Source organism: Phallusia mammillata, chromosome 6 (genome assembly GCF_965637545.1).
Source record: "Phallusia mammillata chromosome 6, kaPhaMamm4.hap1.1, whole genome shotgun sequence".
In the NCBI taxonomy this organism is placed as follows: domain Eukaryota; kingdom Metazoa; phylum Chordata; class Ascidiacea; order Phlebobranchia; family Ascidiidae; genus Phallusia; species Phallusia mammillata.
In genome coordinates this window covers 24802283-24907691 of record NC_137257.1, presented here as the reverse complement: position 1 = coordinate 24907691, position 105409 = coordinate 24802283, and the positions used below count along the sequence as shown (strand labels likewise).

General features: G+C 36.0%; 5 protein-coding genes, 1 long non-coding RNA gene and 1 other non-coding gene across 17 annotated transcripts; 4 read left to right on the top strand and 3 right to left on the bottom strand.

The window, feature by feature from the left end:
- The first annotated feature begins 1678 nt into the window (after positions 1–1678).
- On the top strand, positions 1679–4378 carry LOC145233145 (uncharacterized). Of its 2 annotated transcripts, XM_080097814.1 has the most exons (4): positions 1679–2289; positions 2823–2922; positions 3465–3510; positions 4034–4378. In XM_080097814.1, the coding sequence occupies exons 1-4, from the start codon at positions 2162–2164 to the stop codon at positions 4063–4065; spliced, it is 306 nt and encodes a 101-aa protein (XP_079953940.1). In that variant the 5' UTR covers positions 1679–2161; the 3' UTR covers positions 4066–4378. The 2 variants fall into 2 exon arrangements, with proteins under 2 accessions (XP_079953940.1, XP_079953938.1); XM_080097812.1 differs by lacking the exon at positions 4034–4378 and having other exon boundaries at positions 3465–3664.
- Positions 4326–34609, bottom strand: LOC145233144 (G protein-coupled receptor kinase 3-like). 7 transcript variants are annotated; one of them, XM_080097809.1, is made up of 23 exons: positions 34309–34609; positions 32968–33044; positions 32307–32377; positions 32096–32200; positions 29964–30038; positions 29522–29583; positions 29232–29283; positions 27511–27602; positions 25662–25749; positions 23478–23559; positions 21853–21983; positions 21321–21415; positions 18735–18909; positions 18207–18307; positions 17708–17774; positions 16507–16678; positions 13718–13798; positions 12999–13132; positions 12045–12167; positions 10230–10361; positions 9406–9438; positions 8002–8093; positions 6024–6091 (listed from the first exon to the last, which is right to left on the bottom strand). In XM_080097809.1, exons 1-22 carry the CDS (start codon positions 34419–34421, stop codon positions 8046–8048), a joined length of 2109 nt encoding a protein of 702 aa, XP_079953935.1. In that variant the 5' UTR covers positions 34422–34609; the 3' UTR covers positions 6024–6091; positions 8002–8045. The 7 variants fall into 7 exon arrangements, with proteins under 7 accessions (XP_079953931.1, XP_079953932.1, XP_079953933.1 ...); XM_080097810.1 differs by having other exon boundaries at positions 6025–6091; positions 7998–8093; XM_080097805.1 differs by lacking the exon at positions 8002–8093 and having other exon boundaries at positions 4326–6091.
- Positions 34610–37810: 3201 nt separating this feature from the next.
- On the bottom strand, positions 37811–71371 carry LOC145233883 (uncharacterized). 2 transcript variants are annotated; one of them, XR_013861205.1, is made up of 3 exons: positions 71208–71371; positions 53611–53716; positions 37811–38050 (listed from the first exon to the last, which is right to left on the bottom strand). It is a non-coding gene; the product is annotated as an uncharacterized LOC145233883 (long non-coding RNA). The 2 variants fall into 2 exon arrangements; XR_013861206.1 differs by lacking the exon at positions 37811–38050 and adding an exon at positions 53353–53462.
- On the top strand, positions 43979–48991 carry LOC145232607 (uncharacterized). Its single transcript, XM_080097267.1, has 5 exons — positions 43979–44026; positions 45450–45544; positions 45996–46129; positions 47202–47359; positions 48377–48991. The coding sequence occupies exons 1-5, from the start codon at positions 43979–43981 to the stop codon at positions 48989–48991; spliced, it is 1050 nt and encodes a 349-aa protein (XP_079953393.1).
- Positions 53636–64600, top strand: LOC145233882 (uncharacterized). The gene is made up of 15 exons (XM_080098649.1): positions 53636–53792; positions 54500–54639; positions 55257–55366; positions 55943–56096; positions 56451–56588; positions 57073–57183; positions 57766–57925; positions 58491–58623; positions 58965–59184; positions 60203–60313; positions 60696–60850; positions 61367–61452; positions 61914–62023; positions 62947–63065; positions 63434–64600. The coding sequence occupies exons 2-15, from the start codon at positions 54574–54576 to the stop codon at positions 63591–63593; spliced, it is 1833 nt and encodes a 610-aa protein (XP_079954775.1). The 5' UTR covers positions 53636–53792; positions 54500–54573; the 3' UTR covers positions 63594–64600.
- Positions 55459–55533, top strand: Trnas-gga (transfer RNA serine (anticodon GGA)). The gene has a single exon. It is a non-coding gene; the product is annotated as a tRNA-Ser (tRNA).
- A 2394-nt stretch (positions 71372–73765) lies between the features above and the next one.
- Positions 73766–103856, bottom strand: LOC145232552 (extracellular calcium-sensing receptor-like). 3 transcript variants are annotated; one of them, XM_080097196.1, is made up of 25 exons: positions 103561–103856; positions 103032–103281; positions 100851–100952; positions 99347–99474; positions 94919–95057; positions 92309–92501; positions 90572–90770; positions 88013–88216; positions 87349–87527; positions 85325–85420; positions 85104–85121; positions 83804–84013; positions 83167–83341; positions 82564–82668; positions 81923–82071; positions 80827–80931; positions 80338–80463; positions 79780–80002; positions 79253–79374; positions 78796–78904; positions 78090–78280; positions 77486–77630; positions 76594–76690; positions 75341–75448; positions 73766–74816 (listed from the first exon to the last, which is right to left on the bottom strand). In XM_080097196.1, exons 2-25 carry the CDS (start codon positions 103196–103198, stop codon positions 74582–74584), a joined length of 3525 nt encoding a protein of 1174 aa, XP_079953322.1. In that variant the 5' UTR covers positions 103199–103281; positions 103561–103856; the 3' UTR covers positions 73766–74581. The 3 variants fall into 3 exon arrangements, with proteins under 3 accessions (XP_079953322.1, XP_079953323.1, XP_079953324.1); XM_080097197.1 differs by lacking the exon at positions 85104–85121 and having other exon boundaries at positions 103561–103855; XM_080097198.1 differs by lacking the exon at positions 73766–74816 and having other exon boundaries at positions 75386–75448; positions 76572–76690.
- Positions 103857–105409: the final 1553 nt, after the last annotated feature.

The window sequence follows — 105409 nt, the reverse complement described above, 5'->3', positions numbered from 1 at the left end:
GAAACAGTGTTTAAAGTAAATATAGCTCGATCATCAAAAAAGGTCACCTTCTGCCCAAATGTGAATAAAATGCTGAACACCTTGACAAAAAATAGTAACATTTTGTTTATCAACCCACGCCCCACAGCCATCACCACAAACATTTACATATTTCGGTCAACCCAAAAAATAATTGTATATCGTGAGCTTCCCTAGCCTGACCCTTTTAAAAACTACACAGAACACTAAAAAAAACAATGACAGAATCCACCAAAAATATTAATAGCGCTTGAAACGGTCAGAATCGAATCTGAAACAGAAAGAAAGTGTAAAACATATTGATTAACTTAACAGGGTTTTAAACCAACTTTGCATGTGTTTGTAACTTAAATAGTAAACTCTGCTCATAAGGTACAAACGTATCGTGTTAAAAAAGAACAGGATCGAAAACTGCTTAATGTTAAAACAACGTTATTTATTTGTGAGTTATGTATTTGAGAAATATAAAGCTTCTTTCCCCGACTCACAAAAATTTATGATACAAAAGTATATCCTAATAGGAAAAATTCAACTAGTGACAGAGATGTACGCGGGTCCAAAATTATAACCCGAAACCGAAACGTTTTTTTAAAGCCCGTTTAGCTATAAAGTTTGACATATGCCTACAAAACGTACTGTATATAATAAAGAAGACATATGGACAGTAAATAAACACATTTTAGGGCATTTTGGCGTTAAATTATTTCAAGTCCAGCAACTATCTACTGAGCTAGGTATATTTATTTGAAAACAAAGACGGACACAGAATGTTAATCCCGAATCAAATCTGTTTGTTAAAAAAACCTAAGCCTGAATCCGACCCGAATAGCTCGGCCCGAGTTGCACCTCTGACTTGTGATATTGTGCGAAGCGCAGCTTGCGCATTAACACAAAGGTGACAAGCGGGGTAAATGTTTTGGGTATGCTGTGCTAAAAAAATACGATGTCGCAAAAAGGCAAAGAGGATATATAAAGTTGATACTTCGAACAATTAATTGCCGACTTATGGTAATGACTTCACATTATTTGCATCAGGACCAAAATGGCCCAAGTTTATGGCCGTATTTGGCCCAATGACCGGGCTACCCTCATTTCGTCAGATCCAGAAAAGGACATACCGAGGTTATTGCATGCAAATTGATGCAATGAATGATAAAGCAAGTTTAAATGTAGAGCATTCTTCAATCCGGGGTCATCTGAAAGTTTAACCATAAATTTACATGAAAATTTTAGGAGCATTTTTGAGTAAGTTAAAATTCCGCCAAACTGGTGTTAGGTTGTGTAACAAAATATATTACCAATATAGTACCTTGGTTAATCCGGATTTGGACAAAACTTGAGGTACAAATGATTTGTAATGCGGTAAGGCTTGAACTAATCGACATCAGTTAATCCGAATCTTCGCCTAATTCGGACAAATTTGAGGTACAAATGATTTGTAATGTGCTAAGTCTTAAACTAATTGACATCGTTTAATCCGGACAAATAGTTTGGTCCAAACGGGTCCGGATTAACCGAGGATTACTTTCAGCAATTTAACGGACACCAACCGTTGTGAGCACAAGGCATTTACCGTGTGACGTCATCTGCGTCAAAACGTTTGTAATTGGCAGAATATGACGTCACACTTAAATATTACTGTTACTTATAAAAAAAAAACTGTAAGAGCAATAATAGTTTATACATTAATTGTAATGTAACATTATAACATTATAATGGCATATGCCTGACAGCAACAACTTATACTTTACACTAGGGTTTAGTTGTTAAGTGTTTATGGATTTAGTTTTCTTTTCATACAGAGTTGAAAAGTTGAATTTAAATTTGAAATTTTAAATTTGAAAGGCATTTCGATATATTTGACTCCGAAACCGATTTACCTGGAATATTTGCATGCGCACAAGGTTGCAAAGTTTCTATGGCCCGGTCTCCATTATTCACACAATAAAGATCATAAAAAAACAACCAAAGAAATCGCAAAGACCAAATCCAGATATCTTTATGCAAATTATATGGACGTACGCTTCCTAATTTTAATATTAGATCGGGCATTAGTGCAATAGAGATGGTATAAAATAGGCTTACACGTATTGATAACATCACTGTTTCAGTGTAGGTGGTAACATATACTGAGGAAACAATCATGAAACTAACGTTCGTCTGTTTGGTTTTGTTGGTTATGGTCATGGTTGTACAGTCGTACCGACGACCGACCAGAACCAGGACCAGGCCTGTCAGGAGAGGCAGCTACTATGCCCCTGCTCCCCAAAGGTAAGTAAAAGATTATTGATATTGGCAAAAGCATTTGCCGAAACGTTTAAATAATGAAGTCTTTTTGACGTGTATTTGGGCCGATATATACATCATTGGGATTTAACTGTAAATGTATTATTTTATTTATTTATTTTTTTGACAATTAGGCGACAGTCCGAAAACTGAAAATTGCCCTTTGTCGTGTTGTTATGCAACAAGACGAAACGCATTAGTGGAAAACAGAGTCGTCAGTATTTTAACGAATTATTTAAGAAAATCTCTCGTCACCAGCTGCACTGATGAGACCTTATAGGTCGAAACAGTGTGCACTGTCTGCAGCTTATTTAAGAAAACTTTTACCATAACTGCTATTTTCGTAATACATTATGTAAGTGGGTGCACTAAAAATGCAAGTTTAGCTTACTTGAAGTTAAACTCACTCATATGCGCATTTCACCAACTATATAGCCAGCCTGTGCAAAACAAACAGAGATTCTTATGGAATGATAGCAAATTATTTCAGTTACTCTGACTGTAACCAAACATTTTAGGCAACGTAGCAGATCCCGTAGCTGGATGAGTGCTTTGAAGGGAGCTGCTGGAATTATAAAGAGAATCTGGGACGAAAAACAACCGATGGAAGTAACACAGGTGATGCAAAATTTGCAACTAATTTGTTTTAGTTTTCTTTATTATTTGAAATAAGCCTTGGACATGTCATGCTAATGATTTTGGTCATGGAGCCTAACGCTGGATGAATGGATATTGGTTGATCAGCATAAAATATTGCAATTTTGTAATGTTACCACCCAACAGAATATTTCGCAAATATACCTTGTGTATATAATTATTAGCAATGTTAAAAATTTTTGGTTGATAACCACAGCCGTATAAAATACTGATGGTTTGTCCCAATAAATTGGAGTGTCGTTAGATGGCTACACTATAGGCAATAAGGGATAATGTCATGGCACCAGCTGAACTGATGAGACCATTTAAGTTGGGTCGAAACAAGAAGTTCACTGTCTGCAGCTTATTTGTATGAAAATAGTCTGAGAAAACATGGTCGTTCCTTTAATATTTTAGTCAAAAACAAAGTAATAGTCGCTAAAAACTGTAATTTGTGATAGTTTAGTAGGGACATTTTTTGCCGTTTTGTATAATTTTGAGCAAATTTCAATTTTTTTTAACAGGATGAACTTCTTGATTCTTACCTTCGCGACGTCGTCGAAAATCCAGGTAACAGATTTTGTACAGTGTTTGATTATGGCAGATTAATTTAGGTGCTTTCATTTTATTCCCACAACACTGAACTCGTCCCATTCACAAAACGTTCGGTTTATTGTAATGAATATGCTTGCAATCCAAGCAGCCTGCAATTTAGGAAAAAAACATGATAATTATAAACTGTACTAAACTTAGCGACAGACAACAAAGTGTAACTTACTTTTATCTTTTCATCGAAAGTGTTGTTTATAAAATACTCTTTATTTAAAGACCGCGAGTCTATGCCATACTGTATCCTGAAGTCAGTAGCCTAAAAAAATCCGAAATTGCTTCTTTAATAGTTTATAATACTTAAAACAATGAAAAAGCGAATGACCTAGATGGGATACGAACATTCAATCGTCTAAACACAAAGCGTTTGCTTCATGTCCGAGCTAGAAGCAAGTCATTGCAGCAAGTGCTTAGGCTACATATTGGCCTAGTACTTTTATGTATATTTTTACCCACAGTACCGTATCTGTTTTATTATTTACAGTTGAGGACGAAAGTCAGATGGAGGAATATTAAAAGATGAAACTAACGTCCCAGCAACAGCTGAATAAATGATATGTTCCAACAATAGTTGGTGAATAAATATCATCAAAAATTGGCGTGTTAATTTTATGCTTTGGGGTTGGATTCCAAAATTTATGAGAGGTGACCATTAAACATGTAATCAAATTCATTCGCAAAAGCAGTATAAAAATACGGATAGTTACAAAAAAAAAAAAAAAAGTAGAAGGTTTTAACTTAAAAAGTTCACATACCCCCAAAAAATCACAAAAAAACAGCTTATGAGTTTTATCCACAATATAAAAGCCTAAAAAATAAGTTGCAAAAACGCTTAAATTCATGTGTGCTCGAGGATTTGTCAGTCACAGATAGAAAAGGGGGAGTTTAAAATGGCGACGCATTGCTTGGTGGTTGAATGTGCAAAATGGATAATGTTACAACAAACAAACAACAACTGTTGTTTACAGAAAATGAAAAACACGAAATAAGCAAAAGGCAGTAGCTTTTTGGGCGCAGACTTTTATAAGTAAATTCGGTTCTGCATCAAAACAAGTGAATTGATACTGAATGAATGAGCATGTTTGTGTATAAAACAGACTTGGCAGCTATGTGATTTATTCTTGAAAAGAGCCACTACCGTACAACCACTTAACATAAAAAATGGTTTTGAAAAGGGCTTTTGACTTATAGTTTTAGTGACAATGGCTTTATTTTCGTAATATGGCGTCAAAACTGTGTTAAAGCAAGATACCATAACCCTGTAACTTAATTATTTGTGAAGCAACAGCAACGTAGCAATGGTCGAGGAAAATTTAATAATCACATTGCCTTTCGTGGTTATTTTTAGTAAAACTTATTACCAACCCTGTACTAAAACTGCAGTACAGGGCCATAGCAAAAAGTTCGAGAAAAAAACTAAGTGCCTTAAACAAAATTTAGAGAAAGAGCAAAAACAAAAAAAAGCATGTCACCAGAGAAAAGGAAAAAAACATCATAAAACGCCTCCAACAAGTTAAACTTCGCTATATTCGAAAAAAATACACCATATACAGATACAATATGCGTCCACACAACATCTTTACTTACTAACGCACACATATATATATATATTTAGATTTGTAAAATCGTACAAGTAGGCTACGTCACGTCGGGGAAAGTACCATGGGCGATGACGTCATAACACTATGACGTACCTGCAATGACGTAACTGGTTTGAATCTGAATGCGTTGTACCTCGATAAAAAAGTGTTTTTAGAAAATGCTGCTTTTCGAGGGTGAAAAAAATCCGCAAAAAGACGAAGTTACAAGGGATTGTAAAAAAGACCAAATTTTTCCAAGTTACAAAGGCAGTACAGTTAGAAAAGCCCATGTCTTGGCTTTAAATTTCAACGCTTTTAGGCTGGAGATATGTTTTGATTATTACATGTTGATGTACCGTTATTATTATTATGCTGACAACCAATGCTGTTTAAATTAAACTAGACCAAAATTTGTAACAATTTTTAGGTAAATGTAGTTTTTTTTAAAAAGCGTTAAACTGTTGTGTCACAATGCTTCCAAATAACGTTTATTCTATGCTGTGTATTACTAAGTAGCATTGGACCAAACGTAATTTACAGGGCCGACAGGGTATTTTACGAGGCCGGTACAGCAGCTAAACAGTAAAAAAAATGCGAATAAAATTTCGAGGGACATCAACAAACGATTTACTACAACGAATTTCGAGACACGATCACAACAAACACCGACGCTCGCTTCTTGCGCCCACTAGCAGCTCAAGTAACCGGACAAGGCCGACCGCATCGTGGCGCTCGAGCGCACGTGAATGAAACTTGCAATGGAAGAAATGGAATTGGGGTCGAATTGGGGACCGCCTAAGTTCGGGATTTGAGGACTAGCTGTTTGATAAACTGTCGGAGTCCGAATTTTTACGTTCGAACGACAATTCACTGTCCGCAGCGACGAGTTTGTGTCTGTATGTTGGTGCGTTCGAGTTTATGGATGAATTTTGCACAGATTTGGTTTGTGCTGCCAAGATCGCCTGCAAGAAAACAACACATTTTGAATTAGAAATCTCCAATCGTGGGTTCGAATCCCACCGCAGGTTTCCAAGATTTTTCTAGACTTTGACTTGCCGAATGGAAATACAGTAAGCCTCGGTTAAATCGGATTCGATTAATCCAGATCTTCACCCAATTCGGACAAAACTCTAGGTACAAATGATTCGTAATGTGGTAAGGCTTTAACTAATCAACATAGGTAAAAATTGTTTGCCCCAATGGCTTCGGATTAACCGAGGCTTACTGTACTTTATGGACGGACATGTTTTACATTACAACGGGCCTGGTGTCCTATTATTTAGAACAAGAATTTAATTTCAATTTTCACGACAACGACAAAATCAGTTGTAAATTTTCTAAACAATACGATTATATATTGACAAACAATAGATCTTTGGAACGTAAGTAACACCTATACGTCTACATAGTTCCAATTGGTTGTTGCTAAAACAACCGACAGTTTCAATATGTCGACAAAAAAAAATCCACCCCAAATTTGCATGTTAAAAAATATCCAATGAAATATTAACAATATGTTTTAGAATCTAGATGTAATGCTATTCCAGCAGTTTTTACTCTAAATACTAAAAAATAAATACTTAGATGAACATATTCATACTGGGATCAGCCCTGAAGCGTCGATGCACACTAGAAAAATCTAGCCTGTGCCTTGCCATATGGGAATGCTTGGGAGACCAGCTAATTCGGTACAACGCCTTTAATAGGCCTGGCGTACTACGATAATATACACTTCTTATAAAACTGCTGGAAGAGCGATACCCGTTTATACATTATGCCTGACAGCAATAGCTTATTCATGTTCTATACATTGTGGCCGAGTTTTTCACGTTAACAATGTAGGGTTGGAGAAGAGGTATTTTAAATGCTGTGTTGGGATTTGGGTTAGTATTTCTCTGTAATAACACGTTAGCAAATTGATTTATCGTCATCGGGAACACAAAAATCAATATTTCAACCTTTCACCTTACTGGGATATTGATTGAAACGTAATTTAGCGTTTGTACATTGCTATTAAGCTCCCAATTTGTTGTTGAGCATTTTCTGTGTTGGTATTTTGGTTTATTTTAACAAGGATTTTTTCCGGAAATTATAATCCGTAACAGATATTTTTTTGAAATACTGTGAAAAAAATGCGTTGTAATGCACAATATGTGCCTTAATATTGTCAAAAAAAAAACTGTTCCAAAATTAAAAGTGACAATAAAAAACGATTGTTAAATTAGAGTAGAATTTTTTTTAATTCAAAATTTACATGTGAAACTTTTTTTCTAAACTTCATTTTTGAAACTCGATAGATTATGTACAAAACTAAACAATCTATTCCTATTGAGACAAATATACCAAATCTCACACCCAACTTATGATAAAAAAATTGTAAATAAAACTCGTGTTAGTTTTAATAGTAAGCCTTTTGCTTATTGAAGGCCACATTGTTTTGAAAGTAGCTTTCGAGGTGGTCGAAAAAATATTCAAAAAATATGTCCTTACTGAAAATGGGCCCATTATGACCACGTTTAAAGTTACTTTAGTATCATTTTAGTTCTTGATAAAATTGGCCATGATTTTTGGTGGGTTAAGATGCCAAGGTGTATATATGTAAAAAAAAATAATTGCCCATATCCAATTGACAAAAATCATGAAATACTTGTGTTAGTTACAAAACAACAACAATTTACGCAATGATTCAATACAATAAGCTGACCACAAACAAAAATATCGGGTTTCAAATTTTTCAGGGGGTAGTGAGGGTTGGGGTAAAATCATGCAGCCCCCTAAACCCCAGCTAGCCCCCAAAACGAAACCCACATCACCACAACACAAATCTTGCAAGCGAACAATAACGTGCAGAACCCGAGCAATGGTTACCCACTATTGTCGGGCGGTCACAGTCAGCAAACAAACATGGGCTCAAATTCAACGAAGAAAAGTTCCTGCTATCGTGGCGCGACGCTTCAACCGAGCCTGTAGAGGGACACACACATGTACGGCACCGGTTTAGGTTCGTATTTTTTTCTATCGTCCCAAACTGAACATATTTTTTTTAAAACAAGTTTCGCGCGGTTTGGAAATATATTATTTGCCTTAATAAAGTTAATAACTTGGGAACTGTGACAAATTTATAGAGCTCTTCTAACCAATGTATATTTTTTTCGACGTTTCGACGTCCTATACAGGTCGCCTTCATCAGGGTAAATAACACTGAATGCGCGTAGTACAGTGCACGATAAACAATGAAAAAAGGAATTAAACGCAAGCACGTCACAACGCAACGAAAACACTGCGCTATAACGAATGATTGGGCCTCGAATGTATAAAAATACATTTGCCAGAAGAGCTCTATAAACTTGATATTATGCCTGGCAGCAATAGCTTATATATTAGGAACTATAAGTTTAGTTAAATCTCGACGATTAGTGCAGAGGTACCATTAACACCAGTATGTAAATTGCTTATATGAGATCTGATCGACCCTTTTTATTGACAAATTTTTTTCTTAAACCCCAATTATTCTCAAATATGCTGAGTCATAAAACTGGCCCAGAAATCTTACTTGTGACGTTGCTTTCTGCAGTGGGGAATTCCCAACAACAAACAAGCGTGAAAATAATAAAAAGACAAGCATAAAGATAACAAAAAACACGTTGATAAAAGCGAACAATCAATAATCGCCATCTTGACAAAAGTGCAACGATGGCGTTACAATGGTGACTTAAAAAAACCAAATTTTCAGATTTTTTTACTAAAAATTTAAGCCAAATAAGTTGTGAATGACGTCATTGGGTGATGACGTAAGCACACGTGCGATGGGTGACGTCACGTGATTGGGTATACAGTCGTGCGATTTACGTTGAATCGTATTTTCAAATTGAAAATGCGAAGGTTACATTGAATATGCAAACAAAGTACATGCTTTGATGCTGTGTGAAATATACACGTGCTTTGGCATTCAGTATGCTTTATTAGGAATAGATATTAGCTCCGTGGGTATTAGTATAAAGGTGGCCATAACTCCTTGCTGGAAAGACTAGATTTCGGCTTTAATGGTTTGATAAAAAATATAATTGCAAAAAACTCCCCTAAAGATTTGAGAAATAACCTTGGTTAGACGTGTATAGTTGAAGACACACTCTAGAAGTAAAGTTCAGACCATAAGACATATTTATGTACAGGGAAAAATGCTTGAAGAGAATTTTGAAGCAAAATGCATAAACTTTTTTGCAGTTTAATATTCGTGAAAACCTGTTAGAAATTGCAAACTTTCATTCGTACTTACAACGCCTGGATTCTTTGCCTCTAACTTTGACATCTGAAACAGGAATTTCTAATCTTTTAATTGTTACGTTGGCAAAAAAAACATTTGTTGAGGACAGACAAGGTTGGACCTCTCAGGTTGAAATGTTATGCTACAAAACCGTCTTTTATATGTTCCTTTTTTTACAAACACAAAAACTTGAGATGATATGATTATCATTAATTTAAAAAAAACGAAATTTATACTAAAAAATATAAAAAAAATATTGCCGATACAAAAGTTTAGAAATTGAATTAATCAAGTAAATGAATTCATCTAAATGGTTACACTAAAGCCATTATCAAAAGGTTGAACATTGGGTTTGGAACCAATGTCCTTTAAACCATGCGGTAGTTGACTGAACAAATAGATAAAAAATCGTTGTTATTTTGCTAGAACGTTTTTTCTTAACCTGTGTTCGGCAAATTTTCCTATCTTTTTAGGTGAATAGATTTTGCCGGAAGTAACTATAAAACAGTCTTCTTTCTTCCTATTCGAGTTCCCTTTGCTGTGTTTCAGTCTAGTTTTTTTTTTTCATTTAGCAGAAAGAGCATAGATTGCGTACTATTACGTAATAATGACTTTTAATGTGTCTCGAAGTATTAATGCCTTGTCACAAAGCAAAAAATGCCGAGAAAAATATGTATGTCGCTTTATTAAAAAAATAATTTAAAGTTTTGCTTAGAACACTGGTTCGTTTTATAGGCAACAGCTAGGATAAAATTCGTTAAGAACCTTAGCAAGCAAAGCAGTTACACTAACCACCCTGGCTATAAATGTCATTTGCAATACTAGCAATACATTACCTTGTTGTAGTTGGCATCTTCAGCCACAGATCTCTGCATACTGATCAACTTGGGGCCTTTCTTTAGTACCCGCTTCGCTTGACACCAAGTTTTCACCAAATCTTGTGACCATTGTGTGAATTCCGGCTCAGTCTGCACGAAAAAAATAGTGTTGTGTTTTTGCAAGGGTGGCTAACTAGAGGCCACCAAATTAATGCACTTTACCCTTTTAAAACTTATTAACAACTTATATTCTGTTTGAGTCACGTACTGGCGATGCTGTTTATGCGAAATATATTTATCCTGAAGAATGAAGTAAGAGTTGTTTAAGGTTTTTTTTTCGGAACCCAAATCAATATTACTTTTTCTTTTAATTAAAATACTCGTAATTTGACCTTCCAATAAAATGCCTTCAATATTATCAGTGAAAAAAGGTGTTTACTACAAACAACAGATCTTCGCAAGTTTTTTAAATCAAATTACAGTGTCGATACAAGAAAATGGTAACCTTTAAAACAGCGAAAACGTTCAATTAAAATACCCACGGAAACATATCAAGAAAAATATTGTATTTTTTTCAGCAGAATTAATGTCAAATTGGACAGACTGTGGCGTTAAAAACGACCGCGTGCTCGGGAAGTGGTTATTTTAAGACAGAAAATAGAAGCACTGATCGACATTCACCTCAAATTGAACCTGAAAATATCGCTGATTTTTGCGACATTTTTTATAAGCAGCCAATAGCTGAGAGAATATGCGCAACGACCAATGTCTAAAAGCGGCATTTTTGCCTGATGGTATATTAACCTTGAATTGCATGCCTTAACTACATAAGAGAGATTTAAACATAAATGTTGATATTTTTATTATTATCAACTGGTATTTGAAATGTTTTTACAAAAAGGTATTTTAACTTTTTTTTTTTGAAATCACTACAAAAGTACTTCATGTTAGAAAATTGATATCAAACTTATTTGTAAAAAATGGAGTTCAAATTTAAAAAGTTCGTTAAGAAACCGTTTCAAACCAGCTGAAAATGTATGAGAAAAATACATGAACCGGTGTAGTTACATAAAATCACCGAAGAAAACAAATCCATCAAATGACAGCTGCGTGATACGTAGGTAAGCATAAATAGACTCGAAGCAGTGGAAATAACGACAACCGGATTCGTATTGTCAAAATCCCAATCCTATTTACGTTAATTGCGGTTATTTTGTCGACGTTAATATCAGCTGTTCTCGTCCGCATTGCATAGTGGCATACGTAGTCTTTTTGCTGTTTTATTAGGGTTATATTTGAAGCTTAATAACGATTGAAATTTGATCATAACAACGTAAGATTGCAATTCAGACAATGATCACACCAACAACAAAAAACAAGTATTCGAAAAGCAGTTTAATCAAAAAGTTCTATGCAGTGATCATTACTTAAACTGGGTCAAAAGGTCATTATCGGCTGGCTACCGAACGGTGAGAGGTCACTGCAGGTCAGTAATGCGAAACACAGTTAAAAACCTTATAGAGCTCTTCTGGCAATTGTATTTTTGTACCGACGTTTCAACGTCCTATACAGGTCGCTCAACAAAGATAAACAACGAAACATGCACTTGTACTACGCGCATTCAGTGTTATTTACCCAGATGAAGACGACCTGTATAGGATGTCGAAACGCCGGTACCAAAAAAAAGTATAGAGACATTCATTTCCAAGTACTTGAAATATATATGTACATGACTTTATTAAACTCCAGAGGCTACTTATTAGATGGGACTGCTGCCTTTAACCCTTGAGCAGCAAATGACTTGCGAAATATATAATATACTTCAGTACATACCTCGCATCTTATGATGATGTCTTTATTGGTGTCACGGGTCGATATAAAGATACAGAACTTCATCCCCTTCGCTTGTCCTTCTTTGATCATCGTCACCGATTCGAAAACCACCAGGTTCTTCTGCTAAACAGTTTGCAGATGTTGTACAATCGTGTATCAGTCAATAATGGATTTATGGTTTAATCAAGCTATTAGGTGTAACTGTACACGCATAATATTGGGGTATTAAACCATTCGTTTAGGAAACTTCTGCCGCCATATAAAGAAGTCTTTAAAAGCAATACAGTATTACTTTACTTTTGCAAATGACTTTGGTAAAATTAGGTAAAGTTATGTTCGTATGTTGCCCAAACAATTACCAATATAGAATATATACATATATGTGTGTTGTTGGCTAAAAAAGTCTTGGGTCTGTGTTTCAGGTCAATTGTTTGTCATAACAACAGATATGTTATAAAAGTTCCCAACAGTACGTGAACAGCCAACGGGTAAGGAGTATGTTAATGAACACATTTTTCGGGTATACGATTAAGTATATTGAATACCGTACGAAGATTCTCCTGCCCAGGGTAAACAAGGGAAAATAGGACAAAAAGTTCTCTCTTATGACAATAGAAGCAGTTATTTTTCACTTCAATTATAAATTAAACGAGGAGATATGAAATATTGCTTGAAAACGGCATTATATCTAATAACCCTATTTGTGGTTTTAAAGTGGTTTGAACTTGCAACATCAAGATTGTTTACATGTATGTTAGATAATGCACAGTGCTTTTCTATCGCTCAAATACAAGTCAACGCGTCCACCGTGGTTCGAAAAAGTCAACGCGTAACATCAGGGGAAATACGTAAAAGCTTTCGACGAACGGTGGTGAAACGCATTAAACGACCTCAAACCGGCACGACAAGCATTAAGCCTAAAAGGGTATCATCATGGGGAAAGTCCCTGCTTACCGATCCGTCGTGGTCTTTCCATTCCAGCCGGTTCGGGTAAAGATAGAAGTAGCGTTTCTGCCAGGCCGAAAGACTCAGCGGTCCGCCTAGCTTGTACATTACTCCATGCAACACACAGTCGTCTTGTAGTTTCTCTGTAAAAAGCAGAAGTGATTGATAAACAAAGTATGAAAAAAATATGAAAAAAAATCACGTTTGAGGGGCCCGTGGGTGAACCGCTGGGTCGTTCGGGGTCAAACTTTGGGAGGTTTAACTTTGGATGACTAACTAACATGTGTGTAAATTTGAACATGTTTAAAACACTCTTTCTTGACCAAATGGTTGCAACAAACCAGCGTTGGACAGAAAAAAAGACAAAGACGTGTCTTTTTGCTGGCATTGAATTCTCCTAATCCGGACATTTTTCTTGGACCAAACAAGTCCGGATTACCGAGGTTTACTATGTCTCATTATATGGTTGTTGTTTTTTCAGACCAACAGGCCGAACCGAAAACCAAAAACAAAATGTTTTACCCGCAAGGCATACATTTTTCATTTTCAGTACAAACAACATTAAATTTCAACACAAAATCCTGGATTTTAACACGAATTGTTTTCGCTTTTAACACGAGTCAAAAAGGACACAGACCCTAAAAAATCAATTGCAACGTCTGCTGTTGGCTTTTTCGCCTTGAAAAAAATCCACAATTTAAAAACGGTTGCAAAATTGTTAATCGTACCTGCGTCAAGGTATTTTCCTTTGGATTTTCTTTTCGTTTCCAGTTTGTCTGTTTCGTGGTTCACCATATCGAACACAGTGTCTGAAAGAAAACGGATATTCGTCACAACTGCCATTGTTACGCCATAAACAGTTCACGCACCTAACAATGATGCCAATGCAAAGATACAGTAATAAAAATCGGTTTCAGTTTCAATATCATTGTCGTAAATTTAATTTTAGATTTTTCATATATTACTCCACAGGTTATAACCAGTGGTGGGATTCAATTATTTGTCAGCCGGTTCTATCACAAAAGGCATATTTTTTCAGCCGGTTCTGTTACAAAAAAATCCATTGACAGTAAACTCTAATGCTAACCGGTTCGCTGATCTCATAAAATTTCGTGAGACGGTTCTATAGAAACTGTACGAACTGGCTGAATCCCACCACTGGGTAAAACGTTTTATGACTAACAATACGGTTTTTGGTAAGCGAATTTTTTTAAAAGGCTTGCTTATTAATTCGCTGGAATTGTTTTAGTTTGCAAATTTTAGTGCAATTGCGTGACGTCAATATAACGAAAAATTGAAGACATCCATCTGTATTTGATTGTTCTAAAATTGAAAAAAAGAGCAAAAAACAAAGGACAGTCTATTAATGGAAAAAATTTCCAATTGTGTACGTAACAATACGAAACTAATTGATCCATAAAAGATTTAAAGGCAGTTAAAAATTGTTCGTACAAAAGCATGCAACTTAACAGGCATAATCAAACTTGTTTAAACCCGGATGCATCAGAATATGATCGTGCACGTATTAACAAACAGCTGACAGATTTCTAGTAGTTTAACCTGTGAATAGCACACGGGCAGCTACACGACAGTTTAACAGTTGGCTAAGTTCACGGAAAACAGACGCACGGTAAAGAGACTTCCGCTTGAAGTTAGGGGGAGGGGACGGATGAATAATAATCAGCAACATTAACTGGCTTCCGAAACAAAACAAAACGCGGTTAGGTTGATTATTTGAGTCTGTAAGGGACAACGACTTTGTAGAAGGATGCGGACACAACATTGTTGGTGTTAGGGACTAAACGAAGCAATATATTCTCCACAAAATCTACATAATGTTGTTTTATAGAGGCTTGGATTAGAGTAATATATACCAAAATATCACAAAGCCTGCAAGAGTCTTTTTGTTTATCTAAATCTAAACCGTTTTTAAACTGGCAGCAAGATACGGTAAAATTGGCCTGCGGGGGATTCGAACACACGACTGAATGCAGAACTGTTACCTAGATCAGTGTTTTTCAACCTTTTTGAGCCACGGAACACAGAATGCATTAAAATATTCTTGCGGGCCACCAACAAAACTACTGTATTGTACTTAAAGCAGCAAAAGGCCCACGCAATGGCATCCTCATTATATTACAACGAGTCTTATTGTCATTACACAACAATAAGCAAATCACGATGGGATATTCAAACTATTGATAGTAGATGGAAGAAAGCTATTTACACCCACCAGTGCTTTTGGACAGCTGTTCTATCAAAACAACATTTTTTTGCGGAACACCTGACGATCTTTCGCGGAAAACAGTTTGAAAATCACTGATCTAAGCTATTTAGGTTCGGTGGTAATACTTGTTCAAAGTCCAATCACAGATCCTACTGCCTGGGAAGGAAGCTTAACCCGTCAGCTTTCATAGTTAAGTATTAGTCATCTACTATAATTTAGATCCATTACTAAGTTTCCTGTAAAGCTGGCAAAAGATAACGACAAACTGATGTAGAAATCATAGTACGACACGCGTGTAGAGGTTGATACAACAGATCAAGCCCGTTCCTTAAGCATTTTTGTGCGACACGTGTAAGATCAATCTAGCCTGCGGTGGGATTCGAACCCATGACATTATTATGTGCGACGCTTCATTCACTAAAACAGAGTCAAGCACGCCAGAACCCGTAGAAGGTTGAAATCTCGTCAAAATTACAATTTTTTATGATAACTAATGTAAATTTTTGACGCAAATGTGCTAAGTCTGAAGCCAGGTCCGAATTGGGAGCTTACCCAACGTCCAGCTCTGCACCGAAATATAGAAATATTAAGCTTTTATTTTGCTGTCAAAACAGTTAGGTGGATGACACGTTCTTAAGTTACGCAATACATCATGTTGTGTTTGAGGCGAAATGAACTAGAAGGGTGGCTTAGCACATATGGCAACATTCACTATGGTGTATTTCGAAACAATTTTTTCTGTAGTTAGTTTAGAATGGGTCCCATAATAGCCAAAGTTTTTATTACCTTGGTTTGTTTCCGCAAGCCGAAACTTACGGGGCCCACACATGCAAAACATGCACTTTATTAGGCAACTGTGATAATTTTTTGGTGTATGAGTTTAAACCGGCCGATCTACTACATCTACCACCTGTGAAAGTTTCATCCAAATCCATCAAACATTTGATGGCAAAATGGGGCGGATTATACACAGCGACAAAAATGCTACACTTAATAACATGTAAACCAGGGGTCGGCAACCTTTTAGGCGACGCGTGCCAATTTATTTCCATGTGTTAATGACCTCGCATGCCAACGTTTTTCTAAATAATAGTGGTTCGTGCCAGCATTTATCAATAATACACAGAAAGCAGAGTGTTTGTGCACGTAAGGCTGAATTTTAACACAATGGCATGATAAAAACTATAAACAAGCAGTGTAACAGGTTAAATTGTTACTTCAATATATTCGCAATTTCCGACCCCTGATGTAAAGGCATTGCAGCTGAAAAAAAAATCGCTTTTTACTTACCGCAAATTTCTTTTTGCCAGCGTGAAGAAACGACCAAATCGAAATCTTTGTAGAGTTCTTGGTCTGTGTCGTTCAGTTTGATTCCCTTTGTTTCGTCATCATCAAAATTGCCGATGTCAAACGCGTCAGCTGCGTTTACTTCGCCACGTGGTGGAGTTAGAGGGGGAATGTACTAAAAAAGGGTAATAAAAAATTCATGGAAATTCTATCGGCTTGAAAGTGACAAAAATGTTTAGAGTTTCAATTATGAAACAAACGTTTTTAATGCTGTTTTTGCATAAATGCCACCGATTTTAAGTCGTCAATTTTTATTTTTATTTGTGCAAACCCTTAATTTTACCGATAAATCAGTGTCCCAAGCTAATCTAGCTATGACTGTGCTATAAATGATAACAGTATCATTTTCATGTGTTGTAAAAAAATGTTTTATATTAGCTCACAAGTTATTGTAAAAATATAAAATAAATCTTATAAATAATAATGCATGGCAAACCTAACGATAGTCACAAACAGTTTGAACTAAAATATTAAACTAATAAATATTGAGAGTCATGAAAAAAATCCACAATTTTAAAATTCAAAAAACGTTAAATTTTCTGTATAAATTTACGATGAACAAACAAATTTCATCATCAGCTTATTAAACCTTCCTACTTGACTTGTCCCATTTGTGTTACGTAAGCCATGTAGGGTGTGAGATTCGGCAGGCAGAAGTGCAGACGCATTGATTTCAAGATTACAAAATCAATGCAGCCATCAACGTGACAAACGACAATTGAATTAGGACACAGCCTGAGCTAAACCAATTCCAATCGCTTTATATGTGCGCAAGACTCAATTTAAATAGAGTTTATAGCTTATGTGTACATTTTTTTCCATTCTTAAGAATTAAATCGCCAGAAACGGCCTTGGTGTAGTGAATGAACACTTATAACTGCATACACTGTTGCTTTACCAAAAAAACAATAAAGTTTTACAAATGGCGTCAGAAAACATGACGTCACAAAACCATGACGTCATACTTGAATTGTAACTATAGCTGACAAATTTTTAATTAATTTCAAACAATTCCTCACCCAATAATGACAAAACAGATATAATTAAAACCGATATATGACGTCATAATTTCGTGACGTCAGAGTTCAAATGGGGTTCTGTTGATATTTTTTCTCTGGAAGTTTAAAAAAACACTTTTTTTTACCTTTTGTCTGAAAACTTGTTCCCAATCAACATCTTCGAAAAATTTATGTTCCTTTAATTCTTGGCCTCTGTGTAGCACATTTTGAATTAGACAAGTTTAAGACAAAAAAAACACACATTTAATCTCAAAATACATTTTTTCAAAAAACCAAACCACTGGTATTTTGTTTAGCATTACACCAGTTGAACGACAAATTAGTTAAATATGCAACCTGGTGGACGAAACGCTTGTTCAGTATTTTCCACAAACAGTATTATAGCACATTTGGTTTATTTGACAAATCATTTCAAAACTGGATTCAATCAATCAATGTGTTCATATTTTTGTTTAATTTCACATGAAAACAATATGTGTTAAATTATACTTTAGACCTATTAATTTGAGTTTTTCATAAGTTAAACGACTTTTATTTTTTATCATTAAACTACATTTAAAATCGCCTAAAAAAATCAAAAATACGATTCGTCTTTATAACATAAATATTTTTGGAAACACTGACCCCCTTCCTCTGCATCCGATTCTCTCTTTCGGATCTTTGGTCAGAAGCTGAGCAAGGAATGACGACACTTCCGGTGACATGCTTTCCGGCATTTTCACTTCCTGAAAAAGTAAATCGGAAAAAAATCTAAGAAATGTTCTATATATATTTCGCAAAATTGTACACCGTCAGTATCTGAAAAACAGCATCCACCTAAAAAAACTGTTTTTTAATGTTTCTGCATAAAAGCCACTTATTTTACGTCGTTCATTTTGATTTTTAATTGTGCAAAACCCGAAATTTTACAGATCAAGAAACATAACATAGCTCAGCGGCCATTTATTTTCGTTGGAATGTACCTAAAGTAGTTATTATTTTCTCAAAATGATGTTTTACAGCGAAGCTCCCCCAAAAAGACAATTTGCATGAATGAAAATATGTCAAGCAAGGCTATATTAAAACCACACAAGCTAGAGAATTTTACATTCCATATTAGCATAAACCACCAGAATATGCAAATTACTGGCTATGACGTCACAATGCACGAACCGTGGTCAATGTCATTTTGTCGATCTCGGCTTTGTCCTTGGTCTTGTGGTTGCGAAACGGGGAATGTCCCCTCAACAGCTTGTAAAGAGTACATCCGTATGAGAACCAATCTGCGCTTGTGCCATAAGCTACCCCCTTCATTAGAACTTCTGGGGCAATATAACCATGTGTTCCACTGAAAAATAAACGGAATATGATACATAGGGAGGACACGGATTTTTAATACATTACATTAGTTGTTGCTGCCATAATATCAACTTTATAGGCAAAAATCTCTTTTGGCAATTGTATTTTGGCACTGAAGTTTCAAAGTCCTATACATGTCGCCTTCATCAGGGTAAACAACACTGAATGCGCGTAGTACAGTGCACGATAAACACAGGAAAAAGAATTAAACGCAGGACGTCGAAACGTCGGTGCAAAAATACAATTGCCAGAAGAGATCTATAAAGTTAAACTTTTTCATAACTTTTGATGAAAACATCGATGGTTGTAACATCTGCAATAGTATGTATTTACTGCATAAAAACTGCAGACAGTGTTTTGACCTATAAGATTTCATCAGTGCAGCTGGTGACAAGACATTGGCCGTATTGGCTAGTGTAGCCTGATTAAGGTACTCTAGCTTGTTTGGAGTAACAGACTGCAAAGCCATGCCTTATCAAATCTGTTTGAGGCCACAAATGGACGTAAAACATAGAGGAACTCGATCACAATTGCCAAGCAACTACCGTTGGGGCAACGTCTGTCACCAGATGAACTGTTGAGCGCATCATAGTTGAAACAGTGTGCACTGTCTGTACTTAGTTTTAAAAAAAATGTCTTCGAGTTAAGAAAAAATCATTTTTTGCATCAAATGTATGTGATGTCAATCTTTGTCGTTTAAACTTTTTTTGCAACGAAGCATGCTACAACAGAATAATATGCAAAATGAAATTGGATAAATTGCAATAAAAAAATTAATCAAAAAAAAGTTTAATCATGGTTGCGTCAAAATATTGAGAAACGAAAACAAATACAATGACCCAGTCACAATTTAAGTGGCACAGGTCATAGAGATAATCCTTTTGTTAATCAATAGAGAAGCAATCAACATTCCATGCTTGCAAGAACATGTGGTGAACCATGTTTCAAAGAGCATCCACTGCAAACGCTGCATCTACGCTCCCTGGGGTAATCAGTAGTTGATTTCTGCCGCTACATTTAGTCATGCACCAGAACAGAAGAGCTACAGCAATTTGTCCTATTGTGTTCTATGCAGTAGGAACAAAACCTGGCATATTACTTTCATTTGAAGGTATTCTCAACAGTTTTTAAAATTGTTTGTGTGAAAAAATTGATTTCGATGTGCTTTTGCATGGCATCCTTGAACCCTGCATAAAGTACCATATCTTTTTGCTTTTAAAATAAAGTTTTATCGTTATGGGGGCTTTGAACATAAAACACAATTAAAGTTTGACCAAACAAGAGTGAAACTGTGTTAAACACAAAAAGTAAAAATATCAATCATTATAACTCCACATGATTCCTTTTAAAACTAAAAAAAACACCAACAAACAACGGAATAAGTTTATAGAGAGGATGTAAACTACATTTGCCAGAAGATATTATGCCTATAGGCAGCAATAGCTTATATATTGAAACAACTGAATGTATGTGATTCCTTTGAACCTACTTTACAATCACAGAATCATAGTGAAAATTAATTTTAATTTACGTTTTAATGTTACAGTGTTTAATATTTTAAAGAAAAATATAGTGTTTTATCAAAACCATTTCCAAAGACAAAATTTTAGAGGTTTAAAGTTGCTTGAAGATCCCATTGTATTTGAAGATGGCGATTAAATTAAGTGGTCTGATAAAATTGCATTGCGATATAATATCATAGATTGAGTGGCGTCGAATGCATAAATGCTATGTATCCCTTAGGGAGAAGAATTGACATGCAGACAGCTATGATCTAAGCATCTGATGACAAGCAATGTTAAGTCACAATAAGACTGTCAATATTTAATACTGACCAAATGTTAGACATTTAATGTATAGGAAATTTACATGATGACATATATCAACGTCAACTGCAGATAAATGGAATACTTGATTCTATTTGAATAAGGTATCAATATATTTAAAAAAAATCATGTTTAGGGGGTTGTGGGTGAACTGCCAGGTCATTTCACATCAAACTTTGGGAGGATCAACTTTGGATAACTAACTAACATCTGTGTAAATGTAAGTAAGTTTGAAGTACTCTTTCTTGACCAAATGGTTGTAACAAACCAAAATTAGACAGAAACGAAACATAAACTTGGTCAAAAACACTATGTCTCCCCTCCTTCAGAAAGGACACTGATCAAAATGCTACAGAGTGCTGCAAATAAAATACTGGTAACAAAGAAATTCTATTTGAATAAGATACTAATGATTATTGATTACCCTTTTTGTCTGGACAAAAATAATTGAACAAAACGAATCACTTGCCATGTACAAACCAGACCTGTACATGTAATAGGGTAGAGGTTTTTAACCAGGGGTAAATTGACTAGAAATTGTTCCAATTAGTATGACGTATAGAATTGCACTTACACACTGGCTTGAGGTTTCTTCTTGGAAAGATCGCAGGCCAAACCCAAGTCTGATATCTTGGTGTGTCCCTTTTCATCGAGCAGAATATTGGCAGGCTGATAATGACAAAAATTTCAAGGATAGTTTAAAAGACAAAAACAGCTCAAATGGATTTTGCCTTTATGGCGTAACACATACAACCACATAACAAAGTGCTTTATTCATGTGATGATCCATCTACTGACATAAAGCCATCAACAGAGTGTATTTTTTCGACGGCAAAACAGAAAATGCAATGCTGCTCAATCTGTGGTTTGTGCAATTGTTATAATGCTAAAGTTTAATGGTTGAAAACAGAGCACTTATATAAAAGTTATACAAAAATGTCAAAATTACTGTTAAAAAACATATCTGTTGTTACACTATACACCGATCAGTTCATAAGTTTAATAACAATCCAAATAGATAATAAATTGACACTATCATTCAAACATTTCAGCGTATATGTTGTCATTTCGGCGTAACAAAAAATTATTTAATTACAAAAGATCACCTTTAAATCCCTGTACACAATGCCACGCTGGTGCATATGATCAAGACCGAGTAGAATCTCCGAGGCATAAAACCGAACCTCGTTTTCAGTGAAAACTCCTCGTTGTGTTAATTGGTAGTGCAAGTCTCCACCTGATGGGGCACAAGATTCAAGAAAATTTATACGCTACATTTGACAGAGTGAATGAAATTGTTGCTTGTTTGAGTAAAAAGTTGCTAAAAGTCGACTGTGGGTATCAAACAATACAAGTTAATTGAGAAGTTTTCCTTAATTTACATCTTAAATCATGAGGGCATTTGATGAGTTTAATGACAATATATCGGCCTAAATAGATGTAAAAAGTGACATGCTTTAATATTTAAATGTTTATCCCTGATGATGGCATAAGCATTTGCACAAACGTTTTAATAAAAAAGCATGTCACTTTCTTGTCTACTTGGACTGAAAAAATCCATATATAATGTTTAAAAACAGTTCACAATCTGTGCTCTATGGGCATTACTGTGCCTTGTGAAGAGTTTCATAGAAAAAATTGTTTTTATTCACAGCAAACAGTTTTAGTGATTTTGTGCTAAAAATAAGACAAGCACAAAAAACTCTATTACAGATCACTATCACTATTTTTAGTCTGATTACAAATTACTCCACAAAAATATGCCATTAATCACAGAGCTTATGACTTATGTGTAACAAGCAAGTATAACAAAATTTATGATGGCAGCATACAGTCAGTGAATAATGATAATCTATTTGCAGATGGTTGTTCAAATTTCAAACTATCTTTTAAAAAAAGTGACCAAGCCATTACCTGATTCATAAATTATTTGACTCACAATGCTTAGGCATAGGGGAACTGTGGTTTAGAATAGAATCAACTGTCACTGCAAAGTAATGGACATTTCCAGCCATTCAATATAAACTCAGTGAGGCTTGTGATATAGTTATCAGGGTTTTGACATGCGGGTAATTAGTTACTGGATAGGTGAAAATGAAATGCTTGGTTCGGCCACATCTCAATTGTCAAGTCATGCTTTGCTATTCCTAACAAAACACAGTATTAACAACATGTTTCTATGACACCGAAATTTTTGTTGTTGTTTGAATGATACCACCATATTTTTGTCACAAATATTATACTGAACAGACTTGAAACGCTTAAAGTATAGTTTTATATTTCCACAACAAAGCTATATATTTAGGTGCACAATTCGCGCTTTTTAAAACCCTAACCATAAACAAACAAGTCATTCCATTAGTGTAAAACATATAGTTTGAGAGCAACATGTGTCTTTCTGAAATGAATGAATGTAAAAACCAAGAAACCTTATGTTTTACACAAATATACATTTATCAAGTTTGAAAAGTTTTTTGAACAGGCCAATGGCCTTAATTGTCAATTTATATGAATGTTAAAGTTTAAGTATTACAGCGTAAAAATTGTAATAACCACGGCACTACCACATGGCAAAAAATTTAACTGATAAATGACTTTTTCAAAGAGCAGTGACTGTGTTTAAGAACAGTTTAGCATTAAGACTCTTGCAAGAAGCCACAACAAAGCATGATGCGGCAGTTCCTGGGAACTGGGAAGGAAATGCGATATATATACATAAACACGAGCTCACCATTCATTAGGTCAAGAACGAAACACAATTTGTCTGGCGACTGAAACGCATACGAGATGCAGACAATAAACGGTGAATCAACCTGTAAGAAATATAACATGGTTTAATATACTGGGGCTGCTGCAAACAAAACAAATATTGTTTTAAGCTACAAAAATAACAGTTTAATAGTCAAGTGGGATTTTTAATGGGCAGTATTAGATAGGGATTAAGAAATGATGTTTTTCTTGCAAAAAATCAAAGTTTTAAATTGTTTGTATAAGGCAGCTATATTGGTAGATAACATTATCACAGCACATAATCAGCGTTTTGATCCCTTGTATCACATCAAATTAAAATCTCAAGGCATGCTTACTTTTATATGCAAATTTATACAATGATTTGTAAATTTTGCGCAGTTCATTACAAAAAAAAAACATTGTTGGTCATATTTATTGGGACATAAAATAAATGCGAATTTCTACAAAATGTACGAAAGACAAAATAATATTTCTGTGTGATTTTCCGCTTTATTATGAATATACAATATTATAAACAAGGATGAAAAAAACAAGCCTATTTCTTTAACAGCTGTTGCCATTGTATACATTAGACAGAGTAGGCAGCAAGACAACAAGTTGAAAGTGTATGCTGACTTCCCGTTAAAGAAAACAACATCAATTAGGCTTAACAGGAACTGTCACTCTAGTGGGACACTTATATGGAGCAAAAGCACAATGCAAAAAGACTCAATTTTACCAACGGCCATATCCCCCAAGCATGAATTATGCATCAAATCAATGTATGTTGAAAAACTATACTCAACCTTTTATGGGACAAAGAAATGACATAAATCTGTGTGTCGCAAGTTTAAATAAACCATGATTGGCAGGGTTTTAGAAAAGATTATTTAAATGCAGTAAAGGTGAAACAAAGGATACTGGTACAAAAAGCCAATTTCTTTATCTATTTTAACATTAAAGAATGTAGTTTTGGATGCGATGCCTTTGTACTGCAATGTGATATTGTCAGTAGCAGATTTAGAGCATATTAATCTGTCAGAAGGTTGGACACCTTTGCTAGGAGATTATCAATGTGATATATACATAGCCACCATAAAGAACTGTCAATGGCATATGTCGGGTCACTGGCCAATGCATTGGCAACGTATCATGTCACTGTACAATAACAAATCAATAATAACAACGGTCACATAATTATTTTACAAAGCACTGCCTCTATATAGCTTGATCTCAGCATACTTTACATATCCATGCATCTTATGGTAATAGTTAGTGCCATTTTATAGCGGTATTTACAAATCTTATATACTTTATTATAACTAGAATTTACAACCTATTTTGTTACTTTTAGGGATGTCTAATGGTTTGCAGGAAAGAAATAACTAGTAATTGGGCAAAATAGAAGGTTAATATTGTGTAAAAAACATTTCCTAAATAAAGCAAGTCTATTACACCATGCAAAATCTGTTACCCTCAAAAAGGCCTATCAAGTTAGGCTTAAAAAGGGTGAAAATGTGGTAAAATGGTATGCTTTAAATGTACACAGATTTAAAAGGCAACTGTCTTTAGTAACGATTATTCTACGAAACATATTATCTAGTCAAGTGTCAGGAAAGTAACAACATGACGTGAAAAAGTTGACAAAACAGCCAGGGGGCAAAACTATGTTGGGAGCATATATCGTTTACAGGGATAATATGTTTTCAACACTGCTCTGACCACAGTATGATACACCACACAATATTGATATTGTAAGTTCTATTGTGCGGTTGTCAAAATCAAATTCACCATTGCAATAAATAGGCCAAAGCTGCAAAGTGAATTTTAAGGGGCAGTGGTTCTTAGCCTTTTTCGGTTCTTTCCTTCCTTAACAGTTTAAACACTTTTAATCCTCTTTAATTACTACATAGTAGATGCTAAACCATACAAAAGATCATTTAAAATTGGGTCTTTTATCAACTTCACAGGTTGTATTTCCAAAGCTTAAGTGTCTATTTACAAACCACTTGTAGATTCCTCCCCTCAAGTTTTAAAATTGCTACCTGGCTGGGAACCACTGGTGTAGGCCATGGCCTTAATTCTTTATTTATTTATTTTACTAAAAGCAGTGGTCAACATATAGAAAATTTGATGTTATTGCTATTAGATACAACTACACATAATTAGTAAATGTTTTTCTTACCATTTGTAGCATGCTTCTTTCATTTAAAGACAACGATTCCCCTTGCTTTAACTTAATTCGCTTTTTATCCAAGCATTTCATGGCATACCTGTAAAAGGAAAAAGGCACATGGTTCAAAAACTGAAGAGCATTGATTAAATTATTTTTGTTAAGAATATACAAACTGTGCCATAATCTATTCCTCATACAAACTTGAAAAAAAAGATATTTTAATTCTTAAAAAGTGTATCAAAAATGAAGAGTATTACATTTTACAATACTTTTTGCAAACAGTATATTCTTGCAATACCAAATGGCTAAACAAGAGTTTTTAAAATAGGGATATCGCTCACATAAAATATCACATTAAATATTCATGATGTATTGGACCAAGTAATGAGATTGTAATGCCCTATGCACCGATGTATTACAAAACCTAAGCAGACAGAACAACCATAGTCCAGTTTGCAGGGTTTATACTAAACTAAAATCAATATGCCAACTGTCAAAACGTAGAATTGAAATAAATCATTTTGAGTTTTTTGAAATGCGAAAAATTGGCAAAAGAGTTTAGCATAACCAAGTTTGTTGAAACAAATATTTCACACACAAAATCATTCAATGGATTATTCCAAACTTACACATTGAATAGATTATTTCAAACTAAATTTAAGTGTTTTAAAAGGCTAGCTAAAATAAACTAATTTATTCAAAACAGTAGTTATGCAATATTGGTTACATTAGTGAAAAGCAACACAAGAAAATTGCAATTTTGAGTTTCTACCAGAAGTCTTGAGATGGTGGAATGGATTTTTATTGACTTAAGAGCTAAACAAACAACATTTCACTGCCCACAAAGTGTGTCGTGCTCCTAAACTACATTTTTACTGCCAGGTTTATGAAAATTATTAGAAAAATGTTTGTAAGGACAGATTTGCTATCTGTAAGTGGGTTTATTTTTGACTTATTTTTTAAATACATAACATACCAAATATAAAATGAATTTTTGGGGGGTAATATAGGCCTTAGGTGGCCTGGTACACGCAAAACATGCAAAAACAGGTCAGTGCTATTGATGTGATTGATAACTTAAATGTCAAAGAAAAAGCGTCAGAAACTGTTTTAACATTACAAAGAGTTAAAGTGTACTTTTTTCATTTAAATAAATTTTAGCTTATCAAAATTTGCAAAAATGTTGACCCTTGTTAAATAGCACAGAATATAATAGATTGTGCTTTCTCTGCACAAACAACCACAAAAAAACAAGAATAACTGCTTGGATTCTGTCATTTTTAGCCCCCTTGCTTAACGTATACGCTTTTTGTTGAATAAATAAACATAATAAATATTTAACACTCCGTGCTCAGACAAAACATACATAATGTTTATTGTATGGGCAAAAACCACTTTTGCTTCAATACAAACATCAACAATACATCGTATGGTCTTAAAGCATTCAAACAATATTTGTAGAGGTTGCGATAATGCATAAACATCTACACATTGACTTGGAGCGAGTATTTTTTTGGTATCACAGTAAACCTGTGTTAAACCGGATTTGGTTAATACGAATCATTGCCTAGTTCAGACAAATTTTGAGGTACAAATGGTTTGTAATGTGGTAAGGCTTGAACTAATCGACATCGGTTAATCCTGATCTTCACCTAATCCAGACAAATTTTTTGGTCAAAACGCGTCCGGATCAACAAAGGTTTACTATACTTTATTTGTTTAAATGTTTATTTGGATTAAGCAACATCAACAACGACATACTTGTTGGCCTCAAAGACATTTAACTTTTTTACCATTTAAATCTATGCACAAATGAGAGTGGCACAGTTTACTGGTATGAGCACATGATTTTGCTTACATTGTCCCAGTGTCTGCTTTTCGGCATCCGTAAACTTCCCCGAAGCCACCTCTTCCGATGATTCGATGCACGCTAAAGTCGTTCATTGTCAACTGCATGGAAAGTAACTTGCATTGTTAGTTTGATGCACGGACCGGTAGTTCCGTTAAACAAATGAATACAATGGTCTCACGTTATCCGATATTTAGTCTGGTGAAGTTTTGAGTAAATGGTCGATATTTTTTTACTTTAATTGAACTTTATTGAATCTTTAGTGTGTGGCTTTAGTGCATTTATGTTTTTATTGCCATGACAAACATATTGGGATAAAATATTTATTTTGGAACACTACATACGGATCTGTTCATAAGTTAAATGGTGAAAATAACGGCCCAAATAGACAGAAAAATGGGTGTAACTGATGTGGCCTTCATATCACTGATGATGGCATAAGCATTTGCCGAAACGTTTGAAAATAAAGCATGCCTTTTTACGTCTATCTGGGCCGTTATTTCTTTTTAAATTGTCTTTAAATTCACCGTTTTTAGAACACAACTACACTGATTCATAGATGTTTGACCACTTTTTAAAAACATTTTTACCTACATAGGTATAATGTTGCTTTTTGGTGTGTTTTTAAATTTTTGCAAAGAGTTCCAAAAAATGGAAAATTGGTAAATAAACGACACACTGTTATAGCATGAAATCTTATTTGCTTGATTGACTGACAAGTATATCCTATTCTCTACACATAAACCACACAGAAGGATGATGGCAGCGACATACAGATTTTCACATTAGGGTTAGGATTAGGGCATTTGGGCTTAATCAATCTTCTTAATTATATTTAGGTTTGGCATGTCTGTGTTCCTTTACGTCATATGCATTTCCTTTAACGCTGCCACATCACTTAGCTGTCACAAGACTATTTCCTTTCTACAGGACAACGGTTATAATAGCAAAAAAATTGGCTTGGGCCTATAAGTCAAAGGCATTGTTTAAGCCAGCTACCAAATTAAGACATATATATTAGTAGAGAATAGCCATAAAAATATGTTGCTAAAAAGCAGAGGTTTTTTTGTCAAAAATATATTTTGAAAAACCTAGAATTTTTGTGTTGCAAAATGACATACACCTATTACAACTTAAAAATCACTGATCTAAACAAATCGAAAATGAATGTACATTGTTTTGTGTTACACCTACTGTAAAAAGTTTGTTCTAATGGCCTATGCCAAACAAAGCATTGGGTAAGCTATGTATACACTTTAATCTCGGACTGTGGTTTACTGCAAATGCACTATATTTCTGTATGCAATCAAATGATACATTGGGACTGCTTTATGGTTATTTAGTGATATTGTGGTATTGGAATAAATGCACTCCAACGGTTCTCTAGTTGTTGTTTTATTACTCTAGTTGTTGTTTTTTCTGCCTATTTACCTGTAGTGTAAAAACGAACCTATCTTAGTAAATTGTTGTGACACAAGGGCACAAAAAAATTATGCAACACAACTGACACACGTATATGGCAACCATTACATAACACAACACCTACAAATATAGACGGGGCATTACAGGTTACACACAGTCATTTTAGAGAAGTCGCAACACTGGACATGTCTTGGTAATGACAGCAGCAATAAAATAAGACAGCCATAAACAGTTTAAGACTTGGGGTCAAATGAAGCCATCTGTTTCCAAACAGATAATCAAAAAGTAAGCACTCCATAAATACTTACATGTAAACTAAGCTCTACATTTTTCCATTGAAGATATCTTGTAAATTTGTCACTGCAAAAAAAAAGAGTTCAAGGTCCAGGAAAGGTTTATATTATACGTTGGTATTTTCATCAAAATATATATTCATTAGAGTGGGGGTACAAGTTTTGAGTTCTAAAGTGAGTCAATTGGGGTTCAAAAGTACCCCTATGCAATGAGAGGTGGCCCATAAGGTCATCAGGCTACTGCATTGGATTTTTTGTGTTTAAAGGAAAGGTGTACAAAATGAATGTAAAATAATGTTAGTCACCTTTTAACAAATAAATCGAAGAAGTTTTTTTCTAGGCTTGAACGAATTTCTGAATCGTAGATCTGAAAAAGGAAAAACATAAATATTATCAATGCAAAATTATACTTTTTACAGTTTATTTTATGCAAACTATTACATAAAAATACACAAATGATAGCGTACATATAATGGATAGTGAAAAAGTATTTTCCTTGCATATAATTAGACACAGGTCTTACACAGTGGTGGGATTCAAATTTTGTCATATTTTTCAGCCGGTTCTGTTACAAAAAGTCCATTGACAGTAACCAATAATGCTAACCGGTTCGCTGATCCTATAAAATTTCGTGAGCCAGTTCGATAGAATTGGTGCGAACCGGCTGAATCCTAGCACTGGTCTTACAGAGCAATGATTTTTCCATGGTCAGATTAATACACTGAATTGTAGGTCACTTAATCTTACCTGAAACAGATCCATAGGAAAGCGCTTGTCCAACATTTTTGTGCGAACAGTGTCCAACGCTTGTTTGGAAAATTCCTTTAACAAACATAACAATATCATGACATAACAGAGGAACACACATTGTCATGTTCTTGTACATTTGCATTAAAATATAGATGAAATAGTTTTAAATGATTTGGTAAAAATGCAGCTGACAGTAAACGAATGTTGCATTAAAACCAAAACATAACAACATTTTTTTTGGATGTGTTAAAAGCATTGCATTCATTCTTCAAGTGATGGATTGTAATAGCTAAGTTTAAAAATAGGTGATAGGCACAGATTGTAATATGTTCATTGCATTCCTTTTTTTGCATTTGGATATATACTTGTTTGCCAAACACACACACACACACACTACTTTTAGTCTAACAACAGGCTCATTTGTCACTTAAGTGCCTTGTGTGCTGTCAAGACAAGACTTAATGTTATCAAGACAAAACCACAATGTTTAAAAGCAAGTGTTGACATCCAAATGTCAAAAAGTCATCAATTTTGCACAAATTTTGGCATTTTTGTATGTTGTGGTGAGGGAAGATTACGTGCACCCAACTAGCTAAGTCGTCATGTATAATGATTTGAATTCACTGTTTTACTTTGCAATATTTGGTTTTGGTTGTCACTTAAAAAGATAAATCAACAAAAACAATGTTTCAGGCTTTTGCAACCAGACTTATAAAATGCATGTTACGTCTTGTATTTATTTTTGCACAAAATGGCTTTGTTAACACAACAAAGTAATTGTACTTCAAACAAAATACTCCAATTAGGTCCAGTTAAAAACCTCAGTTTTCCATTAAATATAATGAAAGTGAGATAACCAGCAGCCTTATAACAATTAAGACTAATGAGCACTTTCGTTAAAGGAAGTGGCGAGCTAGCCAGCCATTAGTAATTTGTTTACATTAGTTGATGAGTCAGATTAGGTTTCTTATGACCAGTATTGAAAGGTTACTAATGACTTGGTTGCAGATGTCATGACTGTTTGGGCATGAAATGGAACAATATTCCATTAGGAACGATTGCATAACGACATGCGAATTTTATAATAGTAGGTACATGTAATAGTAAAGTATTAAGTGGGGGTTAATAGAGTGATTGCATCAAATCCATGCTGCATTACCTGCAGAATATACCATAAATTGACAACTTACACAACATTCAAAATTATGCTAATAAGTTGTAAGGTTGCTTTCACGAGCATTAGTCAAATAACAGACTTACAAAAAATAAACAAATTCCAAACGCATAATCCAAGAGAAAGGCTTTTATGTTTAAAATAATGTCTTGTACTTAAATGCAATATTTGTACATGTTATTGCAAATGTTTTAACAATGGCTGGGGTTACTTTTAGATAAAGATCAAAATGCCTCAAAGTCGGTGTCTTAAAAACTGAACTATTGAAGTTTTGTGTCTCAAATAAATGACTATTATAGATGCAAAGAGTAGGCAATCTTAACCACCCACGTACAATACTTGGATTAGATGTACAGCATTATCTGTACCTAAATATAAACTGGCTTACAAATGGCCGGTTGCTCTTTGGCTTTGAAAGCTTTGGTTAAGTGCCAAGGGCTTCGGTCGTTAACATTTTCTCTATTGCAGGTTTCAAGATCTTTCATGGAAAGTATAAACACAGCCAGTACGTCATGAAGTACGACAATTTTCTCCACCAGTGCACATGCCCTTTCACTGGTTAGAGAAATACTGCACTAGGTGCCAAAAGATTGACTCTAAAAGCCATGAAGTGTTGTTTTTAGCCCATTTATGGGTTTGTTTTAGATGATAATTTCTCACAACAAATAAGCATAACTTTGCCTAATGACAAAATGACATGTTGTAAATTTGGTCAAACATGACTTTGCAGATTTGGTAGTTCAAAAAAGAAACACCAATGAATAATGTATAAACCATTGCTCTAAAATGTACATGTTGACAAATGACACAACTTGCCACCTAAAAATATAATTTCAACAACATAGAATTTCAAAAAGAGCTGCCAAAAAAAGAATGAGTCAGTTTAAAGCAGTTTCACAATTGATTAAAGATTATTTCAACTAATGTAGGTAGAGATAAATCATGAAAAACTTACACTGGGTAACCGTTGCAACAATTTCTTCATTATAAACCTATCATAGATCATCTTAGCTTGAGCAGCTCTTTCGTCTTCTATATCCATAGATTGGTAATTGAGAATCTGCAAAAATATACAATTTCACGTTCAACTTCTTTAATTCTTCAGTGTGAAAGTAAAAACTTATTATATTCAAAACAAAAAGTACAAAGGTTGTTTTTTTGCTTACCTCTTCATAAAACTGCAGCTGTGGAATGGGTAGATCAGATTGGGTGCAAAATTCTTTAAACAAGTGATAACCTGTGCATATAGGTAAGTATTAGATACAGTACACTTCGTTACAACCAAGTTAGTTCTTGGCCAAAATCAAATCTGCCATACTTAGATCTACCATTTTTTTTGTATTTTTCCAAGCCCAAAGATATTTTGTTTAGTGTTTGATGCCTATATGAAGAACCCACGCTCTGTTAACCCCCAGGTTAGTGTAAAGTAAATACAAAGTGTCATTTAGTTTTTATCAAACCTATCAATTATTGCAAAGCAATAAAAGTTTTTCTTTTTTGGGGGGCCATTTTCATTTGCTTAATTTGTACTGAAAGATATGAACACCAGAAAAAGCAAATTCAGTGTAAAAAACCACTAAATCTGTCGCTATGTTTGTTTATCAAAACAAATGCATTTTGCTATAAAAGCATCATCAGTGTCTAAAAACAAAAAAAAAACAAAAAAAAAATTTACTTGAAAGGAGATTTCAATAATAAGAAAAGAATTACTACACCAGAAAAAGCATTTTAATTAAAGTAAACTCCATGTTTGCATTTCGTTTTTAGCATGCAAGAACATTATAACAATTGAAAATGAGAACAGATTGAAGAACATTTGTTACATACCTATCTCTTGGTTAAAAACCTCTTCGAAGGAAATTAAGTTCCTTTCTGACAAATATTTCATCATCAAGCATCGAATGCTGCAAACATTAAAAATATCGAATTATACACCATAAATTTGCGATATGTGTTTGTTACATGTTAAATTGACGAAAGTGAAGCATCCATCCGCATGAAGCTAAACCAAAATCCAAAATAACCACATAATTTGGTGTTATAAATACCAGCGTCTCAATTACAAGGAGGTGGTCAAAACTCGTGAACGACTAAAAATAACTTAGGTTCTTGGCACAACAAAGCCCAGACAGACCATAACATATCACATGCAATAGGACATTTCTTAGAAATAAGAACAATAAATTTTTAAAACATTTGCCCTTTGAAATAACGACAAATCTTGAAAATATGGACAGTATGACAACCCTGTGTATATATAAAGCTAAAGAAAAAGAACTAGTTTTTTGACAAAACCCTTAAAAGCCTAAACGAAAAACACAGCTATGCATTTAGCCTATGTGACAAAAAACAAAAATCGAATGATAACAAAATATAAATGTTCCATACTGATAAAACACATGAAAAATGTCAGAATTAAACACACATACCAGAGCTCTAATAACAATGTATGTTTATACACGATGCCTTATTATAAAGGTTTAGTGAAATGGGGCTAAAACTGGAATGAACAGTCGAACAAAGGGTGTGAAAATACGCGTCAATACATCGATTAAATTACTCCCCCACCCACAAAAAGTATTGATTTATAGCTCTTTAGTCTACTTGGCTGTTTTTGGTCACCGATTTTTAATTTTAGATTTCATTCTGGTTTAAACCTCAGTTAGTTGATTCATTCTCTTAATTCTAATTATAAGACAAGACTTTATGCTAAAAAGTTTATTAAATTGTTGTAATATTAAGAGCATATGAATTATTGTACTAGATAGAATTATTGTTGAGCAAAAATATAATTAACTGGACACTAAGAGGCCTATGAGGTATGAATCCAAAATGCACAATAGAAAATAACTGATAAAAATTCATTCGCTTTCAGAAAAAAAAAGATTCAACTGAACAGAGGGAAAAATTGCACAAAATTTAAGTTTGAAAATTTAGTATCCACATTGATCACATATAGTTTGACCTGTCCATGTTACATAATAAACAACACTAGTTATTATATAATACAAATAACAAAAGTTGTTATGTAACAACAATACAATTATGCAATATATATAGAAGTTGTAATCTTGTGGTGCTATACTTTATTGTTTATTAGGCATAATATTTTCAACAATAAAAAAAATTGTGTTAGTTGCATAAAGCAATCAGACTACATAATGTTACCTGGGTTCTGGCAATTGCATTCTTTTGATTGCACGTGCAGCAGGAGCACCTTTGCTCTTTTCCATTGCCATCAAATAACTGACATCAGCCAAAACTGCCTCCAAGTCTGCCATATTGGTGTAATGTGCCAATAATCCTACCGTGTTCGGTGATTAAAATTGTTGTCAAATGTAATATGCTCCTCGTGTTACAGGGTAAACTAACACAGCCCACAAAACTGTGGCAAATGAGGTTTAAGTATCTTATGGACACATTTCGACTGTCAAATTGTTAATAATCTTCTGCCAAAAATACAACAATCTTAGCTGCATAACAAGACAAACTAAAATGCTAACCATATACAGCCTCGGGAATAAATCTTCTGACAAAATATGCATTGATTATTATTAATGTCATACATGGCATGTTACATGTTCGATTAGCATAAGGTTGAGACAGACCTAGACTGTCATATTACATCTATTATCACACTAATCCGTTTCAGGCATCATCCTGGTTCAGTATTTCAAAAGTCAAGTGATTTTGTTGGTGCTATGTTTTAATCATTTAAAGTGCAGCCACATAAAGACCAAACGAGTTTTAAAACAATAGTAATATCAAGTGAAAGACTTGACTTTGAAAATTAACCAGGTTTACATTGTTAAACATCAAACTCAAGGTGTCAGAGAGTCATTAATATTTTATTTAACTGCACATAGGTAGGATACAATTAGAAGCTAATTGTATGTGAACCAAATGCAGTGAAGGAAAGGCTGTAATTGCATGTGAATAAGCTGGTAATTAAAAAGCAATAAAATATTCAAGTTTATCAATTTAGAGCACAGAGCACCAAACTACGGTCCGCCAGCCGGATCTGGCCTCTTGAGGTCATTTCATCTGGCCTGCGACCACATTTTTTGGTTTGCCAAATCATATTGATGAGTTTGTAATATTCAAAAATTCATCTACTCCTTACCAAAGTTTTCCTGCACACGACAAGTAGAATTGATATTACCTAGTTTCATAGGATTACAACGCTCAAGATTGATCCAAGATCAGTTTGTTATGTCACAGACAAGACTACAAGTGTTGATTGTGCCCAAACAATTGCCTTCTTTTGTTACTTGTGATATAATATACAAGCATTGCTCGTAAGATGTGACTAACTGTACAATATAACAGTCACATCACCACATTTTAAATGAGATTGTAGAAAGACCATATCTTGGCGCTCCTATAAAAATTGCCTTGTGGGCAAGGACATGTAAACTATTTGGTCTGCCCGAATCATTATTAAACTTATCCGAACCACAGTAAAAAAAGTTCAGTGACCCCTGATTTAGAGTGTTGGACATAAAAAATAAAAAAAATAAAAAATAAAAGAAAGCCTTTGTCCTAATGCATTTATTTTTTATCGTATCCCGCTGGTTTTGCACATTTTCGTCTCTGTGCCTGCTGTATTATTCGTTCATTGCTCTGAAGAAGCCCTACTGTTCTGGTGGGCGAAACGTCAGCTAATACAAGTTCTTGAAACAACAACTAGTATTTTGTTTAGCATAACACCAGTTGAATGACAAATTTGTTAAATATGCAACCTGGTGGACGAAACACCTGTTCAGTATTTTCTATAAAAAATAACTTCAAAGCTCTTCTGGCAATTGTGTTTTGGACCGCCATTTCAGTCGTTATCGCACAGTGTTTTTGCTGTGGTGTGGCGTGCTTGTGTTTAACTTTTTTCTTTGTTTATTGTGCATTGTACACTACACATTTGGTGTTGTTTACCCTGATAAAGGCGATTTGTATAGGACAATGAAACCTTGGTGCTAAAATACCATTGCCAGGCGAGCTCTATAAAGTTGATATTAAGCCTTGAAGCAACTTAAATATGGAAAATATATTTATCAAAATAATTACAATCTAAAACATATGATTTGTTTTTCTTTTGATGTAAAAGTATAACCTAACCGGCGCTAAACGCCAATTTTTTTATTTTCGTATTGTATAAACAAATGCTTTAAAGCTATCACTCCCAAGCCTAACAGAGCTTTTTTTATGAATAGATTAATTTTAACAACCAGCTTTCTAAAGCACCACAATAAACTAATGGGAATCAAAAGGAGACATTTTCAACAGTGCAATAAGGGCAAACTGGTATTGTATTTCAGACCAATACAGTTAAAACGCATTAAACTCCTAGTTTACTTTGAAAAGTGACAAAGATAGACTTCAAATTTCGCATTTTAATAATATTAAAATAAATATAATTCTCAATGTAAAAGCATATAATATAATTCTCATTACGTAAACACTTTAAAGCAACGGAGTTAAACTTAAACGTCATAAATTATTCAATCTTTCATAAACAAACAAAATGAGCAGTTTAAAACCTTCTTAAAATTGCAAAACTTCGAACAAGGAACGAAAAGGTTACACAAACAAAACAGACTCGATCACAACAACATTCACACTCGCAGTTCACAGTCACACAAAACCGCTGCTTTCTCTTTTTTCTTGTGCAACTAAAACATTTTTACCGAGCCGACAACACTGGACGACTACTTTTTTCTATTTTTCTCAAGCGGACCTTGACATTATGACGTCAACTACATATTTTGTAAATGCAAAGAGGCAACGTTGTGCAAATTACTCCTTTGTAAAGAATTAAACATTAAAAATTTGAACGTTTTTAAATTGAAAAACCTTTTAAAAGTAGTTTCAAATTCATAATCAGAAAACGTTTTGTTTTCTAAAATTTTTGTTACAAAACTTTTTCCCGAATATTAACAGCGGCAACGCAAAAACGTAACACACCCATCGCATACAGACTAACTATTGAGCAAAGTAAGAACGTGCTTAGAGTATCGGTAAAGTGGACATAGTTTATTTCCGCAGCCCAATATATCACATGTTCATGAAACATAAACGTGCAAAACTGCAAACCGTGCAGTTGTGCATAAATGTACGAAAAAGGCTACAAAAAAGTGACCCTGAATACATATTAAAGCTTTGTTCCGTTGTAAGTTACATTATTGCATGCTGTAATTTGTAATTGTGTGATTAAAGAGTTTCGTTTTTTTCAGATTTTTGTCCAGCGCAGGGGCATCAAGCAATAATTATAACAGAAGACTCGTGTAAGCTATCACGCTGTGGACGTGGTCGCGGGCATGCTGTGTTAGAACAAGGGTTACCGAAAGTTTTTTAGAGACAATTAATCCACAACTAGAAGCCAGTAATTAAGTGCCGAAGTAAAGGATTAAAGGTTAAATCAACCGCTGTATTTTAGTAAATAGCCTAACAATAACTTAAAAGGTTTTACTCCAGCACTTACTGGAGTCAAGAGATAATGGTCCTTTACTTGCAGTAGGGCTTCATTATGGAGGCAACAGTTGGTAACATTAGAAACTAATGAAAATACAAAATAAAAATTTGAAGGTATTGGTATTGAGAAGACCTCTGTCCGTGTCAAGATCTAAATTTAAAGATACGCACACACTTTTTTACACATATAATAACATACTAAACAAATTTCGTTGAGAGGGGATTCAAAACAAACCATAATCGCAACGCTAGACTGATTGAAATTTAATACCAATTTAAGCCGATCTCTCAAGCATTCCCACATAATCACATGGTTTAGGCCAGTAACATCTAGCTGGCGGTGGAATTAGAACCCACGACGAGAGCGTATCCGGCGTCCACACAGGTTCAGTGGTGGGCCCGTCGAAAGTCAAACCACAAGCACCATTGCCTGCATCATCATATGCTGCAAATGTAATGCTTAGTGAAAAATGACCTAACCTATAGAGCAAAGTTGTTTTTAAAACCCATGTCCATAACATTCTGTTTTTTGTCGCCTTTATATTTTTATCCTAGACAAAATCGACAAAATAAAACAGATTTGCATTGTTTATGGCAGTGGTTCTCAAACTTTTTTGACCGCGACCCAAATCTGAGCTTTATGGACATCTTGCGACCCAAGCCTCAAAAATGGATTTTTTATTTTTGTATGAATAGTTGTTACTTTCCAAGTTCAGTTTCGTATGATTAACCTCCTATCATTCCCCGTGCTAACGTGTTACAATCGCCGTGTGCCTAATAGAAAATTGGAAGGCTATTGTCTGTATGTTATAATGATTGGTTCATTTTGCTGTATAGCGTTGTCGAGTGAGGCTGTATTTGGCCACGGTGCTATCAAAACTCTCAGAAAACCACTTACTTATGCTGCAATACTCCAAGGTTACGAAGATAAAGCAACATAAAATGCCTATGATACAATAATTCAGTCATGATTGAGAATTGAAAATTGAAAAAGTTCGTTTGGGCAGAATTGAATCACCACAGCGCGACCCATTTTGTGACCCTGCGCGACCCATGTTTGGGTCGCGACCCATACTTTGAGAACCACTGGTTTATGGTGAGGTTAAAACCCGACATTGATCGGTGTTAAAGATTCGTCAAGTATGTAAATCTTTATCGCCGCTAAGTGGCCATCTTTGTTTCTGATAAATTGAGCTAAGTTGTCCATTTTTAAACTCGCATTTGTAATGTTCTAAAAATGTAATTGGAAACCTGAATGCATCGTTTCCACCTGTTTAAAATTCACAGAGAGCACAAAACTGCTGACATGGGCCCTAAATTTACGGTCGTCGTTACAAGCTTGATGGTAACATGAAAAGCCCGACCGAATAATAGCTTTAGCTTAAAAGCATTTTTTGAATCCCACAGCCGAAACGCTGTTTAGTGTGTAACTTTAAATTAAAAAAAATGGTATAAAAAGTTAATATGAACAGAAATTCATAACTGGGATCAGGTCCTATAAGCGTTTAGTACAGACCAGCAATCACGACACACTCATATATAAATCACAGTACGCAAGGCCCATTGAAGTCGTCATGCCGAATCAGCCGGTCACCAAGCATTCACCACCATATGGCAAGGCGTAGGCTACAAAAATCTAACATGCGGTGGGATTCGAACCCACGACAGGAGTCTTTCCAGGACTCGAGCTCTCACAACTGAGCTACACAGGCTCAATGGAGAAACCGCCAAAAGTCGAATCACAAGCACCGCTGCCTGCCTCGTATGCTGCACATGTCAGCTTCGTAGTAGGGGATCACCAGATTGACCAGTGCTTAGTTAAGATGGACATAAATTCATAACTGGGATAAGCCCCGAAGCGATCACGGCGCACTTAATTATGGTACAAAAAAGGTTGAGTTAAAAATTTAAAACTTTTACAGAAAGTCATAACTCTGTACTTTTTTATCATCAGTAAACATTTATATAGTGTTTTGGCGTCATAGGAACAAAGTCGAATCATAATATGTTGATTTTGTAATAAATGAAACAATTATGTGGCGTCGTTACCTGCTTTTTACGACCTAGCGCTCCTGCCTACCCCGTTTCATGAACTAGTTGAAGTTTACACTCGATATTTGCAGTACTGGCGATTTATTGCTGTACCTCAATCATAAGTTTATGGGTTTACTGCAAAAGCATTAAAAACAACGGGGCCTTTGTACGCACGAAGTGCCCTAATTCCTGTGTAAACCTTTGCAAGAACACGAAGAAACGGATGCTCTAACAGTAACCTTTATACCTTTGATTATCAGGTAGTTGCTTAACACTTTGTACTGATGGGATTCATCCGGTTCGCACCGGTTCTTTAGAACCCTCTCACGAAATTTTCTAAGATCAGCAAACCAGTTAGCATTAGCCTACTGGTTACTGTCAATAGAGTTTTTGTAACATAACCGGCTGAAAAATATGACTTTTGTGATAGAACCGGCTGACAAAAAACAAATTGAATACCACTACTGTCTTTGTATTGATAACAAAAGTGAGTAGTGGAAAAAAACACCAAAAACGTAATACTTCCACTAAAATTATAAAAAGTGAGTATTGTAAAAAAAAACACCACTTTTTGTGTAGAACGCTTTTAGAGCAAATTAATGCTTTTTATTTCTGCTGTTCTTAACCCTACAACAGAGGGTCTTAACCAATGGTGCTGAAACTCGTATGGGGTGCGTTACCAATATATTGGGGGTGCGGAAATGCTAAAATATCAGGGCTATGTTTTAGGTTAATAATTACGTTTCGGAAAATACAACATAGGATGCGAAAATATTTTGGTGGTTTCAAACGACGAAAATATGTTAAGAATCTTATTTACACGATGCTTATTTAAGTCCAATGCCTGTATAAGCAGCATGGATTGGAAGTTAGACAATTCGTCCTGTGTTAACTCTATAAGTGCTGTACAGTACCTTGCTCTGAATATTACAATCTTAACGACGGACAGGCATTCCATATGTCAGCCCGTACAATGGCCGTTCTGTATGTCGCATCGCAATAAGGTGATTGACAGTTAATATTGCATAACTCTATTAATTTAAATCCCACTACATAATAATGAGAATGTTTTGTTACCCCTGGTGCAACCTTTCTTATTGAGACTTACGACCGCGTATGAACTATGAAGTGGTTAAAGCGCATTTCGCCATCGTCTACTAAAGTGTCCCTGTCCTATTTTTACAGCCATGCAGTTGTTGTTCAATGTTTTACTGTAACAAACAATAATGTTGAACTCTTTAGTGCAATTGTGTCGCTATGTTTTCTTTCACTAAGCATAATAATTAAGCTGCAGACAGCACACACTGTTTGAAAAAATAAGGTCTCATGTGCAGCTGGTGACGAAACATAGGCCGTATATTTGGCTTAAAATAACATGAAGTCATGTCGTTAATCTGGCGCCTTTGAATGGTTTGCTTGGTTTCTTATTGTATATATATTGCCAGTTCAGTATCAAACGATGTTACTGGATAAGCACTTGTTAAAATGAAACAGAATTTGATTTGACCTGCAAATAACATTGTGACGTGCTTGCGTTTAATTCTTTTTTTCTTTATTTATTGTGCACTGTACTACGCGTATTCAATGTTATTTACCGTGATGAAGGCGACCTGTATAGGACGTCGAAACGTCGGAATAAAAATACTTGCCGCATGAGCTCTATAAACTTGATATTATGTCTGGCAGCAATAGCTTATATATTACAATGAAACCTTTGGCAAAAAAACAACAGTCTAAACATAAGAAAGCACTGCACCATAGTTTTTGTGATCTTAAACGCCATTTAAACCATTGTAATACTTTGATGTGCATTAGAGATACCAAAAACATCTATTATACTTTACCAACAGTTTTTTTTATGACGATTATCGGGTGAAATTGAACTTGTAAAGCATAAGAATACAAATTCTACCTTATGCGTTCGAACTTGACCATTTTCAATTTCATTTTTATCGTTTAAAGGCAAAATGACTAGCATCCCTCCAACTTTTCGTACCCATTCGTTCAAACTGGGCCAAAGGGCCTTGCTGCTACAGTTTCACGGCAAGGAAGTAAACAGGAAATCAGGTGAGTTTCGAACCCGAAAACTTACGAGAAGACAGCAACCGACAAGTCATCTGTTTTAACTGCAATATTACAAACATTACATATAGTTTCGACCTCTTTCGTCTTGTTTACCCTTTACCCGTTTTCGAAGATAAAAATTGTACTTTTTGTTAAAAAACAATTGGACAAAACTGTCAAAATAAGTTTTAAATTTTGAAGTTTGCTGCTATAGACTTTGTTGTGTGTTGTGGTCGTTTGCGTGATACATTGAATGATTTTTCCACAGCTTATGCTCCCACCATGTACTTGGCGCATTCAGTGTTATTTACCCCGATGAAGGCGACCTGTATAGGACGTCGAAACGTCGGAATAAAATTTCAATTGTCAGAAGAGCTTTATAAACTTGATATTATGCCTGGCAGCCATAGCTTATATATGTACATATTAGGTTGGGGCCTTTGCATTACATCATGTGAACTTAGCTTTGTTTAAGCCGAGCATTAAAACTGGGAGCAATTTTATTGTGCGGTGGGAATCGCTGAGTTAATATGTGTTGACAAATCAGGTTTACGATCTTTGTGATGGACGAGTTGAGTTTTTCCATCGTCAGCGTTTCGGCGATACATTTCGGGTAAACTTGATTTGCGATAAAAAAAAACATCACTAGTTCTTCGTATTTACGACCCAAGAGACGCCGTACTGAACAGTACTACTGACTTTGGAGGAAAGTATTTGTTAACAAAGTTCTAAATCGATAGTGATTTGACTTGTATATCTCGTACAATAAAAACTATGTGCTTTGGTATTGTTCTAGGTTTGGCACCAAACATATTTAGCATAACGCTGGGCATACTACATAGTTAAAAAATAGGAACTTTTTTGTCTCTTTATACTATATTCCTAGATTCATAAATACAGTAAACTTCAGTTAAGCTGGATTCGGTTAATCCGGATCTTCGCATAATCCGGACAATTTTTTTTTGGTCCAAACGGGTCCTGATTAACCGAGTTTTACTGTATTGTCACATAGTCTTTACAGCCAGTTGCTTCTACGTTAAGATTTTTAAAATAAGGAGAACATTAAAATATGACGTCACACTATATAGTTACGTCATTAAAATTGGACGTTTTTAAGGCGATAACATAGTTTGAAGCATGTGCGTCTTGTATTGTAGGCAATTTAAGGTTACGAACTATTCACAGCGTTTTCAGCCAAGACCGAAACATTTGGAACTGTATGCTGTTTACCCTGGCTTATGGTTACCGACCTTTGCGACGGAATAAACTTGACGATAAAATATAATTTTTACAACTTGCGACCGCAACCTTTGTTGGGCAAGAGCGCGTTAATAAAGCTTGATTCAATGCCACCTTGGGAACTTCACTAAAAGCGTGTGCAACCTTGCCATGAGAAGAAAATCCAAAAAACACAACGACATGATTGGCTGTTACAAACTGAAGACATAATAGGGGAAATATTTCGTTCACAAACGGAAATATCTTATTTTCGTAGATTTAATTCGAATATAAGTTAGTTTTGCCAAGAGGTTTAAAAAAAGTCGCTAGTAGGGCTACGGTTTTGGCTGTGAAAAAAGTGTAACTAGTCAATGCACAGTAATACAAATTATCAATATTTGTTATTTTAATTTTTTACGTTTGTGTAAAGCTAATAACACTTTTAGCAAGATAATAAAAAATAATTTCGCAATAAGTTAAGGCTGCTTGACCACAGCCTTATTAAAACTCAAATTAATAAAAACATTCCAATATGATTAAGCCTAATGAATTTAACACACACTGAGGGCGTTTATGAGTCACAATCAATCAACAATGCTGCATTTGTTGTCACACACACCTCGATTGTTACGACATAAATGCTTGTGTGGTGAATAGCAGTTAACATGGTTAAGTTCTGAGCAAGGGACGATTACCCAGTTTAAAGCCTCAAGGGAAAAAAGGGGGCCCAGTCCAACTTAAACATATAAAAGTCGTAATTACGTTCCTAACTTTATTGCCGCATTTGTGACTGAAGGTACTCTAGTTTTAAGGTGCGTGCAAATTTAGGTTTGCAAAAAGTTTTCTTGTATTTTTAAGTAAAACAAGGTTTTTTTTCAAATGCAAGAATGCATATGACGTCACAAAGTCGTTTGTTACGTAATACGTTACGAAAAAATTTAAAAATATACAATAAACTAAACTTACTCTTTGGTATGCTAATTTGAAGAAAAAACATCATAGTTATAAATAAAGTTTATAAATTTGTTTTTCCGACTTGGAAGTTACGAGTGCAACAATGCGGAACGGAAATGGAACAAAACGAAGCGACGAAGCAATAGAAATGGTAAGGGAAATGTAAATGCATTAATATGAATATGAGCTCCTGTAAGACAAATTTATTCGTTCGACTTTTGTAATGCACATGGTAGCACAAGCGCTTGCTACCTGATGGTCTCTGGAGGTCATTCTTTATTCGTGTAGTTTTGAACTTTTGAAATTTGATGTACTTGATGAAAAAAGGCTAACGCGACATTTGTATAGATGTGTTGCAAGTTAAGCTAGACATCGTAAAACGGAGCGATAAACTGTTGTTTAATTTGCTTTTGTTTAACTGTTAAAGTTTACGAGCATCTTTGAAGTGATATCGGTGAACTATTGTTTGTACAAGCAATAAAATTGCACCATTTGCCAATAAAATATTGTTTATTGGACATTATTTGGCAACACAAACGGCAAAGCGCCATAAATGCATAGCAAAGCTGCAAAAGCTGCAAAAGCTGCAGTCTGTGGACCCCCAACGGCTCCGTAAATGTAGTTTAAGAGGCCTGGATACCAAATGTAATAAACATTCCAGTCAACGGCTTTTTCACCCTTGGGTCGCTATTTAAACAAAAACGCTTCTTTGATTTAGCTTAATGCGTTATAAATCTGCCGACCATGCAGATTTGTCGACAACCTATTTTGGCTTAAATATTACATGGAAATATTGCGTTTTTTCTTTCTAATGGTTTTTTTGTTTTATTTGATATTTTATAGGAGTGTTTGACCCAACAAAGCTAAGGTCTCTGTCCTGCGTGAAGAGGGCTGTAACTTTGTAACTGGTTTTAGGAGTCATTTTTATTAGGAAACCCTCTGAACTTGCGATATCAGCGCATTTAAACCTTCGGCAAATAAAACTTTTAATAAGTTTGGCAATGAGAAAAAGCTGTGAAAATAGTGAGTCTTTTTAATAACGATTTCTGTTACTTTTGCTATTTGATACTAAAAAAAATGAAAGTCCATCAGCCTTCTTTTGAAAATATAGTTATAGATGAATTTGTTTTATTGAAATCCTTTGATTCTTACTACATGGGCAATTTTCTACTAAATTTTTAGGGACCCCTCGACTGGTCCCACCATCGTCCCACCGCCAGTCGTGTTTAACCAACATTGCGCCAACTTCACTTTCTTGTGAGCCCCACACCCCAGTCACATAACGCCTTAAAATACAGTGTATAGATGCAGCGCATTGTACCATCATCCACCAATTGTCCCCTTCAGTGTTTTACGCCCAATAACGTTTCAACGTTGCGCAGCCATTCCCGGCTTGTGCCGCTGTGTGTTCTTTCACCTAGCGAAATAAACTCAACTTAGAATGTGTGCTCTCGATGCCAACTTTGCGACCCAGCGTTTAAAGGCATTCAGAAACATTCATACGAAAACCATTATTTTATCCCGTATTACCCGCAAAATTGAATTTGAGTGCAATGATTTGTTGTTTTGTGCAGACTCATGATGGTGAAAAGAACGGTGGTTCTCCGGAAGTGAAAACCAGTCCAACACCACAACCGCCCTCCGAAATCTGGTTCTACGTTCAAATATCGTAGGTTTTGCCACAGCATTTAATAACGTTTTTAAGCTTTGAAATTTAAACAAAAGAGCCAATAATTTATGTTTAGATTTTTAAACGTTTTATATAATGTCTGCAATAGAATGTATTCATTTTATACAAGTTATAGAGCAGTGGATCCCAACCGGGGAGAAATTTATATTTCAACAAATTTTAAAACTTGAGGGGAGGAATTTGCTTTAATTTTTACATATGTGATTTGTAAATTGACACTTAAGTTCCGGGAATATAGCCAGTGAAGTTGATAAAAGACCTAATTTTAAATGATCTTAGTATGGTTTAGCATCTACTATGTATTATATATGGGAGAAATGAAAATGTTTTAAATTGTTAAGGAAGGAATTTGGTCGAAAAAGGTTGGGAAACACTGTTATAGGGCTTTTGTTTTTTGACGAGTTTTTTAAAACAAAGTGCCGTTTTTTAGGTTTTTCGCAATTTGTGGGTGTTTGGCGAGAATTGGTTCCGACAGATTGTTCGGTTCAGTGGCGGGAATTGAAAACAGCGCAGAAATCATCAACCAATCATTCTTCTCAAACATGTTTGGAAGTTTCGTGCTCGGTAAGTAGGGCCAGGGTTGTGAGTTAAGTCGGGTTCGGGTTTGAAAAACAGCCAGATATGGCTTAAGCTTAAATTCTTGTCCACATTGGCGTCGCAAAGTTACTTTCTGTGCCCAAATATGCTGCGCATAGCGTTGTGTATGTAGATTATCTGCGTACAAAAAAACTTGAAAGTTCAAGCCCAAATGTAACTTTATTTAAAGCCTATGAATTACCCTAAAGTTAGATTTATACGACGCGAATGTAACTGAGCTTGAAACGTCAAACCCTACAAAAGCAAAAGAGAGAATATAAAACACACAATGCAGTAGGAGTTGGTTTTTAATTCCCTTTTTGTCGGGTACATATAAGTAACTTGGATTTTATAAGAACGTAAAACAACGAGCTCATCAATCAAGTTAAAATTGTTGCCTATTCCAGCAAACCCATTTAGCAGAAGCCATCAATTTTTTAATGTTTTTCGTAGCTTAATTTGCAGTCTAATAACCCAAAAAGTGTCAAAGGATTTAATAGAATAATAGGGAAACCCGTTTTGGTAACACATAAGTTAAAACATGGTACTAGCACTGTAATGTACCACCACATTTAACCATCAAGCCTAAAAACATAAAGCGAAAGTTGCATTCTGCAAAAATAGTTACTCACCTTCACACTTTGCACAAATTTTCCGAGGCACATGTTCAACAGTTACTGATCAAACAGGGCTTTGTAAAGGAACGTATTAAAAAGAAACGTTTTGGAGCAGCTGGTAACATACCACTATATTCACAAAAGTAAAATTTACAATTTCATTAAAGCTCTATTATTAAAACGTTGACCTGCCACGCACCGAAGCAAAGTCCTTAAAACACCAATGAATAGAGAATGTGACATTAAAACTTAAAAGTCATTAAATCGGTGTTGTATGTTTGCCTCGTTAAACACAACTTCATTGTATCTGAACTTAACAGCTTCTTAATCACCTTGTGATCGTTAAACTTTAAAACCTTTTATATTTCAAAAATCCCTTTTAACGTGCTCCTATACGGACGTGGAAAACTCTTTCAGGAATTTTAATGTTGCTTGTTTTTCAGGCGCCATAAACGGATCACCCATGGGCAAGACAAGATTGGCTGCACTCTGCAAAGGCCTTACTACTGGATTTTGTGGCTCATTTACAACTTGGTCCAAGTGGAACCAGCAACAAAGTCTTACGCTTGTCGGAGCACAACCGGGTGATTCACAAATGCAGGTGAAATTTTAGAAGTTCTATTGGGGGATTCATTTCTGCATCTTAATGTTTATAGGTTAAGGCAATGGTTCCCAACCTTTATCGACAAATTTCTCCCTTAACAATTCCAAACATTTTCATTCCTCCCAATAGACTATAGTAGATGCTAAAACATACAAAGATCATTTAAATTGGGTCTGTTATCAACCTTACAGGTTTTTCCCCAGAGCTGAAGTGTCTATTTACAAATCACATGTACAAATTAAAGTAAATTCCTTAAATTACGAGTATTCCTACTCTTAATTTTTAAATTTCTGTCTTGTGAGGAAGTCTTCGCTGGTTGGTAACCACTGGGTCAAGGCATTCATCATTGCTTAGGTGTAGGCAACAAAAAAGTTTTCATTGCGCCACTATGTGATTTGAGCACACTGCTCTATTTTACATTTAGTTATGTTAGATAACGTTTTACAGTGGTAAAGTATCAATCCCAAATAGATATTAGTGGTACTGGAAACCAGTAAACTAGCTTCGTGTATAGCGCACAGAAGTTTTTTAACTGCTGTATTCACTAAGTGCCGCTGTTGAGCAAATTAATCTCAATTCCAGATCAAACAAACAGTAGCTTGGTTTCAATTCATGTGCTTTAAACTAAAGTCTATGATAAAACTATTGAACTTGATGAAAGTTACTGCCAGATAATATATTTTGTATGTTCATTTTATCACCGAAGTTTTGAGAGTCGCCGTTATTATTCATCAATAAAAGTACAAACGTTGGTAGGGCAAGTCGAGAGGGCCCTAAAACTTACTTTTCAAGTTATTTTGTCGGTGGCGAATGAATGAGTTAAAAATATTTAGCAATATAAAAGCTCTGTGACAAAAGTAGCACATAAATAAACCGCTGTATTGGTGTTCTTCGACGCTGCTACATTTTAAAATTACATCGTCAGGTAGAATGTAAAACATGTGAGGAATTTTACGACATAGCTTCATTGTAAAAAAAAACTATGTCCTGAAAACGACTTTATTATTTTTACAGGTTCTCTCTATTGCTGCGTGGTTTATCGGGTTTTATGCTTTTATTGGTTCATATGCAGTGGGGGTGGATTTTGGCAAAGACATCGGCAACTGGATTGGCATACACGTGCACAAAAAAGGCGCCAAAATCGCAAACATTTGTGTTTCCATCCTACTGGCTGCAACCGTTGTCGGTTTTATAGTAGGCGTAATTCTTGAACCGTCGGTTCTTGGCAAACAAACAATGTTCGCAGCACTATTTGCTCCGTTTGGCGCATGTTTGCGTGCCTGGCTGTCGAAATTTAAATACGAAAGGTTGAAACTACCGCTTGGGACGCTAATAGCAAACTCCTTAGGCGCTATAATACTCGCTGTAATGGGTGTATTGCAATTTCGAGCTGTCCCTGTACCGTGTGAAGGTGTATGTTGGCCTAGCATCGTGATATATGCAGTTGGGACCGGTTTTTGTGCTTGTTTGACAACTATATCCACATTTATGAGTGAGATTTACAAGCTAAGGCCAGAACATCCACGATTTGCTTACTTCTACGCTATCCTGACAGTTGTAATCTGCCAAATTGCTGCTGGTATTATAAACGGGGTTGAATTTGCCACAAGGGAAGTTTCTGCTAACTGAATAAACACTCCCTAATGTTAAAAAACAATACCGGCCTTTTTTTAAAGGATGGCACTGTTGTGACATTTTTTCAACAGTTGAAAAAGGTGTTTAAACGCATCTGTCTTTTCAAATGGTGTTTTTGAGGCCAGTTGTTCCATTTAAATGTTTTATTCGTTCTTTTGTAATGCAAGGTCGGCCAATTATGCTTGTATGTTTTCTATGGTGTTCTTTTATGTGTCAATGTATTTTGTTTATCGAATACCGTGATTTTCCGAACTGTTTCAGTCCACTAATTGTAGACAGCATCCAACTTTGTAAAGTAAAATACAGGCCGACACTGGTAATAATAACCTTATGAAAGAAATATGTTAAAAAAACCTCGATGTTGGGCATGTAATATTACCCACCATAGCTGGCCAACACGAAAACCGGCATTTTAACGTTGAGCAACATATTTATCGTTCTGTCACAGACGCACGATTATACGATTCCCCACTGCACGTTTTATGTTTCTTCACTTTGTTGTCAACACGCACTCTTCACTTTTATATGACTAATACACGACTTGAAAGCGTAAATCAGTGAATCATGCAGCTCAGAGTTGCAAGTCGGGCGGGCGTTTCGGGCTTAGGATTCTCAAAAAACGGGCTTGATTTGGGCCTGACTTTACACTCAGTGTCAGTATTTTTTGAATAAATTTAACTGGCTAAGTTGCTAGTTGCTGGACCTGACCTAATGTCAATCAGCCCGAAAACGCATTATTCAAGACCAATTGTCTATTGTGTTTCTTGTCGTGGTCTTTTGGGGGGCTTTAATGTATGGACCTGTCAATCCAACTGGGCCTAAACGGGCTTCTCAAAAACGATTCGGGTCGGGCCTGGTTCGGGCTCCAATTTAAGGCCTGTTTACAACTCTGATATCAGCTATACGCCGTATATGATAAGGTGTAACGTAATTAGAGCTCCTAGAAAGTAAGTTTGCTGTATTGGAAATTAACGAGGCTTTAGTAGGCTTTACGTTGCTACAGCGCAAGCCAGGACTAGATTGCAAGATTACTGAGATCGGACCTATACTGCATGAGCGCTTGTTGGAGTTCAAGAGGTCAACTCTCTTGGTTTGAAAAACCACGTGACCTTCGCTAGCGATCGTCTCCATGGTAACCTGCGTGACGTCAGAGTCCGTACAAAAAAGCTCAGATTTACATGAATGGCTATTTTAGTGGTACTGTATAAAGTTTTTCACGCTTATGATTAAATGACAAAACAACAAAAAGTTAAACTATGGTATATGTGATTTCTATGTAGCTTCAGTATGGTAAAGCTATTAACACCATACCTCTCAGGAGACCCACTTTCGATGAGTAGCGTAAGGAGCTGAATTATTTATTTAGCGGCTAAAGAGGGGTTCGGTAGTTTTTGAAAATTTTACATTAGTAACTAAGTTCTTTTGTTAAATGCTAATACCTTACCCAGACTCTAATAGCCCTAACCGTGAGCATTTTTGGAGATATAACGTTTTAAACGTGAAAAGTGCTCTTTGCGCAACCTATCGAAATTTACTTAAATCTGGGTCTCCCGTGGGGTATGGTGTTAGTAGATTTTCCTTGTTTTTAGGCAAATTTTAAGTCTACTTTTTAGCGCTTCTAAATGTCAGTTCAGAACAAGAGATTAGTGGTCAATTTACCCCAGCGCTCCGGTTGGCATAGCAACCTGAATAAAATATTTTCCAGGAAAGTTGAGAAGTTATCCGAAATCCGAAGAGAGAACAAACAATGTTCGGTTTACCGGGGGTCCCGCGATGCACTGTAAAAAAATATTTACCAAGCGACGTAGGGTCGTAAAAAAGCTAAAACTTAGGAGAAAGCTACACGGATTTACATTAGCAACCGACAATCACAAACTTAGTAGAGTAGGTTTAGGTTGATGCGAGGATCAAAATAACTGTTTAGAACCACGGCATATAGGTTTTTATTTATCAGGTTGGCCTTTGCCTTACCGTTTGGGTTTTGTTGTCAAGAAAAAAACATTAATTGCTACAAAATAGGGTGGAGTACTCAGTATTGTGGTTTATTTCTCAAAAGGTATTTCATGCTGTGTAAACTTCTGTTAGTAATTTTACCGAACCAAGTAGGTGTTTTTGAGAGCAACACAAAAGATAAGAAGCAAACTTAAGAAAAGTGGTAAACAGAAGAAAAAGGATTGAACATTTGAATTAGAACAAATAATCGAACAACTGCAGACGGTGCGCACCGGTCAGATCTGTAAGGTCTCACCATTACATCTGCGACAATACTTTGGGGTTGTTTACAGACTGGCATAGCCTAACCTTATAGGTCGAAACAGTGTGGACTGTCTGCAGCTAAATTATCATTCTGTCGGTACATTGCTTGTAATTGAACAACATTTCGTTAAAACTATATACGGTATGTCGTTAAAATTTAAACACAGACCAGTGCCGAGATTTTATTCAACGTGCATCTAAAATATACAGGATCGCTTGGTGCACCTTTATGCCGCTCGGTGCACCTCTGTTTTGCTAGGTGCATCTTTACCTAGCGATATAAAAGTGCGGCAAGTGGCATAAACGTGCACCAAGTGATATACATGTGCACCAATAGTTATAACGGTGCGCCAAGCGCTGGTAATAGTGCACCAAGTATCCACGTAATCCTGTATATTTTAAATGCACCCTTCATTTAAAGTCGCATTAATTGTTGAAATACAACGTTATTGAAATAATAATTCTCTTCACAATACCCACATGTTTCCTTCCGTGAGTTATCAAAGGAAATCAAAAGTAACCCGAGCGAACAAAGCATTGATTCTGAAGCTTTGTAACCGGACCCCGTCGCGCGTTTAAACGGCAAAACATCACCACGCCAAACCCCACAACGCTAACAAGTCAACAATGGGTGAAAGAATATTGCTATTGTGACGAAACAGTGTGAAAGCGCGCGAGACGCACAGAGATTTTGGAACACTGTAGTTGTTGCATGGATTATCGCAATGGGCAATGCTAGCTCACAACAACTTGTTGTGCCACCTGAACACATAGGTCAGTCAGAACCAGTCCAAAAAGAAGAAATAAGAACCGAAGTGATACCTTCGTCGCCAAATGTAGAAGGTATGATTTCGTATACTTTGTGCTTTGTTACGCTATACACGGATCATTTCTTGCATCTCACGAAAACTCAGGTCTAGGTTTACTTTGATTTGTAGCATGATTTGACTGTCATTTCACTAAGTCAACTTTTTTGAAAATGGTTGAAAATTAGACAAAATAAGGATTTACATTAAAAAAAAACAAGGACATTTCTTAGAAATAAGGACAATAAACTTCTTTAAGACATTGCCCTTCAAAATATAGACAAATCTAATAGAAATAAGGCAACCCTGGATATAAGGCTGATGTCTCAATGAACTTCGTATGGCGTAGCACACCTGGACACTTTGTTTAGCACAAAACGTATTGAAATCGAAACGTGATACGTGAATGTGTACAATAAGGATTGGCTATACCGGCAAATGTTTGATTTGTGCGAACTCTGGCGATGTTTAGTATTATTATCCGTTTCGGGTGCCATCGCGGTGTTCAGACTTCAGACTAGCACATGTAATCGCCAGTAGAGAATTTTAGCCGGTCTGAACTCGAATCGTTTTTGAGAAGCCCGTTTGGCAGTGCTGGGTTAACCATTAGGCAAAATAGGCACGTGCCTACAGGCCAGTCAAAAATCTAGGCCACTTTTCTTTGTGACAATGATTTGGCAACACTGATAATTCTAATTTTTTAGTTGGCAACCCTGATTTTCGGGCCACTTATAAAATGTGCCTACAGGCCAGCAGACCCTTAATCCGGCACTGCCGTTTGGGCCAAAAGTTTGAATGACAGACAGTGGCGTAGGCAGCCGAAAATTTTGGGAGGGGCCAAATAATTTGTTGTCCAATACCAATTTTTGCTAACGCTCGGCGTAAGACGTGCTTTTACCAAACACGTGATTTACCAAATTGTGGTGCGACGGGACAGCCAAACGATTTATTTACTGATTTATTCCATGTCTGCATAAATATATATAAAGCATGGATTTCGGCTACAACTTGGTGACAACAATCATCTTTAGTAATTTACATATTCCTTTGATAGTTGAGAGACGAAACTAAATTCAAGTTTTTCAATAAACAACTTTGAAAATTTGGGAGGGGCCATGGCCCCTCCCTGGCTACGCTACTGATGACAGACCTATAACAAAGAAGACATACGCAATCGACAATGATAGACAACGGCCTAAACAAGACGTTTTAGGGCTGTTGGGCATGTTATATCCAGCAACTACTTAGTTAGGTAATTCACATTTAAATAAATTACCGACACAAAACGTGAAATCAGGGCGAATTAAGCTAGTTTGTCGAAAAAAGCAAAGTCTTAACCAGACTTACTTACAATTCTGCGCCGGTAGAAAGAAACAAACAGGTTAAAACATGCTCCAATATCCCTTTTTTCAAATATAAAATATTGCGTTAAGAATCGCTGAAGCTGCCTGTTTAACGAATTGACATTTTTGAAAGAAGTTAAACTTATTTAAAATGACAGATTTTCGTGCCAAACTTTCACTATTTATCTTGTTTTACAATCACACCGACCTTGTTTGCACTTCCTTAAATGCTTTGTTTCCAGTATCCAAAAGATCGGCGAGAGTTGATATTACCACATTCACAAACGACTTTTTTGTTTTTTGCAGAGAAACTTCTGAAACAAGACCAAAATGCGATTGAGAAGAAAAAAATACGAGAGAAAATATTGCAGGAATATCCAAGACTAAGGGGTAATGCTAACCTCTTGCTGTTTATTTGGCGAGAATTATACAAAATTATTACTCAAGGCAGAATTAAACTCTAGACGTAGTTTTTTACAACTGAATGCAATGTCCAAATTAAAATAAAAAATAAGCTGCAGACAGTGCACACTGTTTCGACCTATAAGGTCTCATCAGTGCAGCTGGTGACGAGAGATCGGCCGCATTGGCTAGTGTAGCCATCAAACGGCACTCCAGTTTGTGGTGAGCAACAGGGTACAACCCCATACATCACCCAGTCTGTGCGATGCCACAACTGGGCATACAGCACAAATGAAACTGGCTCACGGTGGCCAAGCAACTGCTTGGGAACCACAGTGAAGTCGGCTCAGTGTCACAGTATCAATGTAAAAGCAATTGCTTTTACATAAAATAAAAAATGTTTATTAGTTAATAATGATCTTATAAATGGTAGGAATATTACATTTCGACACCGGACTATCACAATATGTAACAATAGCTGATCTCGTTTATTATGTTAAACACTGTTGCTTTGGCACTGATATTAATAAAAACACACAGTTAATCAGTAATCTTTGACATAGGATGCCTACTATTAAAGCGGACGGTCCTGAAAACTATCTTAAATGTAAAGACAAAAGTATTTTTTAATGCATTGTTTTCATGACTAGTAAAGAAAACGATTTTAATACAAAACACTGCGTTGCGTTTTGCAGATGTTTTAAAAGAAGTTGGGGAATTCCCCTCCAGCGTCAAACCGTACGAGGATAATGACGTAACAAAGAAAACAATGAGTTATCAAGTGATGAAGGAGATGGAAGAGCTATACGGATATTTCTTCGAATACGAACAAAACGTAGGAACGAAATATTTAAGAAAAAACACTTTGCACTACGTTTCGCTGAATTGAAATGCTGATCATATCGGTTATTTGCAACTGCGATTTGTCCAGCTTTATCTTGCAATTAACCGGAATTTTCAGTTATCCAGTACGTTAGAGGCGTAAATTCTACTGTAGCTGAATTTTAGTTGTAAGCGGGCCTGAAACTGGACGCCCGAACCGGTTCGAGCATGAATCGTTTTGGAGAAGCCCGTTTTTCCCCAAAGGTTGATTGACAGACTTTTACATTAAAGCCCCAGAAAAGATCAAGACAACAAACACAATAGACAATTGGTCTTTGACATGGCGTTTCAGAGCTGTTTGACATTAGGTCAGGTTAAGCAACTGGCTACTTATATGTTTTTAAAAAAAAGTACTAACAGAGTGTAAAGTCAGGCCCGAATTAGGCACGTCCCGACTTTTATCTCTGAGCTGAACATTATATATTGGTGTTAACATTGTTATACCAACGTTTAAGACAGGGGTGTCATGGCTGATGAACGCAAATTACACATTGCCTCAAAAACATTTGTAGCTTTAAATATTGCATTTTCCTCGATTTTCTCCGTCAATGCAAAAGTTTAATTCCACAGGAGCAACGAGAAATGATTGCGGATGCTCTTGCCGATTGCGGAGCTGCTCCGACATTTGTTTTATACATGAACCTTCTAACAGCAGATGGGAAAGACTACCCAATGGATGGGTGAGTTGCGAAGTGCTTAACTGACACGTAAAATCCCGGGAAATAATATTGACAAACAGACAAAATTAATGGGCGAAATCAGTGGTTGGTAGAGCTGCGTAGCTCAGTTGGTAGAGCGCGAGTCCCGGAAAGACTCCTGTCGTGGGTTCGAATCCCACCGCAGGCTAGATTTTTCTTGCCTACGCCTTGCCATTTGGTGGCAAATGCTTGGTGACCGGCTGATTCGGTATAGCGCCTTCAATGGGCCTGGTGTGCTGTGGTTTCAAACCGGGGAGGAATTTTAAAATTTGAGGGAATAAATTTACTTTACTTTGCACAAGTGGTTTGTAAGTACTTTAGCATGAGGAATTTAACCTGTAAAGTTGATAAAAGACCCAATTTTAAATGATCTTTGTATGGTTTAGCATCTACCAAGTAGTATATTAGAGAGAAATTTACATGTTTTAAATCTGTTAAGGTAAAAAATATTCGAAAAAGGTTAGAAACCACTGGGCTATATCAAGGCAAAACAGCACGAACGACAAAAGACCAACACGCAGAAAAAACAACAGAAAAAAAATGTTTTTATTCTTACAGGTTGAAACTTGAATGCTACCAAGTGCTTCGTACTATTTGCTGGAATTTTTCTGACGCCAGTTTAACGTTTTGCGAGGAGCTTGGCAGATCTGGAATGCTGTCTGTCATGCTTAACGACTTGAAAAAGTTACAAAAGTCGTTTCAAGACAACTCGGTAAAAGACAATTGTGTCCATGCAACCGTCCTAATTAGGGAAATTACTATTTTAATGCCTTTACAATGGTATTCTGGGATCTAGGCCTAAATGCAACCAACACACGACTGAATAAACCTGTGACTGATGTAATAGGGTTCACCACGTCTCAAAATGAAAGCCATTGGATGGGTTTCAAACTGAATCCATCGTAATTTAATAAAAGCACCTAACCCTTTCCAAAAACTTTACTAAAAAAAATTACCCTATTCTGTTAATGTGACCCTTGTGAATTATTGACATATAAACCAATGCATTACAACGATTACCTTGATAAGAATATGTAAAATAATGACATCGATATCAAAAACACAGGTTAAAAGTTTCATCGTCTTATCAGCAATGAGTGTGCTCTACAACTGCTCAAAATGCAGCAACAATGCCAAGTATTATCGAGAGTTGAATGCTATTGACACTGTGATGTGGTATGCCAAAAATACAGGTGATATACAGGTCAGTTTACAACAATAGTTGACAAAAAGTTATCCTAAACGACACAGGCCAATAAGCAGTATTGGGCTGTTGTTGCTTTTTTCTTTTATTTATCGTGCACTGTGCTAGTCGCATTCAGTGTTATTTACCCTGATGAAGACGAACTGTATGCTATAGGACGTCAAAACGTCGAAATAAAATTAGATTTGCCAGAAGAGCTCTTATAAACTTGGGTTGCTTAGGTTTATGAAGTTACATTACCATAACAAGGCGCCCCTGTTACTTTTTAGTGGAATTTAAAAAAATTCAGAAGCTAAATACTGTCCTAAGCATCGTGATGTGTGACAATAATGACGCGAAGTTTTGCTAAATTGTTCGACAAAAATATATTTCGTTAAGATTGTGATTAGCAGATTATTATCCAAGTACTAACAAATCAACTGTATATATGGTCATCGTACATCGATACTTCGAACAAGGTTTCAAATCTTTTCTACATTCACAGGGAATGGAGGTGTTGGCTCCAATCAGCGCTCTGACTCTCGCCTTCATTGTCGACGAAAAACATAATGACGTCATAACAGCTGATAGTACACTCATAAAGACTATTATGCGGGTGAGATACATACCCTTGATTTATATCTAACTACTTGCGCGCTTATATTGGCGATTTGTTTTAAATCAAGTATCGTGAAAAGTGCCAACAAAACAGCTAAGGGTTAAAATTTGCTTACAATAATCTCGATTAGGTATTCCCGGAAAAAATTTCCATCATAAGACAACAAGTCTTTTTTGTACATTTTCGTATTTGTAATATAAAGTGACGGTTCCATTTTCATTCTGGCATAAACAGCTTGACTGTTCAATAAGTTTTACGATTTGACCACAAAACAAACAGGTTTGTTGTTGTTGTTTCGAATTATCTCAACTCTGGAACACTATAGTATATACGGATCTATTCATAAGTTTAATGGTGAAAATAACGGCCCAATGGAAAGCTATCGTTTTTACGCGACACTTGTTTCTCACCTTTTTATCATTCCTTCACGTGACTCAAGTGGATATAAACGGGGGTAACTGATGTGGTCTTCATATCACTGATGATGGCATGAGCATTTGCCGAAACGTTTGAACAATAAAGCATGTCGCCTATTTGGGCCGTTATTTTTACCATTGAATCTCAACTCTTTCATAACAGCTATTGAGCGGGGCCTTATCGTCGTCGGATCGCAAACACCAGGGATTCGGGACAGTCGAATTGTTGGAAGGGATCACTAAACTTGCTAATAACGTCGATAACAGCAAAGCTATCATGAATCTTGGTGTGATGAAGCACCTGGTGCGGTTATTTAAAGAAGGTAAAATGAATAACGGTTTTGGGATTTTATCCTTACGCTTATTTGTTGTTTTGATGCAAATTCCTATCTATGATACTAAGAATGATCTATAAAAAGCTTTTTATTTATACGTTTTACCAAGCGTTACTACCACCAAATGATAAAGTTGATTTTCTTATTACGTTTATAGAGCTCGTCTGGCAAATGTATATTTATTCCGATGTTTCGACGTCGTATACAGGTCGCCTTCATCAGGGTAAATGAAATCATTTACGTCGGGATAGATATATATTTGCCTGAAGAGCTCTATAAACTTGATATTATGCATGGCAACAATAGCTTATAGTGATTTTCTTATGGTGGCACCCCTTATTAGTGGGAAAATTTACCATAACTCACGTCAGTTGCACATTTAGCTAATTTTTGATAAGTGGCGCGAAAAGCACAATTCCTATTGAAAACGTAATATCTAAAATATGCTGGTCTATTGAGTTATATGCATGGGACGAGATCGAACTGGGATTTGAACCACCAAGCTCGAAAGTGGCGTTGTGGTGTTAATTGGAATTGAAAACGTTTCACTCAGGCGACGCTGACGAACAAGCAGCAGCTGCAAAAGCAACCTGGGTTCTCTCGTTTTGCGAAGAGAATAAAACTAAAATTCAGGCCAACGACGAAATTTTGAAGAGTTTAAAGCAAGCGGCAGAATCAAATAACCCGTAAGAAAATGCTTAAATTAATAAAATATTTAGCATAAAAGTAATTGGGTATTTAAGTCTTTTGTCAGACTTAATCACTTGTTTGTTTTATCTAATTTAAAAATATATGAAAAAATTCAAATATTATTGCTTTATCTTGTTTTAAAAACCTAAATAAATATCAAATTTATCTCTAGTGGCTATTGTATGTACAATTGTACAACAAATACAATTGCCAGAAGAGCTCTATAAATTTGATATCATGACATACATGCCTGTCAGCAACAGCTTATATCTTAAACATATACTTTGACTACTTTAAATATAGACATGGTAAACTATAGTTGTTACTTTATCAACAGAAAAGTAAAAAGTGCAGCCTCTGGGGCGCTGTGGGTGTTAAAAATCAAGAAAACAAAAAAGACAATTCCATCAAAACCAGAAGCAAAGCTAAAGCAGAAGCCGCTTAAACGAAGAAGGGGTAGTGCCACTTCCATGTTCGTCAACATGAGGCAAGCGGCGTTCAAAGGTTACGAACCTGAAGAACAAGAAGAAGATTCGGACTCAGTAACAGAAGATGAGGTACAGTGACAAATTGCTCCTAAGTTCAACCAGAGTTGTTAAGTCAGATACATATTGGGCCTGTTGGTTTTAAACGAAATCCAGAACCCGGCCCGGCTAATAACACGCTCTTAACTACCACCCATTTGTCATTGAACGTTGCCATCTTGCAAACTAAACGGTTTGATAAAACTGTTGCCATCATCAATGTAGTGGTATAGTGACTCAACAAAAGCTGTTATTAAAAATAAAGTCATGAGGCAAATTGCTTTCAGCATCTAGTTCAAGTTCAAGTTAAGTTTGCTTGATATGATATGACAAAACGAATTCTGGTAATCGTATAAACCGTTTAATTGCATGAGAGCAGTGGTTCCCAACCTGGGGTTCGAAGACCCCCAAGGGGTCCGTGAGATGGTTTCAGGGGGTCCGTGGAGGCAAACATTTGTAGTAGCATTAACGACAGTACAATATTTGTAAGTTTTCGAAGCGTTTTTACAATCCTGCATACACGTGCAGACTGTTTATCAAACCATCGGGTCAGGAAAAATTACTTTGTTGTGATTGTTACCTCCATTGTGACATCACAACACATATGAACAATGGAATTTATAGTGCTTTGATTCAACTTTTGTACGGTAGAAAATTTATCTCTTGGTTGTTGCTACAGTATAGAACTTTATTGAGATTTAGGGACCGTGAAGGTTGATTAAAATGCTACACAAAAAAATAATAGCGTATAATGCAAGAAACGAAAAACATAGAGACTTAGGGAAAATTACATTGGGGTTCCGCAGGCGTTTAAAATTTATAAAAGGGGTCCGTGACTACAAAAAGGTTGGGAACCACTGAGTTAGAGTAATAAGGAAATCGCTTTTGAAAACTTTAAAAGCTACCACAGACAAGATAAAAGACGTTTTGGATACTTCTTGTTTATTTTCTTACACTTTCCAATTACGTGGAGTCAACAAAATGTTTTGATAAAAAATGCTTTTTAAATCTGAGAATATAGTGTTTTAACCACATTTTTTCCCAATCGTAGCTTGAAGATCTAGATGACATTGTCGGAACACAAGAGGAAGAACAAACGACCAACAAACAAAATCACGTGATGATCAGCTACCAATGGGATCATCAGAAACTTATGACGAGGGTATGTCACAAGAAATATTTAAACATTTTTTACTGCTCTAATGTACACAGGGTGTCGTATCAGTGTTTCAAAAAAGGTTTCAACTACCTCTCAAGAAATATTTACGAAATTTTTTTTACTGTTCTTTTTTACACGGTGTGTCGTATCAGTGTTTAAAAAATATTTACTGTTCCAATTTACACAGGGTTCCGTATCAGTGTTTCAAAAAAGGTTTAAAATGCCATAAAATTTATTTACTGAATAATTTTGACTGTTGAATTTTACACGGTGGTGCCTCAATTTTTCGCATCAGTGTTTCACAATATATTTTTTAAATATTTGACTCATTATTTAAACTTAACATGAATTTTTACGATTTGATGTTTCGCAAAACTTTATACAGCTAAAATTGCGATTGGAAGACAATGGATACAAAACGTGGATGGACATCGATGAAATGGGGGGAAGTACCTTACAAAGCATGGCTGAAGCTGTCGAGAACTCAGCGGTTGTTCTGGTTTGCTTCTCACAAAAATACAAAGACAGCGTCAATTGCAGGTGGGGAGAATTGTTCGATACATCTGTGATACAAATACTCTAAAACATTCTACTGATCTGATATTTTCATAAGTCCAATATTACTGATGATGGCATGAACATATGCCGAAAAGTTTAAATAATAAAGCATGTTGCTTTTACGTCTATTTCGGGTTGTTATCTTCCTTATATGACTTATGCAAAAACTATTACATCGAAAAATTCATTTGAACAAAACCTTGAAGCTTATTAGACCAATCCTGACGATTGTCGGTAATGGCAACTTTATTTTGATCAAACTTGTCTTGCGATTAACCGGAATTTCTCTTCAACAAATGATACCGTTTGCGATTTGGTATGCAATAAATAAAAAAAATAAAAAACAATAAACGATAAGTTTTTCGTAACTAATGTAGGTGCAATTTGAGCGTTCGATATGCAAAAATAGGGATTTGCGTTTGACCGGAAGTATAGGCTTTGGGGTAGGAAGTTTGAAATAGTGAAACAGGATCAAAAGCATTACTTTCATGTTTTCAGGACGGAAGGGGAATATGCTTATCAGCGTAAGAAGAGAATCATCCCGCTAAAAATGGAAGCACAATATGAACCGGACGGATGGCTTGGTAAGGAGAATTAGTTGTACTAGTTGTAAGTTTGATGCTAAGGAAAGGGCAACTATTGATTCAAATTCATTTTCACCATAAAACAGCTAAACGCAAAAAAAATTGGCAAGGCGCCGTGTTTTTAGTATCCACATTTCCCCAACAAGTGTTAAAGCAACAAAGTTATTAAACATTTAACAAATATCCCAACTGGTAACAGTGATTTTCGAAATGTATTGTTTTCACAAAGAGGCTGCTGTATGTTTTTGGATGACATGTTACCACATAAACATTTTGGTAAAGTAAGTGAGTCATCCCAGTGCTTATATACCCAAAGTATATGAACTTTGCCAAGTAACCGATAAAAGCTTTTTTTTTTATCTATCACATCTTTTCCCACCATAAAAACGCACACCTAAACGCTACATTTGCTAATTGTAGATAATGACAAGTCAATGTTAAAAGTTGTTTGCATTTAATAGGAGCTGTGTTGGGAGCAAAATTCTATTACGACTTTGGCAACTTGGCCATGTTTGAAAGCATGGTAAGCGGATTAATGAAGGAACTAGGAGAAAGTGGAAAAGTGAATGAGGTGAGCTCAAGAGTTTTTTTATTTTATTTACATACACTGTAGATTTTAAAAAAACATCATCATTTGACGCGTCGATATTTTTCTGTTTACAAACAATAGATTTCAAAAAATATATTTGACGCTTATTACACTTCCTAGTCGCTTGCATGATTAATACCAAATAATGTATTGCGTATTTTGATGTGACGTGCCGTCCTACAATTGTTTCTTTGCTTGTAAATATATTGTATGTCGTAGTTGCTCTGCACCTGGTTAGTTATACGCACACTCGCAGGTGGCTTACACCTCGCTTCTGCGCACCTTTTTATCTATCGTTTTTATGAGACGCTTGTTTCTCACCTTTTTATCATTCTTTCACGTGACTCAAGAGTAGCCTATATAAACGGGTGTAACTGACGTGCTCTTCATATCACTGATGATGGCATGAGCATTTGCCGAAACGTTTGAACAATAAAGCATGTCGCTTTTTACGCTGTTTGGACCGTTATTTTCACCATTAAACTTCTGATCAGATCCGTATATAGTGTTCCAAAATACCAAACAAATTGTTGCAAAAACATGCCTAAAACCATGCACCAGGACCTCAATTGTCAAATAAATAAAAGCTTTTAACATTAACACAGCACACTTTGTGTCCACACTAACAATTATACAAAAAACTAAAAACATGGGTTTGTTGCTAAACATGTCGCAAGTTACTTATGCAAATACACATTTGGGACATTTGTGGTTTTAAACACAGTGTAACTGCGGCGCGTTTACCATCTATTGGTAAATATGCCATTACCCTTGGCGCGTCTTACAACGTCTTAACGTTGGGCAGCTGTTTTTGGTGAATATTTCAGCCCAATTGTACTGCTATGATTTGTTTCACCCGGCGACACAAACTCAACTCAACACAACTTTATTTATATGTTATGCAGCCTTGGAAGGTTGTCCGTGCTATTGCACCAATTGTCAGGGCAGTGCAAAAAGTAAAGCGGGTTTCTGATTGGACGAACGAAGAGGTCAAGAAATGGGCATTGGAAAAGAACTTAACCACGTAAGATAATTATATTATGGTTTCGTAACCTTAAATAAAAAAATGCCAAATCAATTCCCAAAGCATCAATCTTCAACAAAGCAACTAAATGGCACAAACACATACAATACTGGAAGCATGACATTGGTATTACAAAAAAAAACGTTGTAAATTAATGACTTAGTTAAACTTTATGGCAATAAATACAAAACACCATCATTTCCCACAGTTAGAATCTATCTAGCAGTAAAGGTAGCTTTAAAAATTGTGAAGTAAATAACTAAATATTGTAGTTGGGTTTATGTACTGTGCAAACGTATTAAGCATAAAGCATAAAAATTTGAGATTACACCGAGACCATAGTATAGAATTACCCGATATTCTTTCAGGTTACAAACAAGAAACATTGACGGCCGGGTTTTACTTTTTCTGCGAAAACTCAAACAAACAGCTCCTGAGTTTTTCTACAGTCGGATGAGCGATCAGTACGGATTAAAAAACATCAAAGACCTCATGTTTTTTTCCGAGGCGCTAGAAGACCTATCATAGTTAGCAAATTATGTTTCGTAGCGGGGCGCTTATTAATATAAGTTATTTTTTTGCTTTTAGTTACTTTTTTAAGATTGTCCTAACAGTTTATTTTCTTTTTACATATTTTATTAAGAAGGATCAAAGTAAAATCTACATGATTACGCCTTAATTCTAGTATGTATGAAAGCGCCAATCAGGGGAAAAAACATTGCTACACATTCAACAGCGTGTCAACATACAAATTTATTTAATTTGACTGATCATATCCTGTCTAATCAATCAGTGTTAAGTATATTACCAGTTTTATTTACTTAACAACAAGAACTGTGTGTAAACTAAAACTGAATTTTCTCAATATCTTCAAACACCAAAATTGGAATTATTTTGATATTTTAAATCGAATAGTGTTAGTTACAGTAGATCCGAATAACGCTTTGCTCCAGTAGTTCTCAAACTGTGCGTCGCGACGCCCTGGTGCGTCGTTTCAATTTTCCAAGTTCCGTTTCGTGGCTTTTTTTGTTGTATCAACAAACACAACTTTAATAATAAGTTTCCTCATTGACTTGTTCGCTGGTGCGTCGCAAGTACAGAAAACTTTTCCAGAGGCGTCGCAACAAAAGAAGTTTGAGAACCACTGGCTTAATCTATAGCCTCTAGTTTGTAAACCATGCTCCTTTTAACACTGTGCTACCTGTTAGTTAGACTGCACGCAATTTATAAAAGTGTTTTGCTGAATTCAACCAAAAACCAGTCCAATTTTTAGATTTTGGGCACAACGTTATTCACTTTTACTGTTTTGCATTACCACAACACACGAGTGACCAAGAAAAAGTGGAATGTAAGCGGTGTAAATTGCTTGCTCATTTTGCGCAATAAAATGATTTATTACGTTATTACACAGCTGTTACGAACGTATGACATGGCCGCATATATGCATTGCTTGTACACCTAGGATTATTGTGCATCAAAGTTGTTCGTTCTCTATCGCAGTTTGCTATATTAAAGTCTATTCTGATTTTATTGTCACCAAAGCAGTCTTAGCCACCACATTAAAGTGACAAAGAGGCATAGTTTCGGTCTACAAAGCGCGGCGCACAATTGATAAGTTTGTTAGTGTGGTGCAAAAGCGTTTGATAACCACGGCGTTTCGGGGACTGAACTTAAAAAGCGAAATTAAAATTATTGATAATTTTGATTATGGTTTGATTTAATAGAGGCCCAAATAGGTTCGTAAAATGGCATCAAGATGTTCTTGAATGCCAAATTTGAACAGTTACCAATAAGAGGCAAATTGTACGTTGAATCCCGTTAACTTTATAAATGTATAAAATAGGTCTGTTGCTACGAAAAAGTTGAACATCATTGCGTTGTTTTGAATTTACAAGTGGCTTTGGTGTTGCGCGAGTTAGTTCAACGCTATTATCACACAGAGCGTAAAATTAAAACCCAGTTACATCACTACCACTCTGACTGGTACTGGATTTGTAATGCATTTTGCGAAGAGGAAGTTATGATTTAAACAGGATAAGTTGAAATCAGAGACGTTCAAAATCTCTATTTGCGTTTGACTTTGCCGGAAAACCGTTGGTGTTTTTATCGAACAATGTAAACGGCAATTTACAGAATTATGGCAAGATTTGTGCACTTACTGCTGTGTTTGCAATTTATATCGACTGCTTATGGGGTAAGTTTGTTTAGAAACGAGTTACTAAGAAACCAGTTTTACATGGATATATTTAAAATGACTAGGGCAATTATTTTTTGACCTAAAAAACGAAAAATTTTGACCTACAAATTGAAAAGTTTGACAAATTTTGACCTTAAAAAACTTTTTTTTGACAAAATTTTGACCTATGAAGAATTCAAGTAGTTAAATTACGCATTATCTTCAAAAAGTTAAAATATGGCTAGGCTAATCCAACTAGAGCGAAAGAATGTGCAAAAGTCTAACAGAAGGGCAAAAATATGAACATAGACCTAACCTATTCTGAAAAGGGAATGAGCTAATTAAAAATCACTGCCAAAAAACTGCAGCTAAGACACAACGAAAATTATTCAATACATTTGTACAAACGAAAGATACATGAAGTATCTAAAGCAAAACCGAAGCAAGAGCTGCACCTAACCTGCAGCTGCCGTAAAATGACTTGGGACCTACCAAAATTTGGCACGTTTTGAGGTGTGTTGAGCATCACGCTATATCAACCTAATTGTTTCACTCACTTGATGGTTTATGATTCGCAATAATTGGGGCAATGGGCCAATTACAACAGTATAAAGTAGGCTACAAGGTGTAAAACGAATAGTTTGCTGGAAGTGCAACCTCTACAACACCACGACAATGCAGTTTGTAAACAATTTTAACTTTGTAAAAAATTTTGACCTTGTAAAAAAATTTGACAATTTTTGACCTATTCTAAAAAGTCAAAAAATATTTGCCCTAAAAATGACCTATACAATATGATATTATAATAGTAATAAATATTCTTTAGAAAAATAGAGGCAAGTTTAGCGCAAGAAAAAGTCGTTACGGGAAAAAATCTTTAGAACATTTTGAAATAGATTCACGTTAAAGAGCATAAGCGTGTAATAAACTGTTTAAAGTTTAGTATCTAACCGTGGTTATGACAAATTTTGCTTTTAAGTACTCATTACAAAATCTGTAAATAAAATTTGTAAATCTTTCAAATAATTCACTAAACCAAGGGTTCTTAAACCGGGGTTCGATCGAACCCCAGCGGTTCGACAACGCCGAATCAGGGGTTCGATGAAGGTCTGTTTGAAGTACAATACAAATACTCGTTTATGTCAAACTTTAGGGTCGATAGTTGTTAAAAACGGCAATTTGTATTTGGCAAATATCAAAACACTGGAAGGTTGAACTTAGGCAGGGGTGTTTTAAACTGCTCTAAACAGTTTTGGTGGTACTAAAAAGTATTACCAGCCTAAAAAACATATGTGTCAGACTTTTTGTACGCCTATTGTGTGCCAACAATGCGAACAAAACGGGTACCACAAGCATCACAATATAGATTATGACATCATAAACACTTAAGACTGATCTCTTCGCTGGCTTTTTGGGTGCTATTAGATGGTAAATACATGATGTAAACCAAGTATTTTAAAACAAAAATAAGCAGGTAAATGGCGGAAAAAAATCGCTTGTAATATGATGTCAGAATTTAACAAAATGACAAACAGTAAATGTTGCCACTACGTTTGAACAAAAACTAATTATGACCCGCAAAACCAAATGGGTTAAAAACCTAGGATGTAACTTTAGGGTTCGATCAAAGGCTGGAGAATATCGTAGGGGTTCGGCCGTTTTTAAAAGGTTAAGAACCACTGCACTAAACTCTGCAAAAAATTATACCACACCAAAAAAGTGCAAACAATTGCGTGACCTTTGTTTCGTCATAGAACCGATACATTTGTGACCCTGGGTGCCAGAACGGAGGGACATGTCAATTCGGAGTTTGTCTTTGTCCTGCGGAGTTTACCGGAGTATTTTGCGAGTCAGGTTGGTAATCTAATTCAAGTTCAAGAGGGAGACTCAAAGTTCACACAAAAGCGCAATGCAAATGAGTTTTTTTTCCAAAAAGAGAAAAAAGTTCACAAATGGTTTTAAAATCGCTTGAGCGTACCCCGTTTAGTGGTTTTAGTCTAATGCAGTGCTTCCCAATCTTTTACAGCCCTAGGCCCACTTTTGTTTTTGAAAATTTGCTTGTGGGCCACTATTATAAAATCGACGTTTGGCAATGAAGCGAATATTTTTGGCAATGAAATGAAAAGTTTTTGGCAATGAAACAAGTGCCGCAATCCACTGCTAGAAATCGCTGAACTAAATTGCGCTGTAAACTTAAAAATTACCACTAAATCATTCTCAGTATAAATATGAAAGACATTATTTCGGTGAAACAGTTACGATAAAAGATAGAAAAAAGTTTTCTTGGTTCTTCACTTTTCTAAGAAACATTTCCAGTAAACCTCGGTTAATCCGGGCCCGTTAGACTAAACATTTGACCAGATTAACCGATGTCGATTAATTCAAGCCTTTCCACATTACATATCGTTTGAAACTCGAGTTTTGTCCGAATTAGGCGAAGATCCGGATTAATCGAATCCGGTTTGACCTAGTTTTACTGTACTTCGCTTTACCAGCATCGCTAATACTAGGATTTAGTTATACCATATACTGTATATCACCCGCTAATTGCTTTCAATTAAAATTATACATGACACGAATAGAATGTCCGGTTCCGGAATATTTGGACGTTACAGACGCCAATCAAGTGACGTCATTTCTCAACCTGACAATCACGTGCCACCCAAATACCGTCACAGTGACGTAAGTACAAAGTAAATGTTGTTTTGTGCATTGGATTTAGTTCGAACTGCAAACGAATCCGGTTTATCGCAAGCAAGAAGCTTGGCAAATGGGATGTGCAATTAACCGGACTTTTGTACGTAGATATGTACACTGGCTTTCAATTCCAGTACAAGTTATTGTTTTTAATGTATTTGTGGTTTCAAACTGCAACATTTCATTCAAGCGAGTAAATTAAACTTGGTATGTGACGTTTTTTTGGCTAGTGCGTAGCAAGTTTTGCCAACTTTTGTATTAAAATGAACTAAAATTTAATAATGGGACCAGCGCCCCGAAGCGTCAATGTAGGCCAGCGATCACGGGATACTCATATTTAAATAGTGTAGTACGCCATTGAACCGTTATACCGAGTCAGGCGGTCACCAAACATTTCCATAAAACAAGGTATAAAGGCTTGGAAAATCTAGCCAGCGGTGGGATTCGAACCCACGACAGGAGTGTTGTCAAACTAAATCAATCTCCAAACCAAACCAACTTAAACTGAAAATGGCGTTTTCGTTCATATATGCGCATAGTGATTCATTACAACGCTCGGTCCGGTGTACTGAAAATTATAACATAATCAAACTTTTTACAAAATTTAATTGAAAGTATGTCTGAGTGTGAACTGAGTGAGATGATAGGAGATGACGTCATAGTGCTGACTGACCCCAATGACCCCGTGCTAGTGACATCATCGGCGCAACCCGAATGCCTTCCAACCACAGACGATGACAAAGTGACTTTGCATGCACCTCATGAAATTTGTGGAGCACCAATCGAGGTAAGAAAATATTTATATGTCGCTCAGGTATTTTACCCGTACTTGAACACGAAAGCAGCTTAAACGACTGCGATTATAAACACAATTGATACTAAAGAGGGTTTCAGAAACGTTTTGGATATAACACAATTACTTTACTTAATTCGGTATTGTAATGTCCCCGTTCATATATTATAAGTCCGTTTCATGTTTTCACATATCTAAAAACATTTTAAAAACTTGTCTATAAAACTAATCGGTTTTAAAAGAACACAAAAAATGAATTACATTCACGTCCAGGTTTTTTTTAAGGTTTGGTTTGGGAGACCGCTAAGTAGTTTTAAGAGACCGCAAGTGTTTCATATACCAAAAACTGTAGTTGTAGTTGCAAGTCCAAATTTTGGGAAACCGCTGGAGAAAAACGGTCCCCCAAAACACCTTAAAAAAACACTGATCACGTCTATTAACAAATTAACTTTTTTACAATTTCATTTACTGCACGACAGAGTTATGAAACTTTTTTTTCAGACAACACCTGAGTTGTTCGTTCACGAATACGCGATTGCCACAGCCAGGGACTTGGCAGCGATCACATTGATTTACAGACCACGCTACAAACTGTTCATGAAGTTTTCATGTGAAATATCACGAATACAAACAGTGGAACTGGCAGCAGCAGTGGTGCCTTACTACAAGTGAGAATTGGAAATATCTGTGTTTTTCTTTGAAAATTATATGTGGTTTGTTATTTTTAAATGGAACTACAAAAGAGACATCACATTTGGTTTAAGTAAGAAACCACCGCTTTTCACTTCTTTAATTATAACAATATTACATACAACGGCACCCTCGTTATGCTTAAATCAACGATGTAGTATATTTAAAATGAGACATAGGTCATGGCTTTTTGGTCTCTATTTTATGAAGGGAAGGTAGATAAATAAGCCGCTAATAATGCAACCTTATACCTGTGTGGCTTGTATACATTAAATTAATACAGGGGTACTCTGCATAATATACTTCGGCCAAAATTCCTTTTATACAATCTACATGAATTTTGTTTTGTAGTCGTTTCTTATTTCGAAAATTTTATACAAACATCTAAGCATAAAATACCAAACCACAAACCTTGGTCACCAATAAAGCGGACAAAGCTTGCTAAAAAAACGCTATCCTCAGTACAAATCGAGACTCTAGTTTTTCATAACCAGACTATACACAGTTTTTTTGGGTCAGACAAAAGTAAACAATTTTATATTTTAGCAAACATTTGCGACAAGGATCGTTTTAAAAAAACTTGCATTTTTCAGATCTGTATCTGCAAACACTTCTTCTGTATCTGCAAACACTTCTTCTGTATCTGCAAACACGACTTTTTGAAGTGTCGTTTCAAAATAACCTGCGCCGCACTTACCTATTTTGCATTTTTGCAGGTCTGTATCTGTGAGCCTTCCCACAACAGAAGGTCAAATCTACCTTACAGCAGGTTTTATGGGTTCCAACTCGAGCGAAATTGTCAATGAGCAAATAACGGTGACTGTACCGGACACAATATCAATTGCGTTTGTCATTGAAGGAGACATTGAAGGAGACTACACAGTACAGGTAAGTGAAAGGTTGAAAACAAATATATTTTAATCTGGCTCCGTAAGCTTCCAGTATCAACGGTTTGGAATGTCAGTTTTGGCCCCCCTTATATTAATCGTCCATAATACATTTAAAACGATTCACTACTTCAGCATTATGTTGTTCTTAGCCAAAACAAAATTACGTTTACTATTTTCGACGCAATCATCTTTACACGAGCTAACTGCACTGGTATTATGTAACATCTTTCATAACCCCAAACCCAACTTTCCGTTTAGGCAACGTCATGTTTTGCAACACCTACAGTAGATTTCTCTGGACCGATTCGCCACACAATTATAAGAGATGGGTAAGTTTGAAGGATAAACTTTTGTAGATAACCAGAACATACAAAACAAGAATTAGTTTCACTTTGAACCAGTTTAGTGAAATAACAACGCTACTTTTGAATTCATGTAGTGTTTATTTTACCCGCAATCAACCGATAACACTTTTTGCGCTTCATAATGTTTCAACGTTTCGTAGCTATTTCCAAACTGGTGATTGTTTAAGTGCAGTTATGTTGATGCCGTTTCCCCATGTTTCGGTTTCAGCCCGAACTTTTTTTGAAATTTCGGCCGAAAACGAAGTTTTTGATTTGTTTTATTTGTATAAAATTAATACCAAAACTGTAAACATGGCCAATATGAAACGTCATGGATGAACTAACTAAACAAGAAGAGGCGAGGACTAGTTGGTTATTCTCAACGTGGTGTCAACACAATTTTAACTAAACTAACCCCAGAATCTGAAAATACCGTTTTTGTTAACACATACGTACAGTAAAATCTCAGTTAAAACAACCTAAGCTTATATTTGTTGCAGATGCTTTCTTGACAATTCTGCCACAACAACGAGCATTAACGAAACGACATACCTTAATTTCGATGCGTTCGTGTGGAGCCAACTTCCATCACCTCAATCCATTTACGTCACATGTAATTTGTCCGTTTGTCAAACCGACCAGTGCCCAGAGGTTAGTAATATAAAAGCTCAGTTTTATCAAACACCTAGTTTTAAATCTGCTATACAAGTACAAAGCAATGCTGAATATGTAAAAAGACGTCTGAACATTTTACAATCCACTAAATGCAGAAGTAATAGGCTTAGGCAAACCAGAATTTTACTATCTTTAACATAACAACCTGATAACACACAAAAAATTTCACAATCTTTTCATTTCATTACATTTTTGCGTTAAGCAAACGGTCAAACATATTTAGAAAAACGTTAAACAAACGAACTCGCTTTAAATTTCCGTAGAAGCTGGAATTTTAACTTTTCGTGTGACAAAAACCGGGCTCCTCTAAAATACGCAATCTACGCAAGCTAGGCAATATACTTATAAAACGTATCCATTTTTTTTAATGTTGACGGTTAGGACCCTATAGGGTCTGGGTGAGGGTTTAAAATAAAAATAACACAATATTTTAGTTTTAAATGCCCAGTTATGGCCTAATATTCACCTATGCGCTGAGAGTGGTACCCATGAGCGCCGCCACGTAGGGGTAAGAGGGGGCACTTGCCCCCCTTGGAATTTCAGTGTACCTCAATTTAACATATTTAGCAGCAAACCTAATTAAAGTGGCAGCGCGGGGATTTGTGACATCGTTCAAAATAACTTTTAGGCAACTCAATTGTGAAGTACACGATTTATGGCTTCATATGTAACAAATTCTTGATGCGGTAAAGTATCAGCCAAAATTTGCCCCCTCTTGCAAAATTTTCTGCCGGCGCCCATGGTGGTACTAAACACCATATGGTACCGCATGTTAACCCAAGAAAATTAGGCCCAAAAGGTATCTGGGACAGCTTAGTTAGTTTTTTTTTAGTAGATTGCGTAGATTGCGTATTTTAGAGTAGCCCACAAAAACCTTTGCAAACTCCAAGTATACAATTTTAGTTTCAACTGTGTTAAGTATAAATTTTCAACCGAGCGAAACAATTTTTTTTACAACCTTCTATTTTAGCTTTGCACCCGGCGCAGCTCTAGGCAAGCCACGGACCTGCTGATTTCAAATCAACTCCTCACATTCGGGCCAATCTCGATCAATGCAGGCGGATGCGAAAACGTAAGCAGCAAAATAACTAGTAGAAAAGTTTTGAAAAATACCAAGAAATCAGGCTTAAAGTAGATACAATTACATTGCTTTAAAAAGCATATATTCCCTGCATGTATCCGCATTTTAACCCGAGATGTATAAACAATGCACATTATTTGTTAGCTACAAAAATTCACTAAAGAACTCAATTGTTATCCATATAATTGCTTTTAATCGATTGATACCAAACGCAACTGTTACGTAACAGTGGTGTTTATTGTTTTCAGGCAGAATGTGATTCTATATGTAGCATGAATGAAACTGGGGAACTGTTTTGCATGTGTTTTGACGGGGACATCTTAAATGCAGATGGAACAACCTGTACAGGTGCGTTACCCAAATAAAACTCATTTCTTAAAATTTGTTTCCATCTTTTAAGTGTCTAGAATTACAGTTGTTCATAAATCACGTTTTTTGCGAACAAACATATTAAGACACTTTTTAGTACTGCTTGCTACACACAAAAAGTCATGCATAAAGTAAAAACTAATAAAAATACTTGTACTGTTTGTATGTTGACGCCACACATAAAATACTTTGAAACAATATCAGTATCACACTGACTGCAATACTTTCTAAGCATCTTAAGGTATTTAGCTTACATTTTGGCTTCAAAGAGCAGCAAAAAACGCTTCGATACTTTCTGAAGCAACTACGGCTACAACGCAACTAAAACACGCGTTGCTTTCGACCTGCAGCAAACAACTGATTAATCACCCATTTGGAATTTCATTTTGCCCGCTGTAAACACTTTGCATAGAAATCATAGTTTAAACTTTAATTTTTGGGGGGAGCAAAAGCACATTTTTTTAAACATTGAATTAGAGATTTTCAATGGGGAAAAAATCTTAAAACGTAAATTTCAAATACTTTGGAGGTATAATTGTTTGTTGAACAAGAGAAAAAAGGTGGAAAGTTCTTGTACAGGTGTCAAATAACTTTGTGTAGAATTTGTTGTTTAAACCAGGACTAAAAACTGTTTATTTACAGAACCGATTGAACAAGTACCTAATTGGTGGATCTTCTTGCTGGTGTTTGGTATTTTAATCCTGCTGGCGCTCATAGTAGTTGCGATATATTTGCTAAGAAGGCGAAAATTTGAACGAGAAACCCATCTTCAACCGAGGCCACCGTCCAGAGCAACCGCATCCACAGCACCATATGTTAATCCCTACTTCATTAACTCGTAGTTGTACCATTTAGTCTGTTTGTATATACGCTTGAAGCGGGTTTGTTACCCAGTTTTGTGCAACCGTCCATACGCGAATTGTGTTGAAATTATGACCCCTAATATTTTTAAAAAACACAATTCTGCCTAAACCATAAAAAAATGTGGAATGTACAAAAATTTAATACACCTAAAAAAAACATTGACAGTCTAACAATTGGGAAAACCACCCAAAAAATTAGCATTACTAACAGTTAAACTAAAGAAAAAAGTGTTTTTCGTTGCTGTTATCCGTAATAGCGTTAGGGCACTTATAGAAACCCGATTTTTCCTTTCACAAACGCACATTTCGTCCTGGGTTCGAACCCCGTGAAAAAACAAACACTTTGTATTCATCACAAAGATTTTTTTTGGTTTGAAAGCAAATTTAAAATCTCGCGCTGAAACAAAACGACAGAATAATTTGAACTTAGTGCAATGTTATTTACTGTAAGTCGAAAAAAATGATATGAACGAGCATATTCGCAATTTGCTCAATATCCAGTGGTGGGATTCAGCCGGTTCGCACCGGTTCTATAGAACCTGAAAAATATGACTTTTGTGAAAGAACCGGCTGACAAAAAAGTTGAATCCCACCACTGCTTAAATCCATATCAGACCTACAGCTTAATTAAACCTACAAATATTAAAAAAACGGTAAATCGTTTGCCCAAATGTGAAAAACATAGTGTGGACAGAAAAAACACCGCGGAAAAGTATACAGTAAAACGGTAAATAGGTTTAACTGAAGTGAAACAAAATGGAATAGAACGCACAACGCGATGTACACAGTAGCGAGAAAAGTGCATCAAAATCGATGTTGAAACAAGAAAAGTTAAAACAAACCACTTTCAACCATGGAATAAACCTTAAAACGCTAAGAATTTTTTATATCCATATCTTTATGTCATAATCGGCATGACGTCATGTTTGTTATGTACATCAAGCGAGTGACGTTTCTTTGAGCGCGTCGCCGTTTTTGATCAATAACCGTTCGGGAAATCCCTCCGAGTCCGTGTCGGTTGATGACGTTGTGCTGACGTCACTAAGAAGTGACGTATGATTGTTGTTTGTGTTCCGGTTCTCAGTGTTACGCGTTGTTTTGTTGTCTCTAGATAGTGGTAGTGCACCATCTAGCGGTTGGCGCATGTCCGTTTCTTCGTACACTGGGGGCGGGCTGTGCGACAACATTAAAAAAATTCAAAATTGTTTTTGATATAAAAGCATCCAGCCAATAAATGGCAAGTAGTGCAGACTGTATTGGCCCATAACGTCTCATCAGTGCAACCAGTGACAATAAATAGGCCGCATTGGATAGTGAAGGCATGTAACTTGACTCTATAGTTTGTTGGGAGTAACATGCTTACATGGCTACAATAGCCAATACTATTGACAACCTACAAAACCTATATTTTGTCACTTGCTGAACCGACGTAACCGCCATTAGGGTTGGAGCTGTGAGCAGCTAGCTTGTTACGTGTGAAAAGATTTTTGTGTAAAACGGGTTGCACAACTAGATGAAATTTTGTTTTGTTATTCTTTTATAAAAGCAGATGTACGCGCCATTTAGCTTTACTTTATTTAGGCTTATTGACGCGGCAGGAAATTGCAAAAGTTGCCCTTGGTTGAATCTACACACCATATTTCACACATAAGCATAAAGTCAAAACGAAACGTGTATCTTGACGGGAAAAAACTTACTCGTTCAAAGCAGTTTGTTGATTCGCTGTCCCCGGCTGAATATTGACCTTCACGTCGACCTTCAAGTTAAACCCTGTTCCCCCATGCTGAGGTTCGTCACACTGCAGTCTGTAAGTATAATAGAAGTAGAAAAAAAAACGCGTTGGCAGCTGTGCAATGTACTTTGAATTAAGTATATCACCATTACAATGGTGAAAGATAACCGCCACGAAGTAAAAATTTAGTGATTTGATAAAATACATCTTACTACATTGCGGCTACATAGGATTTTCTTATGCGCTGGTTATACACACAATCTCCCTAATACACTGAGCAACATTAGATATGCACGCTGTGACCACACACCATCAGTTAATACGCATTATAAATTGTCCAAGGGTCGGTGCATACACACAAGCTAACTGAGTACACTTAAGACCACTGTGAGCAACATTATATGTACACGCTATAGCCACACCAGATTATATGCAGCACAGATTTTCATGTGTTTTGGCATACACACAAGCTCCATTTAAGTCCGCTGAGAACCACTATGATCAAAATTAAGATGTGCACGCTATGGCCACACACTATTTTTGCGCAGCATAGATTTTCTAATGGGAATGTGCTTAAACAGTATTATGAAGAACATCCCTAACAATTGCATTTACTGCCCAAACGCACAGAGGCCACTCCTAGCAAACTAAGTTTCGTATCTTTTGCAAAAACCCTGACAACCGAAAATTTTTTTTAAGGGTTAAGTATGTATTATTAACTACTTTACCGCAGCGGCAAAGAACATGCAAATTAAAGTGTGAAAAACAACTGTCAACGTCAAAAGAAGACACATGCCCATCTGTTGTTAATTTGTATCTAGTTTGAAATCAGCATGCAAAATAAAGCTCTAATGAACAAGAGTGACCAAGCATATTTTAAATCCATTTTTGAAAACGATTCCACTTTTATTAGATGTTTTTTAGCTTTTAGTGCACAATTTCAAGACGTAGGTTATGTTTACTAATGTATGCAAGTTTTCGCGCAGAATGAAAAGAACAAAAATAAACTTAATATTTTGAATTCAACAAAACCGTCAAAAGAGTCCATTCATTTTTATAACTCAAGAAAACCAATCATTAAAAAAAAATCATCAAGCATTAGAGAAAAATAAAGGTTTTTAAGATAAAGTAAAAATTATTTGACGTTAATTCGACGCAGAAAAGATTTTCAGCAAATTATAGCAGCGGGGATGCACCTGAATCGAAACCAGGCCTCACGTTTTTGACAATCTTGTCAAAGAATCCACCGATGATATACTGCTCGATATTGTGCCTTCGATTCCTACACGAATAGTTGCAGCCGCGTTGTCAGAACCTAGAGGAAAATGACATCATCATTTTGAAGTAATATGTAAGAGGTGGCAACTTTGAAAAGTTGGAATTATTAAATCATTTTGCGTTAATTTGGAATTAATATGAGTGGATAATAAAAAAATAGCAAGTATTTTTAGCACACTAATTTTCGGGACTAATATGAGTAAACAATAAAAACGTCTTTGTTTAAAAAAATTAGTGTGATAAAAATACTTGCGATTTCTAAAGCTGTCAATAAGTGAACGAGAAAAAAGGGGTTCAGCACACTTGGGACAATGCTGGTGCTTTTCTAGCATATCGACACGGGTTTCAATGTTTTTTTAACCAAATTACCGTTTAACCGGTTTCGAGGCAGACAAAAATAGTCGTTTTTGTGTTTTTTCACGGAGTTCGAACCCGGGACACTCCCGGGGACAAATGCCGATCAGTTTTTTTTGTCTGTATATGGGTCACGCGCCCTGGACCATTCTGCCAAGTTTTGAAGGATTTACGAGCACTTTTGTCTATCGCCACACCCATTTGACGGCAAAAAATGGAACCTGTTTCACAAAATTTGTTTAGTATGGTTTCCCAATATTAGCTAATATTAGTTAGTGCGTCTAAAAATTTAACAATCCACTTCGTAGTTGTAAGTCTGGTCGGATTTCTTAAATCTTGGTGAAATATAGGACAGATTTCGACAGATTGAACTTCATTGGTTCATTCGCTACACTTTTTGAGTAAGCTAATTGGGCCTTTCTAAATATTTGTGTTTGGGTCAAAGAGTTGATCCCACACATAACTGCGTTCTTCTTACTTGCTTCAATCTTGCATCCGGGTTCGTTTTCTGTTCCCGTAGTTCGTTCCTCGGTGATTGTGACGCTTTTTGATGTTTTCCCGCCCTCGCTGTCACGTGACGACGGCCGAAAAGCGCCATTGGTTGAGCGCTGTTTGGGGGAAGCCTTCGAAACAAAGAAATTTTACTTCGAACTATTTTTTTCAGTGGCTTTCGGTTTTAAAGGTACTAACAATACTTGACTGTAAACGAGTTCTTTAGATGAAGCAGTGTATGTAACACTAAAAATAACGTCTTATTCAAAGTCAACTTCTTACTCAAATACAAAAAAGTCAGTAGTTCCTTATTGAAATAGAAAAAATAGTCAGTTCCTTATTAAAATAGAAAAAAACAGTCAGTTCCTTATTGAAATAGAAAAAATAGTCAGTTCCTTATTAAAATAGAAAAAAACAGTCAGTTCCTTATTAAAATAGAAAAAATAGTCAGTTACTTATTCAAATAGAAAAAAAATCGGCAGATCCTTATTCAAACAGATAAGCCCTTCCACGTTAACTAATCTATGTACGTTTCATTTTTGATGTCTATTAATTACTTTTCTATTTGAATAAGTAACCAACCCACTCACCACATTTGAGTTTCCGTTATCTTGTTCGAGAAACTTCCTTCGCCACTTGAGGCGCTTCGATTCAGTGATTGACGTAGAATGTGGAGTACCTCGTTTGAAGTATTTTGAGGTGGCGTTAGAAGTACGGGTAGTCCCCGAAAAGTAGCGGAGGCCGTTGTTGTCGGGAGTATCCATTGAATTACTCTTCCTCCCTGCAAAGAATCAAAAAATTGAAAACTTGGATTTTTGCCGAGAATATTAAGAACTGTACATTGTGTACTCAAGTTTTCACACGGTTTGCAGCAGAAGTCAAGTGTCAGTGCAGCAGGTGTCAACTGTCAGTGCAAAAATTGTCAATTGTCAGTGCAAAAGGTGTGAACTGTGAGTGGTACCTTACGTTGCTAAATAAATAATTTAGCTCTTTGTGTCACCAATACACGGACAATGGTTTGTTTGTTTGTTTGTTTTTGCTGGAGATTTTTAGAACGGTGCATTGTATGTCCACGTTTTTACACGCAGGTGTCAACTGTCAGCGGTATCTTGCGTTGCTAAATAAATAACTCAGCTCTTTGCGCCACCAATACACGGATATTGATTTGTATTTCTTTGCTGAAAACTTTCAGAACCGTACATTGTGAGCCCAATTTTTTACACAAAGGTGTCAATTGTCAGTGCTTTAGGTGTCAACTGTCAGTGCAGTAGGTGTCAACTGTCAGTAGTATCTTACCAGTAGATGGTGTGTACTGGCCATCAGTTGTCGTGGTGGTGGCATTCACGTTACATAAAACAGAGCGGGTGGATTTCATGGCATGACTTGCTGTCGTTCTACGAACCTCCTGTTAGAAAATCATTTGCAAATGTTTATTACGGTGATAGTTTTGGCTCGTTTATTGGTTTTATTGGAATACAGTTCATATTTTGGAACACTATATACGGATCTGTTGATAAGTTTAGTGATAAAATAACGGCTCAAATAAAAGAAACAAGCGACATGTTTTTTGTTCAAACATTTCAGCACATGCTTATGCTCTCATGGTAATATGAAGAGCCACATCAGTTACACCGGTTTATACCCACTTAAGTCACGCAAAAAAATGTTAAAAAGTTCATATTTTGATTAATCATAACTGATTTACCATGTCACCTTAGTATAAACACAATAAACCTATTGCACAAGCGTATACCTGTATTGTGTTTCTGTTTGGTGTGACGAATATTACATAAAGTTTCGGGAAGAAAATGCATCCAAGGAGGCCGTATGTTGATGCGAGGATTGCAATGCAATACACAGCTGTGGAGCTCGTTCCTGAACAGAATGTTTAAAGTTGACGCAAGGGAAGATTAAGGGATTGGAATCTGACCGCTTAAAGCGAGGTCGTCAGATTGGTTTAGAAAACCCAGTGGTTCTCAACTGGTGGTCCATGATGACGTTTTAGGTGGCCCACAGGACGATACATATATTTGGTGATAAACTGGAAATAATTGCATAGAATATTCTGTAGCAAATAGGTTATCCAAGATTTAGCCATAGCTGTCGGTTGTTTGATATCACTCCTCGAAATTTTGTTTAAAGGAATATCTATTTCAAGCTAATATGCTTGTTGTGGATGCTTTCTTTATCCATACAATGGACTGGCCCACCATGTTTATTTGATTGAACTAGTGGTCCATGGCGTTAAACGAGTTGAGAACCACTGACATACAAACTCACCTTCTGTAGTTAAATATGCGGGAATGAAAGACAACCAAACTATAAAGAAAATCAGCATTGCGAAGGTGACGAATTTGGCTTCGTTGAAATTTTCCGGGAGTTTTCTGGCCCGAAACGCGAGGACAAATGCTGTTAGAGCGAGAATGCAGAGATATCCATAGACACAAGCCACTATTGGAATACTACCCATCTCACAAGCCAGTACCATCGTGTTTGGTGTAGCCTGAAAAAAATATATAATAAAGTTTCATTGTTTTGCTTACAAGGTCAAACAATTAGCGTTACATAAACACATGTTTAAAAAAATCCTATTTTAAAAACATTAACCCCCAACAAAACTCATTTTTTGGCAACAATTTAAAATTTTTTTATAAAAACTGTTGCCATTTTTTAGGATTGCAAAACAAAATTTGATTTTTTTTCTCAATCAAAGTTAGAACTAATACAATATCAGTTTCAATCTTACTTAATTTATTTTTATTTCATGGTTAAAAGAAAGTAAAAAAAATGTTTTGAAAAAAAAGTTTTTAAAAAATGCAGAGTTGTTTGTTTTCTCACCGGATTGATGACCCTTTCGACACTAGGTGGCTCCACGAGCAGCCACGTGACACAAAGCACGACTTGAACGAAGCTAATTGCCATGACAACCATCAGCTGAAGGTGCTCCCCCAGCCATTTGGCCCGCTGCCAAGAAAAAATAATTGAAAAAATATTCTAGATTCTAACAGTCCAAAGCCTAAAAAATATTTAGGTTGTTAGATAAGATTAGTTTAAAAACCAAAATTAATTCGGTTTCAAAAAAATCCGTTCATCCAAAATGACACATACTCTTCTTGTAGTCCAATTTTAATTCAAAAGTATTATTATTATTATATTTAAAGACAATTTTTAGTTTTGATATTAAATACTTGAATACTGTTGACAATTGAACGTATTTGGTGGTAATAAATAAACTTATCTCCATATGCTCTTAAAATTATGCCACAAACTTTTAAAAAAGTTTATGTACAAATTTTCACAAAATTTAAGCTACAAATTTTGACATACCCTTCTATGCATGACGGGAACTTTGGCGTTGAAAGCCGTTAAAACTCGAAGCGTCTTCACAAGAATGGCAGAGATGCAGAATGTGAAGCTTAGACTGAATAAAAGCTGAAAATCAAATGCAGGATTTGTTACTTTATCTTAAAGTTACTTAAAAATAGTAAACCAATCATCAGGAATATGATATTCTGCACAGAACAAAGCCAAAAGGGCTAACTTTTCGTATCGAGCCTAATTCTTGACTGAGACTGACTTGATTCGGCAACATGTTTAATCAATTTTTTTCGTGTTTTACGCGCCTATCTATCGTAACCTTTACTTAAAATTTACGCCACATGACATAATGTGCAATTTCCTTTTATCTCCGATGCAATTATATACAAACGTTGCATACACAACAAATGGTATCCAATCGTGTTCATCCTTCCGTCGCTTAATCCGACAGGGTTTCTTTCTTGTCAAATCCCACCTTCTTTCCTAACAACGTTTGTTAGTTTTAAACCCCCCTCACTCGACTGGTCCCACCAACGTCCCAACCCTAGTCGTGTTTACCAACACTGCGTCAAGCTCACTTTATTGTGAGTCCCAGTCACATAAGGCCTTATAATACGGTGTAGCTGCAGCGCGCTGTACCACTATCCACCAATTGTGCCCGACACTGTTTTTCGCTTCTTAACGTTTTAACGTTGCGCAGCTATTTCCGACTTTGATTGTTTTAGTATCATGTGTTCTTTCACCAAGCGAAATAAACTCAACTTAAGTAAAGCGAAGTAAAAAACTAAGTTCGATGTAGGTGCAGCGCGTTCAACGATTATTATACACCAATTGTGACCTTCACTGTTTTACTTTTCATAGCGTTTTAACCTTGCACAACTCTGGGCTTGGCAACTGTTCTAGTACTATTGTGTCGTTCACCAAGAGAAATGAACTAATCTGATCTCATTATATCAATATTTGACAAGTTGATTTTAAATCTTTGACAATAACCAGTAACAATCACAATTGCCGAAACTTTTTTTTGCCATAATGTTTGTAACGTCGTTCTACTCGTAAGAAAATCATGGTTGGAACAGAAAACGAAAAAGTTACGTGAACTTACATTTCGTCCTTTGCAACTCCAATCGGCTGGTTTGCTGACGTAGAAGAATGGGGTGAGAAAGCAAAATATAATCGAGACAAAAAGGAAAAAAGACAGTTCACGGTTGGTCGCCTTCACCAGGGGGGTTTCTCTCTTATGGATAAAAGCACCTGAGAAAAACACAAACCTTTTTTTGGAGAAAATACATTCGAGAAGTCAACAAAATTAATGTGCAGGACACATTTCAACTTTTTATAGCCAATGATAGTAGTCCGTAAGTGTAATGTCATAACAGACTACAAGAATCAGCCTCTGTAACAGGGTGGTGACCGATAGATCTGTCTACACTTATCAAATATACAAAATGTACTCAAAAAGAGCGACAGACGGTCAGCGTCAGTGAAATCTTTTATTTACAAAACAGAAATACTAATTTAGCTATTTAGAAGGCATCGTCAGTTTCAGTCATATTCAAATGATTTTACAAATAAAAAAATACACTGACGCTGATCGCCTGCCACTCTTTTCGAGTGATTTTTATATGTATGATAGTAGCCTATATTTTTTTAGTGCGAGTAAAATTTGGAAGACGGGAATACAACGATTTTGGGAGGCGGCTAGGTTTATTAGTTGATTCAGGATATTTTTCATCTACAACTCACCGCATGTTATAAGAGTGAAAATAATCCCCAAAATCGAAACGCAGCAAAACGAAATACCGAAAGCATCGTTCCAACGAACGTACTCTTCAATTTTCGGAATGCAACCTAAGAAAAGAAATATTAAAAAATTTCTAAAAGTATTTTTATTGTTTTACAATAGTATTTGCGGCGTGTTCCCTTTAAAAAGTTGACGAGATTAAAAAGAATATATCTGAACACTGAAAAATACTTAATGATAAAAAAATAATTGTATATAAGCCAGAACACATATTTAATGCTGGGATCAGCCCTGAAGCGTTTATTTAGACCAGCGATCACGACACAACCATATATGTAATGCGTAGTACTCCATGGAGTATTGAAGGCAAATATTTATAATAGCTCAAACAAAACCAAAGTGTTGGAAAGTATTACAAATCATTGGTGTTCATTACTGTTTGGATTAGCCTTAAAGTGATTGTGCAGAGCAGCGACAACCCCGGTTCAAATCCCACCGCATGCTATAAATTTTTGTTGCCTATACCTTGTCGTTTGTCAATAGAGACGAAACTATTTCGGTCATCAATCAGCAAAAAGAACTGTGCGGTTTAAAGCTGAACTTACCAGTTCTGTGTGAGTTGGCTCGTTCGTATATTCCACAATTCAAACACGTGTACCCGCTTCCGTTGGTAGAGTACGTCCCATCAGCGCACGGTAAACATCGGAAACAGCATGGACTGGGAAGTTGGTTCATAAAGAAACCCGGCATACATGGGGCACTACATACGGACGATGGAGCCTATGGAAAAAACTTATGTTAAATAGGGAGTGTCCCTGAACTTGACCCCAACTGGAAGGTCATCATTGTTCTTGAAATAACATTAATATAAGTTGACAGTTTTTAGTCAATTTCTTTATCTGTTCTGTTAATGTATTGGCTTGACTTTAATGTGTTTTAATGTTTACCTGGTAAAATTGAAAAAAAAACAAATTTTGAAGCACTAGATCTGTTATCTTACAGAGGAAAAAGGGTCCAAATAGACTTAAATAGCGACTTGCTTTGTCATCACTTATGATGGCATGAGCATTTGTCGAAACGTTTGATAAAAATGCGTGTCGCTTTTTACGTCTATGTGGGCCGCTATATTAGTCGCTGAACTTTCTGCGTTAACTATACATTGTGTATGTTTCACGATAAACATTACAATATAACAGTTTGCTGTAAAATTGAAGTATTTAAGTTAAATTCGCTTTTTCTTACCGTTTTTTGATTTTCCGCCCAATAAATAGCACTGTCATTAATCGACCATTTAGGCTGAGTAGAAATCGAGTAGTTTCCAGCGTGAACGAGTTCAAACTTCGCCAGAGTATGCGAGTGATTGTGATCCGAGTACCAAGCTGGTTTTTGAATGGGTTTCCAGCTAACAAGTTTGTACGAAGCATTTGGATCTCCATTGCTGTCGAACTTGAACTACAAACACAGTTTGATTTCTATTTTATTTTTAAGGATTAACGGAAAAATTGAAAAATCTGAAAAAACAACACTGAAAATTTTTTTAACTTTAATTTTTCATTGATTCGAAATTGGAAGATTTTTGTCCAAAATAAAAATTTTATGACTGTAGTCGAAAATATGACGTAGCTGAGGTAGTGACGTAAAAATCAAAATAGTTGACATCATAACATTTATGGAAGAGTAAACTTTACGTAAATGCAGATTAAACGGGATTTAAAAAATATTTTTCCGTAAAATGTCCAAAATTTAATTTTAATCAAGCTTACGACGTTAGAGCCCTTGAAAAATGCCGAGTTAAATTTAAAAATATAAACTTTTGTTATGTTGGTTTTATTATGTTTCAAAATTAAGGTAATTTACACAATAATCATTTGGTTAAACTAATTGAATCACCCTGTTGCTAAGCGTTATGAAAATTTTAGTAGGTAGAGTAAATTATTTGAAAAATTGAAACGCACCAATCACCAACGCAAAGGAAAAAAGGAAAATTAAAAAATTAAAGACACTATTTTTTTTTAATATCTAAAAAACGGATTAATATTTGAAAAAGTTCTATCAATACCAAAAGATTGCCATAATACAACGTTTTTTCAAACGTTTTTGTCAAGGCAGCAATTCTACGACATACTTTTACCACTTTAATCATTTTATTCAGTTTCTTGTGCCCAAAACCTTACTTATAAATTAAAAATCGTATATCAACAACCGAAATAAATAGAATGTATAAAACAACAAATCCGACTTGGTAATATTCAACATTAAGACGTTGTTTATGTCAACATAAACCCGCAGTAACATAATCGACAGATTGTACAAAAACAAGAATTGTGATTTTTTCGAAACAATAACCACATGACTAAGGTACAGTCCCAAAAAAGAGGTTCATTTTTTTTCTTTTTGTGAGAAAAGCCTTAAGAATGTTTTTGTGCAGCTAATAAATGGGCTGGATGAGAGAAAAGTAAAAGATACGGAATGCGGATGAGTGCAACGTGCCATGCGAGTTACACTCCAATTAAAACTACATTGACTGGCAAACAATACTTACTGCTTTGCTGGCAGGCTCCTAGTCAAAGGTACAGTAATTATTAAGATGGAAGTGTTGAAAGAAAAATGCAAAAGCTGTAAGTTGTGAGACATAATTCATCAGAAAAAAGATTTTAGTTTTACTTAATGACATAAATCCTCGCTTTTTGTCTTGGAAACTAAGCTATCTTACATAAAAATGAATTTTTGAAGAAAATTTTATCCGCTACGATAGAACCTTACCTGAAGGTTTTGTCCGGGTGGGTAAAACTCGACTTTTTTCATATAGGCCAGAAGCTGCCATGGCTGTAAAGTGGAAATGTGCGGACACGTTCCATTCTAAAAAAACAAAAAAAAAATAATTGAGCACTCGAACTAACTCTAAGATATTCTTAAAAAAATTCATTCTCTTTCCCATGACGACCGTAAAGTTTGCTCGTAATGTAAATGTTTTTCTGGCAATTGGGACTACATAGCGTACAGCGTACAATAACCGCATAAACACAAGCCTTAATTTATAAGCTGTTGCTGCCAGAAATAATATCAAGTTTTTTGAGCTCTTCTGGTAAATATTTTTATTCCGTGGTTTCGACGTCCCATACAGGTCGCTTTCTTTAGGGTAAAAATTCTTTTTTCCTTTGTTTATCGTGCACTGTACTAGTCGCATTCAGTGTTATTTACCCTGATGAAGACGACGTCGAGAGGTCGGAATAAAATTACATTTGCCAGAAGAGCTCTATAAACTTGATAAGCCTTAATTTTCGCACAGTAGCGGAACTACGTCGTAAAATTGAACAAATGTCAAACACAAAAACGTAAAAAATGTCAAACATGACGAAATGCCTTGCGGCCGGGAATTTAACAAACTAAATGCCAGTTTCCACGTTGCATTTCGCACATCAGAATAACCTATTTAAGTTCACGCCTATAGCCTGGAGCAAACGTTTTTATGACGTACAATGGAAGCTTATGACGTCAAAACCGTCTGCGCGCTGCTCTTTAAAATTTCGACATTGGTAAAAATATATATCAAAGGGCAAATTTTAAATACCCGAGTTTAAAGTTTAAGCTCTGCAATTTAATTTGTGTACAAATTGAGTCTAAAAATAAAATACTCAACAAGGCACAGCTTAACATGTGAGGACAGGTTGTAAGAAACGGTTTTATATACAGTAACCCTCAGGTAATCCGGATCTTCGATTAATTCGGACAAACCACGAGGTACAAATGATTTATAGTGTGACAAGGCTTGAACTAATCGACATCGGTTAATCCGGATCTTCGCCTAATCCGAACAAATTTTTGGTCCAAACGGGTCCGGATTAATTGAGGTCACTATATGTCAGTTAAATTCATGGTATCAATTCAAACCACTTTTTGCCGACAACTATTAGAACATACCAACCGATATCGTACCCCCTAGCAATTTTCAAAGATATTATCGAAATTTTGCCTTATATCAAATTTCAAATTTGACCCATATATTGTCGTCGAAATCCTATATCGTGCAGGGAACTACTTTTTTGCCAAAACTTTGCTTGATATCTTGATTTTCTTTGAATAGATTTTCTTTGCAAAAATCAACACCATTTGAATAGAAATTTCTTTAGTTAAGTCCTGCCCAAAGGTCAAAAGTGATGCTAACAAGTGTGCAACATTCGTCACATGCAAGTAGCCGATGTTATATTTATCTGAAACTACATAAAGTACAACTGATTATAGATTGCACAAAAAGTTCTAATTGACATTTTAAAATTCGCGCTTGAAAGTAGTAAAAAAATAACACGGCCTCCGGGATTTTGACGTAAGTTGGAATTTCGAAGAAATTTGTCTAATTTTGAAAATGTATGCTTTTGAAGAAACCTTAAGGCGGCGGTAATAATACTTTTTGTGGCAAACGCTTACGCAAACGTCTAGCGAAACCAAAATAACATATTCAGTACATTCGTATTAGCATTAAGATATTTGTTCACTCTCATTCGAGTTAACTTTCTAAATTTACTTTACGCGACTTTTGGAATTAAGGGTCACCTTGTAACTGCTGACTCGCAATCACCTCCAGTAACCCTATATCGAAAACAATCCTAAGTAACCCCAAATCGAACTGACCTCTAGTAACCCGGATTCGAAACAATTTAAGTTACCCCTTAATCAAACTGACCTCTAGTAACCCGGATCCGAAACGATTGTAAGTAACCTTTAAATCGAACTGACCTCTAGTGACCCGGTTCCGAAACGATCTTAAGTAACCCCTAAGTCGAACTAACCTCTAGTAACCCGAATCCTTCCACACAGTTCGTAATCTGCTCCAAAGCTTGTGCAATCACATACACAGCAAGATAAACGTTGTAGGTTTTTTCCAGATCATCTCCTGTCCATCCTAAGTAAGCTTTGCCCAAACCATTGTGAGCAAGATCTTCGTTGCCTGTGCAATTCTCGGCGAAATCTACGTCATAGAAGCATGACGTCACAGCCAATAATTACGTCCTTAAAGTCGCCACATCATGATGAATGTTTATAATATATATGTTGTAGATAAGTAACAACTTGGCAAGAGCAATGCTGATTATAAATGTCACAAAATATAAACGAAAATCGAGATATTTGTTTCATTAATTAGAGTGAAACTCGCATTTCCATGCCACACTAAGTTAAAAATTTTAAACTTTAAATATTCATGTGTGCGGTAAAACATACGCGGTAATTTTTGTGTAGTCTTTATAAATTTTGAAAATATAAATCTTCAAAAATATAAAGCTCATTTCTTGGTAGATAATTTAGTTTTATGATAAAAAAAACAACGCCATTTGCCATATATTTCTTTAAATTCCGTTCAAAAATTGACTGACAGTCATAAATCCATCAAAAAATGTTTTTACAAACAAATCAATGAAACGGCCACTAGAGGCGCAAACCGTAGCAGCCCCCTACCTGCATGATGGTGCCACTTGTCATATTCCCCAGGACAAGTACAAACATCATGGGGGCAGTGACAATTAAAAGACCGCTCCCAAAACTCCTTCAGAAATGGACTTTTCGGTTGCGACTGTGGGGAAACACCCTCAAGGAAGGTCCGAAATCCCGGCATAGCGCCACCCCGTGTCGCAATCCCCAGTGTCCCTTTAAAAATGTCCTCTGTCGAAAAAAATCGAAGTGGTTTAGATTGATTTTAATACAAAGCGTACGTTCACAGTTACAGTATAATTGAATAACAGATTTTAACTTGTAGCATGTTAAAATACCTCACAAAAAAGAAATTATCCTCTTTACGGCTATGAAAACGTAACTGGATTTGGGGTTTTTGGAATGTTTATTAACATGACAAACTAAATTAATAAAAACTGAAAATAAGCTTAAAATATATGGAAATGGTTTGTAAATGTATTTTTTTAGATTTTAACTATTTACTAAAAATCTAATTTATAATCCTTGAGGGAAAAGGCTTCATTGGCGGGATAGTTATTTCACTTTGCAGATAGCGAACTGCTTTTATGTCCCGGCGGTACGAAAAAACCCCGTTAAACTGTTCACATGAGCCACGGGTGCACATCCACATGGCTATATTAATCAGCTGTGAAATTTTCATCCAATCCACTGAACATTCAGTGCCAAAAGTTCATATACACAATCCCCTAGGTCAGTGGTTCCCAACCTTTATCGACGAATTCCCCCCTTAACAATTCAAAACATTTTCATTCCTTCCTAATTGACTACATAGTAGATGCTAAACCAAGGGTGGGCAACCTTTGTTACTGTATGGCCAATTATAAATGTCAAAATTGGATCGCGGGCCGCACATGTGTATAACACAAAGTGATTTTTGCTTTGTTGCTTACCAAATATGCTTAACTACAAGTATAATTCGTATTTGATCCTAGGCACATTTTGCCAGGTCGCAGAAAATTACCATCAGGCGCATTAATCAGTTCAAAAATATGAAATAATTGGACTCGTTTGCCAGTACTTTTGAAATCCAAGCGTCTCTGCAGGCCGCACAACCTTCAATGAAGGGCCACATGCACCCCTGTGCTAAACCATACAAAAATCATTTGAAATTGGCTCTTTTATCAACTTCACAGATTATATTCCCTGAGCTGAAGTGTCAATTTACAAACCACATGTGAAAATTAAAGTAAATTCCCCAACCCAATGAAGTTTTAAAACTAAACAATTAATGCCAAAAGTTCGCTTACATAATACCCTAGGTGGTTAATGCAGGATAAAGGCCCAGTCAATCACTATTTGTGGTAAGACGCAACGTCGAATGGGCAGGAAATAACAGAATCAATAAAAGCAAGGTCATAGAAAGTCGACTTGCATCAGAAAACCTCAGGTCGTATGCTCAATTAATCACATTCAGCCAATATGAGTTAGAGGTCACGATCATGAAGGATAAACCCCGTTAGGAATAGAAAGCGGTCAACCAGTGGTATTTCGAACCCAGCAGAGGGACTGAGTTTTTGTTAGTGCAGTCTGTCTATTCTGCTGGTTAAATTAAGTGAGCTATTGCTAACCATGCCGTCAATATGTGCACATTGATATTGGTATGTCGCAAACAACGTACTGTTTTGTGCATGGCTGCTGGAAAACGATCAATTTTACAAAAATCGTAGTTTTTTACGATTGAGGTATAGAAGTGAAAAAAGCATGTTTTTAAAAATTTTATTTCAGTCCATAATTTTACTTTTTCATTCTTTTAAATAGCAATTAATTTTGATTGTTTTTGTTGACATTTTAAAATGTGATGACCCCTTAACTCAGTGGTTCCCAACCAGGGGGGAATTTTGTAATTTGTGTCACAATATTAATATCTTACTGGTTGTCTGTGCTATGTGTTATTGCTGCATTTGCCATATATGAGCTGAGAAAAAGCACGTTTTCGAAACGATATTTTTGCAAACAAAATTTGTAGGGGGGAATTAGATTTGAATTAAACAAAGAAACATACGACAGTTTTACAGAGACGGACGTTTTCAAACGTGATCCGAAGAAGGAATGATTATTTTACATTCTATGACTGCGGGAGATTCCTTAACATAGTTGATTGTTTCAGCCATTGTGTACACGTACAAATTATCTATGTCTATAATCAGGGTTGCCATCGAACCCCAAAATAAGGACAACTGAAAAACTAGATTTTCATACCAAACAAACAAACGTTTTTGAACAAATCTTTTTTTTTTTGCCAGAGACAATTTGTTTCAGCAACTCCTTGTTCGTTAAAAAAATACTTCGTCCAACTCACAACAGCCCAGGTCTAGGTTTACTTTTACTTGTAGCAGGGATTTGACTTGTGATTGGTAAAAACAAGACAAAATAAGGACTCAAGTCAAAAATAAGGACAATTTTTAAGAATCAAGGAAAATACATTTTCTAGGACTTGCCCTTCAAAATAAGGACAAATCTTAGAAATAAGGGCGGTGTGGCAACGCTGTCTACAATATTGCCAGCCTGCTTGTAAGGAGATAACATAACAAAATTTAAACCTACCTGCTCCTGGTAGTTGTTGTACAGTGTTAGAAGTCGCCCATGCTTCACTGGCAATCCAAACTTTCCCGGTGACATTCAAAATTCGAAGTTGTTCTGCTAGCGGAACTAGATGTGTTGCGCTGATGAATAGAACGAAAACAGTGGCGTTGTAATCTCGAATTTCCTGAGCAACTTTTCTCAACTGTGCGGTGCTCATGGACTGAAAAACATAAAGATAAAATGTTGTTGAAAACATTTGTAAATTTTAGCATCTGCGTAACCTCTGAACAAGTGGTTCTTAATCCATTTTGTCGTTGTTACTCTTATGAAGATCTATATACATTTTATATAAGTTCAACTAAAATTACCAACTATGACGTCACAGAAGGATGGCGTCACGAAATGAAAAATGATAATATGATTACCCCTATATAAAGTTCAAAGCACTCGTTTTTAAAAAAACACTGTTTTAAAGGGTTACGTTGTCATAATATTGGTTACTTGCGCAAAATCAAAAAAATATGACCCAATATCCAAGAATATTTTAGCGGATTTGCCAATAAGTTAAACCGGCACACATTGTCTTGTACCAATTTAAAATCTCTTTCCCCAGTAAGCAAGAAAAAAGGTTTGTTTCAGATTTTCATTACTTCGATTTAATCTCATGGCGTCCATTACAATGTTTACAAGCCCCGTTAACTCATTAGCACTAATTCCACTTTACCAACGAACGCGTGTTTAGATCATGAATTATTTATCAGCTCTGGTTTACGCCAAGCAACCTAACCTACATCGGATCAGGGCAGAGAAATTAACCGTATAATCCGCAAAATCGAAAAATTCTGTATTCCTTCTATTGGTGTTTAGTTTACACAAAATATTTCGTCGCTAAAACCTTTGCAGCTTGGAAAAACCTTTAGCTTGTTAAAGACATTATGTAAGCTTGGACCTAATTTGAAATAGTTGGCATCTTAAACCCAAAAGCTCTTTACTGTTGCTGTAATGATTCTTGCATAATAGTGTCTATGTATCTTTTTATGATTCGGATTTTTAAAGATTTGTTTCATGCTAACAAGCATTTGTGCACTGATAATTAACATGATTTAATGGATTTAAACTATAGATGCAATTGTGAAGCTAAACCAACTGTTGCAAGCTTCTAATCGCATTTTGATTTTGATGTACAAAAGCCGAAGACTTTTTGTTAAGCGTTCTACGGAGTTCTAAGTTTAAAAAGCCCTTATTGCTTCTCATTTGGACAGTTGGCGTTAGCTGGTTTCTTTAAGTGGAAAAATACGGTTTCGAATAAAGAGAGAACAGCGTCTTCTAGAAATAGCTTTGCCGAATCTATGGGAGCAAAAGCCGTGGTACGTTGTATAATCCACATACTTGTTTAAGATAAATTTGTTTACAGGGCTGGATGCGCTTTACGTTCCATGAACAGATTATAACGCAGGGTTTATCTAACCTTAGCAACCAAATTGCGGCATGAAGGTGTCTTTATATCCAAGTAACTTACTTGTTAACATAATTTGAACTATCACATTGTTTGTTTTCAATTTGTAATTTAGCAAAGTTTTAAAATCCAGCCTACATTCACAAATCTGTCTGCTTTCAGACTATTATAGAGATCAATTGCCATGCACCACTATTACTAATAAATATGTTGGCATACGAAGTCATTAACATTTGGAAATAACAAGCAAATCGCCTAAAAGGATGCCGACCCCTTGGGGTAAACAACCTGTTACTACTCACCCTTGATACATAAGCCGAGTATTCCACGCAAATCCCAGCTTTAGCCGCTTCTTGCTTCAAGCGGGAAACTCCAGGTCTACCATAATCGTCATCACCAGCCACTGCACCAACCCACGTCCAGTTGTGATGTTTCAGAAGTTCAACCATTGCTGTGGCTTGTTCATCGTCGTTTGGGATTGTACGAAAAAATGAACTGCGAAAATGAAATATGAGTTTGTGGTCGCGAGTTTAAATCTTATCGGAAGGTTCGCTAGGCTTATTGAAGACGTCATACCGAATCAGCCAGTCGCCAAGCATTCACTGCCATATGGCAAGGCGTAGGCTAGAAATTTTAGCCTGCGATGGGATTCGAACCTGCGGCAGGAGCCTTTGCGGGTCTCGAGCTCTATTAACTGAGCTACAGGCTTATGATTTCGATATGGGTGTGTCGTGACGCTGGTCTGCACCGCCGCTTCAGTACTGATCTCATAGTAAAATCATAGTACGCCAAGCCTATTGAACACTAAGCATTCCCTCATTGCACGGTTCAGGCCAGTAACATCTAGCTTTTGGTGGGATTTGAACCCACGACAGAAGGCCTTCTGGGACTCGCGCTTTATCAATTGAACTACACAGGCCCGGAGGTAAGCCGATCAAAACGCATTTTTTTGCTTCTGTTTTTCGTTATTGAGTAAATATGGTAAAAAAATGTAACAATATTCTACAAAAATCACAAAACGCACTCTAAATAAAAGATTTTTTTTGGCACATTTTGATTTTTTAAGCTTGACTTCTGCCAATAATTCAAAGTCATGGAATTTACTAATGAAAAACCTAAACAATTTATTTCGTTATCGAGTCTTTGGGGATGTTTAAATGACGTACAACAACTTTACAAGGCAACATTTTCCACATCGCAAAACAAGTTTGTTGAAATCGTGATTTAAATCTCATCCGAACTCCTTGGAAAAATCCGTATTTCTCAGCCGCGCTTTTTACGTGAAGGACAAGTTTTTTTCGAGAAAAATTTCCAATAAACATCCCTTGGAAGTAGCAGTGACGTAAAAGGGCGATTTCAATCAATCTACTTCGTGTTGATGTCGTAAAAAACGCGCGGCGTTCGACAGATCACATAAAACAGGAACGAGAATTATGATACTTGCGACGAAAGAGACAAAATAAATATTAGTTCCACGATGTTAACTGGAACACATGTGATGTATGCGTGGTTTAGTGCTAATGATTTTCGCAAATTATTTTCAAAGTTTGATTCGACACCAGCGGAATAATTTTGGAAACAAAGATAATGGGTTTCAAAACAGGAAGAAAATACAAAAACAATGTCCAAAAAATGTGATTAGGCAGCTGTATGGTTTAGCAGCAAAACTTTGCGCAAATCCATATTGGTGTAGTTAAAGTCCAACAGTGGGTATATATTTACGAACCAAACTATAGAACATTTGTTATTTCTCAAAGTACTAAATTTGACTAGAAAGCGTACCTACAGACAACAATTTCTGTTTTTTTACGACCACGCATGTCGCTACATGACAACACAATTAGCATCGCCCAGAAAGATTCAATCAGCATCAAAAATACACCCACAGTAGACCTACGCGCGTGCAGATATTGTGACAAATAATTACGTCGTAGGTGACGTCACAATTACGCCCTTGGGCATCGACGAGGTGCAATGTTACGAACATAAATATGTGTCATAGTTGAAGTGTGTAAACAGGTGGTGTAGTAAATATATCTTTTTTACACGGCCACAAAGCAGATTTTTGTCGGATTAAGTGTTTTGTTATCCCTTACAGGTACACTTAACTTAAACCAGCGTTTTCAACCCTGAGTCCGCGTATATTAAATAAGTCCGTGAAAGGATTTCTCGAGTTCGTGACTACCTCACAACAAAAAATATTTTTCACAAAAATTTCATAACTTCACAAGTTTTTTAGTTGGCAAATCGTTACACAAAGTGAGCGGTTTCAAACAGTTTTATTCCGTCGAAAAAAATATTATGTCGGTTTGTGGCTCATTACATGCTACTAAGTTGTACGGTTACAAAAGAATTGTAAGTCTAGTCGGGCTTTTTGGGTCAGGTTCGGCCTTAGTTTAAATAAAACGGGATTGATTCGGGCCTGAATGTGAACTCGACATATTTTTTGCCGCTTTCAACTAACTTTCGAAAACTGATATATTTTTGAGCCGGGTTTTAGGCTTGCGCTTTCATGTTTTGGCCCTAATTTTGCAATTATTAAAGCTTTTTTTATTGTATAATACTACAAATTTAAATAGCTCTGTGGCCTAAAGTTTTGAAACCACGGCGCTAGAACATCTTTTGCTCTCGTTGTTCCTATTTTTCATTCATTAAATTTCCTAAACGCCCCGAATTAGCAAACCCTCAAAAAACAAATAATTTGTTTTTATTTACCCCCAAAATGTGTCAAATCTATTCCTGAGGTGTCAAACATACCACAGGTTAAAGAAAATTGCAAACAGCGCAAATCCTAAGAATCTTGAGAACCTTAAACGCTTAAACAGCGCAAAAATAAATTACTTACTTACTTACTTACTTACTTAATCTTACCAAAAAGCGCCCAATAAAGTAGTGCTCATTAAAATACTCACTTAAATATGGTCTTGTCGCTGAGTATTCGGCTTGTTGAGGCGTAACTCACTTGAGTGATGTCAAATACACTTAGGATGTTTGAGACAACGATCGACTTTGCAGACTCAGTGGGACCGACTACAGCAGAAATTGTAGCGTCTGGAATTAAAAACAATGGTTTGATTTGTGACGTAACAATCGATAGACGCGATTTTTGTCAATTTGAAGAATACTACAATAAGGCACTAATGTGAATCTAAAATTTTTATCCCCAATAGCCCTAAAATTAAAAAACATGTTACAACTTATCATTAAACAGATAGATTAATAAACTTGTTACATTTTTGAAAAACTGACGCAAACTTGTTCAATCAAATACAATGTAATTTCAAACTTTTTTCGCGTATTGCGTTGAAGAATGCCTAAAAAATCTGAAAATTATAACCTTGATATCGTCGCATCTCGTCAATATGATATTTCGAGACACAAAAAATCCGCGACTTTTAACGCTACATTGGTAAACACTGCAGTCAAGCAAAACCAGAGGTAGATATTAAGTTCAATTAAAGATCATATTGGCTTATCCCATGCATTTATCCAGGCTGGTGATTTTCCCTTAAATCTGACTGCGCAAAACAATAAATTTCCATGTGTCTGGGCATACACACAAGCTTCCTGAGTACACTGAGGACCACTATGAGCAAAATTGGACGTGCACACTGTGATCACACACCAGTCACGTGAAAATCTATGCTGCATATAAACTGATGTGTGGCCACAGTGTGCACAACTGGTCTTGGCCTTTTGGTGTATTCAGGGAGCAGTTGTGAGTACGCCGAGTGACGTGGAAAATTAAAGGGAACATCGTTTGGCGAATACAAAAGTTTCCAAAAACAATTCCAAATAACTTGAATGTGTTAAGAAAACCCACAAAAATTCGATGGTTTTCAAGGTTCATTACTTCAGCATGCCAGTTTAAGAGGCGTGACGTTGAAGCACAATTAAGCGGTTACACGAATAGCCAAGAGTATAGTTAAAGAGTTTGCAGTTGGTAAAGTTTTTTACTCCAAAGCTACAAAAAATAATGTTCAAAATTATGAGCGACATTATTTTTCAAACACCACCAAATTTCACAAGTGGAAAAATTCACCATATTGATATCTGTATAAGCATCCATTAGCACACCGTTACACTGATAATGTAGCAACAAAAAAGGTGCTTAAGCAACGCAACGTTTCAGTAGCATTTATGGCTGGGAATTCTAATTGTGGTAAGCTTAAAGCTGTCAATTACTGACCACAATAAAATGTATCCTGTAGTTTCTACACCTACGCATGCTTGTAAAACGCCTACGCAAGTTTTAATTGCTATATGCCCTAATTATGTTACCAATATAATACTAATAGTGGCGTGGGACAGGTAATAACACTGTTGCTAACATATCTACAGTAAAGCAGGCCTTAACATAACAGTGCCGCATGCCAAGGTATGGAATAGTTACTATTTAGTGGGGTTTAAAACCTATGTGGTCAATGTGATTAAAAACGTAGGGATATTTTCATTTTTTGTGGTTAGTGACCTGTAATAACTTATAGTTGCCGCAAAAACACTAGTAAACCAAATGTTCGACGAAAATGCAAATGCATAGCAAGCAGTGAACTGTGATTAATTGGCTAGATTTCCAAACGTAATTTAACCTTACATATAAACTATTGCTGCCAGGCATAATATCAAGTTTATAGAGCTCTTAGCATTCAGTGTTATTTACTATGATGAAGGCGACCTGTGTAGGACGTCGAAACGTCGGAATAAAAATACATGCCAGAAGAGCTCTATAAACTTGGTATTGCAACCTTTTTGCTAAAACGTTGTGACATTTACATCCTGCAATAGGCATCAAGTCGCGGCACAGGGTTGGGCGTCAAATGCTTTAGTGAAGTTAAGGCATTTCTAATTTAGATAGGACATATTGTCTGATCAATAGCAGTTCAAAACTTCGGCGTTTCGTTAAATAATGTTTAGTTCCCTCGGTGACAGAAAATATAGTAGTGCAATAATCATCAAGTCGGAAATTGGTCTGTAACGTTATATTGGGGTGCAATTGGCGGATCAGAGCTAATCGCGAGCTAAAAGTAGTTCTCAAACTGTGCGTCGCGACGCCCTGGTGCGTCGTTTCAATTTTCCAAGGGCGTCGCAGAGTAGTTCCGTTTCGTGGATTTTTACACAAATTTAACAATAAGGTTCCTCATTAACTTTTATTTGCTGGTGCGTCGCAAGATTAGAAAACTTTTCCGAGGGCGCCGCAACAAAAAAGTTTGAGAACCACTGACGTAGCCTACACATCCGTTTGATCAATACCTTTAACAGTAGGCTGGGGTTCGAACCATATATCATTTGATTACTTTACGATTTGGCAAGCATCAAAACATAAAGGGGACTTAAATGTTTGTAATTAAGTAATAATAAAAGATATTGTTTCTGTCGAAATAATTTGAAACGCAATATTGATACGATTTACTAATATGTTCAAGCTGCAATAAAATATGATTTGAAACATTTACATTTTAGCTTTGTTACAACCCACAATCGCCAAAACGCTTCAAAATTGTCGGTCACCTAAAAAATCGTATCAGTATTCATTTGTATTTACATTGTCGAGCCACAATCGATGGAAATCCGGTTTATTATTGAGCTTCTATTTAGTGGACCAATTAAGAGCTTCATATTAGGTTGTACTTGACAACATATGCGCTTTGATTCACGAATAAAAAGCAAGGCTGGGTTACAAGGAATGGGTGATCATTGGTCATTGGGGTTTTAGGGGTTTGGTGTTTTTTTACAGCGCCTATTTTATACAAATAGGGAATTGGTGGTGTTAAAGATTTGGAAAAATGTAAGTAAATAATATTTTTGGAATGTTTTTGTCGAAGTTACACTATTGCCCGATATATGAAAAACGACGTAAATTATGCGCATTAAGTTAGACGGAAACCACATTGAACTCAAAAGCGATTTGCTGCAATTTTATAGAACACTTAGGTACAAAACCTTCGACTTTAATAAGTTTTAAAATTGAAGAAGCATTATGAGCCAAACTGACCAAAAATAATTTAACAAACAAATCTGCATGTAGTATCCCTAAAAATATTTTTATGGACAAAATATGTAGTAGGTAAAACGTTAACACAGTCAAATAGATAAAGACCCCAATGAAAAGGTATCATTTTTATGAAAAGCCAATTCACAATGGCTGTATGGGCGAATCGGTTCGCGATAAGAGCAATACGCCTGGAGTTTATACAGCAGACAAGGTGTGATTTGTTATTCTGATAAAATCGCTTCGATGTTCAAAACGACAAAAATGCGACGCGACAAATTTTAACCACAAAAACTTTCAGTCGTCTGAACAAACATGTCTGTGTTTGCTTTTGATTGATCGACGTGTTATGGGGTTTAAACGCCCGCTAGGTCAGCAGAATTTTATTCCTGCCTTACATGTGTTTTGTCGGTTGCCAAGCAACAGATGCTGTGTCACTGTGGGTAACCTTGGTGCCTTAAACCAGTGGTTATCAACTCGTTTCAGGCCATGGACCACCGCCCCAGTAAAAATAATATCGTGGACCATTTTATTTTTGAGCAAGATCGGGGTACGCACACAAACCTACTCTTTGGGCTTGAAACATATTTTTTTTAAACCGACTTTGAAGAAGTGAGATACAATTATCAACAGCTAACATTTGGATGCTCTTTCAACATGTAATATACAATCATCTAATCACTTAATTTAGTGGACGTCCTGTGGACCACCCACTAAGTCAGGGGTTCTTAACCAGGGGTGCGAGAACTGTTCCTAGGGGGTGCGGGGATGCTGAATCATTAAGGTTGGTTAGGTCTATTCTATTTAAGCAATTACAGAAGGGGGAGCGAAAATTGGTTGGTGATTTGAAAGGGGGTGCGAAAATTGGTTGGTGATTTGAAAGGGGTGCAGCAAGGAAAAAAGGTTAAGAACCACTGCACTAAGTCATCATGGACCACCAGTTGAGAACCACTGCCTTAAACTCTTCATCTAAGACGCTACGGGATTTTAGGGTCGGATGCGGGCTTAAGTTGGGCGAAAATGGTCTTGAACTAAGGATTGAATAGGAGTTGCCAGTACGAATAATTCGTAGTGTGACGTTTTCCACATAATTTGCGCACTGTGACGTCACAAAAAAATTCCTACTCTGTTGTTTAAACAAATATTACGCACTGTGACGTCACAAATATATCGCTCTCTGTGACGTCACAAACAGATCATTCTCTGTGACGTCACAAATACATCGTGCACTGTGACGTCACAAATAATTCGTATTATGTTGTGTCAAAAATAATTTGCCAACTGTGATGTCACGAATAAATCGCTCTCTGTGACGTCACAAACAGTTCACGCTTTGTGACGTTGTACTCACGTGGTTCGGTGGATACGTTATTGTACATGCTGTTCACCATGTGGAGAGTTTGACTGACAGCCCGGGCGTGAGCGTTACAGGAATCGAATAATTCGAATCCAAGTTTTACGTCGGGTAGAATATCAGACCTGAAATACAAGAAAGAGTTTGAAAAAACCTTGACCTTGTAAAGATATCAGGAAAATCAATATGATATTACTTGACATATGGTATATTGATGATGCTACAATATATTAAAGACGGATTTAAATTTGTCTTTTATACCGACTTTTTTTGCCAATACATTTTCTGATTTTGCTTATCGGTACTTTTTGTTGTTTGTAAACTGACCACAACTTTTTTGTTTTTTGTTTTAATTTCAATATTTGTGTATAATGTTAAATTTCGTATAAATCTACATCGAATACGGTAATTAGCAAGTTCTGCGAAAAGGTAAGCAAAATTTTAAAAACAAGCTTTATTTATAAAACAACGAATTAGTTGATCATGTTTGGCGTTTAACTAACTTTGCTATATTATTTGGCCTAACACAAATTCTTGATTTCGCGTGTAAAGGTTTACCAACTGTTCTCAAGTTAACTGACGATTCGACATTGAATCCCTTACAACAGTCAGAAAGTTCGCTATAGCGATTAACTCAGCGTTACAAAACGACAATTTAACAGTTCAATGTCAAATCGGTTTGTTTAGGTCTAGGACATTTTACTTCGTCACCGCGTTCACATTCTATTTAACCTGTATCATGGCACAGTTATGCGATGAGGAAACGCTTGAACGAAATTGAACAGACGTTGTGGTTACAAAACCCGCATCACAGCATTTTACTGAACTCAGCGTCAGAAGAGCCTTTCTCCTAACTTACTTACAGATTTCAGAAAAGGGTTGGTCAATCCGGTAGGCATGAAATTGTTGTTTGAAATTGTTATCTTAGGGGTTAACATCTATTACAGAAGCATATCGTGCTTCCGCTTGGGTAAGAACAACCCTAGTATGATTGATAAACCTTCTAAGGCGCAGTTGATACGTATTGTAAACATAAAACTCATTTAGGTTGAAAAATAGTTAATTTATAATATTTTGGTCATGCACGTTTATAGCGCTGTATGTTTTGAACTATTGGCAATAAATCAAACTTTTCAAACAACATTTTTAGCCGGTTGTTTGCCGATAAATCATGAATCCAATGAGCGGGTCAGTAACGTTACGGACCGTAGAATTAAAGTTTATGTACTCAAATTTTTTAAACGCAAAAACGTGGTTTGAAATTTTTTAAGCCAAACCGCATCTTTTTGCCCCATTCTTTTAGAAGATTTCATATACATATAGACCGACAGCAAAAACGTCGCCCAAATACAACTTATTTATAAAACCATAGGAAACTGTTCTTACAAAAAATACCCTTTAAATGTGCTTCGCACCTTATTGATTTGGTTCTAGTAAATCTCATGTTTTAAAAACTTTTAATTAATTGAAGGCTTTTAAGCGGCCAGATTCGAATCCTTACCTGTTGTTAATTTCCTCCACTGCATAAATCATTGCTTGCATCCAACGAAACCCGAGAAAGTTGTACTTTTCACATTCCACCGGTAAAGGCTTGCTTAGAAGGCTGTGAAGAACAAATGTGTACACTAAAAAAAGACTTGTAGTTCAAATTCATGAAGTAACAACGTGTCCTTGGGTTGCGCGTTTACGTTTACGAGCGTAAGAAAACCTGTGCAGCACATAAACGGGTGTGTGGTCACAGCGTGTACATCTAATGTTGCTCACAATCGTCCTCAGTGCATTCAGAAAGCTTGTGTATATGCCCAGACACATGAAAACCTATGCAGCACATACACTGGTGTGTGGCCACAGTGTGCACACCTAATGTCGCTCACAGTGGTCCTCAGTGTACTCAGGAAGCTCGTGTGTATGCGCAGACACATGAAAACCTATGCTGCTTTTTAAATGGCGTGTGGCCGCAGTGTCCACATCTATTGTTGCTCACAGTGGTCCTCAGTGTACTCAGATCTGTTAGATATAAATCTAAACTACGAAACCGAAATGTCTGTGGGATTTCCAAGTGTTTGGGAAGTTTCATGCGGTTTTACGTGTAGATATTATGCTTGATAAGATGGGACTCTTGACTTTGAAGTGTCCATGCTTTTTCAATGCAATTTCAATTGGAATACGTTAACATTAAGGTCGCATTGTATTGACAATAAGTATGGATAAAATGCCAAAAGAAAATGATAAATTTGCGAACGATACATTAGGTTCTCAACAAAATCCGATTTTAGTTCTTAGCATGTCAAATTCAACATGACAAAAACCCTTCGACCGATACTTTAAAAATGTCCGAGACAAAAACTAATCAATAGTTCGTCTGGAATGTGCTAAAGGATGTTTTATCACTAAATCATATGTGCAAATATGCTACTTGCATTAGGAATCACTGACAGAATCACAAAAAGTGATTTAATCAAAATAAATGTTTTGCCGGCGCCTATATGAACACATTTAACGTGACTGTAGAAGTATGTTTTGTCAACTTGCTTTTGTTTTGAAAGCTTTGTAGTGACAAGTGTCAAAAGTAAAAGTGAAAATGCTACTGGTAAGGTCACACATACTCGGGTTTTCAACAGCCCTCGTGGCCACATTCAAACTTCATGATTTGTTTTCAGGCGTAAAGGCACCAATGCCGCTTTTGTTTTGACTATCCTGTCACTATAGAAGCCATAGACAGGTTTCAAATACTGCACTGAAGAATGCGCGAGATTTCAGCTACAGGTGTGTCAAAATGACGACAGTTTAACAAGGCCGTGCAGCTACGTAGAATCAAAATTAAACAAAATGGGATTCAAACCAGTTTGAAAACCGGAAACGGGTCGAACCGGATATTTTGCCTGAACCGAAACGAAACCCAAAAACTATTTGTTTTCAAAATCTGGACCAAACGCGAACCCCACAAAACAGTAAACAGTGTACCCGAATCGAACCTGAACCTATTTAAAACCCAGGTCGACTCGCAGCATAATAGTCTGTCTGTTGTTTTGAGCGCATCTCAAGTAGCAAGTATTTGCACTAAATTTCGTTGGATGTTGTTTCGTTTTGGTTTTCAGGCCGTTGAGTTGTTTGTTTCAGAAATACACTGGCGCGTGGTTTGCAGGGCCCTGAGGCGTGAATTGCAGAATTTAAGTTGAAATCATAATTGTTGGTACTTTCAGTTAAAAAACATTTACAAGAAAGTTACGCTTTAAAAACAAAGGCTGAGGTTGCATATAACGATTGAATTTAGTTTGGAAGCCCGCTTTATGGTCAATAGCGATGCAGGGGTACATTCTGCACACAAGCTCACTAAGTACATCAAGAGCAATGTTTACGCCGTGGTCACACACCAGTTAATGCGCAGAATAGGTTTCCATGTGTCTCGGCATATACAAAATCTCCCAGAGTACACCGAGAACCACTGTAAGCGACATTAATTATGCAATGTTTACGGTGTGGCCACACACCATGCAGTTTATATGCAGCATAGATTTTCGATAGCTCTCAGTGCAAAAGACATTGTCACAATTACCTTAGTAAAAATCACGTTTATACAAGTGATACTAAACATGTCATAAGGAATCACTTTTAGTGTGAACAGCCCTTCGTTCGTTGGAAAAAAAAGTAACAAATACACACCTAAGTAAGCAACCCATACCTGTAGTTGTCAGATCTGTAGGTGGTGTAATGCAACGGAAAAAGTCCACCAAGCACGACATGCCCATCTTTGTGATATTCTACCGATTTGACATAAGTGGCCTGTGTGCTGGGCAGATACCCGGCAATGAATAGACAAATTAAAACGACGATAGAAATGTGACGCATGATCACGTGATGTTTTCTTGGCTTCCAACGGTCGCGGTAAAGTAAGCAAAAGTTTTAACCTGATTCTAACATGATTTTAGCGCCTAAAAATACATAGAAAATGGAAATGGATTAGTTTGCTATGCGCAGCTCTTAAAAGATCGATCATGTTTCAGCTTTCAAGAGATAATCCTTAAAACCATCGCAATATTTTGGTTTCAGCGTATAAAAACAAATACAAAAAACTGTAAACATCTTAATTCGTCATACAGAAAAAACACAATACTAGATAGACTGGGCACATTGTAAATATTGTTGCTTATGTAGAACTTAGTCAAATAATACAAAGAAAGTAAAAACAAATAAACATCAGAATTTTTTACGTTGTATCACAACAGCAACAGTTTCTCATCCACTTGTCACAAACCGAAACACGGAACATTGCAACCACAAATTTTCATATCCGCTCGCACTACACGATTAGTTCCTCATCACAACAACTATAATTGCAGGCTACGAAATTTCAGTAGCACCTATTGGCTACAGAGCCTTCCTAAACAACACCCTAATACAAAAAATGTATGCACGAATTTACAATGATTGGCGCTTGATCTAAACAAGGGAATTTTTGCATGTTGATTCTTAGTTTGATTAAATACGGTAACAGCAATACCTTCACCGAAAATACGCGAAAATTAAGTGTGTGTATAAAGTACGTATGAGTTAAAATGCGTCAATTTTATTCTTATTTATTACATTTACCAGTTCAATTTTAAACTTTGTTATTGTATCTATTACTATTTAAATTGTAAGACAATTTTTAACAACTGTAAACAGTAGACTACAGTACAAACACATTTGCCAACAAACAGATATTTGAACAAACCTGTGGTTTTCCCTCGAATTATCTGGGCGTACCCACTTACGAGTTGTTTTAACAATATTGCTAAGTCATATTGGGTTAAGTTTAAGCCACACATGTACTAAACTTACAAACTGCTAGGTAAACTACTAAAAAAGGCGTAAAATTTCCCCAGCAAAACACACACAACTTAAAGGTTCAAATAGACTTTTCCCAAAGTTGCATCAACTACGATATTTTTTGGTTAGTTTCAACTTGTATACTTAGTCTTGAGAATAACAACCAAGTCTTCAAAATCAGTTATAATTGTATCTACAGCATTGGCTTGGCATTTAACTTCTAAGAATAATTCACCTCTGTTTTGGTCACTGTCTTTGCGAAAATTTAGCTAACAAAACACAGCAAGCATGAAAAGGTTAACCACCCAACAACATCACACTATGTTTGCGAAGGCAGGAAGGACAAAGAGCCAATGAACCCGCAGAATTGGTTACATCAGAAGGCGATTTTTCGAACTAACGGGTTTTAAGTGCGATTTTTCAGCTGGTTACAACACTGACAAGACTAAAACTTGACATCATACTTGGCAGCAAAGTTTTTACGACTTTAACACATTCTCGACAGCAGTCATTTATTCTCTCATTCACCTGCAGCAAACCATAAAATTTCGCACGAACGTCAAATAGACTTTACGCGGTTTTTAGAAAATCATTGACTGAATGTTTGCACTAAACCTTGGGACTACTTTGAGCGGACAGGAATCAGAACTTTTAAAGCCAGGTAGAAAGTTATATATCAAACTTGACAACTGGATTTTTAAGCCACCTGAATGCGTTACTGCTTTACCGCAAAAAGACTGCAAATTGAACGTTACTGAAATGGTGGTTTAAGATAAAGACTAGGATAGTTTCGAAAACTGGAACGATCTTCAAAATTTAACGAGAGACTCAATTGCCCTAAAAACGTATACAACACTGCAAATTTTGTAGTTTATAACTTTGGTTGCAATAAAAGTTAACGCCCTTACAAATTGACAGTGTCATTCGATTTTTGCAAAGAAATTTTACCATCGACGCTTTGCAATATTAGTTGCACGAGATATAACCAACTTTATACAGCTCTTCTGGTAATTGCATTTTTATGCCGAAGTTTCGACGTCCTACACAGGTGGCCTTTATCCTACAAGTCGCACGAGATATGATGATACGGCATAATTATCACCACTTCTACCATTGTAATCACATCAACCTATATGCGGAAATCCTTTAGAACGTTATTTTTCTCTTGCAAACTATAAAACTTTCAATAAACAAACAAAAGACTGAGTTCCGAAAAAATGAGGCCTAGCTGTTGACGAAATTCTCAGATTT

What these genes read in the sequence shown, in the direction of transcription:
- LOC145233145 (XM_080097812.1), top strand. Translation starts at nt 2,162, where the DNA reads ATGAAACTAACGTTCGTCTGTTTGGTTTTGTTGGTTATGGTCATGGTT. An exon ending in TATGCCCCTGCTCCCCAAAG is followed by an intron (nt 2,290 to 2,822) that starts GTAAGTAAAAGA and finishes CAAACATTTTAG; the next exon opens with GCAACGTAGCAGATCCCGTA. An exon ending in AACCGATGGAAGTAACACAG is followed by an intron (nt 2,923 to 3,464) that starts GTGATGCAAAAT and finishes TTTTTTTAACAG; the next exon opens with GATGAACTTCTTGATTCTTA.
- LOC145233882 (XM_080098649.1), top strand. Translation starts at nt 54,574, where the DNA reads ATGAGTTATCAAGTGATGAAGGAGATGGAAGAGCTATACGGATATTTC. An exon ending in GGTGCGGTTATTTAAAGAAG is followed by an intron (nt 57,926 to 58,490) that starts GTAAAATGAATA and finishes CGTTTCACTCAG; the next exon opens with GCGACGCTGACGAACAAGCA. An exon ending in AAAGACAGCGTCAATTGCAG is followed by an intron (nt 60,851 to 61,366) that starts GTGGGGAGAATT and finishes TCATGTTTTCAG; the next exon opens with GACGGAAGGGGAATATGCTT.
- LOC145232607 (XM_080097267.1), top strand. Translation starts at nt 43,979, where the DNA reads ATGCGGAACGGAAATGGAACAAAACGAAGCGACGAAGCAATAGAAATG. An exon ending in TGGTTCTACGTTCAAATATC is followed by an intron (nt 45,545 to 45,995) that starts GTAGGTTTTGCC and finishes GCCGTTTTTTAG; the next exon opens with GTTTTTCGCAATTTGTGGGT. An exon ending in GTTTGGAAGTTTCGTGCTCG is followed by an intron (nt 46,130 to 47,201) that starts GTAAGTAGGGCC and finishes CTTGTTTTTCAG; the next exon opens with GCGCCATAAACGGATCACCC.
- LOC145233144 (XM_080097805.1), bottom strand. Translation starts at nt 34,421, where the DNA reads ATGGCAGACTTGGAGGCAGTTTTGGCTGATGTCAGTTATTTGATGGCA. An exon ending in GGTTTTTAACCAAGAGATAG is followed by an intron (nt 32,378 to 32,967) that starts GTATGTAACAAA and finishes CTATATGCACAG; the next exon opens with GTTATCACTTGTTTAAAGAA. An exon ending in GGAAAGACCACGACGGATCG is followed by an intron (nt 12,168 to 12,998) that starts GTAAGCAGGGAC and finishes CAAACTGTTTAG; the next exon opens with CAGAAGAACCTGGTGGTTTT.
- LOC145232552 (XM_080097196.1), bottom strand. Translation starts at nt 103,198, where the DNA reads ATGCGTCACATTTCTATCGTCGTTTTAATTTGTCTATTCATTGCCGGG. An exon ending in ACAACAACTACCAGGAGCAG is followed by an intron (nt 88,217 to 90,571) that starts GTAGGTTTAAAT and finishes TTTTTTCGACAG; the next exon opens with AGGACATTTTTAAAGGGACA. An exon ending in TTCCCGTCATGCATAGAAGG is followed by an intron (nt 80,464 to 80,826) that starts GTATGTCAAAAT and finishes TTTTCTTGGCAG; the next exon opens with CGGGCCAAATGGCTGGGGGA.